At 50.9% G+C, this 129320-nt stretch overlaps 4 protein-coding genes across 4 annotated transcripts; 1 reads left to right on the top strand and 3 right to left on the bottom strand.

Moving 5' to 3' along the window:
- Positions 1–24862: 24862 nt before the first annotated feature.
- On the bottom strand, positions 24863–25846 carry TOB2 (transducer of ERBB2, 2; the record flags this gene model as incomplete). The annotated part of the gene is made up of 1 exon (XM_080705769.1): positions 24863–25846. The coding sequence occupies one exon, from the start codon at positions 25844–25846 to the stop codon at positions 24863–24865; it is 984 nt and encodes a 327-aa protein (XP_080561895.1).
- A 22704-nt stretch (positions 25847–48550) lies between these two features.
- PHF5A (PHD finger protein 5A) lies at positions 48551–56936 on the bottom strand (the record flags this gene model as incomplete). The annotated part of the gene is made up of 4 exons (XM_080705225.1): positions 48551–48640; positions 54563–54729; positions 56270–56293; positions 56885–56936. 4 exons carry the CDS (start codon positions 56934–56936, stop codon positions 48551–48553), a joined length of 333 nt encoding a protein of 110 aa, XP_080561351.1.
- Positions 56937–57454: 518 nt separating this feature from the next.
- On the top strand, positions 57455–106159 carry ACO2 (aconitase 2; the record flags this gene model as incomplete). The annotated part of the gene is made up of 18 exons (XM_080705057.1): positions 57455–57505; positions 84844–84980; positions 88496–88754; positions 91142–91234; positions 96198–96356; positions 96554–96704; positions 97000–97104; positions 98367–98458; positions 99323–99428; positions 100244–100401; positions 100571–100644; positions 101069–101180; positions 103131–103253; positions 103496–103651; positions 104391–104582; positions 104899–105031; positions 105647–105768; positions 106025–106159. Exons 1-18 carry the CDS (start codon positions 57470–57472, stop codon positions 106157–106159), a joined length of 2343 nt encoding a protein of 780 aa, XP_080561183.1. The 5' UTR covers positions 57455–57469.
- Positions 106160–107737: 1578 nt separating this feature from the next.
- POLR3H (RNA polymerase III subunit H) lies at positions 107738–114247 on the bottom strand (the record flags this gene model as incomplete). The annotated part of the gene is made up of 6 exons (XM_080705056.1): positions 107738–107791; positions 108464–108665; positions 109541–109604; positions 109865–109951; positions 113622–113718; positions 114137–114247. The coding sequence occupies 6 exons, from the start codon at positions 114245–114247 to the stop codon at positions 107738–107740; spliced, it is 615 nt and encodes a 204-aa protein (XP_080561182.1).
- Positions 114248–129320: the final 15073 nt, after the last annotated feature.

Here is a 129320-nt window from a genome sequence, read left to right as displayed (position 1 = left end):
TGGTATCGGCGGGGAGGGGCGCCTTGCCAGCAGGCTCTGGCCTCGAGTCCCTGGGGCTCAGTACCAGGAATCGGGCCACACGCACGAGCCGGCCACGGTGTGGAGCAATCGCGCATCCGAGGCTCCCTCTGTCCAGCTGCGCTTTCCCGTCTGGCTGAACTCATCCTTTGCTCTGCCCAGAAGATGAACTGGGGAAGCTTGCGGAACCCTCTGCTCGCTGGAGTCAGCGGTCAGCAGGGGCGCTCTCCAGAGGGGTGTGTTTACTTGCTCAGGGCGAGCAGCCTGTGTGAAACGGAGACAGGTGACAGGTGCGCTTTGTCATACTTAACACTGGCTTTATTTCAAATGGTGGCTCGCAGTCCTGAGCCCACTGACTGCTAAAGACTTTTCCTAACAGGTGTTAAGACCAGGGGAAGCCGTCTACTGGCCACGGACCGCACCCCAGCGGACACCATGGCCCTCTGGGCCTGCACACCCACCTCTCGGGCCTTGACCAGGGTCCCGAGGCCTGGGCAGGGCCTCCCACCCACCAGGCCTGGTCCTTTCTTTGTGGTTCTATAAAACCATGTGCACACTTTTCACTCTTGTGACCACAGGGCAGTTGCATCCAGCATGTCCGTGTCCTGCCCGCCCGACGTCCTCCCTTGGGGCTGGCTGCTCACCACAGGCCAGCTCTCATTTTATTGCTGGTGGACGAGCCTGGAGCTGAAAAGCTCTTTATTTTCTTTGGCTAGAAATTGTAAGGTTTGTGGTTTCGGGTTTTTTTTGTTTTTGTTTTTGTTTTTTTTTTTAAGGATGGACACTGCATCTCTGGATGGTATTGCGTTCAGTCCCAGCAGGTGGGATGGGGCTCTGTCTCTCCCTCCGTCCCACCTTCTGCCTGTGACGTGTCCTCCCCTCTGATCCCACAGGCAAAGGGTATCTGGTTTCTTCCCAAGTGCTTGGAAAGAGTGCGGCTGCCAGGCTCTTTGAGGAGCCCCCTTGCGTCCAGAGCCCAGGAGGACGGGAGGGAGCATGTTCCAGAGGTTGACATTTTGGAGGAGGTGATGAGGTTAGCTTGTTTTCCTCCCCTGGCCGAGGAACCTTCTCCATGTGATCTTGAGGACCAGTCTCCTTGGGCCCCCTCCCTCTAGGGCCAGTAGCCAAACACTGGGCGCCCTGTGCTCAGACCTGACATCTCCTAAGAGCACCAGTGGCTGGAAAAACCGGCTCGGCCTCAGGCTTCCCCTGGGCCCTTCTGGGGCTGGGAAGTGCCATCTACTTCCTGAGCACCTTCTGCTTCGTACCGACAAGTCATGAGTGAGCTAGAACAATGCAGGGGCGTACCTAGGATACGTGTGTCCAGGTATGAAAGCAGCGCGGGGAGGGCCTGGTGATCCTACCTTTGGCCAAGGGAAGAGCTTTGCCCATCTGGGCCCACGCCCCCTGCTGGGCGGGAGCCTGCCGGGGGAAGCCCCTCGTGTGCTGGGCAGCTCTCCACGTGTCCTGTGACACACGGGGCCAAGGAGCTCCTGATTTTCATGGCACAGCTCCATCCCAGCTCCTTTCACATCTGTTAATTAAGTGCAATAAATTTTTCTAGGAAATGGCAAAGATGACTTCCAGGTGGAGATTGCTATCCTTTGGTGTTGGGGATGCCAGAACACCACTTGGTCTTATTTTTCTAAGTGCATGTGATGTGATAGAGTGTGTGGGGCTCTGCGTCCTCCCCTGGGAGCTGGCATTCCAGCGGGCCCCTCTCTCCTGTCCCTGTGTTGGGGGAAGGAGGCTAGGAGAAGATCCCTTCTTCCCGCTGGAGCGGGCAGGAGCAGACCGCAGCCCATTGGCCTTATGTGCGTGTGTGCGTGCGAGTGTGTCACGTTGGTGGGCCAGGGTGACGTGGTAGGGAGGGAAGCCGGGAATGTATCCTTTTCAAGACAGAATTAAATATTTTGAGATGAGAACTTTGTGGTTATTGTTGTCATTCCCCCATGTCCTGCATCTCTCGTGTGTTGGCCTAGAAGCCTGAGAGTCAAGCCGAAAACATTTCTCATTAGAATCCCATCCTCCCAGGGGCCCGGCGTGGTGGTGCACACTTGAAATCCCAGCATTCGGGAGGCTTAGGCGGGAGGGTCGTGTTTCGAGGGCAGCCTCAGCTACTTAGCAAGGCCCTTTGCAACTCAGCGAGACCCTGTTTCAAAAAATAATTTTAAAATAGGCACAAAAAGAAGAGAGAAACAGACCAGAGTTGTTGAAGGTCCAGGTAGTGGGGTTATAGATATTTTTCTCCTTTGTGCAGATGTTCTGGCTGGGCGTGGTAGCGCACACCTATAATCCCAGTACTTGGGAGGCTGAGACAGGAGGATTGCAGGTTTGAGACCAACCTCAACAAGTAGTGAGACATTTTCAAAGTGAAAAGCTAACCCTGGGGGTATGGCTTAGAGGAAGAACGTCCCTGGGTTCCGTCCCCAGTACCAAGAGAAAAATTTCTGGTCCTAAAATCCCAGTATTTGGAAGCCTGAGAAGGGATTGCAGGCTCTAGACCTGTCTCAGCCACCTAGCATGACCCTGCTTCAAAAGTAAAGGCTTTGGGAGGCTGAGACAGGATCGCAGGTTTGTGACCAGCCTCGGCTACTTGGGCTCTCCGCAATTTAGTGAGACCCTATTTCAAAATAAAAAATAGGGCTGGGCATGGTGGCGCACGCTTGTAATCTCGGGCTTGGGAGGCGGAGACAGGAGGATCACGCAGGTTCAGAGCCAGCTGCGCTGGCTTAAGAGACCCTGTTTCCAAATTTAAAAAAAAAGAAAAAGTATAAAATAGTTCTGGGTGTGTAGAAGGGTTTCCAGGAAGCCCAGTACCACAAAAAAAAAAAAAAAAAAAGGATCCGGGTGTGGCGGTGCACGCTTGTAATCCCAGCATTTCGGAGCCTGAGACAGGAGGATCGCCGTTCGTGGACAGCATCAGCTACTTAGGCCCTTTGCAATTCAGTGAGAACCTGTTTTAAACTAAAAAATAAAATATAGGGGTTGTGGGTGTAGCTCGGATGGTAGAATGCCCCTGGGTTCCATCCCCAGACCACGCACACACACAAAGTTTAGGTGAAGGAGTATACACCTTTAGTTCCAGCTACTCACAAAGCTGAGGTAGGAGGATCTCAAAGTTGAGAACAGCCTGTGCAGTTTGGAGAGACCCTGACTCTAAGGTGGTACACACCTGTAATCCCCGTACTTGGGAGGCTGACCCAGAAGATCACGGGTTGGAGGCCAGCCTGGGCAATTTAGGCCCTGTCTCAAAATACACAAGAGGCTGGGCGTGATGGCACAAGTCTGTAATCCTAGTACTTGGAAAGCTGAGACAGGTGGATGCAGGTTCAAAGCCAGCCTTAGCAATTTAGAGAGGCCCTTTGCGACTTAATGAGACCGTCTCCAAATAAATAATACTGATTTGAGGTATAACTTGGAGGTAGAATGCCTATGGATTCAATCCCAAATATCAAATAAGGGCTGGGGTGCAGCACGTGGTAGCACACGACTGTAATCCCAGTACTTGGGAGGCTGAGACGGGAGGATTGAAAGTTCCTGACCAGGCTCAGCTACTTAGTGAGGCCCTTCGCAGCTTAGTGAGACTCTGTTTTGAATTTAAGAATAAAACAGAAGCTGGGCGTGGTGGCATACGCTTGTAATCCCAGCATTCAGGAGGCTGAGACTGGAGGATCGCAGTTCGCAGACAGCCTCAGCTACTAAGTGAGGCCCTTTGCAACTGAGTGAGACTGTTTCAAAATTAGAAAGAATAAAAAAATAGGGCTGGGGGCTTCACTCTGAGGTAGAATGCCCCTGGGTTCATCCCTGGTGCCACATAAAAAAGAAAAATTAAGAATAAACCTACCATGGTGGTGCATGCTTGTAATCCCAGCATTCAGGAGGATGAGACCAAAGGATCTTGGTTCACAGACAGCCTCAGCTACTTAAGAAATTATGAAGCCGGGCGTGGTGGCGCACGCTTGTAATCCCCGCACTTGGGAGGCAGAGACAGGAGGATTGCGCAGGTTCAAAGCCAGCCGCGCTGGCTTAAGAGACCCTGTTTCCAAATAAAAAGTATAAAATAGGTCTGGGAGTGTAGCCCGGAGGTAGAAGGGCTTCCAGGAACCCCAGTACCACCAAAAAAAAAAAAAAAAAAAAACTAAACTAAAAAGCCAGGCATGTGGCACATGCTTGTAATCCTTGCATTTGGGAATCTGAGACCGGAGGATTGTAGGTTCGTGGCCAGCCTCAGCTACTTAGTGAGGCCCTCTATAACTGAGTGACACCCTGTTTCAAAAAAAAAAAAAAATTAGGGCTGGGCGTGTAGCTTGGAGGTAGAATGCCCCTGGGTTCCATCCCCAGTACCGCAAAGAAGAAAAAAAAAAGAAATTATGAAGCTGGGCATGGTGGTGCACACTTGTAATTCCAGTGTTTGGGGAAGCTGAGACAGGAGGATATAGCACAGGTTCAAAGCCAGCCTCAGCTACTTAGGCTCTCAGCAACTTAGTGAGACCCTGTTTCCAAATAAAATATAAAATAGGTCTGGGAGTATAGCCCCGAGGTAGAAAGCCTCTGGGTTTCACCCTCAGTACCACCCCAAAAAAAATTAAGAAAAAAATAGGACTGGGAGCCGGGCGTGGTGGTGCACTCTTGTAATCCCAGTATTTGGGAGGCTGAGACCGGAGGCCCTCTGGCCTTCCACTTTCTCAGGCATGTGCAGAGTGGAACACCAGCCTTGCGGGGCTGTCAGGAGGGGTGAGGGTTACCTGGTGTGGGGTGGGTGCCAGCCTTCAGCAGCTGCCCTTCTGGGAATGGTCTAGGAGGTCCTGACTACACCGAGGTGGTCACCCCAGGCCCAGCAGCTACTGCCAACGGGGAGGGGTGACCACTGCGGGCATGTGACGCAGCCAGCTGCAGACCAGCTGTGTAGCTTTGGGCAAGTTACTCTGCTCCCGGGAGTGCTTCCTGTTTCACAGTGAGGATGCACGACTCAGCCTGCAGCGCCTGACAAGTCAGGCCCTAGCTCCCTCCTTCCAGCAAGTCCCCGGTTCCCTGGAGGGCAAATTTCCAAAGCTGGGCATAGACCCTTTTCCTTGCCAGCCCTCCTGACACCAGCGCTCCTCCTGTCTCAGCCTCCCAAGTACCTGGCGTCAGCAGCTAATCCAGGGAAGCTACCAGCAGAGATAGGGGTGCCCAGCTGAGCAGAGTGGGGCGGGCTCTCCACGTGGGTGCCCCAGCCCCCCCTTCCTCAACAGCTCCTCACACCAGCAAAGCCCCACCCACGCGGGCTGACACAGCACGCTTTAGGATTAAGGCCGGGCTGCCAGGCGCAGGGGTGCACACCTCAATTCTCAGTACTTGGGAGAGACGGGAGGATTCCAGGCTCATGGCCAGCAGTGGCAATTTAGTAAGACCCTCAGCTACTTAGTGAGGACGCTGTTCCAAAATAAAAAATAATAGCCAGGCGTGGTGGCACACGCTTGTAATCCCAGCATTTGGGAGGCTGAGGCAGGAGGATTATGGTTTGAGGACAGTCTCAGCCACTACTTAGTGAGGCCCTGTGCAGCTCAGTAAGACCCTGTTTCAAAATAAAGAATAAAAAATAGGGTGCCAGGCATGGTGGCGCACACTTGTAATCCCAACATTTGGGAGGCTGAAACTAGAGGATCCTAGTTCGCAGACAGCCTCAGCTGCTTAGTGAGTCCCTCCGCAATTTAGTGAGACCCTGTTTCAAAATAAAGAATAAAAAATAGGGTAAGGGGTGTAGCTTGGAGGTCAAAGGCTCCTGGATTCCATCCCCAGGCCCGGAAAAAAAAAAAAATAGGGCTGGGGGTACAGCTCGGAGATAGAATGTCCTTGGGTTCCATTCCCAGTACCTCAAAAAATAAAGATAATAAAAAATAAGCCGGGCATGTGGCACACACCTGCAATGCCAGTACTTGAGGGGCTGAGACAGGAGGATCAAAGGTTTGAGGCCAGTCTCAGCAACTTAGTGAGATCTCTCAGCAATTTACCAAGACCCTATTTTCAAAATTAAAAATAAAATAGGAGCCAGGCATGTTGGCATACGCTTGTAATCCCAGCATTCAGGAGACTGAGACAGGAAGATCGAGGTTCAAGGACAGCCTCAGCTACTCCTTAGTGAGGCCTTTTGCAACTCAGTGAGACCCTGTTTCAAAATAAAGAATAAAGCTGGGCGTGGTGGCACCCGCTTGAATCCCAGCATTCCCACTTGTAATCCCAGCATTCCCAAGGCTGAGACCGGAGATTCGAGGACTGCCTCAGCTACTTAAGCCCTCAGCAACTTAGTGAGACCCGGTTTCAAAATAAAGAATAAAAAATAGGGCAGAGGGTGTAGCTCGGAGGTCAAATGCCTCTGGGTTCCACCCCCAGACCCGGAAAAAAGAAAGAAAGAAAGAATAAAAAATAGAATGCCCCTGGGTTCCATCCCTAGTACCAGAATAAATAAATAAATAAATAAATAAATAAATAAAGCTGAGGATGCAACTCAGAGGTGAAATGCCTTTGTGTTCAATCTCCAGCACTATAAATAAATAAATGTAAATAAATAAATAAATAAATAAATAGAAAATGGCAACCACCCCTGCAGCACCCCAGTTACTGCAACCGGACTGGATTTGACTGTGACCAGAGCGCCCCAGCTCCAAGCCTCCGCACCTGCAGCCGCGGGCCGGCGCTCTCCTGGTCCCCTGGTTCCCCTGGGCCTCCCTCCCTGCCACCGCGTAGCTGAACTTGCGACTCAGAAATGACAGCACCAGCTGGGCGTGGTGGCGCACGCTCCCCGGGCTTCGGAGGCTGAGACAGGAGGATCGCACGGGTTCGAAGCCAGCCTCAGCTACTTAGTGAGGCTCTCAGCAACTTAGTGAGACCCTGTTTCCAAATAAAATATAAAAAAGGTCTGGGAGTATAGCCCGGAGGTAGAAAGCCTCTGGGTTCCACCCCTAGTACCACCAAAAAAAAAAAGAAAAAAGAAAATAGAAATGACAGCACCAGGCCGCGCTGTGGCAGGAGCGCTTATGGCCACCAGGTGGCGCTGCAGACACGTCGTGCACAGTGACCTCGGGCCGCCTAACCTTGTCCTCTCAGCAAAGCCTGCTGGGGTTTGGGGCTGGATCCTGTAGTGCCGCAGGCAGCCCCTGGCCGTCCTGCCCTGCAGTGGCTCCTGGCAGCGCTGGTCTGGGAGCACCCAGAGCTGGGCAGACGGGAGGCCTAGTTGTCCCCCATGGAGTGACTTCTAGGCTCTTTCAGTGGGGGTGGAGAGCTGGAGTCAGCAGGGCCAGGGTCTGAGGCCTGGGATTTGGAGTCTCTTGTTTATTTTTGTTTGTTTGTTTGTTTCTCTATTCTGGATTCTCTCCTCCCAGTCCTCTGCATGCTTTGACACTTTGACTGCCTGGCCCTGAGCCTCCGTTTCCCCATCTGTCAAAAGGGGACAATAATTATGAGCAAGGTCTGTGGGGGGCGGGGTGCTGCTGTTGATAAGGGGCGGAGCCTCCTGAGTGGTGGGTGGTGTGTGCAAGCAAGTGCGTGTGCGTGTGTGTGTGTGTGTGTGTGCGCACGTATGTGCACGCGCACGGGGGCCAGGTGGACAGGAAGCCAGGGGCCGGGGACCTCGGCCTCCTGCTGTCTATGGGGCAAGGTCTCTGGACCTCCCCTGCTGGGGAAGTCCCTGTGGCTGAAGTGCCGGCCTGTGTGTGGGTGTGTGTGAGATCCTGTGTCTGCTTGTGTTGCTGGTTGTGTCTGCTAGGGTCTGAGAGTGTGTGTGTGTAAATACATCTGATTGAGCCGGGCGTGGTGGCGCACACTTGTGATCCCAGCACTTGGGAGGCTGAGACAGGAGGATCGCACAGGTTCAAAGCCAGCCTCAGCTACTTAGTGAGGCTCTCAGCTCCTGGGTTCCCCCCTCTCAATACCACCAAAAAAAAAAAAAAAAAAAACCATCGATCACCTTGGCAGGGGAGGACAGGGGATCCCAGGGCACCCGGAACTTTCTCGCCATGCCAGAAGCATGCCCAGAGCTCAGACAGCAACAAGGACAGAGCCTCGCCCCACCCCAGCCCCTGTGGCAGAATCTTCCTCTCCCTCCCTCACCAGAGCCCGCTTATTTGCATGATATTTGCATACATTTGCATATACACTTGCATACCAGGGTCTTTTTTTTTCCCCCTAAGGGGCCAGGTATCCTGATTCTCACTCCAGCTCCCTAGTCAAGGAGGCTGTGGACGGCCATAGGATGAGGGCAGCCAGGTTCAGTCTGACTCCCTTCTCCAGAGATGCAATTGTTAAGCACAGACTGTGGGCCAGGTGACTCATACACAGGTTCATTTCATCTTCAAGCCGCCCTCTAAGGTGGTTTTCAGTGCTGGGGATGGGATCCAGTACCACACATCCTAGGCACACACTGCCACTGAGCTGCATGCCCAGCCCTGTAAGTCATCTCACACATACAACTTTTTTTTTTTGTACTGGATTAAAAAAAAAAAAAAAAAACAGGGCCCGGGGGTGTAACTCAGAGGTAGAATGCCCCCAGTACTGGAAAAAAAAAAGATACTGGGCCTTGAACTCAGGGTTCACCCTACCTCTGAGCTACACACCCAGCCCTTTTTATGTTTGCTTTTTTTTTCGGTACTAAGGTTGAACCCAGGGGCATACTACCACCGAGCTACATCCCTAGTCCTGTATTCTATTTCAAAAACAGGGTCTCAGCCGGGCGCGGTGGGCACGCTTGTAATCCCCGCCCTTGGGAAGCGGAGACAGGAGGATCGCGCAAATTTGAAGCCAGCCGTGCTGGCTTAAGAGACCCTATTTTCCAAATTAAGGAAAGTATAAAAATAGGTCTGGGAGTGTAGCCCAGAGGTAGAAGGGCTTCCAGGAACCTCAGTACCACCAAAAAAAATAAATAAATAAAAACAGGGTCTCACTAAGTAGCTGAGGCTCTTGTGAACCTGTGATCCTTCTGTCTGCTTCCTAAATACTGGGATCACAAACATGTACCACCATGCCCAGCTATGATTTTGTTTTAAAACAAGATCTCGATAGGTTGCTGGGCATCTCACTAAGCTGCTGAGGCTGTCCTGGAACCTGCGCTTCTCCTAAGCACTGAGATTATAGGCACGTGCCACCACACCTGATTTACCCCTTTTACAGAGAAGAAAATTGAGGTTTCAAGAGATTGACTTGGCTAAAGCCATAGAGGAAGTGGGACTTACACCCGGCTTGGGTGGGCTTCCTGCTGACTCACCAGGAGTGTGGGATAGGGAGGGGAGCCTTCTTTCTTAGCCCCTACCTTCCTGGAAACAAGCCCAGGAGCCCACCTGAGCCCACCTGAGCCCACCTGCCGGCTCCTGTTCCTCTGGCTCAAGGCACTTGATGTCCCTGGGGATGAGGGCTGCTGAGATGTCAGGGAGCCCGGCCCGCTGGTCCTCTGCTCCCAGAGCAGTGCCCTATCCTCCCAGGCCAGCCTCAGCTTCCCAGAGGCGCTGGGGTGCCCTGTCTGAGCAGCCTCTCCCTGAACCCCGGGGCATTCTACCTTTGAGCTACACTCCCAGCTTGCTTTTTATATTTTATTTTGAAACAGGGGCTCACTAAATCACTGAGGCTGGCTTTGAATAGGTGATTTTCCTGTCTCAGCTTTCCAAGTATTGGGATTACAAGCATGGGCCACCTCGCCTGGTTTGCACCTCTGACTTCTGAGCCACTGGGGGCCAGGGGCAAAAAGTCCAACGCCCAGAACACACAACGGGCCAGAAAAGTGCTATAAAGATAAAATCTGAGCCAGGCGTGGTGGCACATGCTGTAATCCCAGCATTCAGGAGGCTGAGACAAGAGGATCACAGGTTCATGGCCAGCCTCAGCTACTTAATGAGGCCCTCTGGAACTTAGTGAGACCCTGTTTCAAGATAAAGATTAAAAAAATAGTATGGCGGAGCCAGGCGTGGTGGCACACGTTTGTAATCCCAGCATTCAGGAGGCTGAGACAGGAGGATCATGGTCACAAACAGCCTCAACTACTTAGTGAGGCCCTTTGCAACTCAGTGAGACCGTGTTTCAAAATAAAAAATAAGCTTGTACTCCCAGCGCTTGGGAGGCTGAGATAGGAGGATCGCACAGGTTCGGAGCCAGCCTGAACTACTTAGTGAGGCTCTCAGCAACTTAGTGAGACCCTGTTTCCAAATAAAGTATAAAATAGGTCTGGAAGGATAGCCTGGAGGTAGAAAAGCCCCTGGGTTCCACCCCCAGTACCACCAAAAACAAACAAAAAAAAAAAAAGAAAGAAAGAAAGAAAGAAAGAAAGAAAGAAAGAAAGAAAGAAAGAAGGAAAGAAAGAAAGAATAAGAAATAGGGCTGGGGGTGTAGCTCAGAGGTAGAATGTCCCTGGGTTTCATCCCCAACACTGCAAAACAAAAACAAAAACAAAACAAAACAACAAATTCAAGTTAAGCTTTGGTGCTTGCTGTAAGGCCGGGCCAGGGGTTCCAGATGTCCACAGGGCCCAGATACTAGTCCTGGCTGTGGGTCCCTGGCAAGGCCCTTGTGCTCCCTGGGCTTCAGGATCCTCTTGGAGGTGCCAGGAGGCTGGGGCGCCTCTCCAGGGGCCTGCCTCCGCAGCAGGGGGGCTGGCCTGGCTCCTCCACTGTCTCCTGGCCTTCCCTGCGGGGTTTCCGGTCAAGCAGTGGAGAGTGGGACAGGCCTTCACCTTCCTTCGGGGCTAGGCTGGGGGCCACATCTGGAGTTGAAATGTGACAAACAGGGCTGGTGGGTGAGGGGATGGCTGGCTCAAGACGGAGTTTAAAAATACCCTCTGTCATCTACAGCCTGGGCTCCCAGGGCTGGGTGACATCACGGGGCACAGGATGTCCCTGGCAGGGGCTGGAGTGCAAGGGGACATGACTGGGGCGGGGTCGGATCTGCCCTTACAGGGAGGCTGCGTCTGGAGAGCGAGCGCAGGTCAGGGCGGACCTCAGGTGAAGGGCTGCCGCTGTCCTCCCCCACACGGGGAACATTCCATTCTGATCTGAGAAACTGAGGCCCAGGGAGGCTGAGCCAGGCCCCACTTTGACAGATTTGCCAGCCCTAGGCTCTCAGTGGATGGTTCTGGAAGCCTGGCGGGCATATGGGGAAGATTGTGGAGGCAAGGCCCCCTGGGTGGGGAGAGAACTGAGCAGATGCTTAGTCCTGTTTTGCTTTGTTTTTTTTTTCAGTTCTGGGGGTGGAACCCAGGCCATTCTACCTCTGAGCTACATCCCCAGCCTTATTTTTTATTTTAAACAGGGTCGTAAGCCGGGCGTGGTGGCGCACGCTTGTAATCCCCGCGCTTGGGAGGCTGAGACAGGAGGATCGCACAGGTTCCAAGCCAGCCTCAGCTACTTAGGCTCGCAGCAATTTAGTGAGACCCTGTTTCCAAATAAAGTATAAAATAGGTCTGGGAGTATAGCCCGGAAGTAGAAAAGCCCCTGGGTTCCACCCCCAATACCACACGCACACACACAAAAAAATTAAACAGAGTCTCACTGCGTTGCAAAGGGCCTCACTAAGTAGTTTAGCTGAGGCTGCAGTGAACCACAATCCCCCGGTCTCAGCCTCCCAAATGCTGGGATTACGAGCGCACCACCACTTCCGGTTGTTTGTTTTTTTGGTACTGGGCGCTCTACCTTCAAGCTATACGCTAGCCCTTTTATTTTATTTTATTTTGAAACAAGGTCTCCCTAATTGTGACTATACCACAATAAACCAGCTCCTCCAGCCCACCCTACAAGCCCTGCTCCTCACTGACCCCGCGGAGGTGTGCACCCATTTGTCTTGGGGAGACCTGTGTGCCATGCAAACTGTACCACTGAGCTACCCCAGCCAGCGCTTTTATTTTGCAGACTCAGAGGGAGACTAAGAGCTGGGATGGTCCCTCCCAGCCATCCCCAGCCCAGGTCTGCAGCTCAGGGGAGTCAGGGAGAGGGAAGGGAGCCTTGTCCCCCAGCTTCCCTGACTCCTCTGCTCCCCATCCTGTGCGGCCCAAACCAGCCCCCCTGCCTGGCCAGACCCTTCCTGCCTCCCAGTCCCTGCTCCCCTGGACCCCATGATGCAAGCCTGGCTTCACCCAAGTGCTCTCGGGCCCCACAGTAACTGCTATTTCAGGCCTCTGAGCAGCTGAATAAGCTGTTCCGCTGCCTGGAATGACCCCTCTAGCCTCTGCCAAGGAATCTCCTCTTCATCCTGCGACCTCGGCTCCCAGCAGGCACTGGGCCAAGATGGCAACGACTGACTGCTTTGCTTTCTGTACCAACAACTTTTGGGGGAACAGGAACTGTTTTACTCACCTATGTCCATGTCTAGCCTGGTTCAAGGAATTAAACTGTGTGTGTGTGTGTGTGTGTGTGTGTGTGTGTGTGTGTGTGTGTGTGTGTGGTACTGGGGATGGAACCCAGGGACGTTCTACCTCAGGCTACCCTCCCAGCCCTACTTTGCAGGGATGCCACAGGATGAGGTCTTGATATCCTTTGGCAGACAGTGGAAAGTTTGGCCAGTGGAGAGTTGTCCTGAGGCCAAATTGGGACACTCTCTGGCCAAGTCCCCCAGGCAGCCCTCCCCTCCATGGAGGCCCCCACGGCCTCTGACCTTGCCCCTGCCCTCTGCCCTGACTTCCATCGCTATGAAATCAAAGCAGGTGATGTCCCAGCCTCCCTCCCTGGAGATCCCAGGGAGGAAAAAAAAAAAAAAAAAGAAATCCCAGGGACCTTTTTTTGAGGAGAGGGGGCCTGGGGATGGAACCCAGGGGCATTTGACCTCCAAGCTACACCCACTGCCCTAATTTTTTATTCTTTATTTTGAAACAGGGTCTCACTAAATTGCAGAGGGCCTTACTGAATAGCTGAGGCTGTCCGGGATGGCGATCTTCCAGTCTCAGCTCCGCTACCGCGCCCGGCTCCAGGGAGCATTATTTATTTATTTATTTATTTATTTATTTATTTATTGCGGGTCTGGGAGTGGAACCCAGGGGCATTCGACATCCGAGCTACACCTCCTGCCCTATTTTTTTATTCTTTATTTTGAAACCGGGTCTCACTAAGTTGCAGAGGGCCTCACTAAGTAGCTGAGGCTGTCCGCGAACCACGATCCTCCGGTCTCAGCCTCCCTCCCGAATGCTGGGATGAGAAGTGTGTGCCACCGCGCCCGGCTCCAGGGAGCAAGTTTCAAAGGCAGAGGCGCAGGCCTTGTCTGCAGGAGGCCCACGCAGAGGGACCTGGCTGGAGCCCTGGAATCAGCAGTATTAAGTCTACAGGGGCGGCGCCCCTGCCTTGGGGGGCTTCCCCGGGGAGCGCGTGGACGCCCCACCTGGGGAAGGAGCGTGTGCAGCAACGGTGGGTGTGAGCGGGGTGGCAGCTGCCCGGGCAGAGGGCCGCCAGGGAGCCTGCAGCGCCGCCGGGTCGGAGCGGTCTGCGGGAGGCAGCGCGCCGGAGGGCGACCCGCCTCGCACGCGCGGCCCCGGGTCCCCCCACGCCGCCCGCGGGCGCGGACGGGGCTGCCCTGGGTCACGGAAAGGCACTGCCCGAGGACTCACAAGAGGGCGCCGCGCCAAGTGCCCCGCCCACCGAGACGCCCCGCCCACCAAGACGCCCCGCCCACCAAGGGCTCCGCCCGGAGACGCCCCGCCCACAGCAGGTGCTCCGCCGTTTATGTAACCCCTTCCCCTTCCCTGCTGAGGTGCCCGCGCCCCCCTCCTCTGGCGCGGCCTCTCCGTCCCGGCCCTCCGCCCTTCCTCTTAGTGCCCCAAGGGGAACTGACGCCCCTGTCCAGCGGGCCCCCCGCGGGGCTGGGGGTGACTGCCAAGCTAAGATGCTTGGGTGCTCAGGGGAGCCTGCGCTGCGGTGGGAGCTCCAGCCGGGACCTGGGCCACAGGCCGTGGTTTCCCCCTCTGGGCTGGATTTTGGGGACTCCAGAGCTCCCTCGCCCAGGAGGCCTTCCACAGCCACCCCTCCCAGCCCATTGTGCCTGGGCCACCCTGTCTTAAATTCGAACGTGGGGCAGAGAAGCCCTCATGATAGCTGGTTCTTTGCTTACTGCTGTGTGACCTTGGGGTGACCTTGGCTCAGGAGCTTCAGCGTCTCCACCTATAAAAGGGCCCCATGGACCTGGGCCTGGATGTGCACAGGCCTATAACCCCAGCCTTTGGGAGGCTGGGACAGGAGGATCATAGGTTGGAGGACGGTGCATGGTAGCTTAGTAAGACCTTGTTTCAAAGTAAAACATAAAGGGTTGGGAGTATAGGTCAGAGGTAGAAACACTCTGGGTTCAAACACCCCCCCCCCCCAGTCACAGGGAAGAAGAGGGCCAAGTCAGCACTTGCAAGTCCTTAGCTAGGTAACTAGGGACTCTTCGACCCCTGACCTGCCCCGCCCAGGGCCCTGGCACAGGGCAGGACCTGGCCTGGTGGGTGGTGTCTTCTGGGCCAGTCAGCTAACCGTGGACCTTGGTCTTTGCCCAGCACGGCTGTCCAGCCTGCCTTGTGGCTCGGGCTACAGCTGCAGGTGGAGCTGTGCCCTGTGGGCTGGTGCAGTGGGAGGATTTCCCAGCCACCCTCGTGGTCCCTGCAGTCCCTCCCAGGTCTCACCACCTGCTGCCTGTTTTGAGCACCTAAGAATAGGCTCTGGAGCCAGGTGTGGTGGTGCACATCTGTAATCCCAGCATTTAGGAGGCTGATATAGGAGGATGGAAATTCAGTGACAGCCTCAGCTACTACTTAGGCTGTTTGCAACTCAGTGAGACCCTGTTTCAAAATAAAAAGTAAAAAATAGAGCTGGGGGTGTATCTCAGAAATAGAATGTCCCTGGGTTCTATCCCCAGTACCAAAAAAACCCCATGAAAAATAAATAAAAAATAAATAAATATCATGAGTGGGAAAGCTAGGAGTTATCCTACATGCCTTTAAGCCTTGCAAGCAACAGTGTCTGTGTTCAAAGTCTGGCTCCAGACCCACATGTGTTGGCAACAAAATCTACTACCCTCAGTACTGTTTGACCAGTTGAAGGAAGGCGTGTGCTCCTGCGCTGCAGCCAGCCCTTCCTGGGCGCTGCTTGGGTCGCCAGGATCTGTGTTTGGATTCTGCCACCTGTGTCCTGTGCGAGGCTGAGTGATTGGATTCAGCTGCTATGTCCCCAAAGAACCCTTTGGCCCCTCTTTGGACAAGCTCTAACCTTGGGGAGTATCCTAGGGTTTCCCCCATTCTGCCCCCTAACATGGGCTTGTCACTGTGACTTTTTTTTTGTGTGTGTGGTACTGGGGGTGGAACCCAGGGGCTTTTCTACCTCTGGGCTATACTCCCAGACCTATTTTCTATTTTATTTGAAAACAAGGTCTCACTAAGTTGCTGAGAGCCTCACTCAGTAGCCGAGGCTGGCTTTGAACCTGTGCGATCCTCCTGTCTCAGCCTCCCAAGCTCGGGGATTACAAGCGTGCGCCACCACGCCCGGCTGTCACTGTGACTCTTGAAGCTGTTTCCTCAGCTATAAAATGAGCAATAGCATCTGCCTGCTGGGTGGCTGCCAGAATTTGGAACAATGCAGGTGCAGCTCCTGTCTCACGGAAGCCCTTGGTAAGTAAATGTTATTTTTGCTTACGTGGTGACAGCAAACTTACCCAAGTAGGCCCTTTCTTTGTGTGCTTTCCATTCTGCCATTCAGACCCAAAGAAGCAAGTACCATTTTTTTTTTTTTTGGTGTGTATGGTACTGGGGATAGAATCCAGGGGCATTGTACCTCTGGGCTACACTCAGCCGTATTTTATTTTTTATTTGGAAACAAGGTCTTGCTAAGTTGCAGAGGGCCTCACTAACTTGCTGAAGTTGACTTTAAACCTGTGTTTCTCAAAAGTACTAGGATTACAGATGAGTGCCACCATGCCTGGCCTCTCTCTCTCTCTCTCTCTCTCTCTCTCTCTCTCTCTCTCTCTCTCTATCTATCTATCTAATTTTGTGGTACTGGGGATGGAACCTAGGAGTATTCTATCTTCAAGGTACACCCCCAACCCTATTTCCTTCCTTCCTCCCTCCCCTCCCCTCCTCTCCTCTCCTCTCCTCTCCTCTCCTCTCCTCTCCTCTCCTCTCCTCTCCTCTCCTCTCCTCTTCTCTTCTCTCTCTCTCTCTCTCTCTCTCTCTCTCTCTCTTTCGTGGTACTGGGGGTAGAAACCAGAAGCTTTCTACTTCTGGACTATACTCCCAGCCCTATTTTTTTATATTTTATTTGGAAACAGGGTCTTACTAAATTGCTGAGAGCCTAAGTTGCTGGCTTCAAACCTGCACGATCCTCCTGTCTCAGCCTCCCAAGCACAGGGATTACAAGCGTGCGCCACCATGCCCGGCTTATTCTTTTTTTTGTGTGTGGGGGGGTCTGGGGATGGAACCTAGGGGCATTTAACCTCCGAGCTACAGCCCCTGCCCTATTTTTTATTCTTTATTTTGAAACCGGGTCTCACTGAGTTGCAGATGGTCTCACTAAGTAGCTGAGGCTGTCCACAAACCACAATCCTCCGGTCTCAGCCTCCTGAATGCTGGGATTACAAGTGTGTGCCACCACGCCCGGCTCCAGCTTATTCTTTTATTTTTGAAATGGAGCCTCACTAAGTTGAGGAGGGTCTCAATAAGTTGCTGAGGCTGGATGTGAACCTGAGCTCCTCCTGTCTCAGCCTCCCAAGTACTGGGATTACAAATATTTGCCACCATGCCTGGCATGCACATACACATACAAACACATACACATTTTTTTTTCTGGTATTGAAAACTGAACCCAGGGCATTCTACGTCTGAGCGGTACCCCAGCCCTATTTTATTTTTATTTTGAAACAAATGCTAGGTCTTACTAGTTTGATGAGAGTCTTATTACTTGCTGAGACTGGCCTCAAACCTGTGATCCTCCTGTCTCAGCCTCCCAAGTACTGGGATTACAAGCGTGTGCCACCATGTCCGGCGAGATGCCATTTTTCAAACGAACAACTGAGTTTCAGAAGGGTGGTGACCTCGCCAAGGTCACTCAGGCAGTTAGCCACCAGGCAGTGTTGTCAGGGTTCTGCCGTCTTCTAGAACTTAGCTGACATGACGGCCAGTGGTTGGTGGTAAGGGGGAAGTAAGGCACGAGGTAGAGAAGGGTTGTGGCGCCCCTGCAGGGTGCCAGGCCTTGGTGCCCGGGCGGCTGAACAGGTTGTAAGAATAGCCCTTTGCTCGGGCTGGCCACCCCTCCACCCAGTTGGCAGGCTGCCCTGCCCTCTGCCAGTCTCTGTTCCCTGTTGGCTGGCCAAGTCATGGAGCAGTCCAGGACATTGTGTCCAGAGAGAGGGCTCAGCAGGCGCCCCCACACACCATGGTGTTGACCTTCCCGCCCCTCCGGGCCTCGGGCCAAGCTGGCCTGTCCCCAGCCCTGGCATGAACAGGAGGCCGGAGCTGCCCCGCAGGACGGTGCCTCAGCCACATGGGCTGCCTTCATCCGGCCTTGCTTACGGGGTGGCCCTGCTGCAAGGCACGTGTTCTGTCTGCAAGACAGCCCGGGTCCCCCGGGACAGGCCCCGGTGCTGCTCAGGACAAGCCAGCGGCTCCTAGCTGCCTTTTTTTCTGCCCTTGGCATTTTTATTCTGCCTGTCCCAAAACACCAGCTGATCCATGCTGCGATCTCTCCCCTTGGACAGAGAGCCAGTTGTGTGGACAGAGAGCCTGCGTGCTGTGCACTGGGCATGGCGTGTCTCTCCGCTTTACAAAGTTGAGCTACAGAGAGAGGGCTGGATTCACACAGATCCATGTAGCCAGCGGGGCATGGTGGCATGCATCTGTCCTCCCAGTGCTCGGGAGGCTGAGACAGGAGGACCACAGGTTTCAAGAACAGCCTCAGCAAGTAGTGAGACTCAGCAACTTGGCAAGACCCTTTTTCAAAACACAAAGTAAAATTGGGCTGAATGAGCCGGGCATGGTGGCGCACGCTTGTCATCCCAGCACTTGGGAGGCTGAGACAGGAGGATCGAGGTTTACGGACAGCCTCAGCTACTACTTAGTGAGGCCCTGTGCAACTCGGTGAGACCCTGTTTCAAAATAAAGAATAAAAAAAAAAATAGGGCTGAGACTGGAGGATCGCAGTTCATGGACAGCCTCAGCTACTACTTAGGCAATTTGCATCTCAGTGAGACCCTGTTTCAAAATAAAGAATATAAAATAGGGCTGGGGTGTAACTTAGGGGTAGAATGCCCCCGGTACTGCAAGAAAAGGAGGAGGAGGAGGAGGAGGAGGAGGAGGAGGAGGAGGAGGAGGAGGAGGAGGAGGAAGAGCAGCAGCAGCAGCAGCAGCAGCAGCAGCGGGGTCTTGCTAAGTTGCTGAGACTGGCTGAAAGCTGCCAGTCTCCCGTTTGAGTGTCCTAAGTACTGGGACCACAGGCGTGTGCCACCCTGCCAGCCATATTACGCTGTTGCATCTCCCTGAGGACGTACCTCCACGAGGATTTCCTCCTTTCCTTATCATATCTGCTGTTTCTCTTGCCCGCTGGAATTCATGAGCCGGGCGGGGTAGGCAGGAGGGCCCCTGCCTCGGGTCTGCACATCTCACACTGAGAACAGGGCTCCACGCACGGCAGGGGCAGTGCGGATTTGTTGAAGGCTGTTTGGCCCTTCCAATCCTTCTGAACCTTTCAGCTTTTTCTTTTCTTTTCTGTTTTTTTTTTTTTTTTTTTTGGAGGGGGCAGGGGTAGGGAGAGGTGGAGGTGTTGTTTTTTGTTTTTTTATTTTTTGGTGATGCTGGGATGGAACCCAGGGGCCATCTACCTCCGAGCTACACCCCCAGCCCTATTTTATTTTTTTTATTTTGAAACAGGATCTCACTAAATTGCAGAGGTCCTAGCTGAATTGCTGACTCCGGCTGTCTACGCCTCTCAAGTACTGGGATTACAGGCATGTACCACCACACCTGGTTTATATTTTGTTTTGAAACAGGGTCTTAGCCAGGTGTGGTGGTGTATACCTGTAATCTTAGTATCTCATGCCCAGCTTGAAGGATCACAGGTTTGAAGTCAGCCTCAGCAACTCAGTAAGACCTTGTTTCAAACTGAAAACAATAAGATAGGCTGGGCATGGTGGCGCACATTTGCAATCCTAGTATTTGGAAGATTAGAACAAGCGGGATTTAGGTTCAAAGATAGCCTCTGCAAGTAGTGAGACTCTCATCAACCTCATGAGACCTCGTTTCCAAATAAAAATAAAATAGGGCTGGGGTGTATCTTAGAGGTAGAATGCCTCTGGGTTCAATCTCCTGTGCCACAAAATAATTAAAATACCCAGGCGTGGTGGCGCACGCTTGTAATCCCAGCATTCAGGAGGCTGAGACCGGAGGATCACGGTTCGTGGACAGCCTCAGCTACTCAGCGAGGCCCTCTGCAACTTAGTGAGACCCTGTTGCAAAATAAAGAATAAAAAATAGGCCGGGCGTGGTGGCGCGCGCTTGTAATCCCCGCACTTGGGAGGCAGAGACAGGGGGATCGCGCAGGTTCGAAGCCAGCCACGCGCGCTGGTTTAGGAGACCCTGTTTCCAAATAAAAATGTAAAAATAGGTCTGGGAGTGTAGCCCGGAGGTAGAAGGGCTTCCAGGAACCCCAGTACCACCAAAAAAAAAAAAAAATAGGGCAGGGGGTGTGGCTCAGAGGTTGAATGCCTCTCAGCCTCAGCAAGTAGTGAGACTCCCATTAACCTAGCAAGACCCCACACGAGGCTCCACTGTGAGTTTGCAGCCTCAACAACCTAGAACCCACTTCCCTTGCTGGCTGTGAAACTCCACACTGAAAACGAGAGCGTCTGCAGGCTCGCATCCCAGCCGTGTGGGGACTTGTCCCCGGCCCGCGTCGCTGGTCAGGCCCCGGGAAGGAGGCGTGTGCCACTCCACCAGGACTCGAGAGATGGCTGCGGCAGAGCAGACAGTGGCACCCCTTGGCCTGGGGGTGCTGACGCGGGCAGGCAATGACAGCAGAGTTGGCTGCGTGACTCACCCTCCCCGCCCTCTGTCTCTCCAGGGAGAAACTCCCAGGGGCTGTAGGGGCATCACTGAGGGCTGGGCCCATCCGGAGCAGGCCTGTGCCTGGAACCCAGGGTGTGGGAGATGCTGGACTTCACAGGATGCCCTTTTGCTGGGCCAGCAGCTCCCGCCAGGCCAGAGCAGGGTGGGCGGCCTTTTCTGCAGTTTTCTTTTCTGCCCGCCTGGTCCTGCTGCTGGCGAGCTTGGTTCTGGCCAGTTTGCTGCTGCAGGGAAGTCCACTGGACTGGGCTGGTTGGTGCCATTTGGGGGTGGACAGTAATGGCCATGATGAGGAAAGTGACACTTGGTGATACTTGCTGTTCACGGCCTTGCTTACCCCAGGCACCAGTGGCTCAGCAATTCCACACAGCCATTATTCTGCTTAAATCTCACAAGGAAGTACAATTATCATCTCCATTTTATTTTGTGGAACTGGGGATGGAACCCAGGGCATTCAACCTTGGAGCTACGCCCCTTGCCCTTTTTATTTTTTGTTTTGAAATAGGGTCTCATCCGGTGGCTGAAAGTCTCACCAAGTTGCTGAGACTGACCTTGAAGCTGAGATCCTCCTATTTTAGCCTCCCAAGTACTGGGATTGAAATAAACCAGGACGGGCATGGTGGCGCACGCTTGTAATCCCTGCGCTAGGAAGGTGGAGACAGGAGGATCGCGCGGGTTCATAGCCAGGCTCCCTGGTTTAGGAGGCCCTGTTTCCCGAAAAAATATAAATAAGTCTGGGAGTGTAGCCTGGAGGTAGAAGGGTTTCCAGGAACCCCAGTACCACCAAAAAACAAACAAACAAAAAACAGGTCTGGCTTATTTTATTTTTGTATTACTGAGGATCAAACCAAGAGGTTCTCTATCACTGAGCTACACCCAAGCCCCTCTTTTTTGTAGTATTGGGGAGTGAACCCAGGTGCATTCTACCTCTGAGTTATACCCCCAGCCCTATTTTACTTTTTATTTTATTTTTTATTTTCTTGTTTTTGGTGGTACTGGGGTTCCTGGAAACCCTTCTACCTCCGGGCTACACTCCCAGACCTATTTTTATTTGGAAACAGGGTCTCTTAAACCAGAGAGGTTGGCTTTGAACCTGTGCCATCCTCCTGTCTCCGCCTCCCAGGTGCGGGGATTACAAGCGTGCGCCACCACGCCCGGCTTATTTTTTAATTTTATTTATTAATTTGCTTATGTGGTATTGAGAAATGAAAGTGGAGGTATTCTACCTTCGAGCTACACTCCCTCCCCTCTTTTTTTATTTTTATTCTGAAACAAGGTCTCACTAGGTTGATGAGAATCCTGCTACTTGCTGAGGCTGTCCTCGAACCTGAGATCCTCCTGTCTCAGCCTCTCAAGTATCGGGATTCAAGTATGCACCACCATGCCCAGCCTAATTATTTATTTTGTGGTACTGGGAATTGAACACAGGGGCATTCTACCTCTGAGCTATATACCCTGCTCAAATTATTTTGTGTGTGTGTGTGTGTGGGGGGGGTGTCTGGGGATGGAACCCAGAGGAATTTGACCTCTGAGTTACACCCCATGCCTTATTTTTTTTATTATTTTGAAACAGGGTCTCACTAGGTTACAGAGGGCCTAAGTAACTGAGGCTATCAATGAACCAGGATCCTCCGGTCTCAGCCTCCTGAATGCTGGGATTACAAACGTGTGCCACCATGCCCAGGTAGCCCAATTTTTAAATTTTTATTTATTTGGTGGTACTGGGGTTCCTGGAAACCCTTCTACCTCTGGGCTACACTCCCAGACCTATTTTTATATTTTTACTTGGAAGCAGGGTCTCTTAAACCAGCCAAGGCTGGCTTCGAACATGCTGATCCTCCTGTCTCTGCCTCCCAAGTGCAGGGATTACAAGCATTTGCCACCACACCTGGTTTTTATTCTTTATTTTGAAACAGTGTCTCACTAAGTTGTGGAAGGCCTCAGTAAGTAGCTGAGGCTGGCCACAAACTGCATCCACCTGCCTCCGCCTCCCAAGTACTGGGATTACAAGTGTGTGCGGTGGCTCGGGGTGTTGGGGGTGCTAGGTCTAGAGCAGCTGAAGGCTAAGCCTCCCTCTTCCTCCAAGGGACACTTCCTAACAGCCACAGGTACCCACCCATCAGGGCTCTGCTTCCAGACCTGGCCCACCACCGCCAACTAAGGGAAGGGAGAGCCTCCAAGGCGGAAGGCCCGTGGTGCTGGGCACTAGAGGCCACCAGACCCGTGTCCACCCAGGGGCCAGTCCCTGCGAGGATGCCCAGCTACCTCCCACACCTACAGGGCCACCCCTGTTGTCTCCATCCCAAAAGGGACCCCAGAAAAAAAAGCCGGGAGCAAGGAGAGGGCTATTATATGTCATGCTTTTAATACAAACTTAAAAAAATCTGGAACAATATAAACTGTACAGATTTGATCAATCTTGTTTTGCTTTTAAACTAAATCTCTAAACACACCAAAGTCCCATTCCAAAATATTGCACAACATTCGGAATACAAAACTCTTGATTGTATTCTTCCTTCACTAAAGAGAAAAAGGTCGTTGCCCTGCTCCCGCGCCCCGCTCGCTGCCTCCGTCCGTCCCAGGAGGCCGGAGAACCCACAGCTCCGGACACAAGCCAGCTCTGGCCGACCGCTCAGTCTTCACAAGGTAACCCACCTTCCACCGTTCCTGGGAGGGAGGGGTAGTAGAGAGAGGATGGGAAAGGGGAGAAAAAGGTTTTATTCTCCTCTTTTTTTATTTTAAAGTTTGTTTTTCCTGAAAAAATATCGGTTTCTCTCCTCTTTTTAAGAAAAAATCTTGAAAAGAAAAAAATTACGTTTCTTACGTTAGAAATATACATATATTATATATACCTCTTACATTTTACAAATGTAGCAAATTATTCAATACAAACGGACACCAAAAATGTAAAAAATAAAAAAAAGTTTTCCTACGAAACCAGGTAAATTAGTGCAGATTTTTGTTTTCTTAAAAAAAATAAAATTGAAGCAAAATGCCTAGATTTGAGACAAGACAGACTGAAATGGGCCCAAGAGCCCAGTGCTGGAGTCATGCTCCTGAGCATGTTTTCTTCGCATTTCAAGAGAAGGAAAGGACTGGTCTCCCTCCCCGGTGCTAGGTGCTAGAGGGCAAGCCGCCGTGGTACCAGTGTGCGTGAGTGGAGGGGCTGGAAGGGGTAAGGCGGCATCCAGCCTCCCCAGAGAGAAGCTACCTGCCTGGGCCTGTCACCTGTGTGGGAGCTGAGGCAGAGGGAGATCCGGCCCTGAGGTCTAGGGGGACAGAGTTCTGGGCTGCGAAGCCAGGGCCTTGCCCTGCTGGGGGAGGTAGAGCTAGTGCCCAGTGCAGGGACAGGAGGCTGGCAGCGTCTGTCTGGCTTGGACTAACTGTCACAGCGGTGCCCACTCAGGGTCCCTGGAGAGGATGGAGCGAGGTGGGCGCCAGGGCTTTGGTGCTTTCTGGTGATGAGCCCTGAGGCCGAGTGCCCCACTTGCCAAAGCAATATGGCTCAGCAGCTCCCCATGAGTTAGGAAAACCCTCTTCTCTGGAGGCTGGGAAGCGAGTGCCCTTGGAGAGCCAAAAATGTGATGGCTGGGGGGCCTCGCCCACCCGAGGCCACCTCCTAGCACTGAGGTCCAGGGAGGTCGGGTGCGGGCAGCAAGGGGCGGGCTAGAGACAGGCCCCAGGGAGCTCTCAGGCAAGGCATAAATGTACCCAGAACACCCACAGCCCAAAGCCCAAAGCGCCTCAATCCTAGGCTCAGGCACTGACCCCACCCCCACCCTGGGGAAGGTCACACAAGATCACAGAAGGCTAGAGACTTCTCTTAGGCCTTCCAGAGGCTTGGGCATGCCCTCTGACCTTCAGTTAACCTACTTTTTTTTTTTTTGGTCACAAACAAAAGTGCAGATCCCTCTGCAGCCTGGAACCAGTTCCTTCGGCAGCGCGTCCCCGGGAGGGAGCGTCTTGGGCTCAGCCACAGTGTCGCCCGCGTGCGCCGCCCCACCAAGGACTGCTGACCCCCGGCCCACTCCCCGAGCTCATATATAAACAAGCACTTGCTGCAAACCAGAATCACATCCAGAGAATTTCATGTGGCTTGGAATCCTATAGAACAGGACAGCAAACTATGCACATGCACGAGTACGGACAGACAGACGCACACACACTCATCCCCGCCCACAACCTCGCCCAGGGAAGAAAGGCTGCGTTAGAGGCTCACAGACCACAGCTAGGCCAGCAGAGGACGGTGGGATGGGGCCATAGGCAGGGGGTAAAGGTCCCAGCTGGCCGAGCCTAAGCCCCTGGAGTCAGACATTAGCTAGGGGGTTGGTGGCCAGCGCAGCACCCTGCGGCCGGCCTGAGAGAGCGCAGCCGGGGGCCCGAAGCCTGCTGAGGACAGCTGGGTGACAGAGGCAGTGACAAGGGCCAGCCTCTGCCTACTCAGGGCAGGGTGTCAGCTCAGCCATCCCTGTGAGCCTAGACACACCACTCTTAGAGGAGTGTGCGGGGAGGGAGGGAGCAGGGAGCAGCAAGTCACATCTGGACCATTCTGAGCACAGGAAGCCACTAATTAAAGATGTTATATAGAAAACTACATGTAAAAAAAAAGGAAAAAATACAAAGCCCAAACCAACCAAATAAACCAGAGGCAGGAAAAGGGTCGGGGGTTGCCTCGGGAGTCCCTCCCACTCCGCGCCTGGGGGATCTTTCTCTAGAATGGAGAGTGAGCGCTTGGGACTCTAGTTTCCTTGTCCTCTCTTTGGCCTTTCCTCTCCTTTCCCTCCCCTGCTGTGGTCTCGGTGCTCCTGGCCTGCGGGGCGGTCAGTTGGCCAGCACAACGGGCTGGAAGGGCTGGCTGGGGTACTGAATGGTGCTCAGGTTGTAGCTGAGGCCTTCCACGAAGGGCGTCTTCTCCAGGAAGAGGCTGTTGGCGCCACCTCCAAACACCTGGGCCATATCGAAGCCGCTGCTGTTGCAGGCGCCCGCTCCGCTGCCCTGCCCTTCCGCCCCATCCAAGAGGCTGGACGAGCCGCTGCCGCTGTACACGAACTCCTTGGCATTGGGCGACAGCTGGGACTGCGGGGCCGCGCTGGCCGCGCTGAAGTTCAGCGAATGCACGGACAGAGAGAGGCCCTTGTGCCTCGGCAGGTCGGTGGGCGAGCGGGCCAGGCGAGGCTGCGGCTGCGGCACGCCCGCCCCGCTCCCGGCGCTCGAGGCCCCGCCGCCCTTCTTCATCTTGGTGGAGCCAAACTTAGTGGCGGCGAAAGAGGCGGTGGTGAAGGTGATGGGCTGGGCGGAGCGAGGGATGAAGGTGGGGCTGGGCGACTGGCCGAAGGACGGCGACGGGGAGCTGGACAGGGAGCTGTCCTGGCTGCCAATGGGCACGAACACCTGCGCGTCAGGGTTGAAGCTGCTCTTGATCTCCTTGTCGAGCTCTGGGGCGCCGCCAGCCTCACTGTCATCCAGGTACAGCACTTTCACAGCCCCCTTCTCCCCAATCTGGTAGGACACCTCGAAAGGGTCGATCCAGACACTCAGCTCCTCAGGCACGTTGGCCCGCACGTCCTCCACGGCCAGGCCGCTTCGCTTGGCAGCCAGCTCTACCACCGGGTCCACTGTCTCCCCGATGTGGACGCAGCGGAAGCCAGAGCCCCTCAGCGGCCGGTCGGGGTACCAGTGGCCCTCATATTTCTTTTTCAAAAGCCGCTCTAGCTCCTCTCCAAACAGGTCTGCCCGGCGCCGAGGCAGCTTGTTGTACAGGTAGGAGAGGATGAAGTTCAGGGCCACTTTGATCTCCAGCTGCATGGTCCTTCCTCCCCTCGGCAGAGTCAAGGGCACAGGCCAAGGTGCTGGGAGGAGATACAGGGTGCTCAGCCTCGGGCTCCAGAAGGTTCTAGGAAATGAGGAAGAACAGCACCATGAGCAGATATGCAGAAAAGCAATGGTGACCAATAGCAGAAGACAGAAAACACCAGCTTTGGGCCACATGGACGGGGGCCGCTTTTGTGGCTGGCTTGGCTGGGCGCCATGGCACGTGCCTGTAATCCCAGCATTTGGGAGTCGGAGACAGGACTGCGTTTGAGATCAGCCCTGGAAACTAGCTTGACTGTGCAGCCGAGGGCAAGCTCTCTTCTCCTGAACCGAGGGCAAGCTCTCTCTCTTCTCCTGGGCCCTGCTTTCTTCATCAGTGAGACAGACTATCAAGAGACCAAGGGCACAGGCTGCCTATTATGCTGCACTTGGCAATCAGTAGATTCTTTTTTTTTTTTTTTTGTGGTACTGGGGACAGAGCCCAGGGACACTCTACCTGCAAGACACCTCTAGTTCTATTTTTTATCCTTTATTTTGAAGCAAGGTCTCACTGAATTGCAAAGGGCCTAAGTAGGTGAGGCTGTCCGTGAACCACGATTCCCTGTCTCAACCTCCTCAATGTTGGGATTACAGGTGTGCGCCACCACGCCCAGCTTAGGGCATTCTACCTCCAGGTTACCTATTAATTTAATGTACTTCTAAAGAAACAGGAAGCTGGGTGTGGTACTGCACACCTGAAATCCTACTTACTAGAGAGGCTGAGATAGGAGGACAGAAGATTAGAGGCTAGCCTCAGCAACTCAGTGAGACCTGGTTTCAGAATAAAAAATAACAAGAGAGAGCAGGGCTTGGTGGTGCATGCTTATAATCCCAGGATTTAGGAGGCTCAAACAGGAGAACAGCAGGTTTGAGGCCAGCCTCAGCTACTGAGTGAGACATTGTTTCAAAATAAAGAATAAAAAATAGACCTGGGGGTGTAGTGAATGCCCAGAGTTCGATGCCCAGTACATAAAAAAAGAAAAAAGAAATAAAAATCAGTCTGGGGGTGTAGCTCAGATGTAGAATACCTCTGGGTTCAATTCCCAGTAACACACACACACACACACACACAAGTGTGGCGGTACATGTCTGTATGTATAATCCTTGTAATCCTAGTACTTGGGAGGCTGAGACGAGAGGATCAAGGTTCAAGGACAGCCTCAGCAAGTAGCAACACTCTTAGTAACCTAGTGAGAACCTGTTTCAAAAACAAAAAACAAGCCGGGCGTGGTGGCGCACGCTTGTAATCCCCGCGCTTGGGAGGCAGAGACAGGAGGATCGCGCAGGTTCGAAGCCAGCCGCGCGCGCTGGCTTAGGAGACCCTGTTTCCAAATAAAAATGCAAAAATAGGTATGTGAGTGTAGCCTGGAGGTAGAAGGGCTTCCAGGAACCCCAGTACCACCAAAACAAAAACAACAAAAAAAACAAAAAAACAAACCAAACCAAAACAAAACAAAAAATAGCTGGGCTGGGTGGCACATGCTTGTAATCCCAGTACTTGCTTGGGAGGCTGAAACAGGAGGATCGCAGGTTCATGGCCAGCCTCAGCTACTTAGTGAGGCCCCTGCAACTTAGACCCTGTTTCATAATAAAGAATAAAAAAAACCAGGGCTGGGATGGAGCTCTGAAGTAGAATGCCCCTGGGTTCAATTCCCAGTACTGCAAAAAAAAAAAAAAAAAAAAAAAAAAAAAAGAGAAATTAGGGCTGGGGTTGTAGCTTGGAAGTAGAATGCCTCTGGAATTCCATCCCCAGTACCACCACAAACCCCCAAACAACAAGAAACAACAAAGGCCCAGGAAGGGGTGCAGCTCGGCAGGCAGAGCTCCTGGACTGATCCCTGCTACATAACCAGGGTGCTGTCTTTTCACCATTGTGAGAATTCAGGTCCCTGTATAAACGGCACCAAAAAACCAAAACAACACCCAGAATTCCAGGCCCCTAACGCACCAAAAAACCAAAACAACACCCAGAATTCCAGGCCCCTAATTCGGCTGGAGAAGGGAAGGCCCTGAATGGCTGTCATGCCCTCAAACTGGCACAGGCCAAGATGTCCACTGAAAAGCCATCCTCCTTACGTGGCAAGGGATGCAGGCCACTGAACAGGAGAGGCACTGCCAGCTTCTGGGGCTCGGCCTCCAGATACATCCATCTGTCATCCTGGGCCCCCGGGGTGTGTGTGCTTTTAGACTCAGTTTGGGTTTGCAGGGCTAATTTTTTTTTTTTTTTTTTTCGGTACAGGGGATGGAACCTAGGGGCATTCTACCTCTGAGCTACATCCCCAACCCTATTTTTTATTATTTATTTTGAAACAGGGTCTCACTAAGTTGCAAAGGGTATAAGTAGCTGAGGTTGGCTGAGAACCTGCGGCCCTACTGTCTCAGCCTCCCAAGTACTACTGAAGAACTGATTTAAGAACTGACAGCGGGACAGAAGCTTCCACGAAAGCAAGAAGGAAGCAAGACCTGTCCTAACCAGAGACGGAGGCCAGCCGGGGCTGCTGAGCAGGGGCAGCCCCAGGCAAGCCGCGCAGACCAGAGGGCCAAGCGGGGCAAGGCCGGCCGGGCTCGGCAGTGGCACTGTTGTGGCTGAGCGGTCTCTGAGCTCCTGGCCAGGGTGTAAGTGATGAGCATGGCAGAGGGAAGAAATTTTCCATCACCTCCAGCCTCCAGCTGGGGACCCATCATCACGCCGTCTCCCAGGGACTGTCTGACCACCTGTCCTCGGCACCGTCCGGGGTTTAGAGACGGCGGGAGAGGAGGCAGCCCAAGATAAACACTCAGATTGTTATTTTGGGATTCTCTCACAGCCAGATCCCACTGAGGTCAAAAAGGTCTATCCCCAAGGTCTGCGCCAGCCTCGTGTTTCAGGAAGACGATCTGTGAGGTCCCGAGTGCCAGCAATCCTAATCTCACCTTCTCCAAAAGGGTGGCTCCCACGCTCTTACCCAGGGAGAAAATAACCGAGAAGGGCAATCCCGAGGGAGGCAGGGCCAGGACGCAGGCTTGGCCAGACCTCCAAGCAAGGCTCTGCTGCCGAGCTCAGAGCGGAGACCATCCCGAGCCGGGACCATCAAGGGCCACGTCTGTCCTGTCAAAGACTCAGGGCTGGATTGTTCTTTTGTTGTGTTTTTGGTATTGCCCGCAGAGCCCATAGGCATTCTACCTCCCAAGCTACACCCCTAGTCCTTGTTATTTTTATATCTATATGAAGGGAATTGAACCATGGGGCCTTCTACCTCTGAGCCAACCCCAGCTCTATTTTACTTTTTATGTGGAAACAGGATCTTGTTAAGTTGCTGAAAGCTTTGCTAAATTGCTGAGGCTGTCCTCAAACCTGTGATCCTCCCGTCTCAGCTTCCCAAATACTGGGATTATAGGCGTACTGCTCAGGGTTGGATAATTAAGTCTCCTCTGGTTTCAGCATCTTGAGAGAGAGAGAGAGAGAGAGAGAGAGAGAGAGAGTGTGTGTGTGTGTGTGTGTGTGTGTGTGTGTACACACTTCTGTACTAACTCTCAGGCCAGGACCCATGGCTCCTAGAAGCATTTTTAGGACTAAATCCTCAGGGAAAAAAAAGTCTGGGTGACTATATGTGACAGAAGATGCCTTAGGTCATTCTGGAGCGGCACAGGACGGTGGCTCCAGGTCTGAGGGGAGTCGAGTGAGAGTCAGCGGGGGGACTGACTGCGCCCTTCTCCCAAGCCAGCCACAGAAGACTTAGCACTCAGGGAATCCCCGTTTCCTCCTCAACCCAGCCTCCAACACAGACTTGGCCTGCAAATTTCCATGAATGTCTATTTGTAGTTAAAATAGATTAATTCCAGTCAGGTGTGGTGGCACACACCTGATTACCCCTGTAATCCAGACTGGGACAGGGAAACTGGAGGGTCTGAAGCCAGCCTCGGCAACTTAGTGAGACCCTGTTTCAAAATAAAAAATAAAATAGGGATGGGATATTGCTTAGAGAAAGAATGCTTCTGGGTTATATCTCTAGTAATACCCTCCCCCAAATAGATTAATTCCAACTGGACGCGGTGGTCTACACCGCGGTACTTGGGAAGCAGAGACAGGAGGACTAGGGTGTGAGGTCAGCCTCAGCAATTTAGTGAGAATGTTTTAAAATAAAAAAATAAAAGAGCCTGGGGTATAGCTTAGAGGTAGACTGCTCCCGGGTTCAATGTCAAGTACCAAATAAGTAAATAAAAACATAGAATAAAGCTGGGCGTGGCAGCACACTTGTAAACCCAGTACTTGGGAGGCTGAGACAGGAGGATCGCGGGTTCAAAGCCAGCCTTGGCAACCTAGCGAGACACTGTTTCCAAATAAATAAAGTCAGGTTGGGGGTATAATTTGGAGACAGAATGCCTCTGGGTTTGAGCCAGGCGTGGTGGCGCACGCTTGTAATCCCAGCATTCGGGAGGCTGAGACCTGGAGGATTGCGGTTTGCGAACAGCCTCAGCTACTTAGCGAGGCCCTCTGCAACTCAGTGAGACCCGGTTTCAAAATAAAGAATAAAATTTAGGGCAGGGGGTGTAGCTCGGAGGTCAAATGCCCCTGGGTTCCATCCTCAGACCCGCAAAAAAAAAAAAAAAAAAAAAAAAAAAAAAAAAGAATGCCTCTGGGTTCAATTCCTAGTAAAACACACACACACACACACACACACACACACACACACTAAAAACAAAAACATAGATTAATTCCCGGGTTCTTTTAGATTGAAAGAGAATGAACTAGGCATGGTGGCACGTGCTTATTATACAAGTACTTGGGAGGCTGACACAGGAGGATAACAGGTTTGAGGACAACCTCAGCAAGTAGTGAGACTCATCAACCTAGTAAGATCCTATTTCAAAAACAAAAAAGAGCAGATCCCAGCACTTGGGAGGCGGAGACAGGAGGATTGCACGGGTTCGGAGCCAGCCTCAGCTACTTAGTGAGGCTTTCAGCAATTTAGCAAGGAGACCCTGTTTCCAAATAAAGTATAAAATAGGTCTGGGAGTATACGCCGGAGGTAGAAAAGCCCTTGGGTTCCACCCCCAGTACCACAGAAAAATAAATAAATAAATAAATAAATAAATAAATAAATAAAATATAAAAAGGAGAGCTGAGCGGTGTGGTTTATGTATGCTTGTAATCTAAGCATTTGGGAGGCTGAGACAGGAGAATTGTGGTTCGAGGACAGCCTTAGCTACTATTTAGTGAGGCCTTTGTAACTCAGTGAGACCCTGTTTCAAAATAAAGAATAAAAAATAGGGTTGACGGTATAGCTGGGAGGTAGAATGCCCCTGGGTTCCATTCACAGTACGGCAATCAATCAATCAATCAATCAATAAATGGGAGGCTGAGTTAGGAGGATCACGGTTTGTGGACAGCCTCAGCTTCTTAGTGAGGCCCTTTGCAACTCAGTGAGACTCTGTTTCAAAATAAAAAATAAAAGCCAGGCATGGTGGCGCACGCATGTAATCCCAATACTTGGGAGGCTGAGACAGGAGGGTTGAAGAGGTTCGAAGCCAGCCTCAGCTACTTAGTGAGACCCTGTTTCAAAATAAAATATAAAATAGGTCAGGGGTGTAAGCCCGGAGGTAGAAGCCCCTGGGTTCCATTCCCAGGAAAACACACACACACACACACACACAAATAAAAATTTGGGCTGGGGGTATAGCTCGGAGGTAGAATGTCCCTGGACTCAATCCCCAGTACTGCCACACAACCACAAAAGAACTCCTAGGCTCGAGCGATCCTTCTGTCTCAGCCTCTTGAGTTGCTGGGACCACAGGTGCATACCACCACACCCAGCTTAAGATGTGAAAGGATTACAGTGGTCCACTAGAGGTTTCCAACATGGGAGAGACTAAAAAGTTGAATAGGCCTAGAGTTGAAGACATTGTTCAAAGAGGAATGTGTGTGTGTGTGTGTGTTGGTGATGGTGGTATGGTACTGGGAATGGAACTCAGGGGCACTCTACCTCTGAGCCACATCCCCAGCCTTATTTTTTTCTTTTATTTTGAAATGGTCTCAGTAAGTTGCAGAGGGCCTAAGTAGCCAAGGCTGGCTGTAAACCTGGGATCCTCCTGTCTCTGCCTCCCAAGTACTCGTGGCCGATGACACCAGTCTGGGCTCAGAGAGTCTGAAAGTAAAACGGACTTGAAGTCAACACCTCACTGCTTCCACGGCCTCATAACCCTCCACCCAGAACAAGGGCTTCTGCGCTGTCCTAGGCCTCCTCAAACTTGAACTGCCTTCCAGCTTAACAGCCCCCATACAGTTTAGCCTCAAAAGGGGAGCGTTTTTAAATGCAGGCCAAAGTCATTGGGAAATAAGCCTCCCACCCCAAAATACAATAGAACCACTGTCATCAGCCCTGACTAGTGAACCATTTTCTGCAGCATAAGCAACTATGGCCGCACACCGATTTATACCTCAGCGATGCCGCTGTGCAAATAAGGAAGCATCCAATGCCACCCTCGCCTCTTTAACTGGAGAACAGGCTGGGGCAGATGGCTGTGGGGTGGAGTCTTAAAAATGCCTGATGACCAGAATGAGATTTTCTGCTCTATCAGCTCACGCTCTAATTTTGACTTCAAGAAGCTTACGGAGCACAGGATTAAAGCACTGGCGCTGTCCTGTCTTCAGCTAAAGATAGGAGTGACCATTCGGATGAGTTTGTTCATTTTTTTAGAAAGCTATGGACAAATTCTAGAGCATATATATAAAATATTTATGGAAGTGTGGTAAGATTAGAAAGCTTGGAAATAACTACCCTTCAATAAAAGGAGCATGTAGGTTTGTTAAGCAGCAACAGAGTACTCTTGAGGTCTGAAGGCCACAAAGGCAGGAAAGGGGGCAGAGGACGGAAGTGTTTAACACCAGCAAAATCTCCCTTTTAGCCACTGTATTAAAAAGTTGCAAATGAACTGGGTGTGGTGGCACACGCTTGTAACCTCAGCACTTGGGAGGCTGAGACAGGAGGATCGCACAGGTTCGAAGCCAGCCTCAGCTACTTAGTGAGGCTCTCAGCAACTTAGTGAGACCCTGCTTCCAAATAAAAAGTTGCAAATGTAAATTCTGTTCAATTTCACTAGGAACCTTATCCCTTGAGAGGCTGAGACAGGAGGATGACAGGTTCAAGAGCCTCAGGAAGCCAGGCGTGGTGGCGCACGCTTGTAATCCCCGTGCTTCGGAGGCAGAGACAGGAGGATCGCGCAGGTTCGAAGCCAGCCGCGCAGGCTGGCTTAGGAGACCCTGTTTTCAAATAAAAATGTAAAAATAGGTCTGGGAGTGTAGCCCGGAGGTAGAAGGGCTTCCAGGAACCCCAGTACCACCAAAAAAAAAAAAAAAAAAAAAAAAGCCTCAGGAACCTGGTAAGATCCTGATTCAAAGTAAAAATAAGGTCCAGGCATGTTGGCGCACACTTGTAATCCCAGCATTCGGGAAGTTGAGACCAGAGGATGGCGTCACAGACAGCCTCAGCTACTTAGTGAGGCCTTCTGGAACTTAGCCCTGTTTTCAAATAAAGAATAAAAAACAGGGCAGGGGGTGTAGCTCGGAGGTAGATGCCCCTGGGTGCCATCCCCAGACCCCCCCCAACAAAGAATCTTCTCCTCCTCTACTGTTTGCTTCCAGCCACAAAGCCTGGACTCAGAACCCTTGTGTTGACTTGTGTTGTGTGTATGTGTTACTGTGTGTTACTGGGGACTGACCGAACCCAGGTGGGTTTTACCTCCAAGCTACATCTTAATTTTTTTTTTGTTTTTGAAACAAGGTCTCACTGGCTGTGTGGAGGTTGGCTTTGAACCTGTGATCCTCCTCAGCCCTCCAAGTACTAGGATTAGGTGTGTGTGCCACCCTGCTCCCCCCACTTGTGTATTTATTTGTTTATTTACTTATTGCTGTACTGGGGGTTGAACCCAGGGCCATTCTACCTCCAAGCTATCCCCCAGCCCCAATTTTTATTCCTTATTTTGAAACAGGGTCTCACTAAGTAGCTAAGGCTGGCTGTGAACCTGCGATCCTCCTGTCTCAGTCTCCCAAGTACTGAGATACAAGCGTGCTCCCCAGGCCCGGCTCCAACTGGTTTTAAATAGTGCAGAGGTCAATGTAGATTCCAAACAGAACTGATGAAAGCAAGTAAGGTACCTTCCCCACTGAGATTGCGCCCAGGACCCCCGCGTGCTAAGCGAGCACTCTACCACTGAGCTACATCCCCAGTCCTTTTTATTTTGAGACAGAGTCCCACTTGGGTGCCCAGGCTGGCCTCTAACTCCTGCTTCAGCCTTGCTCGTAGCTAGAATTACAGGTAAGTGCCACCATGCCTGAGAAGTGTGGTTTTTTAAGAAAAAAAGGAGGTTGTGCTTTAAGAGACAGAAGGACCAAGTGTGGTGGAGCCCTCTGCAATCCTAGCACTTAGAATGAGACAGGATGACAGGTTTGAGGCCACTTAGTAAGACCCTCGGCAACTCACAGAGACTTTGTTTCAAAGTAAAAAGGGCGGCTCAGGGTGGGGGGTGTAGCCTGGAAGTCAAAGCCCCTGGGTTCAATCTCCAGTACCGAGAGAGAAGAGAATGGTGGTGAAGGAATCACTGGGCCCCAAACCTATGAAAACATTCAGCTCCCAGAGACCCTTAATATCCAAATGGTCCTGCAGTCGAGCACTACACGATTCAAAGAGAGAAGTGGGGGCCCGAGGCTCGATTTTCACAGGTCAGCGCGTGTGACAGCCTGGAAGGACAGGGCGCGGGGCCAGGCGGGGCCCTGCAGCACCGAGGCCCTGCCCCGCCCGTCCCGCAGGAGCCGCCGTCGGGCGGTGCGGGTTGACGGGCTTCCAGGACCTGGGCGGACCTGGGCGGAGCGCACCCCGCCCCGCGCTCCGGGGGCGCCCTGGGCAGGCCGGGGGCGCGTGACCTACTTCGGGCACACTCCCCCTCCCGCCCCACCGCGCATGTCCAGCGGGGGGACCCGGCCGAGGGTCGGGCTCGGGGGAAAAGTTTCCGACGCACATGCGCGGGCCGGCGCCCCTCCCATCGCCGAGACGTCGGTGTAATCTACCCAGGCCTGCTCGCCGCCCGGCCGGCGGCCCTGCCTCTCGCCGCAGCCTCCCGGCTCTGCTCGGGCAGCAGTGTGGGCAGCGAGGCCTGGGGCCTCGGGTCCCCACCTCCGCGTCCACTCCCGACTCCGAATCTGAATCCCACCGGCCGGGCAGTCGCTGTCTGGGGTTGCTGTAGGGACGCACGGAGAACTGCGAGGAGAAAGGAGCCTTCTCCACTTCATGTCCAGTAGGCTCGGCTCCAGCCACCCCACAGCCGGTCAAGGAAAGGCAGGAATTGGACCCAGTTGGACAATTAGAAGGCTCGGGCCACCGGGGCCCCAGCCTCACCCCACTTCTCATCCAAGTCTGACCCGGGAGACGGAAATGGGAAAAGGTTCCCGGGCAGGGCAGAAAAAGCTAGCCATCTGAAACCCGAACAGCTTCAGATACTTAAAATTCTGTGTGAGTCTCCTCCCACTGCAAGGCCTACCCTTCGACCAGCTTACCAGATCCTCGGCGAAGCTCCCCACAGGGTGTTAAACCTCCCTAATCCTGCCTCCCACACAAGCTGCCTTTTCCCAGTGCTTAAGAGAGGGATGGGGGCAGGGGCCCAGGAAAGCAATAGGGATGTTTTCTGCTGGGAAATCGGAGATGAGGGACCCACTTCCGGAGAGAATGTGTAGGAAAAAGGAAAAAGGTAGGTTAATTACTGAGCAGGCACTCGAACCTACTGAGCAGGTCCTCAAGTTGAAGCCCAGCCTGTGGGGTTCTGGTTGCTCCAGGGGACAGGGCCGGCCCGCAGGCAGTCCCTCCGCAGACAGAAGTCTGGTCAAGGGCACATCCATCCTCTGGACAGGAGTGGAAGGAGCTTAGGCGTGGGGCCCTTCCTCCCAGGCACCCTACTGAAACCGGGCAGAACCCACTCTTCCATGACTCTACCAGTACTTTTTTCTGACCAGTTTTCCCTTAAATCACACAAGAGGATAAAGAGCTCAAGATGATGAACTGTGGCTGGGTGGCCCAAGGGCAGACTCCACTCACCAGTTCCATCTCCGAAAAGGGGTTGGACAACCTCCGTCCCTCGGGCTCTACAGCGCCGGGGATGAGGCTTATTAATAATTGCCATCCCCCTTCTCCGCACACGGGAAAAGCAGAAAAACAAAGCCTGGATCCCCTTCCTTCCTCTGATTTAATGGTGGCGAGAGTTATGTTTCTTTGAGGAACAGGAAAATCGAGCGAGGATCTGGAACGGGGCGAGAGCCGGGGGAGGAGGGGAGGGAGGAGATGCACCCACCCAGGGGAGCCCGGCCCCGGCGAGCGGCGCTCTCGGGTGGCCGAGCGGGGCCGGGGCGCGAGAGGGCGGCGGCGCGGGCGGGGGCCGGCCTGCAGAGGTGGGGTCCCCGCCACGGCCCGCACTCACTCGGTGTCGGCGCCGGGCGGCTGGCTCGCGGGGGTCCTGGGCGCGGGCGGAGGCCGCTCCCCGGCGCCGGGCGTCCTTCCCGCCGTCGAGGGAGGGTGGGCTGCGCCCCTCGGGGTGGTCCTCTCGGCTCTCCGGAGGCCGGCGCGGCGGCGGGGGCCGAGGGCGCTCGCGTCGCGGGGCGGCCGGTCCTGCCTCGGCCCCGCGTCCCCAGCCACTCCTGCTGCCGCGGACGACCCGCTCCCTCCCGCGCCCCGGCCCGAAGTGAGCAAAGTCAATGAAAAGTTTCACCCTTAGCAACCCTGCGCAGGGATCCGCTCCCCACCCCTGCGCGCTGCGGCCTCCGCCGCGCCGGCCGGCCGGGACTACTTCCAGGCGCCGCCGCTTAACCCGTGGGTGCCCGGCGGCCCGCGCCCGCCCCGCCCTCCCGGCCGCCCCGCCCCTCCCCGCCGCCCCGCCCCTCCCCGGCCGCGCCGCGCTCCGTCTCCTTTCTTTAGGCCCCCGCCCACTGTGAACTCGTGCTCCCGAGCAGGGTGCGAGCCCGGGGGCGCGGGCCCGTGGGGTGAGGCGGGGGTCGGGGGCCCAGCCGGCGGCCCCCGGCCCGGGACAGGTGGTGCGGGGGAGGGCGGCGTCGCCGGCCGCAGCCCCGCCGGGAACGCCCCGCCACCCCGGCCCTCGGCCCGCCGTGGGCGCGAGCCTGCGGACGTCTCGGGCTGCGCCCGGCCCGGCTCCTCCGAGCGGCAACGTCCGGAGCAGGGCGGGCGTCGGGGCCGGGCACGCGGCCATCCCGCGCGGCCCCGAGCCGACCGCCGAGGGCCCCGTGGGCGCGGGGCCGCCCGCCCGGCGGTGTTGGGGCGCGAGCCCGCGGACCCGGCCCGCAGCCCGGCCGCGGGGCGCTCGCCTTAGGTCGCCCGCCCCCAGGTCTCGGCCCCGCTCCTTGTTCTCCTTCCCGACGGCTCTGGCCCCGCAGCAGCCTCAATGCACGCGGGGTGGTGAGGCCGGAAAGTTTCCTGGTACAGACAGTTTGCATTTTGTTTTCCTGGTCACTTTCGGGCTAGGCAGGGGCAGCGGCTAGGATCTAGATGCGCTCCTGGGCTGCGGCGGAGACGCGCCCGGCCGCCGGAGGGCGGGAGGCGGGGAGCCGGCGGGCGGCCCCTCCCCCGGCTCGCGAGCCCGGCACCTCCGGGGACTACTTGCCGCGTGCGTCAGCAAGGGCTCGCGCGTCACACACGCCCCCCGCCTTTCTCCTCCCTCCCCGCCTCCCCACCCGGCCGTTCCACCCAGGCGCTGACACTCTGCCCAACTCACGTCCCCGAGCACCAAAAGCTAAAAATACGACAGTCAAGTTAGCAACAGCCTTCCCATTGGTCGGCGAGCAGGAGCGGGGACGTCTGATTGGGTTTTGGGTCTGCCGCTAGGACCGGGCAACGTAGAGGGTGCTGCGGGGCAGTGGGACAAGGCAAGGAATGCTGGTATTTGTAGTCATTAATTAGAGGCAGCCATGGAAATAGGTGGGTTTACATCCCAGGCCTGCCATCTACTGTGTGACTTTGATTCAATGCAACACGTCTCCTTACATTGCCATACCTGTTTTTAATTCAATAAAAATGATTGTGCCGGACATGGTGGCACGTGCCTGTAATCCTAGTACTAGGATTATAAACTGGAGGGTCACAGGTTCAAGACCAGCCTCATTCATTTAGCGAGACTCTCAGCAACCCAGGGAGACTCTTTTACCAAATCAAACGATAAATAAAAAGAGCCTGGTTTGGTGGCTCACCACTATAATCCCATTATTTGGGAGGCTAAAATAGGAGGATGGCAGGTTGAAAGCTAGCATTGGCATTTTAGCGAGATCCTGTTTAATAATATAGAATAAAAAGAGCTGGTAGTGAGCCAGGTGTGGTGTGGCACAGGCTTGTAATCCCAGCATTCGGGAGGCTGAGACTGGAGGATGGTGGTTCGTGGCCAGCCTCAGCTACTTAGTGAGGCCCTCTGCAACTCAGTGAGACCCTGTTTCAAAATAAAGAATAAAAATAGTGCAGGGGGTGTAGCTCGGAGGTTGAATGCCCCTGGGTTCCATCCCCAGACCAGCAAAAAAAAAAAAAAAAAAAGGGCTGGTGGTATAACTCACAGATAAACGCCCCCCCAACCCCTACCACCAAAATAAGTAAATTAATAAAATAGGTCGGGGTATACCTCAGAGGTAGAGGCAGAATACTTCTGGGTTCAACCTTCAGTACAAAATATTTATAAATAAGGCAGGCATGGTGGCACAAGCCTGTAACCCCAGTACTTGGATCACAGGTTTAAGGACAGTGAGACTCTAGGGTGAGACTCTAATCCACCTAGTGAGACCCTGTTTCCAAAATATATATATAATAATGGATGAGAATGTAGCTTGGATGTAGACTATCCCTTAGTAAAACAGGCCTGGTGCCGCATGCTTGTAAACCCAGTACTTGGGAGACTGAGACAAGGAGGATCATAGGTTCAAAGTCAGACAAAACAATTCAGCAAGGCTCTCAGCAGCACCTAGTGAGACCCTGTTTCCAAATTAAAAAAAAAAAAAAATAGAGCCAGATGTGGAGACACACACTTGTAATCCTGGTACTTGGGAGGCTGAGACAGGAGGATCGCACAGGTTCAAAGCCAGCCTCAGCAGCTTAGTGAGGCTCTCAGCAACTTAGTGAGATCCTGTTTCCAAATAAAATATAAGTCTGAGAGTGTATCCTGGAGGTAAAAAGCGTCTGGGTTCCATCCTCAGTACCACAAAAAAGAAAAAAGAAAAAGAAAAATAGGGCTGGGGTAACTCAGAGGTAGAAAGGTGTCTCTGGGTTTCATCCCAAGAACTACAAAGAATGCCTCTAGGTTCAGTCCCCAGGACCTTCCACAACAATGACAAGAGCTGGGTGTGGTGGTGCAGACTTGTAATCCTAGTACTTGGAAGGGTGAGACAGGAGGATCACAGGTTCATGGCCAGCCTCAGCAATTTAGCAATTTGCTGGGGGTGTATCTCAGAGGTAGAATGCCTCTGGGTTCAATCCCAGTACAAAGATCAAGAGAACAAGCAAGCAGGCTGGGATGTATTTCAGTGGTAGAGTATTCCTTGGTTCATTCCTAGTGCTGCCAAAAATAATCACTTGGGAATTAAATATGATACTGTATCTAAAGCCTAGCTCAAATAGTGTCTTCTGGTAACTTCAAAATAACCTTTTCAACCCTAGCATGTAATCTCCAGTACTTGGGAGGCTGAGACAAGAAGACCAGCCTCACCAATTTAACTAGATTCTCATCAACCTAGCAAGACTCTGTTTCAAAATAAAAAATAAAGCCCGGTGTGGGGGTGCAAGCTTGTAATCCCAGTACTTGGGAGGCTGAGTCAGGAGAATCCAGGTTCGCTGCTAGCCTCAGCGACTTAGGCCCTCCACAACTTAATGAGACCCTGTTTCAAAGTAAAAAATAAAAAATTTGGGCTAGAGGTATAGCTTGTGGGTAGAATGCCCCTGGGTTTAATTCCCCAGTATCACAAAAAGTAAAAAAAAAAAACTAAAAAATAAAAAGGGCTGGGAATGTAGTTTAGAGGTAGAATGCCCCTGGGTTCAATCCCTAGTTAAAAAAATAACATAAGCCGGGCATGGTGGTGCACGCCTGTAATCCCAGTATTTGGGAGGCTGAGACCGGAGAATCACGATTCACAGACAGCCTCAGCTACTTAGTGAGGCCCTCTGCAACTTAATGAGACAGTTTCAAAAATAAAGAATAAAAAATAGGCAGAGGTTATAAGGTCGGGGGTTGAATGCCCTTGGGTTCCATCCCCAGGCCTCCCCCCCCAAAAAAAAAGCTTCTATTTGGATCCCTCCTGCAATAATGAAAACACACCAGCTCTAAGCAGCATCACTAAAACCAAACCAAAGCGGCATGGCAGCGCACGCTTGTAATCCCAGCATTTGGGAGGCTGAGACAGGAGGATCGTGGTTCTCCGACAGCCTCAGCTACTACTTAGTGAGGCTCTTTTGCAACTCAGTGAGACTGTTATGAAATAAAGAATTAAAAAAAAAATTAGGGCTGGGGGTGTAGCTCAGAGGTAGAATGCCCTGGGTTCTATACCCAGTACTGCAAAACAAAAAACAAGAAATCCAGTTTCGTTGGCAAATGGGATGGTCTGGGTACAGGGTTAGGAAATAAATAAAGGTAAAATAGGCAGAAAAGATCATCACCTAGCCAGGTGTGGTGGCGCACCCTTGTAATCCCAGCATTTGGGAGGCTAAGACAGGAGGAGCATGGTTCGTGGACAGCCTCAGCTACTTAGTAAGGTCCTTTGCAACCTAGTGAGACCCTGTTTCAAAATAAAGAATAAAAAATAGGGCAGGGGGTGTAGCTCAGAGGTGGAATGCCCCTGGGCTCCAGTTCCATCCCCAGTACAGCAAAAAAAAAAAAAAAAAAAAAAAAAAGAAAAGAAAAAAGGTCACCACCGAAAGATAGATGCTGGCATCTACCTCTATCAAGTAGTGAGGAGGACGGCTTTTTTTCCTCCTTCCAACCTGTGATTTTTTTTCTTTTTTCAGTACTTGGGATGGAACCCAGGGGCATTCTACCTCCAAGTTGCAGAGGGCCTCACTAAATAGCTGCGGCTGTCCGCGAACCACGATCCTCCTGTCTCAGCCTCCCAAATGCTGAGATTACAAACCTGCGAAATCACGCCCGGCTCTCTAACTTGTGATTTTATATAAATCAGGCTTAATTGTGAGCTGAATTCTTACTCCAACATACCTGTTTCCCCTCCTGTTTTGAATAATCATATGTTGAAAGGTACACATCGTACTTTCAAAATAGTGCGCTTTAGAAGCGAGCTTGCTGCTGAGGGGAGGGAAAGGGCAGTGCCCCTGTCTGAGAGTAAAGCAAGTTGTGCCAGGTGTTTTCGTGCCAGTGACAGGTCAGGCTGGTCATAATTTGCCCCATTTAAAACTCAGATGATTTGCTCTCCCATACACAACAGGGTGAAAATTAGGTATTATGTCTTTGAAGTTATCCAAGAACAGCATTTCTCAATTTGATTCTTTGGACTCGCTCTGGCAGCTTGGCAGGAGCAAAGATCTGTAACAGAAACTGGCTTCAAGGCTGGACATGGTGGCACATGCTTGTAACCCCAGTACTTGGGAGGCTGAGACAGGAGGATGGATGGATCGCAAGTTCCCCTCCAGCCCCAGCTACTTAGTGAGGCCCACTGCAACTTAGTGAGACCTTGTTTCAAAATAAAGAATAAAAATGTGTAGCTGGGAGGTAGAATACAGGCTTGTAATCAGTATACAGGAGGATAGGAGAGGAAGATTGTGATTCGCAGACAGCCTCAACTACTTAGTGAGTGAGGCCCTCTGCAACTCAGTGAGACCCCATTTCAAAAAATAAAGAATAAAAATAGGGCAGGGGCTGTGGCTTGGAAGTTGAATGCCCCTGGGTTCCATCCCCAGACCCCCCCCCCAAAAAATATATATATATATAGGGCTGGAGTTCTAGCTGCTTAGAGGTAGAATGTCCCTGGGTTCCAGCCCTAATACCGAAAAAAAAAAAATAGAGCTGAGGGTATAACTTAGGGGTACAATGACCCTGGTTTCCTTCCCCAGTGCTGAGAAAAGAAAAAAGTAAGATGTCAGTATTTTTAATTTGGGATATTGCACAAAGTATCTTAGTTTGCCAGCTCAGCATAATTGGTGGGTCATGCTTGTAATCCCAGTACTTGAGAAGCTGAGACAGGAAGATCACAGGTTCGTGGCCAGCTTTAGCTACTTAGTGAGGCCCTCTGCAACTTAGTGAGACTCTGTTCAAAATAAAGAATAAAAAATAGGCCAGGCATGGTGGCACATACTTGTAGTCCCAGCATTTGGGAGGCTGGGACAGGAGGATCTGGGTTCACGACAAGCCTCAGGTACTTAGTGAGGTCCTCCTTAGTGACACCCTGTTTCAAAATAAAGAATAAAAAATAGGACTGGGAGTGTAGCTTGGAGGTAGAATGCCCCTGGGCTCAATCCCCAGTATTACAAAATAAATAAAATTTAAAAATTACAAAACAAGGCTGGGTTACAGTTCAGAGGTATAATGTCCTTGAGTTCAGACCACAGTACCACAAAAAGAAAAAAAAAATTAAGAATGACTAGAGGTGATCACACATGGAGGCACAGGCCTGTAAATTGAGAACTTGGGAGGCTGAGACAAAAGGATCACAGGTTGGAGCACAGCCTCAGCAAGTAGTGAGACTCTTATCAACCTAGCAAGACTCAGTTTGAAAATAAAAAATAAGAGCCGGGTGCAGTGGTGCACACTTGTAATCCTAGCATTCGGGAGGCTGAGACTGGAGGACTACGATTGGCAGACAGCCTCAGCTACTTAGTGAGGCTCTTTGGAACTCAGTGAGACCTTGTTTCAAAATATAGAATAAAAAATATGGCTGGAGGTATAGCTCTTATGTAGAAGGCCCCTAGGTTTCATCCTCAGTACCTCAAAAAACAAATAAACAAAACAAAACTGTGGCTGGGGGTATAGCTCAAAGGTAGAACCCCTCTAGGTTCAATTGCCACCAATACACACACACACACACACACACATACACACACAACTTTATTTTGTGGCACTGGGGATGAAACCCAGGGGCATTCTAGAGCTACACCCCCAGCCCTATTTCTTATTCTTTATTTTGAAACAGGTCTCACTGGGTTGCAAAGGGCCTAAGTAGCTGAGGCTGTCCGCAAACTACGATCCTCCCCTGATTCTCTCAGCCTCCCAAATGCTGGGATTACAAGCGTGTGCCACCAAGGCTGGCTCACACACTTTATTTTTGAGACAAGGATCTTATTAAATTGCCCAGGCTGGTATCCAACTTCTGGGCTCAAGTGATTTTCCTATTTCAGCCTCCTGTGTAGCTGGGACTACAGGCATGTGCAACCATTCCTGACAAGGTGTTTTTGTAGGGTCTTTTAGTTTTTTTATTTTTTTACTTTTTTTTGCAGTACTGGGAGTGGAACTCAGAGGGGGTTCTACCTCCCAGCTCCACCCTCCAGCCCTATTTTATTCTTTATTTTGAAATAGGGCCTGAGTGCGAAGGGCCTCACTTTTGTGGTATTGGGGATGGAACCCAGGAGCCTTCTACCTCCAGGATAATATACTCCCAGACCTATTATGTGTGTGTTTGTGTGTGTATGTAATTTCATTTTTTATTTTTGTAGTACTGTGAATGGAACCCAGGGGCATTCTACCTCTGAGCTACACCACAGCCCTATTTTTTATTTTTTTATTTTTTTTTGGGGGGGGTCTGGGGATGGAACCCAGGGACATTTGACATCCGAGCTACACCCCCTGCCCTATTTTTTATTCTTTATCTTAAAACCGGGTCTCACTTAATTGCAGAAGGCCTCACTAAATAGCTGAGGCTGTCCACGAACCACAATCCTCCAGGTCTCAGCCTCCCGAATGCTGGGATTACAAGTGTGCGCCACCACGCCCGGCTTCTATTTTTTATTCTTTATTTTGAAACAGGATCTCACTGAGTTGCAAAGGGCCTCACTAAGTAGCTGAGGCTGTCCATGAACCCAGATCCTTCAGCTGCCTGATGGAGGTACTCAGAGCAGTGAGCCAAAGAAAATCTTATCTGTAGGAGACGAAAGCCAGGTGTAGTGGCACATGTTTGTAATCCCAGCATTTGGGAGGCTGAGACAGGAGAATCACAGGTTCAAGGCCAGCTTCAGCTAGTTAGTGAGGCTCTTTGCATCTCAGTGAGACCCTGTGTCAAAAATAAAGAACAAAGATAGGGCTGGGGATATAGCTCCGAGGTAGAATGCTCCTGCAGCCCCAGTACTTGGGAGGCTGAGACAGTAGGACCGTGGGTTTAAGGCCAGCTTCAGTAACTTAGTGAGGCTATTTCAAAATAAAAAATCAAAAGGCAGCCAGGCATGGTGGCGCACGCTTGTAATCCCCGTGCTTGGGAGGCGGAGACAGGAGGATCGCGCAGGTTCGAAGCCAGCAGCACTGGCTTAAGAGACCCTGGTTAAAAAAAAAAAAAAAATCAAAGGGGCTGGGCTATAGCTTGGAGCTAGAACGTCCCTGGGTTCAATCCCCAGGACAAAAAACACAACACAAAACAAAAACTAAAGTTAACATAGAACCAATGATAAATTCTTGTCATCTGAAAATGTCCTACTCTCTGCCCCCTTTTACTTATCATATTAATACTTTACAACTGCTTGGAGTTTCTTGACCACAGCCTTGCTCTGCCTTTGCTGAAATTGTTGGCCCTTCCACACACCGCTGCCCACCCGGCCACCCGCCCAGCCTTTTCGTTCCCACATACCCTTCGAAGCTCAGTTCATCTGGTTTTCTTGACTTCCATTATTCACTCAGCACTGAGCACCTGTAGTGGGCTGGCAGAGCACAGCCCGGGAGGTGACAGTCAATAATCATTAGATGCTTCAAGGAAACACACACGGTGCTCTGGGGGAGTATGCAGGGAAGTCACACTGGGGACCGGGAGAGATCTCTGAGGAAATCTTTGGCTCAGGTCTAATGGATGAGTAGGAGTTAGCTGAGCAAGAAGGGTGTGTGTGTGGGAGAATCACAGAGGCATCAACAAGTTCAAAAATAAAACACTGAGGCAGAGAGAGCAGCAGGGGAGAACTGAAAAGCAGTCAGTGGCTGGGGATCAGTGCCTAGAAAACCTGCCTGATCACTGTGTTTGGATTTTTTCAGTGCTGGGATGGGCCCGAGGGCCTCACACCCGCTCATCCTCTACCACTGAGCTCAGATCTTCCCCTCCCTACCCGAGGTGGGCCTCGAGCTCGGCCCAAATCCTTCCTTTGTGCATCCTGTTGTGCTACATGTTGTCAGGTCCTAAGTCAATTCTTGAAGGCAGAAGCCACCTTAATTCGATTTTAGGCATGCAATACATCATAAGCAATTGGTTTTATTGAGTCAAACCAAAACCCTGGATTGGAAGTCTTTTTCTTTAGCTTTGCTAGTAAATTGAAGGGTGAAGTTGGGCCTGGATTCCTCAGGAATTTATCAAATCCTTGGTGTCAGCACGGTGTTCTTGGCATATTCCCTTAATCCCAGTACTTGGGTGGCAGAGACAGGAGGATGAGGATCACAGACAGGAGGATGAGGATCACAGTTTCAAGACCAGCTTCAGCAACTGAAGGAGGGGACTTTTAGCAACCTAGGGAAACCCTGTTTCAAAAAATAAAAAGGGAGCAGTTGTGGCGCACGCTTGTAATCTCCGTGCTTGGGAAGCAGAGAAAGGAGGATCGTGCAGGTTCGAAGCCAGCTGTGCTGGCTTAAGAGACCCTGTTTATAAATAAAAATATAAAATAGGTCTGGGAGTGTAGCCCAGAGGTAGAAGGGCATTCAGGAATCCCAGTACCACCAAAATAAATAAATAAAATAATAATAAAAAGTAAAAAATAAAAATAAAAAGGGGGCTGGGTGTGGTGGGGCATGCTTTTAATCTCCCTCTGCTTGGGAAGTGGAGACAGGAGGATAGCGCAAGTTTGAAGCCAGCCGCACTGGCTTAAGAGACCCTGTTTCCAAGCCGGGCATGGTGGTGCACACTTGTAATCCCAGCATTTGGGAGGCTGAGACCAGAGGATGGTGGTTCGTGGACAGCCTCAGCTACTTAGTGAAGCCCTTTGCAACTCAGTGAGACCCTGTTTCAAAATAAAGAATAAAAAATTGGGCAGGGGGTATAGCTTGGAGGTCAAATGCCTCTGGGTTCCAGCCCCAGACCCACACACACAAAAAAAGACCCTGTTTCCAAAAAATAGGTCTGGTAGCGTAGTACGGAGGTACAAGGTCCAGGAACTCCAGTACCACAAAAAAAAAAAAAAAAAAAAAAAGGGGGGGGGGAGTCGGGCATGGTGGCACACACTTGTAATCCCAGTATTTGGGAGGCTGAGAACAGAGGATCACGGTTCGCAGACATCCTCAGCTACTTAGTGAGACCCTCTGCAACTCAGTATGACCTGGTTTCAAAATAAAGAATAAAAAATAGGTCAGGGAGTGTAGCTTGGAGGTCAAATGCTCCTGGGTTCTATCCCCAGACCCGCATAAAAAAAAAAAAAAAAAAAAAAAAAAAAAAAGGCCGGGCATGGTGGCACATGCTTATAATCCCAGCAATTCGGGAGGCTGAGGATGGAGGATCACAGTTGGTAGACAGCCTCAGCCTCTTAGTGAGGCCTTCTACAACTTGACACCCTGTTTCAAAATAAAGAACAAAAAATAGGGCAAGGGGTGCAACTCAGAGGTTGAATGCCCCTGGGTTCCATCCCCAGACCTGACAAAAAATAAAAGGCCTGGGGTGTAGCTCACAGGTAGAACAGAATGGGCTCCTTCTCCAATACCACAAATGTATCCTATGAAAGATGTACTTGATTGCACTCAGACTGTGGGTATGCCTCCTCAGGACAAAATACTTCACCTCAGCAGGCCAAGGTGATAGCTGAGTTAGGGTCAGTCTTAGTTTGTCCTTAATTTGTTAATTTCCTTAAATATTTCAAAGAGAAACGTCATTAAAGTGAGTATACCCGCACTTTATATACTTTGTATTTGGTACTGGATTTTGAACCCAGGACCTCTGTGCTACTCTCCCATCCCTATTTTATTACTTTTTTTGTGATATACTGGGGATTGAACCTTTGAGATACAACACCAGCTTGATTTTTTTTTTGGCAGTACTGGGGAACCCAGGGGCATTTTACCTAAGTAACAGCTGATGCTGTGCTGTCCTTGAACTGTGATCTTCCAGTTTGTCTCCCAAATGCTGGGATTACAAGTGCACACCACCACGCCCGGCTTAAAATACTTTCTTGTCTGTGTGATACTGGGAATTGAATTCAGGGGCATTCTGCCTCTAAGCTAAAACAAACTCTTTAAAAAAATTTTTTTTTTTTGTGGTACTGGGGTTCCTGGAAGCCCTTCTCCTCTGGGCTACACTCCCAGACCTATTTTATACTTTTTAAAATTTGGAAACAGGGTCTCTTAAGCCAGAGAGGCTGGCTTCTAACCTGTACGATCCTCCTGTCTCTGCCTCCCAAGCTTGGGGATTACATGCCTGCACTACCACGCCCGGCTTTTTTCTAAATTTTTTTTTTTGTGTGTGGTACTAAGGATGGAACCCAGGGATTTTTCTACCTCTGAGCTACATTCCTAGACCTATTTTATACTTTATTTGGAAACAGGGTCTAAGTTGCTGAGAGCCTCACTAAGTAGCTGGGGCTGGCTTTGAACCTGTGTGATTCTCCTGTCTCAGCCTCCCAAGAGCTGGGATTACAAATGTGTGCCTGACTTCCTTTCTAAATATTAAATAGGGCTGCCGGGCATGGTGGCGCACGCTTGTAATCCCAGCATTCGGGAGGCTGAGACCTGGAGGATCATGGTTCGCAGACAGCCTCAGCTACTTAGTGAGGCCCTCTGCAACTTTGAGACCCGGTTTCAAAATAAAGAATAAAAATAGGGTAGGGGGTGTAGCTCGGAGGTCAGATGCCCCTGGCTTCCATCCCAAAACCTGCAAAAAAAAAAAAAAAAAAAAAAAAAAAGGGTTTTACTAAATTGCTGAGGCTGGCCTCAAATCTGTGATCCTCCTGTTTAAGCCTCTGAAGTATTGGGATTCCATGGATGGGCCACCATGCCTACCTAACATCCTGGAGCTGAGTTAAAGGGGGAAGGTGACCGAGTACCAGAAAACAAACGCCAACTTTATTCACACAATAGGATCAGAAAGGGTTTCCAAATTCTCAGAAGAAAACTAACAAACGCAGGACATCACATCTACTGTTCAGATGGCTTTCTGCGGCATGCTGAGGGCCATCCAGGACGAGTGCTGTCAGAGCTGCTGTTAAGAATTCTTTTCACTTAGGGGAGTTTCGCTCAGTTCCTCAGACAGACGACTGAAAGGATATTCCTCTAAGAAGCTCTTGATGTACTGAGAAAAATCTATGGGAAAAAGAGACTGGCCTCTCAAATTTAAGAGAAACCATTAACAACCTATCTGTTTTTCTCAGATGTTCTGCCAGAGCACTGTATGAAGAATCCTTTTCCATCCCCACCCCGTGCTGGTGCCAGTACTCGAGCAGGCGGTTCTGGCGCTGTTCTGGCTCCGCTCCTGATCTGCTGGTGGTAGTAGGCGTGTTTTCTGGCAGCTGCAGCAGCTTGATGGGGGAGGCAGGGGCCGCCTACAAATCACCTCTTCTTGAAGCCGTATTTTTTGCGTTCATAGAAGAGGTCTGTTTTGGAGCTCCCCAAATTGACAATTTTGGGACAACCGTCTCTCTGGAAAACAGAATAGAGAACTGGTAAATCTTAGCCTGACTCAAAAAGGAATTTTGTGTGAGACTGGAGATTGGACCCAGTGGTTCTAACTCCAAGCAACATCTTCAGCCCTTTGTGTGTGTGTGTGTGTTTTTTTTTTTTTTTGGGGGGGTGGTACTGGGAATGTAACCCACGGGCATACTACCTCGGAGCTATACCCCCAGCCCTATTTTTTATTCTTTTTATTTTCATTTATTTATTTTTTGGTGGTACTGGGGTTCCTGGATGCCTTTCTACTTCTGGGCTACACTTCTAGACACCTATTTTTTGTATTTTTATTTGGAAACAGGGTCTCTTAAGCCAGCAAGGCTGGCTTTGAACCAGTGCAGATCCTCCTGTCTCCGCCTCCCAAGCCTGGGGATTACAAGTGTGCGTCACCACACCCGGCTCTTTTTATTTTTTTTTATTTTTTAGGTGGTACTGGGGATGGAACCCTTCTACCTCTGGGCTACACTCCCAGACCTATTTTATATTTTTATTTGGAAACAGGGTCTCTTAAGCCAGCGAGGCTGACTTTGAACCTGGGCGATCCTCCTGTCTCTGCCTCCCAAGCGCGGGGATTACAAGCGTGCGCCACCACGACCGGCTCTTTTTATTTTTTTGAAACAGGGTCTCACTGAGTTGTGAAGGGCCTAAGTAGTTGAGGCTGTCCATGAACCACAATCTTCTGGGTCTCTACCTGTTTCAAAAATAATAAAGCCAAGCCGGGTGTGGTGGCGCACGCTTGTAATCCCTGCGCTTGGGAGGCTGAGACAGGAGGATCACACAGGTTCAAAGCCAGCCTCAGCTACTTAGTGAGGCTCTCAGCAACTTAGTGAGACCCTGTTTCCAAATAAAGTATAATAGAGGTCTGGGAGTATAGCCCGGAGGTAGAAAGCCTCTGGGTTTCACCTCCAGTACCACCAAAAAAAGGAAAAGAGCTGGGCGTGGTGACGCACACTTCTATTCTCAGCATTTGGGAGGTTGAAACAGGAGGATCATGGTTCATGGACAGCCTTAGCTACTTATTGAGGCCCTTTGCAAATCAGTGAGAGCCTGTTTCAAAATAAAGAATAAAAAATAGGGCTGGGGTGTAGTTCAGAGGTTGAATGCCCTGGGTTCAATTCTAGTACTGAAAAAAAAAAAAAAAAAAAGAGAGAGAGAAAGGTGTGGGGATATATAGTTCAGTAGTAGAACTCTTGTCTGACCCCTGTGTGGACCTAAGTTCTATATGCAGCACCAAACCAAAACTGCAATAACAACAATGAAATAACAGCAAGAACTAAGAAAGAGTCAAAGGCATTAATATGAATGCTGCGCCATAAAAGTACAAATTAAGTTGGGCATGGTGGTGCATTCCTGTAATCCTGGTACTTGCGAGGCTGAGATAGGATTGGAGGTTCCAGGACATCCTCAGCAAGTAGTGAGACTCTTATCAACCTAAGGAGACCCTGTTTAAAAAAAATTAGCCAGGCGTGCTAGCACATGTTTGTAATTCCAGTACTTGGGAGGCTGAGATGGGAGGATCTGGGCTTGTGGCCAGCCTCAGCTACTTAGTGAGGACCTCAACAACTTAGTGAGACCCTGTTTCAAAATAAAAATTAAGGCTGGGTGTGGTGAGGCACCCATGTAATCCCCACGCTTGGGAGGCTGAGACAGGAGGATCACACAGGTTTGAAGCCAGCCTCAGCTACTTAGTGAGGCTCTCAGCAACTTAGTGAAACCTTGTTTCCAAATAAAATATAAAATAGAATTGGGAGTATAGCCCGAAGGTAGAAAGCCACTCGGTTCCACCCCCAGTACCACCAAAAACAAATAAATAAACAAATAAACAAACAAACAAATAAATAAAACATAATAAAATATAAGCTGGATATGGTGGCACACGCTTGTAATCCCAGTACTGGGAGGCTGAGACAGGAGGATTGCAGGTTTGTAGCCAGCCTCAGCTACTTAGTGAGACCCTGTTTCAAAATAAAGAACAACTAAAATGGAACTGGAGATGTAGCTCAGAGGTAGAATGCCCCCAGGTTTAAGCAGCAGCAGCAGCACCCCTCCCCACAACACTGGGGGTAAATAAAGCTCAGAGGTAAAATACCAATGTCCACAGATATCCATGACTCCTGGCTATTCTTGGGCTTTGAGGACTAGAAATGAGGACAGTCATCTTAGCTTACTGGCCTAATTACCGTATAAATTATGAAAGCTGCAGGAAGAAGAGCATAATGGGGTAACTTGTTGTAGGCAGATTTCTGCATAGGAAAAAGCCATGGAACTTAATCCACATGATCTGTAAGAAGGCGATGCTGGGTCACGTCACTGGACTGCCTTGTGTTCCCTGGAAACTAGTGCTGAGTAAACGTGAGTGAGGTGCCATCTCAAGTATCCTCAAAGCATTCCCGGATCATGTGAAAGACGGGAAGGGACGTCTAGAGTAATTCCCAGGACAGGTGAGGCGCAGGGACCCAAAGGCATCAGGTCGCGCACCCCAGACAGCAATTAACATTTATTAAACATTCTCTGGTTGCATGCTTATGCCAGATCCAGACTCTAGCTATAACCATGTAAAAGTTCACGGAAGCGCTGTCCTTAAAATGAATATAGAGCCAGCGTAAGTATCTTCTTGTCACTACTTAGACTCGAATTACCAACACAGACTATGTATCAGACACTCTTTAAGAGGAACTTTCTTTTTCCCTTGGTACCGGGGACTGAATTCAGGGCCATCTACCTCTGAGCTACACTCCCAATCCCCTTCTTAAATTTTTTTTCTTTTTGAAATGGTCTTACTAAGTTTTCAAGTCTCACTAAGTTGCTGAGGCTGGACTTGAACTTGTGTTCTTCCTGTCTTATCCTCCCAAGTACTGGGATTACAGGTGTGCACCATCATGCCTGGCTGGGCGATCACCTATGATAAGATGCCAGGGCATCACCAAGACTAGTGCACCACGTTTGCACAACCAGTCAGGTCAAGCAAGACCTGAGAAAAGAGGCACCAGCAGAACCAAGGTTCCACCCCACGATGGGCAGTCTAGCTCTGCGTGACCAGATCCAAGCCACAGAGAATAGGAGCCAGAAGTGAGAAAGGAGAAGGTTCAAGCCATCAACTGAAATTATGTTCTTGTTACTTAATCTATGATCTTTCTCACTTCCCCAAATAACGAAAAAAATTTTTTGGTGGTATTGGGGATTAAATCTAGGGGTGTTCTACATCTAAGCCACACCTCCAGCCATATTTTATTTTTTGTAGTACTGAGGATTGAACCCAGGGGGCATGCTATCTTTGATCTACACCCTGAGGCCTAGTTTATTTTTAATTTTTTTTTTTTTTTTTTGCAGTACTGGGGGTGGAACCCAGGGAGCTACACCCCAACCCTATTTTTTATTTTTATTTTTTGGCGGTACTAGGGATGGAACCCAGGGGTATCCTGCTTCCAAGCTACACCCTAGCCCTATATTTTATTCTTTATTTTGAAATAGGGTCTCGCTGAGTTGCAAAGGGCCTTAGTAAGTAGCTGAGGCTGACGGTGAACTGTAATCCTCGTCTCAGCCTCCCAAATGCTGGGATTACAAGCGTGTGTCACCACGCCCAGCTTTTTTATTTTATATTTTATTTTTTTGTGGGACTGTGGATGGATCCCAGGGGGAGTCTACCTTTGAGCTACACCCCTGGTCCTATTTTTTAGTCTTTTTATTTTGTGAAACAGGGTCTCATTTAGTTGGAAAGGCCCTCGCTAAGTAGCTGAGGCTGTCCGTGAACCGTGATCCTCTGGTCTCTGCATCTAGAATGCTGGGGTTACAAGTGTGTGCCACCACACCTGGCTTGCCAGGCTTTTTAAAATGTTTGAAACAGGCTGGGCATGGTGGCACATGCTTATAATCCCTGCACTTGGGAGGCTGAGATAGGAGGATCACACAGGTTCGAAGCTAGCCTCAGCTACTTAGTGAGGCTCTCAGGAATTTAGTGAGACCTTGTTTCCAAATAAAGTATAAAATAGGTCTGGGAGAATAGCCTGGAGGTAGAAATGCCCCCGGGTTCCACCCCTAGTACCAGAAAAATAAATAAATAAATAAAAATTTTTAAATAGGGTTTCACAGCCGGGCACGGTGGCGCAAACTTGTAATCCCAGTACTTGGGAGACAGGAAGATTGCAGGTTAAAAACCAGCCTTGGCATCTTAGCAAGGCCCTCTGAACTTAGTAAGACCCTGTTTCCAAATAAGAAATGAAATCAGAGCTGGATGTGGTAGCGCACGCTTGTAATCCCAGTACTTGGGAGGCTGAGATGGAGGATTTCAAGTTCATGGCCAGCCCCAGCTTCTTAGTGAGACTGTCCACAACTTATTGAGAACCTGCTTCCAAATAAAGTCTAAAGAATAAGCTGGGTGTGGTGGTGGACACTTGTAAACTCAGTTCTTGCGAGGCTTAAAAAGGAGAATCACGAGTTCAAGGCCAGTCTCAACTACTTAGTGAGGTCCTCTGCAACTTGGTAAGACCTTGTTTCCAAATAAAGAATAAGAAATAGGGTTGTGGGTATAGTCTGGAGGTAGAATGCCCTTGAGTTCCATACTTCCATCCCCAGCACCACAAGAAAAAAAAAAAAAAAAGGCTGAGTAGTCCTGAGGCAGAATGCCCCTGATTCAATCTCCAGTACCACATACCACACAAACCCTACTTAATCCTGTGTGGTGGTACAAGGCTCTAATTCCAACACTTGGGAGGCTGAGATAGGAGGATTGTAGATTCAAGACTAATCTCAGTAACTTAGCAAGATCCTCCCTCAAAATAAAAAAAAAAAATAAGGTAATAAAGCTGCGAGTATAGCTCAGAGATAGAAAGCTCCTGGGTTCAATCCAGCATATGTGAACACATACAAACTCCCAATCTAACAAAGTTATTGTGAGGATTAGGGAGGTATCATGTACAAACTCTCTACTCTTTGTACATGGGAATATGAAGAGTTAAATATACTCCGCCTTATCCTAGATTAGGTAATCATGTACTCTGTTGGCCTCATGGGACTATATTATACTTCTCTTCACCCAGAAACCTCCTGCCAGTACTAACCTGAAGAACAAGGGTAAAACTTGACTTTGGCACAGATATACAAGCCCTCTTTTTTGGCTTTTGGCTCTGAGAATTGAACAAAAATAACTATGCTCTGCCTCTACACAATGTCAAAGGACACAAATATGAGGAAGTCCCACAATCAATTCTGCAATATTAAATAAAGGCTCTCCTGGTGCAGAGCTATAAGCCTGTAACTGCAGCTACCAGGAGCCTGAGTCAAGAGGAACACAAACTCAAGGCTAGTCTGTGTAACTTAGATGATGCTGGAAAATAAAAAATGAAAAAAAAAAAAAAAAAAAAAAAACAACAGGTGTGGTTTTGTAACTTAGTGATAGAACACCTCTGAGCTCAATCCTCATATGGGGGTGGTTGAAGGGAAAGCATTCTTTCACCACTTAATGCTCAAATCAATTTGCATGATCTCAGATTCAATTCTGTCACCACACCCACTGAAACAGTACTTAATGATAGTAGTCTGAAGAGAAGGCTACTGAGTGGCTATTACACACCATGCACTGTGTTAGAACCTACAAATGCAGGATGTTGTTTCTGAGTATGAATAATCACACTGAGACATCAAAGAAAGAGAGAGGGCTCTCCAAATTGCTGGTGTGGACAGAGATTTGCTAGTCTTGCATTTCTGCCCTTGATGCAAAATAACTACTGCTTTATACTGGACTCCACCCAGGTTGGCTCAAAGTAGTTGGAGAAATTATAACTTAGGTGACTAGCTGAACATAGTAATCTCCAAAGACCAGAGGAAATTGCTGTGGATGGCAAAGTGTTACAAAACAAAGAGAGCAAAGGTCAGGTGGAAAGTTCTGTATATACTCACATCCTTCTCCTGTATGGTACACTCTTTACAATAATAGGCATCAGAGACTCCAGGGCCTCCACAGATCACACAGCGCCCCTGGTAAGAGCCGTAGTTACACTCATCACATATGCGCACCAGGGTGCAGGGACGCACGTAGGAATCACAGATCACACACTTGCCATCACCTATAAGGAAAAGAGAATAGGGTCATGTTCACTAGCAAGCACTTTCTCAAGTTCTTTGCCATTCTCTTGTGGGGAAATAGCCTTTTTTTTCTAGAGGGGAAGAAGTACTGGAGATCAGACCCAGAGCCTCAGGCACGCTAGGAAAACCCTCCACCACAGAGTGATTATCTCCAGCCCTTTTAAATTTTACTTGAGAAAGGATATTGCTGAGTTTCCCATGTTGGCATCAAACTTGTGATCTTCCTGCCCCAACCTTCCAAGTGCCTGGGATTATAGGTATATCCCCAGCCTTTTTTTTTTTTGGTACTGGGGATTGAACCCCCAGCCATTCTACCTCCAAGCCACACTTCTTCCCTTTAATTATTTGGAATAAGGTCCTAAAAATTGCTGCTTTTGGCTTCAAACTTGTGATCCTTCTGTCTCAGCCTCTCAAGTACTGGAATAACAAGTATGTGCCACCCTAGTATTTTTTTTTTGTGTGTGTGTTTTATACTGGAGATTGAACCCAGGGGCATTCTACCTCCAAGCTATACTCCCCAGCCCAATTTCATTTTTTATTTTGACACGGATTCTTGGTAGGTTGTTGAGAGTCTACTTGGCGAGGATGTCTCTGAATCTGTAATCCTCCTTATCTTAGCCTCCCAAGTACTGGGATTACAGGCATGAGTTACAAACACCTGGCATCTTCAACTCTTTTGGGGACAGGATCTTGCCTCAAATTTTAAATCCTCTTGCTCTAGCCTCCTGAGTAGCTAGGATTGATTACTATATACAGTATATTCCAAGTTCCAGTTCCCCTTCCCCTTTTTGTGGTACTGAAGATTGATCTTAGGGACATTCTACCCCTGAGCTACACCCTCAGCCCTATTTCTGTTTTATTTGAAACAGGTTCTAAGTTGCAGAGGGCCTCACAAGTAGCTAAGATGGCTGTGAACCTGCAATCTTCCTGTCTCAGCCTCCCACGAACTGAGATTACAAGCGTGTACCACCACACCCAACTCCAACTGTATTTTTAAATTTTATTTTGAAACAGGGTCTAAGTTCCTGAGGCTGGCCTTGAATCTTAGATCCTCTGGCCTCAGACTCCCAAGTACTGGGAATACAGGCCTGAGCCACAAAGCTTGGTTTCTAGTCTTCATCTGACAGTTACTTTGGGGCCCTCCTTGACTAGGGCATCACACAATTTGCTTATCCAGTGTCCATCTCATTCCCTTCAACATGCAGAAAAAAGGTATCATTTAACATATGTTAAGTGCTTAGAACAGCACCTGAGAGATTATTTCTATAAATTGCTAATAAAAAACTGTGTGTACTGGGAGCGTTCATGCGAGTCTGTCAATTCTTGTCTAAATATTTTCTTAAACCCAAATATAATGTTTGTTTAAAATATTGGAGTGGGGAGATGGAGAGCCTTTGATTGCAGGATGGCATTCAGTTTCACAGTCATGCACATCTGGTGGCTCCTCAGAAATGCCTGCTGATGTCTCCACAAAAGCTGAGTGGGAAAGAATAGGGTGTTGGAAGGGTGTGTTCCACTCACATTTTTCACACAGTCTTCCGATGGCTGTAAGACCAAAGACAGGAAAGAATACGATTATTATTAAGGTTCTGACGAAATGGGGATGTACATCCGGGAGGCGAGTGTAGGGACAGGCGCAAAGGCTGCAGCGGGGATGGTCATATTATTACCTTAATTTTTTTTTTGGGGGGGGTACTGGGGTCTGAACCCAGGGGCATTCTACCTCTGAGCTACACCCCTAACCCTATTTTTTTTAAATTCTCTCTTTTGAAACAGGGTCTCACTAAATTGCGGAGAGCCTCACTAAGTAGCTGAGGCTGGCCAAGTACTGGGATTACAAGCGTGGACTTCCATGCTCAGCTTCCCATAAATTTCACTGTGAACGAAACCCACAGCCTGGCGCACCCTCGTAGGTCCCGGGTAATCTGAGACCGATCTTTCCAGACGTGGCCCAGACGCACTTCCTCGCCCTATGTTTTTCAGAGGCCGCGAACCCGAGCGCTCCTTCAATACCCTGAGACGTGGAGGCGGGAAACGTGGCGCCTTCAAGGAAAGGCCGTAAAGATGGGAACCCCTCGGCTCTCAGGCCCGAATACTATTCCCACCCAGACAGCCGGGGGAAGGACGCCGCCTCACCAACGCCAGCCTGTTTGCGACAAAAGATCAAATCCGGATGATGTTTAGCCATAACTCCCGCTCAAGTCCGCTACCGGAAGACTGGGGAACTTCCGTCCGACCTTTACCCCTCACGGCCCTGCCTTCGCGTCACTCTGATTGGTCCTCGAGGCTCCTGTCAGCGCTTACGCAATCGCGTCAAATCCCGCTAGCTCTCGCGCGAGTTTCCAGAGCCAGGTCTCTGCAGCTCATGAAAGTCTTAAAAATAAAAATCACTTTTCCAGACAGGTGGCACAGATAATGGAAATGTACTTTGGGATAGAATACGTTTATGTCAGTGTTTACTCCTGTCGGCGGGTTTTCTCTGGTGCCGAGGATGAACCTAGGGCCTCGCGCACTCTTCCAGGGTTTTTATGCAGCTCTTTCCTGTCGGGCGTCCGTTTTGACACCGGAGCTCCGCCCACTGCCCTGCGCGCTCAGCTCGCGCGCCTCTCGGGAGGCCACGCCCTTTCCGTGACGTAAGCCTCTGGCCACGCCCCACGCGGGCTTTAAAGGCGCCTTGTGGCACGTCACTTTCACGCGACCTCATCTTTGTCAGTGCACAAAATGGCGCCTTACAGCCTCCTGGTGACCCGGCTGCAGGTGAGCAGGCTCAGGGCAACCTGGGTTCGCGGGGGCGGGGTGCCTCCTACTGTGCCTGCGGCGGTGGGCGAGGCGAGGCGAGGCGGGACCGAGCTCGGGCCGATTTTTCCCGTCCGGGTCGGCGTGGCGGGCCCAGGGCCGGTGCCCGCTCCTGCGCTGCCCTAGGTCAAGGCGTCCCCGGCACCGACGGCTCCCCTGGCCCAGTTCCCGCCCCGGAAAAGTGTGGGTCTACACCGGGGCGGCCCGGAGACGAGCGCAGGCATCTCTTCGTCCTTTCTGAGGACCTCGCCTCCCGTTCCCCTAGGGTGTTTTTTTGTCCCTCAAGGTGAGGACAAGGTGACTGGGGGTCGCGGTGGCTGTGGAGCCCGCTAGGCCCAGGGCCCGACGCCTTCGCTCCCCTCTCAGCAGCACAGGCTGGTCAGCCGGGTGCATCTCCAGCTGGCAGGCCTGTCGCCTGGAGAAGCTAGTACCGTATATCACCTAATGAGGACTCTGCGGAGCAAGGCCGGGGATGGGAGGATGTTCTTCCAGGCCCCCCGTCGTAGCAAATAGCCATGATGAGTTTCTCACCTTTGCATCCGATTTTAAAACTTTTATTGGCGTCTAATATCACTTGATTCACAGAATCGTCTAGTGAGAGAGATGTGAGGTTATTTTCCTCGTTTGCTAGGTAGCAGAAATGCAAGACGTAGATGAAAGTTCCAGCTCTCAGAGTGTCACCGAAGCACTGGGGCTGAGCCACGACCCTCCTACCCGCGGTTTCCGTCAGCCTGCGCTCGCAGGACTTTCCGAGCCGGGGTGTGGTCATTTGAATTCATATTTGTGAGTGCGCAGAAAGCAGTTAATGTGAGTCCAAGACTAGTTGTTTTTCAAATACTAGGTGGCTTAGCCGGGCGTGGTGGCGCACGCTTGTAATCCCAGTGCTTGGGAGGCTGAGACAGGAGGATCGCACGGGTTCGAAGCCAGCCTCAGCTACTTAGTGAGGCTCTCAGCAACTTAGTGAGACCCTGTTTCTAAATAAAATATAAAATGGGTCTGGGAGTATAGCCTGGAGATAGAGAGTCTCTGGGTCCACCCCCAGTACCACCAAAACCAAACCAAACCAAATACTAGGTGGCCTATTCCCCACCTCCTGTAAGGAGGCCCTACGGTTTGACCTTGACTCTCCTGTTAGGAGCTGTCTAGAAAATTGACTGTCAGATGGTTTTTCACTAACTTGAAAACTCGACCAAGGTGTTATATTCAGAAGCTCAATGTTAAGTATGTATTTTTGTTAATAAAAATAAAGCAAGAATCTCTAGACATTTTCTGTCAACCTTTTAGCATTAACTTTTTCAGTCTTATTTCTCAAGTGGCAATACTTTGATGATAAAATTAATAAAAGTTATATGCTGTACTCTCAGAAAGCATTGTTATGTGAAGTTATTTTTCATTGCATTGCTTAAGTTTTAACAAAGAAGTAAATCATTTATCTGAGAATACTTGTCTCCATTTTGGGCAAAAGCAAGGGACTTGCACTTAATTATCTCTAAAGGCCTTTTGATTCTCCAGGTAAATAATGTGGAAATTGTTGATTATTTCTGACTAATGTTCTATGACTAAGGTCAAGAAATATTACTAGTTAGAAAAAAAGTGACTTATTGAGCTGGGAAGAAAGGAATAAGTGTCACACTTTTTTTTTTTTTTTTTTTTTTTTGGCGGGTCTGGGGATGGAACCCAGGGGCATTCGACCTCCGAGCCACACCCCCTGCCCTATTTTTTATTCTTTATTTTGAAACCGGGTCTCACTGAGTTGCAGAGGGCCTCACTAAGTAGCTGAGGCTGTCCGCGAACTGCGATCCTCCGGGTCTCAGCCTCCCGAATGCCGGGATTACAAGCGTGCGCCACCACGCCCGGCTTAGTGTCACACATTTTTAAACGGAAAAGGATCCAGGAAAGTATGGGTGTTTGCATGGTGTAGAAAGAAATCTGGGCTGTAGTTCATGCTGTACTGTGATCTTGTGACCTTGAGCATGTAACTTCAATCCTTATCTGTTATTTGGAGCTCTCTAAGCAAATGTTTATCTGCTACTTGGATTGCTATAAAGTAATAAGCAAGTACAAGGTATTTCAACCTTGTAGTTCAACCTCCTCTTCTATAGGTGGAGAATGTAAGACTTTGAGAGCCTAAGTGACTCCAGCAGCAGAGTCCAGGACTAAAGATTGCCTTGCGTATTCATTCAGCTAAGATGAAGGAACAGTACTGGGTGCTTTGCATTATACCACATTGCTTCCCAATAGCCAGATTCTCACGTAATGACCAGCTAACACGGTCTTCTCAGAACCTCTTACATTTACCTATTTTTTTTGGGGGGGTACTTGGGATGGAACCCAGGGGCATTCTACCGTCGAGCTGTACCCCCAGCCCTATTGTTTATTCTTTCTTTTGAAAAATGTTCTAAGTTGTAGAGGGCCTCACTGAGTAGCTGAGGCTGGCGGCAAACCGTGATCTTCCTGTCTTGGCCTCCCAAATGCTGGGATTACAAGCCTGCGCCACCACGCCCAGCTCATTTACCTCTCCTTAATGAGGTACTTTAAGTGATGATTACCACCTTAGTAGTGACTTCATAGAACCTTGTTGATGCAATCTCAGTCCATTTCTGTTTCACGTATTTCTAGAACACCCATTACTTCAGAAAATTGATAAGTAAGGAAGACAGTGCCTGTCCTCATGGAGTGTCCACTGTGTTCTAATACGTCCTATCTCACAGGGCCTTGGAAATCTTTCTGAGCAAAAATAATTTTTTTTCTGCACTGGTCTAAAGAGAGAAGATGAGAGAATGATGGCAATTACTATTGCCAATAAAAGTATCTAACATTTACTTTACAGTGTGCCGATAATAGCACATGGCTGGGATATGGCAGGTGTGTTAGCCTCATTTTATAGCTGAAGAAAGGGCTAGAGGGGAAACATAGTATAATGGTAGCATGGACTTGGGGCTCAGAATGCCCAAGTTTGAATCCTGGTGCTAATAATGAGTAACTGTGACTTAAAGCCCATTATTCAGCCTCTCTGGGCCTGTCTCATCTGTAAGGTACTATAAAAATAATATATAAGATTTTTCTCCCTCCCCTCTTTTTTGGTGGGGTGTATATGTGTGTGAGTGTGGTACTAAGGCCATTCTACCTCTGAGTTACACCTAAAGCCCCCCCCACTTTGTTTTTTTGTTTTGTTTTGTGGCGCTGGCTGGGGGTTGAACCCAGGGGGATTCTACCTCCGAGCTCCACCCCCAGCCCAAATTTTTTATTCTTTTTTTTTTTTTTTTTTTTTTTTTTGGTGGTACTGGGGATGGAGCCCTTCTACCTCTGGGCTACACTCCCAGACCTATTTTATATTTTTATTTGGAAACAGGTATTCTTTATTTTTTAAACAGAATCTCTCACTAAGTTGCAGAGGACCTCACTAAGTAGCTGAGGCTGGCTGCGAACCTGGATCCTCCTGTCTCAGCCTCCCAAGTACTGGGATTACAAGTGTACCCAGCTCCTATTTATTTATTTATTCTTTCATTATTCTTTCATTTATTTATTTTTTGCAGTACTGGGATGGAACCCAGGGGCATTCTACCTCCCAGCTACACCCCAGCCCTAGTTTTTATTCTTTATTTTGAAACAGGGTCTCACTGAGTTGCAAAGGGCCTCACTAAGTAGCTGAGGCTGGCCTCAAACTGGGATCCTGTCTCAGTCTCCCAAATGCTGGGATTACAAGCGTGTGACACAACACCCGGCTTCTGGCTTGTTTTTCATTTTGAAACAGGGTCTCATTAAGTTGCTGAGAGCCTTGCTAAATTGCTAAGGCTGGTCTTGAACCTGTGATCCTTCTGTCTCAGCCTGCCAAGTACTGGGATTATAGGCATGGTAGCACACACCTGTAATCTCAGTACTTGGGAAGCTGATACAGGAGAATTGCAGGTTTGAGGCCAGCCTCAGCAACTTAGAGAGACCTGTTAACAAAAAAAAAATGAATAAATAAAAAGGTTTGGAGCCGGGCGTGGTGGCGCAGGCTTGTAATCCCCGCGCTTGGGAGGCGGAGACAGGAGGATCGCGCAGGTTCGAAGCCAGCCGCACTGGCGTAAGAGACTCTGTTTCCAAAAAATATAAAAAAATAGGTCTGGGAGTGTAGCCCAGAGGTAGAAGGGCTTCCAGGAACCCCAGTACCACACACACACAAAAAAAGGTTTGGGGGTGTAGCTCAGAGGTAGAATGCTCTGGGTTTGATCCCCAGTGTGTATATATCCTCTCTCTCTCTCTCTCTCTCTCTCTCTCTCTCTCTCTCTCTCTCTCTCTCTCTCACACACACACACACACTATTTTTATTGGTGTATTGTAATAATACAACATAATGAGATTCGAGTGATGCAGTCATACCTGCACAAAAAAATTTTCGGTGTATTCCCCTTTTACCCCCTACCCAGTATATCTTTTTTATACATGTAATAGTTGCAAAGTGTTTATTTATTTTGCAGTACTGGGGATGGAATCCAGGAGCATTGTGTTTAGAACCTTGCTGGTACCTCCTAGTAAATGCTAGTTAAGATAAATTTGCAGAGGGCCTTATCACTAGTTGTTGGCACATGTGATTTTTTTTTTTTTTTTTGCAGTACTTGTATTGGAACCCAGGGGCATTGTGCCTCCAAGCTATACCCCCCCAGCCTCATTTTTTATTCTTTATTTTGTTATTTTTTATTTTTATTTTTTGGTGGTACTGGAGTTCTTGGAAGCCCTTCTACCTCCGGGCTACACTCCCAGATTCATTTTTTATACTTTTTAAAATTTGGAAACAGGGTCTCTTAAGCCAGCTTCGAACCTTCACGATCCTCCTGTCTCCGCCTCCCAAGCGTGGGGATTACAAGTGTGCACCACCACGCCCGGCCACCTTTATTCTTTATTTTAAAACAGAGTCTCAATAAGTTGTGGAGGGCCTCACTAAATAGCTAAGGCTCTCCTCGAACCTGCGATTCTCTTGTCTCAGCCTCCCAAGTACTAGGATTACAAGGGTGCGCCACCACCCCTGGCTTGGCAGATGTGATTTAGATCTGCACATTTCAGATCCCCAAGCCTGAGGGCTAGCAACTGGCACTCTACTGTGACCTTTTGGCTTCAAGACTCAGTCTTGGACGAGGTACCACTTATACTGTGTAACTGGAGAACAGTGCTAGATCAAACACGTACTGATGTTTGACAGTACCTGCCACCAGATAGAACAATTAGAAACAGTGAAGAAACTAGGAGGATTTTTTTTTTTTTCATTACTGGAGTGGAACCTAGGGGCATTCTACTTCCAAGCTACACTCCCAGTCCAATTTTTTATCCCTTATTTTGAAACAGGGTCTCATTGAGTTGTGGAGAGCCTCACCAAGTAGCTGAGGTTGGCTGCAGATCTGCAGTCCTTCTGTCTTAGCCTTCCAAGTACGGTATTACAAGGGTACGCCACCATGCCTGGCTGGAAATTATTTTTTAAAGCTCTGTTTACACTCTGGTTTCCAGCCATTAGAAGCATATGACTAGGGATACGAGGGGTGGGAATGTGGCGTGGCTTTAACTGAGATGGTTAGCGAAGAGCTCCCAAATGATGTAACACTTGAACTGAGACTTGAGGCTAGGGCAGCTGTTCAGCATTTTAGAGAAGAGACTACAAGTAGAAAGAGCAGTAGGTACAAAGCGCTGGTGATAGGTATGAACTGAGTGTGTTGAGGAGCCTTAGGAGGGAAGGGTCCAAACAGGAGGTGGAGGTCATGTAGGCTTCAGTAAGGAAGTTAGGTTTTACTTGCAAGTATAGTGAAAATCCACTGGAAGGTTTTAAGGCAGGGAGTGACATGATCTGATTTGTGCTTGAAAGTTCAGGCTGCTGTGTGATGATGAATCCTAGAGGGGCAAAAGAAGAGGCAGAGAGACTGTGGGGGCTGTTGGAGCTGTCCAGGGAGGGGTGAAAATGTCTAGGACCAGGGTTCAAATGGTGTAGATAATTTGTTCAGAATATGAAGGTGTGTGTATGTAGTACTAGAGATTGGACTCATATACTGGGGATTTAACTCATAGACAGTCTCTGGGCTACAGTCCTAGCCCTTTTTGTTTTTTGTTTGGAAACAGGGTTTGCTGAGAGTCTTGTTATGTTTCTGAGGCTGTCCTTGAATCTGGGATCCTCCTGTCTCAGCCTCCCAAATACTGGGATTACAGGTGTGCACCACCATGCTCGCTTCATTTATTTTTTTTTTTTTTGTGGTACTAGGGATTGAACCCAGGGGTATTCTACCATCCAGCTACATCCCCAGCCCCATTTTTTTGTTTGTTCTTTTTCTTTTTTTCTTTTTTCTTAAGCCAGCGAGGCTGGCTTCAAACCTGCGTCTCCTCCTCCCAAGCGCGGGGATTACAAGTATGTGCCACCATGCCCGGCTCTGTTCTTTATTTTGAGACAGGGTCTCACTAAATTGCAGAGGGCCTCACTAAGTAGCGGAGGCTGGCCATGAACCGAAACAGAGTCCTTCTAAATTGCTGAGCCTGGCTTCAAATCTGCAGTCCTCCTGTCTCAGCCCAGCCGTCCAAGTACTGGTATTACAGGCATGCGCCACCATGCCTGCCTCCTTTTTAATTATTTGTGGCACTGGGGATGGAACCCAGGGGCATTCTATTTCCAGGCTACACCCCTAGGCCTATTTTTATTCTTTATTTTGAAACAGGGTCTCACTGAGTTGAATAGGGCCTCACTAACTAGCTGAGGCTGTCCACAAACCGCGATCCTCCGGTCTCAGGCTCCCAAATGCTGGGATTGCAAGCGTGCGCCACCATGCCTGGCTCCATTTAAAATTTTGATCACTAAATTGCTGATCTTGGCTTCTAACCTGAGATCCTCCTGTATCAGCCTTCCAAGTACTGGGGTTACAAATGTGTGCTTCCACACCTGGCCAGAATCTGGATGTATTTTGGAGGCAGATCCTCGGATACAGAATAGAAAGGATGGAGAGTAAGGATGACTCCTAGATTTGGGGCCTTTGTTGTCTGGGATGACTCCTAGATTTGGGGCCTTTGTTGTCTGGGATGACTCCTAGATTTGGGGCCTTTGTTGTCTGGGGTGTGGGTGAACTTGAAGTCTGTAGTCCTGCGTTTGCATAGTACTTACAAAATAGCTGAGGGCAGAAGCTCATTTACACATTCTTCATCTTTTTTTCCCAGTACTGGGGATGAAACAGGGCATTCTATCTACATCCGAGCTATACCCCCAGCCCTATTTTTTATTCTCTGTTTGGAACAGGGTCTCACTGAGTCGCAAACTTCCTCACTGAGTAGTAGCTGAGGCTGGCCACGGATCCTCCTGCTTAGCCTCCTAAATGCTGGGAGTACAAGCATACGCCACCATGCCCAGTTGACATTCATGATCTTTTGGCCAGCTCCCAACAGATGAAAGAGCTGGATGAGGTCAAGAGTCTTTCACAGAAGCTCCTCATTTGAGTCTGAGCATCAAGTCTCAAGTGAGCGTGTGTGTGTGTGTGTGTGTGTGTGTGTAACCAGGGACATTCTACCTCTAAGCTACACCCCAGCCCTATTTTATTCTATTAATAATATTATAATTATTATATTATAATTATATATAATATATAATATTATAATATAATAATAATAATTATTATTATTATTTGTGGTACCGGGGATTGAACCCAAGGGCATTTGAATTCTGAGCTACACTCCTAGTTCTATTTATTTCCTTCCTTCCTTCCTTCCTTCCTTCCTTCCTTCCTTCCTTTATACTGAGGGTGGAACCCAGGGGCGTTTCTAGCTCTGGGCTATACCCCCAGACCCATTTTATACATTATTTGGAAACAGGGTCTCATTAAGTTGCTGAGAGCCTCACTAAGTAGCTGAGGCTGGTTTTGAACCTGTGTGATCCTCCTGTCTCTGCCTCCCAAATGCTGGGATTACAAGCGTGAGCCACCATGTCCGGTTCTAGCCCTATTTTTTATTCTTTTCGTTTTTTTCTTTTTTTGCGATACTGGGGATGGAACCCAGGGGCATTCTACCTCCAAGCTACACTCCCCCGCCCTATTTTTTAGTGTTTATTTTGAAACAGGGTCTCACTAAGTAACTGAGGCTTGCTGGGAACCTGGATCCTCCTGTCTCAGTTTCCCAAATGTTGGGATTACAAGCGTGCATTACCATGCCTGGCTTCAATATTTTTTATTCTTTATGTTGAAACAGGGTCTCACTAAATTGCGGAGGGCCTCACTAAGTAGTTTAGGCTGGCTGTGAACCTGTGATTCTGTCTCAGCCTCCCAAGTACTAGAATTATATAAATGTGTACCATCATACTTGGCTGTGAGATCTTGTTTCAAAATAAAAAGTAAAATAGTGCTGAGGTTATACCTTGGATGTGGAATGCCCCTGGGTTAGAGAAATACTTTTCTTGGGTTCACTTTGCAAAGATTAGGCAAAAAGAAAGAACACTGGCTTTGGAGCCAGGTCTAGAATTTGACCCTTGTGTAATCTTGGCAAAATAGTTAGCATTCCAGAGTCTCTGTTTCCTCATCTGTAAATTGGTCATCCTACCTCCCGCCTCACAGGATGCTTGTAGGACTGTCTGTGTAAAGTACTTGAGGCAGCTGGTTTTTGGGTGCATATCTGTAATACCAGAAAATAGGGAGCCTGAGGCTGAGGATTGCTAGTTCCAGGCCAGCCTGGGCAATTTAGCAAGACCTTGTCATAGAATAAAAAAATACACTGCCAAGTGTGGTGGCGCATACTTGTAATCCCAGTACTTGGAAGGCTGAGACGGGAGGATTACAGGTTCTAGGACAGCCTCAGCAAATAGGTACTCTCGTTGATCTAGCGAGACCTTGTTTCTAAATAAAAATAAAATAGGATTGTGGGTGTAGTTTGGAGGTAGAATGCCTCTGGGTTTAATCTCCAATACCTCCAAGAAAAAAAAGGAAAAAAATACAAATGGCTGGTGTTGTATATAGTTCATTGGTAAAGCACTTGCCTGGCATGTTGGAGGCCATGGGCTCATTCTCCGGTACTGCCAAATAAATAAATAAACCAAAAAAGTACTGGGACAGACAGAGGTGGTTGCGCACGCTTGTAATCCCAGTACTTAGGAGGCTGAGACAAGAGGATCGCACAGGTTTGAAGCCAGCCTCAGCTACTTCGTGAGGCTCTCAGCAACTTAGTGAGACCCTGTTTCAAAATAAAATATAAAAAATAGGTCAGGAATATAGCCTGGAGGTAGAGGCTCCTGGGTTCCATCCCAGGACCACACACACACACACAAAAAGGTACTGGGACAAATCTGGTGCCGGATAGAGACACTCGTTGAATGTGTATTTCTGTTTCCAGACCCTGCAGAGGGCCCATACCTGCCATAGCCCCAGCATTTATTCTTGGTTCCTGGGTTTTATTTTTTATTTTTTATTTTATTTATTTATTTATTTTTATTAATTTATTTTTAAATTGGTGCATTGTAGTCATATATCAATCACATTGGAGTACAAGACTTGAGAGGATATACAAGCACACATCATCCAATTAGCCCTCCTCCAGCCCCCATCCCATTCCCTCCCCCTCCCTCCATCCCAAGCTTCTTTGGTGATTTACTTTGATACATTTGTTTATGTACCTCCTGCGTTTTAAAGAGGCTCCGTCCTCCAGTATTACATACCCTCTGATTGGTCACATTAGTTGCTTCACTATAGGGCCCTTTCTATAGCTCAACCTCTTCCTGTTGCCCTTTTCCTCCTAGTTATTGCTGATTAAGAGAAGCGTCTGATTTATATTTTCTGCAATATTTCTCTGTGCATGCTGCATTGCAAGTACTGATCCCACTCTTGATGGTCCCAGTAGTGGCCTGGCTACTCACTGGACTGATCCAGACCTCGCTGGCTCAAGCAGCGGCCTTGCCTCATGGGAGGTCCCAGTTCTGGTCTCGCTGGCCCCTGCACCGGTCTAACCCCTAAGCTGGCTTTGGTCCCGGCCTTGGAGGCCGCAGGGGTGAACTTGCCTCACGCCAGGCTCCGATGCTGGCCATTGGCCCCTGCAACGGCCTAACCCCTTGGCAGGATTCCAATCCTGGCCTTGGAGGCCCCAGCACAGGCCTAGCCTCACGGCAGGCTCCAATGCCGGCCTCGTTGGCCCCAGCACCGGCCTAATCCCTCGGCAGGTTCCGTTCCCAGCCTAGGAGGCCCCAGCACTGGCCATGTCTCACGGCAGGCTCCGATGCTGGCCTCGCCTCACGGCAGGCTCCGATGCCAGCCTCGCTGGCCCCAGCACTGGTCTAGCCCTTCGGCAGGTTGTTATATTGGCCTCGGAGGCCGGTTCCTGGGTTTTAAAAATGACAGATTCTAGGGAAATTCCTTATTCCTTCCATAATCTCCCTAGATACCAGATATGTAGTTGTTCAGGGAAAGCTTCTTGGTAGTGCTATAAGACATGTGGGGGATAAGGTAGAAATGAATCTGCTGGTTCTCTGTTTATTCATGGTACTGGGGATTGAACCCAGGGACATTCTACCTCTGATCTACATCCCTAGCCCTATTTCATTTTTATTTTGAAACAGGATCTTGCTAGGTTGATGAAAATCTCACTATTTGTTGAAGCTATCTTCGAACCTGCGATCCTCCTATCTCAGGTTCTCAACTACTGGGATTACAAACATGTGCCACCATGCCTGGCTGTATTTTTATTTTTTATTTTAGTCTATTTTTTTGGTGGTGCTGGGGATTGAACCTAGGGTCATTCTACCTCCAAGGTACACTTCCAGCTCTATTTAATTTTTATTTTGAAACAGGGTCTCAATAAATTACTGAAGGCCTCACTAAGTTGCTGAAGCTTTCTTTGAACCTGTAGTCCTCCTGTCTCAACTTCCCAAGTACTGGGATTACAAATATGCACCACTGTGCCCAGTTTATTTTTTATTTTTTGTACTGGGGATTGAATCCAGTAACATTCTACCTCTGAGCTAAACTCCCTGCCCTATTTTGTATTTTTATTTTGAAACAAGTTCTTGCTAGATTGAGGATAGTGTCACTGATTTGTGAGGCTGGCCTCAAACCTGCCATCCTACTTGGCCTCTGGCTTGTTTTTATTCCCCAAGTTAGTGAAATCATAATTGCAGTACTTTTTTCATTAAATATTAAAATTTGGGCCGTAATGAGTTTAGGCTCAGTGAGAATACTTCTGTTTTCACTGTGGCAGTTCTAACTAGGAGCTTTAATTGTGTGGGCATTTCTTGGAAGTACTGAGTTGTCATCAGAAGTTCCTTTAAATTCCGCTTTCCCACCACCACGTGTCTTTAGTTCACTGGAAGGAGCACCTATGCCGGTGAGGGAGAAGCCACCCAAATGACTAGAACTGGGCTGAGCACGGAGGCGGTGGGTGTGTGTGCTGGGGGCTCCCAAATGCAGGCTCTCGCCTGGCACGCGGCAGTGGATGTTTAGTCTGCAGCTGCTGTGCTGGACGGTGGAGATGCTGGTCCAGGCCTGGGGAAACAGGAATCACATTAGCTGCCACATGCAGAGCTCAGGCCCTTTCCCCAGTCACTGACTCCTTTTACAGATGTTGCCTCCTTTGTCCTTCACAACAGCCCTACGCAGACAGGCTAACTTTCATGATGATGAAACCCAGCCCCAGAGAGGTTAAATAGCACATCTGAGGTCACGGCTAGCATGCAGCAGAGCCTGATGTTGAACGTAGACGCATTGGACTGCAGAATCCAGGCTTCGTGCCACTCAGCTAAGCTTTCCCCCAGAGCATTCCCCTCTGGGTAGGGAGGAGAAGCCAGATCTCTGTAGAGTACCTCAACATAGGGGACAGAGTTCAGCTGGCCCCTGGCCCATTTGAGGGTATGACTCTTTGGGGCTGTGGTTGCCTCTTGCCCAGATACCAGCAAGACGAAGGTAAGGGTCTCCCAGAGACCTTTATTCCTTGACTGAGCTCCCAGGCTGCTCGTGGAGCTTCTCAAGTGTGTTAGTACAGAGCTGTTGCCCTTGTGCTGGGTTCTGGATTTGTGTGCAGTTCTCTGATGTCAGCAGCAAAAGAGACTTAGTAAGATACGGTGGTGCACACCTATAATCCTTGTACTTGGGAAGCTGAGACAGGAGGATCTTTGTTTTAAGGATAGCCTTAGAAACTTTTCAAGATCCTTAGTGAGTCCCTGTTTCAGAATAAAAAATAAAATAAGTCCAGGTATGTAGCTTGGAGGTAGAATGCTTTTGGGTTCAACCTCCAGTAAACCTCCCCCCAAAAAAAAGGCCAGGCCCACATGGTGGCACATGCTTGTTATCCAAGTATTTGGGAGACTGAGACAGGAGGATGACTAGTGAGAAGTCAGCCTCAGCAACTTAGTGAGGCTCTGTTGCTGGCACAGGCTTCTAATCCCAGTACTTGGGAGGTTGAGATGGGAGGATCGCAGGTTCAAGGCCAGCCTCAGCTACTCAGTGAAGCACTCCACAACTTAGTAAGACCCAGTTTCAAAATAAAGAATAAGCCAGGCGTGGTGGCGCACACTTGTAATCCCCGCACTTGGGAGGCTTAGACAGGAGGATCGCGTAGGTTCGAAGCCAGCCTCAGCTACTTAGGCTCTCAGCAATTTAGTGAGACCCTGTTTCAAAATAAAATATAAAAAAGGGTTGGGAGTATAGCCCAGAGGTAGAAAAGCCCCTGGGTTCCACTCCCAGTACCATAAAAAAAAATAAAGAATAAAAGAATAAAAGGCCGGGCGTGGTAGTGCACGCTTGTAATCCCCGCTCCTGGGAGGCAGCTTTTGGGAAGCAGAGACAGGAGGATCGCTCAGGTTCGAAGCCAGCCGCGCTGGCTTGAGACCCTGTTTCCAAATAAAAAGTATAAAAATAGGTCTGGGAGTGGAGCCCAGAGGTAGAAGGGTTTTTAGGAACCCCAGTATCATATAAATAAATAAATAAATGAATAAATAAAAATTGGGCTAGGGTTGTAGCTTGGAGATAGAATGCCCTGGATTCAATCCCCAGCACCATAAAAAATAATAAATAAAAATGGTGGCGCCCCCATTAGAATGCCCCTTCCTCGTGTTCAATCCCCAATACCAAAAATTAAAAATAAAAGAGGGGGAGAGAGAGAGTTAGGCACTTGAGTGAGTGTGTCTGTTTTCTTAAAGAACCCCTCACCTTTGCTCCCATTTGAGGGCATGACTTGGGGAAGACTTGGCTCTTTGCCCCTTATCAAAAGGGCTGCATGAGCTGAGCATGATTGTACACGCTTATAATCCCGTTACTTGGGAGGCTGAGACAGGAAGATCTCAATCTCAGTTCGTGGACAGCCTCGGCTACTTAGTAAGGCCCTTTGCAACTCAGTGAGACCCTGTTTCAAAATAAAGAATAAAAGCCAGACATGGTGTCACAGGATTGTAATCCCAGTGCTTGGGAGGCTGAGACAGGAGGATCGCACAGGTTTGAAGCCAGCCTCAGCTACTTAGTGAGGCTCTCAGCAACTTGGTGAGACCCTGTTTCCAAATAATGTATAAAATAGGTCAAGCCAGGCGTGGTGGTGCACAGTTGTAATCCCCACGCTTGGGAGGCTGAGACAGGAGGATTGCGCAGGTTCAAAGCCAGCCTCACCTGGCTTAAGAGCCCCTGTTTCCAAATAAAATATAAAATAGGTCTGGGAGTGTAGCCCGGAGGTAGAAGAAGGCCCCTGTCCTGTGTTCCATTCCCAGTATAACCAAAAAAAAAAAAAAAAAAAAAAAAAAAAAGTCTGGGAGTGTAGCTCCCTGGGGTAGAAAGCCCCTGGGTTTCATTCCAGTACCACACACACAAAAAAAGTCCTTCACCATTTGTGTTCCTGCCAGTCGCATAGCAACCAAGCTAGCTGACTGCCTGCTGGCTGGAGGGGACTGTTTAGCTTTGGATTTGTAGGAGAGGTGCCAGGCATTGCCTGCTGGGATGGGAGAAAGTTGTTAGAAGCCAGCAGCCGAGGTGTGGGAAGAAGCTGTCCTCAGGAGGGTGTAGACTCACACATTCCTGTGTTGCCTACCTAGAAGAGCCCACCTGAGGCTTCCCTGCCAGGGAGGGCTTGGTAGTTTAGCTTAGCTGCTAAGTAAAATGCAACATGAAGGCTGCTGAAGGTCCTGGTCAGAACCAGGGCTCTGACGCCATCCAAGTCCCTGACGTCATCTTTTTTTTTTTTTTTTTTTCGGTACTGGGGATAGAAACCAGGGGCATTCCACCTCCGAGCTCCACCCCCAGCCTCCCAAGTACTGGGATTTCAGGCATGTACCACCATGCCCAGTGCCATATATCCATTCTTTTCTTTTTTTTTGCAGTACTGGGGATGGATGGAACCCAGGGGCATTCTACCTTTGAGCTACACCCCAGCTCTCTCTCTCTCTCTTTTTTTTTTTTTTTTGAAGATTTAAAGAAGTTTATTAAAAAGCCCCATGCCAAAATGGCATGGGGGGGAGGGTGGTCCGGGCCAACTCACCCCCCCCCCAATATTTTTTTTTAATATTCTTTAGTTTGAAATAGGGTCTCACTGAGTTGCAAAGGACCTCACTAAGTAGCCGAGGCTGTCCACAAACTGCAATCCTTCTGGCTCAGCCTCCCAAATACTGGGATTACAAAGTGTGTAACCACGCCCAGCTGATTTTTATTTTCCTTTTTTTTTTTTTATTTTGGTGGTACTGGAGTTCCTGGAAGCCCTTTTACCTCCGGGCTACACTCCCAGACCTATTTTTACATTTTTATTTGAAAACAGGGTCTTCTAAGCCAGCCTGCGCGGCTGGCTTCGAACCTGCGCGATCCTCCTGTCTCTGCCTCCCAAGCACGGGGATTACAAGCGTGCGCCACCACTCCCGGCCGGCTGTTTTTTCTAATCTTCACAAAGTCTTTTGTTTAGCTTCTATGTTATAAAAGAAAATTGAGATTCAGAATTGAGGCCAAGAATCTGTAATTAAAGAGGCTGAGATTCACACCGGGCGTGGTGGTGCATGCTTGTAATCTCCGCACTTGGGAGGCGGAGACAGGAGGATCGCGCTCAGGTTCAAAGCCAGCCTCGCTGGTTTAAGAGACCCTGTTTCCAAATAAAAATATAAAAATAGGTCTGGGAGTGTAGCCCGGAGGTAGAAGGATTTCCAGGAACCCCAGTACCACCAAAAAAAAGAGGCTGAGATTCATTAATTTATTTGTTTTATTTGGGCAGTAGTGGAAATTGAACCCAGAGATGTCTACCATTAAGCTATATCTGGAATGGGACAACCTCCCCCACACACACATTTTTTTAAAAATTTTGAAGCCAGGCATGGTGGCACATGCTTGTAATCCCAGCATTCGGGAGGCTGAAACTAGAGGATTATGGTTCATGGACAGCCTCAGCTACTTAGTGAGGCCCTCTGCAACTCAGTGAGATCCTGTTTCAAAATAAAGAATAAAAAATAGTGCAGGGGGTGTAGCTCGGAGGTCAAATGCCTCTGGGTTCCATCCCCAGACCCGCAAAAAAAAAAAAAAGGATCACAGGTTCAGGGTCAGCCTCAGAAACTGAGTGAGACTTTGTTTTTGCAATACTGGGGATGGAACCCAGGGGCATTTGACCTCCAAGCTACACCCCCAGCCTGCGTTGCCACGCCTCTAAATCAAATTTTTCTAAATTCTCCCAGCTGAATTTACTGCAGCTTAAATAACCCACCTTTCCCATTTTGTACAGTTGGCAAGTGAGAAAGGCTAGCTTTCTTGTGCCGGGAATGTAATGACTGAGCGGGAGGCCAGGCTGCTGAGCCTCTGGCCCAGAGCGCCCCTTCCTGCCACTGCCAAGTCACATAGGACGTGACCCCGGGCAGCGTACCCTGCCTCATTGGCTCTCTGAGCATAGTTCTTTCACCTTGATGTTAGGTTGCAAAATTGGGATTCAAGGACAGAAACAGTGACAGTAGAGGACTGTTGCTCTCTCTGCACCTGCTGAAAGTCCCTTGTCTGTCAGATTTTTTTTTTTTTTTTTTTTTTTTTGGTACTGGGGATTGAATCCAGGAACATTCGACATTTGAGCTACACCCCCAGCCCTATTCTTTATTCTTTCTTTTTTTTCCTTTTCTTTATTTTGGTTGTACTGGGGATGGAACTCAGGGGTATTCTAGCTCCGAGCGACACAGCCCAGCCCTATTTTTTATTCTTTATTCTGAAACTGGGTCTCACTGAGTTGAAGAGGGCCTCACTAAGTAGCTGAGGCTGTCTGCGAACCGCAGTCTTCCTGTCTCAACCTCCCGAATGCTGGGATTACAAGCATGAACCACCAAGCCTGGCTTATTCTTTATTTTGAAACAGGATCTCACTAAATTGCTGAGGGCCTCATTTAGTAGCTGAGGCTGGCCGTGAACCTCCTGCTTCAGTCTCCAAGTACTAGGATTGAAGACATGTTCCACCATGCCCAGCTTGTCAGACTTTTTAATTACATAACATAAGCTTAATATAAAAGTGTAGAATTATAAGCAAAAACATTTTTTTGGGGGGGTGGTACTGGGGTTCCTGGAAGCCCTTCTACCTCCGGGCTACACTCCCAGACCTATTTTATATCTTTTATTTGGAAACAGGGTCTCTTAAGTCAGCGCGCGGCTGGCTTTGAACCTGCGCGATTCTCCTGTCTCCGCCTCCCAAGCACGGGGATTACAAGCGTGCGCCACCACGCCCGGCAAGCAAAAACATTTGTACATCCGTGTGTGTGTGTGTGTGTGTGTGTGTGTGGTATGTGTGTGTGTGTGTGTGTGTGTGGTGTGTGTGTGTGTGTTGCTTTGGATGGAACCCAGGGGCATTCTATCATGCTATGTTCCCAGCTCTGTTTTTATTATTTATTTTGCAACAGTGTCTCACTAAGTTGCCGAGGGCTTCACTAAGTATTTGAGGCTGGCCAAGAACCTGATTCTGTCTCAGCTTTCCAAGTACTGGGATTATAAGCATGTGTGACCTCCCCCAGCTATTTTTTATTTTTTTTATTTTTATTTTTTGGTGGTACTGGGGTTCCTGGAAGCCCTTCTATCTCCGGGCTACACTCCCAGACCTATTTTTGCATTTTTATTTGGAAACAGGGTCTCCTAAGCCAGCGCGCAGGGCTGGCTCCGAACCTGCGCGATCCTCCTGTTTCTGCCTCCCAAGCGCGGGGATTACAAGCGTGCGCCACCACGCCCGGCTATTTTTTATTTTTGAAAAACGATCTCTCTAGGTTGATTTGAGTCTGTTTGCTGAGGCTCTACACGGACCTGCAGTCCTCCTTGTTCAGCCTCCCAAGTACTGGGATTACGAGTATGCGCCACCACACCCAGTTTAGGTCATAATTTTAGAGGTACCAGTTCAAGATCAGGTGGCCTCAGGTGAGGGTGCAGGATGGTAAGCGAATGGTCATATCTTGAGCCAGGAAGCAGGAGGGGAATTGATGGGCCCTGCAGTCTTTTAAGGGGACGCCACCGGTGACCTGAGGAGCTCTTACTAGGTCCCATATCCTAAAGAGTCGTCGTCTCCTGTGCCTCGATCTAGGAGTCAACCTTTTACACGGGGTCTTTGGAGAGCACTCACCCAAACCATACAGGGCCTGTAAGTACTAATATGATGAACTGCTCAACACATAATACCACTGCTTTTTTTTATTTTCTTGGTACTGGGATTTGAACTTAATGGCATTTTACTTCTGACCTATATTTGCAGCCCTTTATATTTTTATTTCTATTCTTGAAATCTTGGGTTTTGCTGCAAAGAAAAAAAATATATTCATATATACATATGAATGTGTAAGTTTTTAGAAATGAAGTATCATAATACCTCCTATTTCTTTTGAACTGATCTCACTAAGTTGCTGAGGTTGGCCTCAGACCTGTGATTTTCTTGCCTGCCCAGCACTGGAATTACAGGCATGTGCTAGGCCTTGCAATTTAATTTGTGTGTGTGTATGTGTGTGTGTGTGTTACTGGGAATTGAACCCAGGAGCATTGAGCTTCCGAGCTACACTCACAGCCATTTATTTATTTATTTATTTATTTATTTATTTATTTATTTGGTGCTGGGGATGGAACCCAGGGGCATTCTACATCCAAGCTACACCCCTAACCCTATTTTTTATTCTTGATTTTGAAATAGGGTCTTAGCGAGTTGCAAAGGGCCTCACTAAGTAGCTAAGGCTGTCCATGAACCCATGATCCTCCAGTCTCTGCCTCCCAAGCTCGGGGATTACAAGCATGCGCCACCATGCCCGGCATCAGGTCTTGGATTTTATTCCCAGTGGAGCAAGAGAAAAAAACAAACAGCTGTAGACAATTCCATGGTGTATGAGCCAAAATGTGTTTAATCAGTGCCCCATTGGTTGTTCTCTTTAAAACAATGGTGCAGAGAATATCCTTGCCTGACCCTGTGCTCATTTGCTTTTTCTTTTTTCTTTCTTTTTTTTTTTTTTTTTTTTTTTTTTTTTTTGTAGTACTGGGGATGGAACCCAAGGGCATTCTATCTAGCCCTATTTTTTTATTCTTTTTTTTAGGTCTGGGGATGGAACCCAGAGGCATTCTACCTCCAAGCTACACCCCTCTGCCCTATTTTTATTCTTTTTTTTTTTTTTTTTTTTTTGCGGAACTGGGGATGGAACCCAGGACATTCTACCTCCAAGCTATACCCCAAGGCCTATTTTTATTCTTTTTTTTTTTTTTTTTTTTTTTTTTTGGTGGTACTGGGGTTCCTGGAAGCCCTTCTACCTCCGGGCTACACTCCCAGACCTATTTTTTACATTTTTATTTGGAAACAGGGTCTCCTAAGCCAACGCGCTTGGCTGGCTTCGAACCTGCGCGATTCTCCTGTCTCTGCCTCCCAAGCGCGGGGATTACAAGCGTGCGCCACCACGCCCCAGCCTTTATTCTTTATTTTGAAACAGGGTCTCACTGAGTTGTATAGGGCCTCACTAACTAGCTGAGGCTATTCACAAACTGTGATCCTCTGGTCTCAGCCTCCCAAATGCTGGGATTACAAGCGTGCGCCACCACGCCCGGCTTATTTTTTATTCTCTTTAATATGAAACAGGGTCTCACTAAATTCTGGAGGGCCTCACTAAGTTGCTGAAGCTGTCTGTGAACCGTGATCCTCCAGTCTCAGTGTCCCGAATGCTGGGATTACAAGCGTGCACCACCACACCCGGCTTTTTTTTTTTGAAACAGAGTCTCACTGAGTTGCAAGGGGTCTCACTAAGTAGCTGAGGCTGTCCGCGAACCACGATCCTCCAGTCTCAGCCTCCCAAATGCTGGGATTACAAGCATGCACCACCATGCCCAGCCTGATCATATTAATAAGATAACTTCTAGCCCAGAAAGTTGGCACACGCCTGGAATACCAGTACTGGGGAGGCCGAGGTAGAGGATCACAAGTCCAAGTCCAGACTGGGCAATTTAGTGAGACCCTGTCTTATGGCCACACCATCCTGAACCTGACTAATCTCATCTGAGATCCTGTCTCAAAATAAAAAAAAGCCTGGTTTGGTGGCACATGCCTGTAATCGCAGCACTTGGGAGATTGAGATGGGAGGATGGCAGGTTCGAGGACAGCTTCAGCAATTTAATGAGACCTTCAGCAACTTAGCAAGACCTTGTTTCAAAATAAAAAATATAAACTTGCTGTGGCTGTAGCTCAAAGGTAAAATGCCCCTTGGTTTATTCTCCATTACCTAAAGGTAAAATAAAGTACCTAAAATAAATTTTAAGTTACCTAAAAAAATAAAAACACCTGGGGATATGGTTCAATGTTGTAAAAGTGTCCCTGGGTTCAATCCCAGTGCCACACACACAAAAGGAAAATGTTGGTGTCTTTTGACCTGCTTTCTTCCAAGAGATCCTTTTGTTTTTTAGTAGTACTGCGGATTAAACCTAAGACCTCATATAAGATAGGTAAACACTCAACCACTGAACAACTGAGTGAGACCCTGTTTCAAAATAAAGAATAAAAAATAGCCGGGCGTGGTGGCGCACGCTAGTAATCCCCGCGCTTGGGAGGCGGAGACAGGAGGATCGCGCAGGTTCGAAGCCAGCCGCGCGCGCTGGCTTAGAAGACCCTGTTTCCAAAAATGAAAAATGTAAAAATAGGTCTGGGAGTGTAGCCCGGAGGTAGAAGGGCTTCCAGGAACCCCAGTACCACCAAAAAAAAAAAAAAAAGAATAAAAAATAGAAGCTGGGCCGGGCGTGGTGGCGCACGCTTGTAATCCCTGCGCTTGGGAGGCAGAGACAGGAGGATTGCGCAGGTTCGAAGCCAGCCGTGCGTGCTGGCTTAGGAGACCCTGTTTCCAAATATTAAAAAACTGTGAAAATAGGTCTGGGAGTGTAGCCCGGAGGTAGAAGGGCTTCCAGGAACCCCAGTACCACAAAAAAAAAAAAAAAAAATAGAAGCTGGGTGTGGTGGCGTACGCTTGTAATCCCAGCATTTGGGAGGCTGAGAATTGAGGATCGCGATTCACGGACAACCTCAGCTACTTAGCGAGGCCTTCCGTAACTCAGTGAGACCCTATTTCAAAATAAAGAAGAATAAGTAGGGCAGGGGATGTAGCTCGGAGGTCAAATGCCCCTGGGTTCCATCCCCAGACCTGCAAAAATAAAAAAATAGGACTGAGGGTGTAGCTTGGAGGTAGAAAACCTCTGGGTTTCATCCCCAGTTCACACACACACACACACACACGTTCATATATGTGTGAACTAGTAAGCAGTCCAGCAGCAGGCCTTGGACTTGTGATCCTTCCGTTTCAGGCTCCCAAGTAGCTGAGATAACAGCCATGTGCCACCGGACCCAAACATTTTACATTTTAGTAGGTATTGCCTAATTGTCTTTAAAAAAATGTGGAACCTCTTTACACTCTAGCCAAGAAATGTAACCTTGGTAAATTATTAATTTGGCTTTTAAAGTGTTTGCTTCATAAGGTTAGCTGATCCTGGTCTTTGTTTAACTCTGCTCAATAAGAGTGAATTGGTTGGTAAAGTAAAAGCAGCATTCCTTGGTTTAACTACCTGGTATTTATTTATGTGGCTCCTCCTGTTATCACAGGAATTTTAGTTAATTTAGTCATTAATAAGCAGACTTGACTCCTAGGAGAGGGCCTTGCAGACCAGTGGACATCATTTCACAGATGAATGTCAGAAAGAGTTGAGTGGGCATACTGAACAGGAGGCTGTCCCTGAAAATGTGAAATTTATTTCAAGTCTAAAGGGTCGGTGGAAATTACCTGGACAAAGGGCAGTTTGGGAATGGGTGTGGGCAGAGAACTTTTTTTCTGTACTGGGGATTAAACCTAGAGGCAGTCTTACTCTGAGCTACACCCTTACCCTGGGTGTGTGTGTGTATACACATACATATACATATAACTTTAAAATAGGGTCTAAGTTGTGGAGGGTCTCACTAAGTTGCTGAGGCTGTTCTCAACCCCTGGATCCTCCTGTCTCAGACTTCCAGGCATTGAGATATTGAGATTACAGGGCTACACCACCATGTCTGCTGGCGTTTTAAGCAGAAGAAATATCATGTGTAAAGGCCCAGTGCCGGGTCCATTTAGAATTTGTGTTGGTCAAGGATGTGGATCAAGTTTGGCACCCTTGAGAGAGGCAGATTCTGAATTAGAGACCAAATAAATGAGATCTCAAACAGAGAACCCTTAAGTAGAAGGGTTGTAAAAGGGATGGAGGCGTTCCAAGGCAAATGCTAACAAGTTGCAAATAATCTTAAGGAAAGAAGGGAAAAAGGCACCTAGTGAAGTCAGTTTTATTTATTTGTTTATTTATTGCGGTACTGGGGATGGAACCCAGGGGCATTCGACCTCCAAGCTACACCCCCAGCCCTATTTTTTTATTCTTTATTTTGAATGGGTCTCACTGAGTTGCAGAGGGCCTCACTAAAGTAGCTGAGGCTGTCTGCAAACTGAGACCCTCCTGTCTCAGCCTCCCAAATGCTGAGATTACACCCTGCCTGGCTCAGTTTAGATTTTTTTTTTTTTTCCAGTACTGGGGATGGAACCCAGGGGCATTCTACCTCTGAGCTACACCCCAGCCCTATTTTTTATTCTTTATTTTGAAACAGGGTCTCACTGAGTTGCCAGGGGCCTAAGTAGCTGAGGCTGTCTGCAAACTGCGATCCTCCTGTCTTAGCCTCCCAAATGCTGGGATGACAAGTGTGCACCACCTGGTGCCTGGCTTTCAGTTTAGATTTTTAGGCTGACTTATCCTTATCCAAAGTTGGAAGGAGGGCAGGTAACTAGGGAGGAATACTGTGGAGCAGCCGGAATAGATCAGAAGTGCTCAGGGATGCCCAGGCCCCAATGTGCTAAGCCTGTAAAACCAAAAGAGCCTTTGAAGCTCTGTTTGCAGTAAGAAAAGTGAAAAGATAATGCTTCTAGCAGTATGGGGTGGGGGACACAACCTCACCATCTCTACAAAGATGTTACGTCATATCGTGCAGTTAGGCTATGTGTTAGAGTGTAACACAATATGTGTAATGTTGTAACACATATTGTGCATTTCAACAGTGAACAGGTTCTATGCCAAGCACATTAGGTAGTTTATTTTATTCCATGTTAACACTTTGAAGTTTCTCCTCATTTTTACTGTGGTGAAACTAAGTCTCAGGGAGGTTGAATAACTGGCCCGAGGTTACAGAGGTGAGTGGCGGAGCTGGCTGGGTGTATTAGGACTCCTAAACCAGCACACTGAGAAAGCACACACAGCACACACAGCATACTGAGAAAGGCGGGACGAGGGGAGAGGGCAGGGTGGGCTGGTGCCACACACGCGCACACACACAGAAGAAGGGGCCCCTCTCAGAAAGACAGACCTGAGCTGGCCTACTGGAGTCACTGCATGCTTGTTCTGTGACTTCTGACTTAATCTCACTGATCTTTAGTTCCCATCTGGAAGACGACGGGACAGAAATAACAATTACCTTGCGCTGTTGGAATGGGTATTCAAAATAAGCATAGAGCCTGTTTAGCACAATGCAGGGGCTTAATAAGTTTGGTGGGGTTTTTTTTTTTTTTTTTTTTTTTTTTTTTTTTTTTTTTTTGTTTTGCGGGTTTGGGGGTGGAACCCAGGGCATTTGACCTCCAAGCTATTTTTTATTCTTTATTTTGAAACGGACTCACTGAGTTACGGAGGGCCTCACTAAGTAGCGGAGGCTGTCTGCGAACCGTGATCCTCTGGTCTCAGTCTCCCAAATGCTGGGATTACAAGCGTGTGCCATCACGCCTGGCTTGTTTATTTTTTTAATTTTTTTAATTTTTTTATTTTAAGAGTGAAGGTATAGCACCCATAGCTATCCTTTTTTTTTTTTTTTTTTTAACATATGACAACTTTGTGATCCGTGAATGAATGATATGTGGTAGCCCTGTGTTTGAAGTCAGTCTCAGGATAAACATTAATATGGCTGAGCTCTTCCCAATTTACACATGATATTTTATGCACTTTAATTTTTTAGTCCTGTGGATTGAACTCAGGGGCATTCTAATCTGAGCTACTCCTTTAGCCCTTTTTATTTTGAAACAGGACCTTGCTAAGTTACTGAGGATCTCACTAAATTGCTGAGGCTGTCCTCAAACCTGCAATTCTTGTTTCAGCCTCCCAAGTACTGGGATTCCAGGTGTGTGCCACCATGCCCAGCACCCGGTTTATTTCATTCACTCTAAACCTCTCACTGTACTGCTCTGAAGCAAGGAACAGGGCTGAGATTCCACACTGTACAGGTGTGAAAAACAGGCTGGGAGGAGTTAGTTGCCTAAAGTTTTCTTTGTTTTTTTGTTTTTTTGTTTTGCTGGTCTAGAGATGAAACTCAGAGGCATTTGACCTCCGAGCTACACCCCTGCCCAATATTTTATTCTTTATTTTGAAACAGGGTCTCACTAAGTTACGGAGGGCCTCACTAAGTAGCTGAGGCTGTCTGTGAACCGCGATCCTCCATTCTCAGCCTCCCAAATGCTGGGATTACAAGCGTGCGCCACCACGCCTGGCTTGCCTAAAGTTTTATAGCTAAAATAACATCTTTTACTTTTGTGTGTCTCTGTATGGTACTGGAAATTGAATCCAGGGGCATCCTACTTCTGAGCTACATCCTCAGCCCTGTTTTATTTTTATTTTTATTTTATTTTTATTGCCTTGCTAGGTTGATGAGATTCTCACTGCTTACTAAGGCTATCCTTGAACTTGCAATTCTCTTGTCTCAGCCTTCTAAGTCCTGGGATTACAAGCGTGTACCACCACGCCTGGCTAACATTTTTATTGTTTTCTGTTGAGATTAGTAGGTTGATTAGTAGCGTATTAGTATTGATTTCTGCAGGACTTTTTTTTCTCTTTTGGTGGTGCAGGGATTGAACCTAGGGGCATTCTGTCTCTGAGTTATACCCCCAGCCCTTTTTTTTGAAACAGGGTCTCACTATGTTGCCGAGGGTGCCACTAAGTTGTTGAGGCTGTTCTCAAACCTATAATCCTCCTGTCTCAGCCTCCCAAGTACTGGGATTCAAGGCATGCACCACCACACCTGACTCTGCAGGACATTTGACACAGTCAGGCTGTCTCTAAGAACAAAACAGCAAGTCCGAGTGAGGTTCAGTTGGGCGGCTATTGCAGGTTGAACTCCTGGACCCAAGGAGTGGATGATGATGGAGCGTGGCCCAGGACAGGTCACATTTGTGTTGACCTTGGCTGAACAACCCAGGAATCTTGCTCACTATCTCACACACACCAGGAGCTTTGGCTTGCCAGGACTGGGACTCCTGTAGACCAAGGGGCCGGAGATCAACGATGAATCGTGTGGAACTGATGAGGGGTTTTTTTTTTTTTTTTTTTTTTTTTTGTGGTGGTGGTACTGGGAGTGGAACCCAGAGGCTTTCTACCTCCGGGCTATACCCCCAGACCTATTTTATACTTTATTTGGAAACAGGGTCTCACTAAGTTGCTGAGAGCCTCACTAAGTAGCTGAGGCTGACTTTGAACCTGAGCGATCCACCTGTCTCAGCATCCCAGGCACGGGGATTACAGGTGCACGCCACCAAGTCCAGATCTGATGAGGATTTTAAATCAAGATTAAGGTCAGGTTCTGCATCCAGGTTCAGAAAACCGAGTCAAGAGCTTCCTAAACCTGCGATCCTTCTGTTTCAGCCTCCCAAGTACTGGGTTTGCTGAGATTCAGAAAACTGAGGGCTCACGAGCTGTTGATGAGAAACAGTGAGGCAAGCCACGGCATAGCACAGGGCGCTTAGCACAGTGCTTGTTCATGCCTGGAAGGCATCAGGCAGCATCGTTACCCAGAAGGTGCATTCTGTGTCAGCGTGTGTGTGTGTGTTGCTGGGGATCAGATCCAGAGCCTTATGCTTGCTAGGCAAGTGCTCTACCAAGCTCTATCGCCAGCACCAACATATTCTGTCCCCATCCTTCATTTATTTATTTATTTATTTATTTATCTATTTATTTATTTTGTGGTACTGGGGGTGGAACCCAGGGGCATTCTGCGTCCGAGCGACACCCCCAGCCCTACCTATTTTTTGGTCTTTATTTTGAAACAGGGTCTCACTAAGTTGCAAAGGGCATCTCTAAGGAGCAGATGCTAGCCTCGAACCTGCAGTCCTCCTGTTTCAGCCTTCCAAATGCTGGATTACAAGCATGTGCCACCACCCTTCTTTTCCTTCTTTCTTTTTTATTTATATGGTTCTTAAGTGTATTTTTTTGGTATTGACATATAGACTATTGTTTACTTAACTAGTCCCTTACTTTTGGGAGTGGAACTTTACCTTTTCCTAGTTCTGTAATTAGGGTTACAATTGGTTTTCCTACCAGGAGAGACAGGCTAGGTATTGTTATACTCATTTTTATTTCTAAGCAAACTGATGTTAAGAGCAATTGATTTGCAAAAACAAAATAGGCATATACAGACATGGAAAGATATGTAAGCCATATTAGAAAGAAGCAAATTTCAGACTGTTTGCATAGTTTCTTTTTTGTGCAGAACACAGGGGGGCTGTGTGTTTATCAGTGCAGAGTGGTACTAAGTAGAAATGGCACTCAGAGCTTTATGTAATGTCAGATGGGTGGTTGAGGATTGCAGTTTGAAGCCAGCCTGGACAACATTGTCTTAAAAAATAAAAAGGAGCTGGGCATGGTGGCGCACGCTTGTAATCCCAGTATTTGGGAGGCTGAGACAGGAGGATCATGGTTCTCGGACAGCCTCAGCTACTTAGTGAGGCCCTCCGCAACTTAGTGAGACCCTATTTCAAAAAAGAAAAAATAGAGCTGTGTAGTTCAGAGGTAGAATGCCCCTGGGTTCCATCCCCAGTACTGAATGAATGAATGAATGAATGAATGAAGAGAGAGGGCTAACGATGTGTCTCATTGGTACATCTCAGCGTGTTGCTGGGTTCAAGCTCTAGTACCACAAAAAAACAAAAGCAAACAAACAAAAAGACCCAGAATAGCATTGCTTGCCACATTCTGTTCTGAGTGTGGTGGCGCTTGCCTGGAATTCCAGGACTTGGGAGGCTGAGACGGGAGGCACACAGGTAAGGCTAGGGATGGATCTTGGAAGTGGAATTCTCCTGAGTTCAGTTCTGCGTACATACAAAAGAAATCCCTCAGGAAGTCCACTCACTGCCCGCTCAGGGCGAGCACAGGCGCCCCCTCCTGTTTGTACTGGAAATTGAACCCAGGGCCATTCTATCTCCCAGCCACACCTTCAGCCCTGCCTTATATTTTTCTTTTGAAACAGGATCTCCCTAGGTTGAGGAGATTCTCACTTGCAGTTCTCCTCTCAGCCTCCTGAGAACAAAGATTACAGAGTGCGCCACCCCTGGCGAGGCCCCCCCATTTTGGTGTTGGGACAAGGAAATGTGCAGTGCTCGTGCTTATTTACCCTTCCATCAGGTCAACAGATATAGGCCGTGTTGCTAACATGTTCTTGGAAAGAGATGAGCAAGATGGGCGAGGCTTGGGCCCCCCCTCAAGGAACGTGTGGGTGGGTGGCAGCTGCGCTTCGGGCGATGCTTCACAGGTGAATGTGCTTTCACACACGGCCCTCCCCGACCTCCCCCGGGGCACTAGAGCTGCTATATCCCATTTTCTGACGCCAACAGAGACGGTTCTCTTGAGTCGATACTCGGCTTGCGTGGTAGAACCTGACGCGGGCCCTGTGGTTCTGACGCGAACCCCTCGCGCTGTCTCCTTTCCCAGCTGGCTTCCTCGTGGCTGCTTTGTCGCTTTCCCTCAGGAGAGGAAACCGGGCAGCTCTCGTTCCTTGGCTGTTCAGTTTTCTCACCGTGCTCAGCAGCACCTCGGGATGGACTCCGAACTCCGTTGACGGTTGCTGCCATCTTTGTTTTTGCAGAAAGCCCTGGGTGTGCGGCAGTACCATGTGGCCTCAGTCCTGTGCCAGCGGGCCAAGGTGGCCATGAGCCACTTTGAGCCCAATGAGTTCATCCGCTATGACCTGCTGGAGAAGAACATTAACATTGTTCGCAAAAGGTAAGGCTGCGGCTAGGAGCTCAGGGCGGGGTTGAGCGGCGCCTTCTGTAGCCTAGGAGGTGCAGGGCGAGGGAAGGTGGCAGAATCATGTATTCAGGCCGTGAAGGTCCCTGCAGAGGAAAGGCATGTAGGTCTTCTCCATCTCTGCCAGGGAAGAGCCTTGTTGTCCAGAAGGCTGAGATCTGGGCATAGGGGAGGGCTCACGTCTGCTTTGGTGCTGCGGCCCAAACCTCTCAACCTGTTCAGGGCTGGTGACTGGAGAATCATCTTTATTTCCTCTTCAGTGCAGAGGCCCAGAGAATTCAGGCCCGGGAGCCAGAAGAAAGCAGAGTGAGCATCTTAGATGTGTCTGTTGTGGGCTTGCAGTTCCTCGCTTGGTGACAGGCTTTGCCTGCTGTCCTGGGCGTCAGGTCCTGGGCTAGTTGCTGCCACAAGAAGGGAGAATAAGGTGCTACAGGAGGAGGAGGGGCCCGCACTGCCCTGGAGAGGGACCAGCGGCAGATGGGGCTCTGCCCTTGCCTGCCTGGTGACCTCCGCGACTGACCAGGCTGGGAGGGGATGGGCCTGAGTGCTCTCTGCACAGCTGGGGGAACTTGCTCGAGGCCGTCCTGGGGAGTGGTGGGACCTCATGCCCATGCGACCAACGCAGGGATCACCAGGGTCCCGTGCTCCCGACACCCCACTCGCTCTTTTTTCTTTTTCTTCTATCGGGGATTGAGCCTAGGGACATTTTACCACTGAACGACACCCGCCATGCCCTATTTTATTTTTTATTTTGAAACAGGGTCTTGCTAAATTACTGCACTCTGGCCTCAAACCTACAATCCTGTCTCAGCCTCCCAAGTACCCGGATCTCCGGCCTGTACCACCACACTTGGCTTTGTTTTATTTACTTTTTGTGATTGAACTCAGGGCCTCGTACATGCAAAGCAAGCACTCTACCACTGAGATATATCCCAGCCCTTTTTATTTACTTTGAGACAGCGTCTGGCTAGGTTATCCAGGTTGGCATCAAAATTGTGATCTCCCACTGGGCGTGGTGGCGCACGCTTGCAATCTCAGTGCTTGGGAGGCTGAGACAGGAGGATCGCGCAGGTTCGAAGCCAGCCTCAGCTACTTACTGAGGCTCTCAGCAACTTAGTGAGACCCTGTTTCCAAATAAAATTTAAAATAGGTCTGGGAGCATAGCCTAGAGGTAGAAAAGCCCCTGGGTTCTACCCCCAGTACCACCAAAAAAATAAAATTGTGATCTTCCTGTCTAAGCCTCCTAAATTGCTGGGATTACAAGCATCTATCACTGTGCAAAGTCTTTTTTTTTTTTTTTTTTTCCAGTACTAGGAATTGAACCCAGGGCATTCTCCCTCCGAGCTTTTTTTTTTTTTTTTGAAACAGGGTCTCACTAAGTTATGGGGGGCCTCACTAAGTAGCTAAGGCTGGCTGCACACCTGCGATCCTCCTGTCTCAGCCTCCCAAATACTTGGATTACAAGCATGTGCCACTGTGCCCTGCTCACAAAGTCAGTGTTCAGGGTAAGAACTATCTTTTTATTTATTTTTAAAATTTTTTTAGTAGTCCTAGAAATAGAATCCAAAGCCAGGTGTGGTGGTGCACACTTGTAATCCCAGTATTTGGGAGGCTGAGACAAGAGGATCACAGTTTGCAGGCAGCCTCAGCTACTTTAGTGAGGCCCTCTGAAACTCAATGAGACCCCATTTCAAAATAAAGAATAAAAACTAGGGCTGGGGGTGTAGCTCGGAGGTAGAATGCCCCTGGGTTCCATCCCCAGTATTGCAAAATGAATGAATGAATGAATAAATACATAAATAAAAATAAAGCCAAACCAGGCATGGTGGCACACCCCTGTAATCCCAGTACATGGGAGGCTAACACAGGATGATCATAGGTTTGAGCACAGCCTCAGCAAGTAGTTAGACTCATCACCCTAGTGAGACCTTGTTTCAAAATAAAAACTAGGGCTGGGGGTGTAGCTTGGAAGTAGAAGGCCCCTGGGTTCCATCCCCAGTACCACAGACAAAAAAGTAAGATAAATATGAATCAGAGCCTGGTGTGGTGGCACAGACCTGTCTGTAGTCCCAGTTCCGGGGAGGCTAAGACAGAAGGATCACAGGTTTGAGAAATAAAATAGGAACCAGATATGGTGGTGAGACAGGAGAATTGCAGGTTTGAAGCCAGTCTCAACAACTTAACGAGACCATTTCAAAATAAAAAGTAAAAGTGCTACAACACAAAAGTAAGACAAAAGTGATAAAAGTGCTAGCTGTTACTTCTTGCAGTCAAGCCTGCACTTTAGAGGCCGGCTGGCCCGGCTCCTTGAGGAGGGCAGTCATTTATGTGGTTCCGCAGGTCAGGTCTGAACCCAGCCTCTGATTCTCAGCTGGATGCTCTTTCCCTCGGTGTCAAAAAGGCCTGTCCTGCTGGCTGTAATTGTAATTTTCCTGCTTCCTAGGAGCTCTGAGTTGGGTCTCTGCTTCCAGACGGTGGGAGGCAGAGCCAGAGTGTGCGGGCTGCTCTGTGTGGGCAGCAGCAGGTGTCTGGAGGGAGCTAGTGGTGGGAGGCTGGTCCCTGACCCGACAGAGCTGGGTCTAGGGCGTGGGAGTCCTGGTGGAGGCTGTGCCCCTGTAGGGCTGGGCTTGCGCTGCCACTGTAGCCCTGATGAGGAAAGGGACTGGGGCCTAAGGAGGGAGGAGCCGGGAGAGAGGGGGCTGTGTCTGTGCTGAGCGCTGGCTGCCGGCCTCTCCGCGGGGCAGAGCGAGAACGGGAGCAGCTATGGGAAGGCCTCCTGAGAGGGAGCCGGCGCTGGATGGCGGTGGCAGCAGGGCGTGCGAAGGGGCTGCTGACATGACCAGAGGCTGTGGGGAGAGGGCGCGGGGGAGAAGACAGAGAAACAGAGGGCTCCAAGGTGACTGGGGCTCAGGCAGCAAACTTGAGCTGTTAGCGTTTCTGTGTTAAGCCTGTGTGTCCCCTTGGTTCATTAAATGACAAGAATATGCTAGACATTAAGTGATGAGATGTGTACTCGATAAGTACTTACTAGATAACAGTGCTTAATAGGGAGGGAACGTCAACCCTGTCGTCTCTTAGGATGTTGTCATTCACTTAATTAAAGTGATTTTGGGAGCGGGGCGTGGTGGCGCACGCTTGTAATCCCAGCATTCGGGAGGCTGAGACTGGAGGATCGCGGTTCGTGGACAGCCTCAGCTACTTAGTGAGGCCTCTGCAACTCAGTGAGACCCTGTTTCAAAATAAAGAATAAAAAATAGGGCAGGGAGTGTAGCCCGGAGGTCAAATGTCCCTGGGTTCCATCCCCAGACCCGCAAAAATAAAAAATAAAATAAAAAAAAATAAAGTGATTTTGGAGCACTTCATGAATGCCAGGTGCCGTGCCCTGTGCAGGAGGTGCCACAGGGAGCAGGACTGATTTGTGCCCAGTTGACTAGACCTCGAGTCCTTGGCAGGCTCCGCTCCCCCATGCCGCCTGTTCCCTTCACCTCCAGGTTGAACCGGCCCCTGACCCTCTCAGAGAAGATCGTGTATGGACACCTGGACGACCCGGTCAACCAGGAGATCGAGCGGGGCAAGACGTACCTGCGGCTCCGGCCCGACCGCGTCGCTATGCAGGACGCCACAGCCCAGATGGCCATGCTGCAGTTCATCAGCAGCGGGCTGCCCAAGGTGGCCGTGCCATCCACCATCCACTGTGACCATCTGATAGAGGCCCAGCTGGGAGGCGAGAAAGACCTGCGCCGGGCCAAGGTGAGCCCAGAGGCGCGTGGGGGCGGGTGGCGGGGGTGAGGTTGGGTGAAAGGCAGAGCCTTCCGCCGGGGACATCAGGGCAGCGCCGCCAAGTTCTCCCCAATGGGATGGAACCCAGGTCCTTGCGCCTGCTAGGCGAGCAGTCTTCCACACCCCAGCAGGGCCCTTTAGTTGTTGTTGTTGTTTTGTGGTACTGGGGATTAAAGTCAGGGATATTCTGCCTCCAAACTATACTCCCATTATGTTTGTTGTTTGTTTGTTTGTTTGCAGTAATGGGAGTGGAATTCAGGGGCATTCTACCTCCGAGCTACACCCCCAGACCTATTTAAAAAAATTTTTTTTGAAACAGGGTCTCACTGAGTTGCAAAGGGCCTCACTAAGTATCTGAGGCTGTCTGCGAATCCAGATGTTCCTGTTTCAGCCTCCCGAATGCTGGGATTACAAGTGTGTGCCACCCTTGTCTGGCTTCCATTATGTTTATCTTGAAACATATTACTAAATTGTCAAGGCTGACCTCGAACCCCTTTTTCAAAATAAAAGGCTGGGATAGCTGGGCGTGGTGGTGCACACTTGTAATCCCACCACGTGGGAGGCTGAGACAGGAGGATCGCACAGGTTCAAAGCCAGCCTCAGCTACTTAGTGAGCCTCTCAGAAATTTAGTGAGACCCTGTTTCCAAATAAAATATAAAATAGGTCTGGGAGTATAGCCTGGAGGTAGAAAAGCACCTGGGTTCCACTCCCAGTACCACCAAAAAATAAATAAAATAAAAGGCTGGGATATATTGTTCAATCCCTAGTACCATAAAAAGAAAGAAAAGTGCTGCTGACCCCACGTGATGGACTGTCCTGCCAGGTGCTTGGGGTAGGGCGGCCAAAGTCCCTTTCTGCCCAAGCAGCGAGGCGCTCTTCTTGCTGGCATCACACGTGCCTGGGAGCTGGGCTGGTGGTCACTCCGGGCACCATGCAGTTGAGGCCCATGACCATGGGCGGGCATGCCTAGGGCGCAGCCTGGTCCCAGCTCCCGCTCTACTGCTGTCTCATGCTGACTAACCTCCTTTAGGGTCCTTTCTTGTTCTGAGTTTGGCCTGACTAGACGCAAATGGCCGTGTGCTATGCCAGAGAAATCTGTCTGTGAGCTTCCCACCTTCCTATAAAAGCAAATCCCTGCTCCTCCTCCCAGGCACAGCTCTCGGCCTCCCTCCTCCAGCCCTCCCAGAGAGGCCTTTGCACTCTCTGCCCCCTGGGGAGTGGACGCCAAGGGGGTCCATTGGCAGGAGCTGAATGCTGGCAGGGCTTTGCCCACTGGCACAGGGCAGGCCATGTGATTGGAAGTGCCGTGGCTCCAGGGTCAGCGCTCACAGAGCCACTCGGACCATGGGAACCACTCGGGGCAGTCTTCCCACCCCAGCCTGCTTTCCCCAGGCCCCACTCTGGTCGCATGGTGCTCTGACAGGGAGTCCTGCGCCTGCCTGCTGTGGTGTTCTTGTCAGCAGCAGAGTGGGGGTCAGGGGCTGCTCACACGGCCAGAGGCCTGGGTCTTCAGCCCTGGGACAAGTGTCTACAGCAGGGCCACGGTCCTGTGGGGCTGCCCCTCCCCTTGCTCTATGGGTTCTGAGATGAGATTCTCAGAATGACAGGACTTCAGAGCCCATTCCCTGGTTTCTGCAAGTGTTTATTGAGCAGTTGTTACACGTGGAGTGCTGTTAGGTGCTGGGGTTCAGTAAGAAGACGACAGAGGGGCAAGGCGCACCTCAGGGACAACCAGTAGGGAGGTGGGTGCTGAACAGTCGCAGACATCGGTAACTAAAATTTTCAGTAGATGTTAGGAAGAGAAAGTCCACCACTTTGCGAGTATAAAAAAAGAGGTCTGATTTAGACTTTAGGGGTGTGTGGCTTCTTTGAGGATAACAATATAAGGTAAAACCTGAACAAATAAGTTCACTGGAGGAAGAACATTCTAGATAGAATAGCATATGCAAAGGCCCCAAGACAGGAAGAAACTTGGTACATTTGTGGAATAAAGAAGGTACCTGTAGGTCTTGAGCTGTGTAAGAGAGGTAGGTCTGAGGGGCCAGGGGTAGGCAGGGCCTTGACGGCTGGGGATGGGGTGTTTCCACCGTCCTAGCAAATAAGGAAACTGAGACACAGGACACGGCGGGGACTTGGTCTAGACCCATCTCCCGGCCAGGTGTCATAGTCCTGGAGCTGTCTCTGCTTCCATCTCCCTGGGCCTGCCAGCTGAGACTGGGCCAACTCCCAACCCTTGTGGAAACATTTTTCAAGGCCTTTAAAAGAAGGCCTGGTGTGGGGAGTGTGGAGAGAGGAGAGCCTGCAGTCACCCCGGATGCAGCTGTGTTACTAATCTCTTTACTGCTTGTCTCCATAGGACATAAACCAGGAAGTGTATAATTTCCTTGCATCTGCGGGTGCCAAGTATGGTGTGGGCTTCTGGAGGCCTGGATCTGGAATTATTCACCAGGTAAAGAGTGCTCGGCTCGCTTTTTTTTTTCCAGTGCTGTGGATCAAACATAAGAGTCTGCTACTGAGCTCCTCCCAGTTCCCTAACAGCATATTATCTTCTGTGTTGTTTTTCTCATGAGTGCTAAGTATATTGCGTAGGTAGCTGACATTTCACAGGCACATGCTCTGTGTCAGATCTAGGCTTAGTTCTTTTTTGTGTGCGTGGTTCTGGGGATTGAACCCTGGGCCATTCTACCTCTGAGCTACACTCCTAGCCCCATTTTATTTTTTTTTTATTTTGAAACAGTCTCACTAAGTTGTGGAGGGCCTAAGTTGCTGAGGCTGGCCAAGAACCTGTGATCCTCCTGTCTCAGCCTCCCAAATAGTGGAATTATGGGTTTGTGCCACCACACCCAGATTTAGACTTAGCTCTTTGAATATACTAACTCACCCAGTACTTGCCATGGCTCTATAAAGTAGGAGGTGCTACTGTTCACATGTTACAGATGAGGAGGCTTCAGCAGAGAGCCTGATGTCCTTGCCAAGGGTGGGATTCTGTAGGCTGGAGGGTCCAGAGTCTTGGGCCTGGCCAACCAGGGCCTCTCCTGTAGTTTCCCTAAAGGTAGAATTTTGTTTGGTACACAGTCAGGGTTTTTTGTTTTTGTTTATTTTATGTGTGTGGTACTGGAGATTGAACTCAAGGGCTTTTTTTCTTGGATCTGGGGATGGAACCCAGAGGCATTTGACCTCTGAGCTAACCCCCTGCCCTATTTTTTATTCTTTTTTTTTTTTTTTTTAGGTACTAGCGATGGAACCCAGGGTCTTTCTACCTCCAGGCTATACTCCCAGACCTATTTTATATTTTATTTGTTTTTCAGGGTTTTTGTTTGTTTGTTTGTTTTGTTTTGTTGGTGGTACTGGGGGTGCAACCCAGAGGCTTTCTACCTCCGGGCTATACTTCCAGACCTTTTTTATATTTTATTTGGAAACAGGGTCTCACTAAGTTGCTGAAAGCCTCACTAAGTAGCTGAGGCTGGCTTCGAACCTGTGCGATCCTCCTGTCTCAGCCTCCCAAGCGCTGGGATTACAAGCGTGCACCACCACACCCAGCTATATTTTATTTGGAATGCTGGAATTTCAAGCGAATGCTGGGATTATAAGTGTGTGCCACCACACCCAGTTCTCAAGGGCATTTTCCTCCAAACTACACCCCCCAAGCCCTATTTATTTATTTATTTACTTACTTATTTGATACTGGGGATGGAATACAGGGGCTTTCTACCTCTGAGGTATACTCCCAGCCCTATTTTTTATTCTTTATTTTGAAACAGGGTCTCACTGAGTTGCAAAGGGCCTCACTACGTAGCTGAGGCTGTCCATGAACCACAATCCTCCTGTCTCAGCCTCCCAAATGCTGGGATTACAAGCATGTACCACCACTCAGCTCCCACCACTCAGCTCCCCAGCCCTATTTTATTATTTATTTATTTATATTGATCTATTTATTATTATTTCATATATATATGTTTTTTTGGGGGGTGGTACTGGGGGTGAAAGCCAGAGGCTTTCTACCTCCGGGCTACACTCCCAGACCTATTTTATATTTTATTTGGAAACAGGGTCTTGCTAAGTTGCTGAGAGCCTCACTTAGTAGCTGAGGCTGGCTTCGAACCTGTGCGATCCTCCTGTCTCAGCCTCCCAAGCACAGGGATTATAAGCATGTGCCACCACACCCAGCCCCTAGCCCTATTTTTTATTTTGAGACAGGGTCTCAAGCCAGGAGTGGTGGTGCATGCTTGTAATCCCAGCATTTGGGAGGCTGAGACAGGAGGGTTGCGATTCACAGACAGCCTCAGCTACTGTGACAGTCCAAGGTGATAATCTCATTTGGCATTCTAAGTGCCCCTCGTTACTTTCTGAAGTTGTCCTCAAACCTGCCTGCCATCTTCCTGTCTCAGCCTCCAAGTACTAGGATTACAAGTATGCACCACCATGCCCAGCTCATATTTTAGTTTTAATTTATTTTTAATATTTTGGGGGGCAGTCTGGGGATGGAACCTAGTGCATTCACCCTCTGAGCTATAACCCTTGCCTTGTTTTTTTTTATTTTTTATTTTTTTGAAACAGAGTCTCGGTAAGTTAGGGAGGGCCTCACTAAGTAGCTGAGGCTGGCCGCGAACTGTGATCCTCCTATCTCAGCCTTCTAAAGGCTGGGGTGACAAGCGTGCGCCACCATGCCTGGCTTATTTTTCATTTTGAAACAGGGCCTTACCAAGTTTCAGAGGTTGTTGTCAAACCTGCGACCCTCCCGTTCTAGCCTCCCAGGTACTGGGATTATAGGCGTGTGCCACCACACATGGCCAATTTTATAAGTATGGTGTGCGTGTGGTTTCCTGGGAGGCAGGGGCTTTACTTCAAAATTTTACTTTTGAGGACACTGATCTCTGTGTGTCCGTTTGCCATTCTTCCTGTGTGAGCCCGCTCTGCCTCTTTCCAAGGTGACCCTCCTCCCCACCTTCGCCCAGGCCTTGCAGCCTGCCTCCTTCCAGAGCTGAGTCAGGCTGTCATCTGACCCTGCCAGCTTTGCCCCGCACTGAAACTAGAGCTAACCACAGACTGCCACTCTGCTTTCACACATGGGCCACTGTGGCGGCATGTTATTCCAGCCTGAGGGGGCCAGAGAACCAGGGAGGGACGAGGGTGGGCCCCACGGCCCTTTGTCAGGAGGGGCACCCCATCCCACTTCCACAAAGGCACAGACCTTTTTGGCAACTGCTAGGCCAAAGTTTGGGGCTGTGAGTGACAGTTACTCCCACCTGCCCTTGGTGACCTGCTGAGTACTCATTTGTTTCTTGATAAGGAACTCCCAAGTGTCATCTGAACTAAGCCCAACCTTCCCTCCAGTTGGCCCTGCACACTGCTCCTCCACTCCTCTGCTTTCCAGCTTCCTGTCTCACCCCCGGCCCTCAGCACCCTGTTGGGCCTCTGTGTGCCCCTCAGGCCATTCCAGTGTGTTCCAGCAGTGCACCTAGGCCTTCTCCACTGCGCTGTGCTCTCTGTGGAGAGGGGCTGTGGCTTCATTCCTTGTAGCTTTGGGCCTGGGGCCTGCTGGGTATAGAACTGGGCCTTAGTGTAAGTGTCTTGGTAGATCCAGTTGAATTTCGACTTTATGTTCTACATATGAGTCCAGCCAAAAATAGGATTTTCCATGCTCTTGCCATACCTGCCCCATCTCTGTCACAGCCTGCTTGTCGTGTGCTTTCTGCAGTCCTCAGATCTATTAAGCTCTTTCTTTTGGATCTGAACCATGTTTATGTCTATACCATGGAGATCATCTTTCTTTTCTTTTTTTTTTTTTTTTTTTTGTGAGTGTGGGGGTGGAACCCAGGGACATTCAACCTCCAAGCTACACCCCCTGCCCTATTTTTTTATTTTGAAACCGGGTCTCACTGAGTTGCAGAGGGCCTCACTAGGTCCGCGAACCGCGATCCTCTGGCCTCAGCCTTCCAAATGCTGGGATTACAAGCGTGTGCCACCACACCCGGCTCATGGAGATCATCTTGAATTCCACCTTTGTACATGGCCAAAGCCAGAGAGGGCCAGAGAAGGGAAACAGTTAAGCAGGGTCAGCTGTTCTTCCCAGATGCCCGCACACTCCAGGGAAGAGGCCAGGCCTCCTAGCCTTTTGCATCCCCAAGGGTGAGCCCCTTACACCTTGCCGAGTCTCTCACAGCAGAGACCTTCTGTTCTCTGGAGCTCCAGGGAGCCTGCCCTCATCCAGGCAGCCTTCGTGGGTCACTGAGCCTCTCCCACCTCTTGTGAAGGATCTTGCTACAAAATAAAGAAGAAACTGTTGCCTCCCCAGATATGATTGTCTGCTTAATAGACATCTCATACAGCCTCACAGTGATCCAGTGAGGTGGTATAATTGTCAGCTGTTTGTTACAGAAAAGGAAACTGGAAGCTAGGCATGCGGACACAAACCTATAATCCCTCCTTGGGAGGCCGAGACAGGAGGATCATGGTTTGTGGACAGCCTCAGCCACTTAGTGAGGCCCTTTGCAACTTAGTGAGACCCTGTTTCAAAGTAAAGAATAAAAAATAGGGCAGAGGGTGTAGCTTGGAGGTCGAATGCCCCTGGGTTCCATCTGCAGACCCACAAAAAATAAAAAATTTAAAAATTAAAGGGTTGGGGGTGTAGCTCAGTAGTAAAGTGCCCCCAAATTCAATCCCCAGAATCACACACACACAAAAAAGGGAAACTAAGGCTTACAGAGGGGAAGTGGCTCGGCCAAGATTCCACAGCTGCTCACTAGACCCAAGGAGCAAGACGCCTGGCCCCAGTGAGCTGTCTCAAGTGTCCAGCACCGGTCAGCAGGCAGGGCCACGTGTAGGTGCTGGCCCTGGACTCAGTTGCCTCCTCAGTGGATGCTTGAGGGGAGCGCTCGGCCCGGCCTTGAGCAGCTCCCTCAACTCCGAGGACGCATGCAGTGAGGAAGCGCCTGCTGTGTGCGGGTCCCCGCCCCGTGCAGGATGCAGCTGGTGCAGGAGAGTCGTCGCCCTGATGAGAGCGGGCACACTGCACACCTGGACAACCCACCACACCAGCCCGGAGTGTTGTCAGGAGCCTCTCTGCTGTCATGCTTGGCCCGGGCCCGGCCCAGGCCACCATTGGCCAGCTTATCTGGCTCTTCCTATTCTGGGGCTAGGATGATGGGATATTTTCACAATTGTACTACACATGAAAAAACGGAAGCACAGGGAGGGCTTTATATACAGCTGGAAGTGTCAGAGCTAGCCATGAGCCCAGGCTGCCTCCGTCCCAGGACTGGCTCCTCCTGGCCACACTGGAGGTGGCCTGTGTGAAGTGGGGCCAGCCCCGCTAGTTCAATCCTGGAGGAGCAGCTGGGCATGCCCGGTGGGCTGGTGGCAGCCAGCACAGTTTATAGACCCTTAGCTTCAGAGCTTGGATTCTTTTTCAGATCATTCTGGAAAACTATGCATACCCTGGGGTTCTTCTGATTGGCACTGACTCCCACACCCCCAACGGTGGTGGCCTGGGGGGCATCTGCATTGGAGTTGGGGGTGCCGATGCAGTGGACGTCATGGCCGGGATCCCCTGGGAGCTGAAGTGCCCTAAGGTGAGGGCCTGCGAGGGACTTGCTCGGGGCTGGCTGTGGTGGGGGCAGGAATGGAGACCGCAGCCCAGAGGGGCCAAGGGAACAGGTGGGGCTTGAGTCTCTGGGAGGGAGGCAGGGCTGACCGTGCGGCAGCAGGGATGCCAGCAGCTGCAGTCCACTCAGGCTTGCAGTTACTGTCTCTCCTCCATCCTCTTCAGGTGATTGGCGTGAAGCTGACAGGCTCCCTCTCTGGTTGGACCTCACCCAAAGATGTGATCCTGAAGGTAGCAGGCGTCCTCACAGTGAAAGGTGGCACAGGCGCAATTGTGGAGTACCACGGGCCTGGTGTAGACTCCATCTCCTGCACTGGTGAGGACCACCCGGCCCTGACCCTGCCTGGGGCATGATGGGGCCTGCAGCTGATCTGCAGAAGCAGCCGTTGGCCTCCTCGAGTCTGTCCAGGCGTGGGGTGGGGTGGGTGTGTAGAGAGGACACATCGACCTTCCCGAGGCCTCCCTCCCTCCCTCCCCGGCCCTGGCTCTAACCCTGGGCCTCTGTCCCCTGCTGCTAGGTGGCTCCTTGGTGTGAAGGGTGTGTGCACAGCTGGCAGGCTGAGGGGCCGGCCCAGCATGTTGCCAGCCCTATAGGCTCTGTTTCTTCACAGGCATGGCAACAATCTGCAACATGGGCGCTGAAATTGGGGCCACCACATCAGTGTTCCCTTACAGCCACAGGATGAAGACGTATTTGAACAAGACTGGCCGCACAGGTGAGCCGGCAGGGTCGGGCAGTGCGGGCCTGCCCTGGGGCGGGGTCCTGAGCCTGGTGTCTACAGACCGGCTACTGAGGCCCAGGAAGCCCCTGCAGGTGCATGACAAATTAGGCATTTCTGAGTTGGGTGTCTGCTGCCATCTTTAGCTTTTTGGAAGCTTCTGGCATCCAAGTTGGAGAGATCCGGGCCTCAGGATTGGAATTCATTTCACCTGCAAAGGTGGCAGAACGCTGCTCCTTTCTGGCCTGATCCCTGGTGCCCCCTGCAGGAAGCTCCAGAAATGGCATGGATCTCTTCTGTGGGATTGCTGCCTTAGAAGGGGAAAGAGAAATAACATTTGGAGTGGGCTCAGCATGTTAGTGCCCACTTGTAATCCCAGGACTTGGGAGGCTGAGAAAGGAGGATCACAGGTTCGAAGACAGCCTCAACAAGTAATGAGAATTTCATCAACCTAGGAAGACCCTGTTTAAAAAATTTAACATAAGCCGGGCGTGGTGGCGCACGCTTGTAATCCCCGCGCTTGGGAGGCAGAGACAGGAGGATCGCGCAGGTTCGAAGTCAGCCGCGCGCGCTGGCTTAGGAGACCCTGTTTCCAAATAAAAAAATGTAAAAATAGGTCTGGGAGTGTGGCCCGGAGGTAGAAGGGCTTCCAGGAACCCCAGTACCACCAAAAAAAAAAAGAAAAAAATTTAACATAAGCCGGGCGTGGTGGCGCATGCTTGTAATCCCAGCATTTGGGAGGCTAAGACCGGAGGATCGGATCGCGGTTCGCTTACAGCCTCAGCTACTAGTGAGGCCCTCTGCAACTCAGTGAGACCCGGTTTCAAAATAAAGAATAAAAAATAGGGGTGGGGGTGTGGCTCGGAGGTCGAATCCCCTTGGGTTCCACCCCTAGACCCGCAAAAAATAAGTAAAATAAAAAATAAAAAATTTAACATAAAAGAAGTCTGGGGGTAGAGAGAGAATGCCTGTGTTCAACTCTAGTATGATTAAAAATAAAAGAGAAAAACTCCACACTCTTCACTTCGGAAACCTCAGCACAGCCTCCGTTTCTCCAGCCCCCGGGTGTCTCTCCTGTGTTTCCGTCGTTTTCCGCTCAGGGACGGCTTCTTCGCTGGACTGAGCCCCGCGGCGTCCTGTGCCGTTTGCTCCGTCCTTTGCTGGCCGGCCAGTGCTGGGCGAGGCGTCCGTGGGCCGCTCCCGGCCAGGGCTAGATGCGCTCGGGGCGCGCTCTTCACTTGCCTCCCTGTTGATTTCAGAAATCGCCAGTCTTGCTGAAGAATTCAAGGATCACCTGGTACCGGACCCTGGTTGCCAGTATGACCAAGTGATTGAAATTAACCTCAACGAGGTGAGGGAGGGGCCTGGGCTCAGGGGCCTTGGCCCTGGGGCTGGGGAGCCCTGCCTGCACACTGGCGGGGCTGTGGCCTCTGGCTCTCCAGCGCCCCCACAGGCTGCTGCCTCAGCCTGGCACGAGTGGGGCTGGGAGGGAAAGGGAGATGGGTGACTGGCTGGCTAGTCACTCACTCAGAAACTGGTCAGTTTGTCCTTCCTCCCAGCGTTAGTGGAGGCCAGCATTTCACCTTGGAGCATTCACTTTGTAATCAGAGTTCAGCGGGCAAGGCCCCAGCAGGGTCTGGTACTCTAAGAGTATTGCAGCGGCAGCCAGCCGCCTGAGCCGGTGTGGGCCCTGCCCCTGGGGCCCTGGGCCGGGGCGAGCTGCCTGGCCCCAGGCTCACTCCGCGTATGAAAGCTCAGCTGTGAGTTCAGTAGGCTCGCTCAGTACTAACGGCTACTCGTATGTAGTGCTTACTGTGTGCCAGGCAGTTTTCTGTGCACTATACATTTTATTACAAAGTGTTAGGACACATGTAAAGCAACTTAAGTTCCTGTTTGTTGCAAGAGCCAGAGCAGTGTAGTTTGGGAGGCGACTGGCTTGTTAGGCTGACAGCCTTCAACTACCTGCCACATCTCCTGGCTACGTGACCTTGAGTGGGCACTTGCTTCTGAGCTTCAGCTCCTACCTGTACAGACAGGGCGTCCCAGGAGCTGGTGTGTGCTCACCGCCTGCTGCCAATCCAGCCTCCACCAGGGTCGAGCCCTGAGAATCGGAGTCGGCTCCCTCTGGGGACCTAGGAGAATGTGGGCAGCAGTTGTCTCACTCCCAAACCTGTTCCCATCTGTCTTCCTGATCCTTGTGTCCTTGTCTTTTCAGCTGAAGCCACACATCAATGGGCCCTTCACTCCCGACCTGGCTCACCCTGTGGCCGACGTTGGTTCTGTGGCGGAGAAGGAAGGATGGCCTCTGGACATTCGTGTGGGTGAGCACCCTCTGCACTGGGTCGCAGCTCCGCCCAGCCTGCGGCGAGGCGCCCGCGCTCCTGCGCTGCTTTTGGAAGCAGGCACCTTCTGCAGTAGAATGTTCCTCAAAAGTTACCCTCGCTTGGTATGAAAGGCACATATTCTTACTATAGAGAATATTGACAGGAATTTTAAAATAGCTGTAAGCTCAGCCACCAACCAGAAACAAGCCCTTTGTCACACTGTGTTTCTCCGTCTGCACACATGAACACATTTGTGTATTTCTGTTTTGAGGCAAATCACACCAGCCATGTTGTTTCAAAATAAAAAGAATAAAAAATAGGGCTGGGGGTGTAGCAACTTAGTGAAATCCTGTTTCCAAATAAAAAGTAGAGATGGGGGTGTAGCTCAGATAGCTCAGAGGTGGAACACTTCTGGGTTCAATCCCCAGTATCACAAAAAATACTTTTTTAAATAATAAAAAGACCTCTCGTTACCCTTTATTATAAAGCAGAAAGTAAGACAGACATGGTGGCGCACTCTTGTAATCCCAGCTACTCGAGAGGCTGAGGCAGGAGGATTGACTTAGTGAGACCCTGTATCAAAGTAAAAGGGCTGGTCGAGTCGCTCAGTGGTAGAGCGCTTGCCTTGACTGGGCCGTGAAGAGCCTACCCTTTGCTGTAGGGTAATTAGGCCGCTTGCTCTTTACCTCTGTTAGGAACAGTTTCTGGCCCAGTGTGTCAGTGAACTCCTTTGACCAGGGCTGGCTAGAGGTCAGGTAGGGACCTCTGGTCACTGCTTTTCACTGACCCTAAACCCGTTACTAATGCCCCAGGTCTTATCGGCAGCTGCACCAATTCCAGCTATGAGGACATGGGACGCTCGGCAGCTGTGGCCAAGCAGGCGCTGGCCCATGGACTCAAGTGCAAGTCCCTGTTCACCATCACGCCGGGCTCTGAGCAGATCCGTGCCACCATTGAGCGGGACGGCTATGTGAGTGCCACCTGCCCTGGCGCCTCACCCATGCTGCCAGCCAATGGGGCTGTCTTAGTCCTGATGTCCCTGGGTTTCAGGACAGCCCTTTGCCTGCAGCTGCTCATCTGCCGTTTCCCATCAGACACTGCCAGCCCCTGATGGTTCCACCTTCCTCTCCCTGCTGCAGGCACAGATCCTGAGGGACGTGGGCGGCGTCGTGCTGGCCAACGCATGTGGCCCCTGTATTGGCCAGTGGGACAGGTGAGGGCACATCTTTGATAGGATAGCCCCTGGGGTTCTGGGTTTGGAGCCCCCAAGGTTACTCTGGTAGAGAGAAGAGTCAAGCGAGGCCTTGGCTCCAGAGGCGGCTGCCCTGTGAAGACTCAGCCTAAGGGCAGGGGCATTGGTCTGGACAGAGAGGAAGAGCTGTGGAGGGAAGAAGCCAAGAGGAACCTCGTGAGCGGAGGCAGCTGCCCGCTCAGACTAGGCCTGGATCTGCCTCTGTCCTCTGTCCTCTGTGGTGTCTCAGGCAAGGCCAGTGGCCCGAGGTTCCTCCCCTGCCATGTACACAGTCCCAGGGTGGGGCAGTGGCCTTCCCACGTCCCTCTGTCATGTGTGCTCTTCTGGCCTCAGTACGGGCCAGGTGACACTGATATCCCTAATCTCGTCCCCTCTGACCTGGCAGGAAGGACATCAAGAAGGGGGAGAAGAACACAATCGTCACCTCCTACAACCGCAACTTCACAGGCCGCAACGACGCCAACCCCGAGACACATGCTTTCGTCACGTCCCCAGAGGTGAGACTGCCTGGCCAGACGCCTCGGGTCCCTGCTCCTGGCAGGCCAGGGGACGGGGTGGGAGGAGGAGATGGGCTGCACCAAAAGCCAGACTGCACAGGGCTGCTGAGGAGGGCTGGCAGCGAGGGCAAGGGGTTACCCATGGCCTTCCTGGCCCACACGTTGGACTTCTTGGCGCCTCTGGCGGGGTTCTCCCCAGACCATGGGGCTGTGAGATGTCTGTCACCAGCATCTCTAACGGTGACTGGTCATGAGCACGGAATGTGGAATCTCACCCCTGGGACAAATCCCAGCCTTCCTCTGCTCTTAACTAGACTCAGGAGCTTGGTCAAGTCACTCATCTTCCCTGAGCCTGCAAATCCTATCAGGGTTACATGAGAAAGTTTGTAGAAGTGGGGTAAGTGGCATATGCCTGTAATTCCATTTCTTGGGAGTCTGAGATAGAGGATCGCAGGTTCAAGGTCAGCCTGAGCAATTTAGCAAGACTTTTTTTTTTTTTTTTTTTGGTACTGGTGATTGAACCTACCATGCCCATCTATTTTTTATTCTAAAATTAGCTGAGCATAGCCAGGTGTGGTGGCGCACACTTGTAATCCCTGTGCTTGGGAGGCTGAGACAGGAGGATCGCACGGGTTCGAAGCCAGCCTCAGCTACTTAGTGAGGCTCTCAGTAACTTAGTGAGACCCTGTTTCCAAATAAAATATAAAAAATAGGTCTGGGAGTATAGCCTGGAGGTAGAAAGCCTCTGAGTTCCACCCCCAGTACCACCAAAAAAAAAAAAATTAGCCGAGCACAGAGGCGTATGCCTGTGATCCCAGTACTTGGGAGATTGAGACAGCAGGATTGCAGGTTCGAAGACACTCTTAGGAGCTAGCCAGACCCTGTTTCAAAATAAATAAAAAGGGCTGGGTGTGTAGCTTAGAGGTAGAACATCCTTGGTTTCAATCTCCAGTACCATTAAATAAAACTACATAAAAAGGTCTGTGTAAGCTGAGCACAGTGACGCACACTTATAATCTCAGCATTTGGGAGGCTGAGACATGAGGATCATAGTTCACAGACAGCCTCAGCTACTTAGAGAGGCCCTTTACAACTCATTGAGACCCTGTTTTAAAATAAAGAATAAGCCGAGTGTGTGGTGGCACACGCTTGTAATCCCTGCGCTTGGGAGGCTGAGACAGGAGGATCGTGCAAGTTTGAAGCCAGCCTCAGCTACTAAGTGAGGCTTTCAGCAACTTAGCAAGACCCTGTTTCCAAATAAAATATAAGATAGGTCTGGGAGTGTAGCCTGGAGGTAGAAAGCCTCTGGGTTCCATCCCCAGTACCACCACCAAAAAAAGTAATAAAAATAAGGTCTGTGTGTAGTTTAGATAGGATGCTCCTGGGTTTAATCTCTAGTTCTAAAAAATAAATGTTAAAAAAAGAAAGTATGTGGAGAGCTTGTGGCATTTGGCAGGGGGGTGGTTTTGAGGTAGGGTCTCTGTTGCCTAGGCTGGCCTTGAGTTCTGGGGCTCCAGTGATCCTCCTGCCTCAGCCTCAAGCCTGACACCATGCCCACCGTAGTTTGTGAGTTGGGTAAACATTAGGCTTGCTGTTCAGAGGTGCCTGTGTGGCTGTGTGAAGGAGGGCATGCCCTTCTCATTCTAGGCACTACGCACCTAGGGCTGTAGTCACCACCACAACATTGCTGTGCTGGGCCTCTCCCATCTTGTCAGCACCCTGAGGGCAGGAGAGTGCCACAGTATGCTGGGCGGGCCTGGGCAGTGGGAAAGGCCAGTGGGCCTTGCCTTCCTGAGTCTTTCGCAGGTCTGAGCCTGTAAGCCCAGAGTCCTGATTTTCTGGTCTCTCGAAGAGGGCCTGGGTCCCTTCTCTGTGTGGTCCAGGCTCTGGGTTGGGGAGGGTAAGTGTGGCATTTGGTGCTCAACAACAAACTGGCCTCCTCCATTTCAGATCGTCACAGCCCTGGCCATTGCGGGGACCCTCAAGTTCAACCCAGAAACTGACTTCCTGACAGGCAAGGATGGCAAGAAGTTCAAGCTGGAGGCTCCGGATGCAGATGAGCTTCCCCGCACGGTGAGCAGGCGCTGCCGCTCCGTGCTGTCACCACCAAGGGCCTGGTGCCTGGGACCCGCTTGTGGCTGCCATGTGGCCAAGATGCTTCCTTCTCCTAAAGGCAGGGACGCCGTTATTGAAAAGCAGCTCCACGTCCTGTGGGAGGGAGTGGCGTGGGGCCCAGGAAGGCTTGCTGGCTGTGTGAGCTATCAGTGTGGGGATTGAGGATTCAGCACCCAACGTGTCCCTGTCCCTTCCTGCAGGACTTCGACCCAGGGCAGGACACCTACCAGCACCCCCCCAAGGACAGCAGTGGGCAGCGGGTGGAAGTGAGCCCCACCAGCCAGCGCCTGCAGCTCCTGGAACCTTTCGACAAGTGGGACGGCAAAGACCTGGAGGACCTGCAGATCCTCATCAAGGTGGGCAGTGCAGCGTGGCGCGGCACCCAGTCCTGACCACCAGGAGGGCTCAGGCCCAGCAGAACGGGCGGCGGCCAGAAGCAAGGTGGGGCAGGAAGGGAGGCGACTGCAGAGGGAGAAGGAATGGCCCGCCCGCCTTCTCTGGGGCCCAGGCTGGCAGAGCTGGATCTGGCCGGCTGCTGTCTGGCTCTCAGCCACCAAGGAGCAGGCCAGTGAGTGTCACAGAGGCAGTCCAGAGGGACATGGCGACTGCACAGCAGGTGTCCTCACCTCCGGCTTCCACCACCGAGTGTCCTTAGTCATGGCCTGTATTTAGGGGGAGCTGAGCAGTCACAAGCCTTTACAGGGCCAGACACTAATTCGTGTATTTACCAAGGAGTCTTGAGGTGCTCCCATGACCAGCCAGTAATAAGCCCATGTGACGTGAGACTGACCGCCCCAGCCAGGGTCCAGTGTCTGGGCACCTCTCAGCTGAGGTCCTGGGTCGCCTGGGGCTGAGCAGGCATACGCCTCTGCCCTTGTCCAGCCGCCCCCCTTGAGCGCTCTCATGACGGAGTGCCCTCTCCTGGAGACCAAGCAGCCTTCCACAGTGGAGTGATGGCCTTGCCGGAGCCCACTGGGCCCGAGTGTGGCAGCACCAGGACTGCAGGACCGCGGGCACTTGGCTGCCGCCTACCTCTGGGGGCTCCTCACCACTCACCGGCCACGTCCCAACCCGTTTTCCCTGCTCATCCACCAGGTCAAAGGGAAGTGCACCACTGACCACATCTCAGCTGCTGGTCCCTGGCTCAAGTTCCGCGGGCACCTGGACAACATCTCCAACAACCTGCTCATTGGTGCCATCAACATTGAAAATGGCAAGGCCAACTCTGTGCGCAATGCCGTCACTCAGGAGTTTGGGCCTGTCCCTGACACTGCCCGCTACTACAAGGTGGGCAGAGCCAGAGCTCAGGAGACTGGGGACTTAGACAAGGTTAGGGAGCAGCCAGCCCAGGGCAAGAGCCAAGGGTCCAGGCGAGTCGATTCAACAGAACCAGGCTGATCCCAAGCCCTGAGCCATCAGGGTAAGGACCGCCCGGCACCTTGGTGGCTGGGCGGGATGGTGCAGGCACCCCACCCTGCAGACACACAGGCAGGGCCCATGTCCAAGCTGCCTCCGCCCCTCAGGTCGTCTGGGCCCTGTCCGATTCACCTGGCCTCAGCATGCCGGGCTCCTGTGCCTCATGACCTCACTTGTTGCCCGACAGAAACATGGCATCAGGTGGGTGGTGATCGGAGACGAGAACTACGGGGAGGGCTCGAGCCGAGAGCATGCGGCGCTGGAGCCACGCCACCTTGGGGGCCGGGCCATCATCACCAAGAGCTTTGCCAGGATCCACGGTGAGCTGCGGCCTGTGCAGCCAACCTGCTGCCCTCGCTCATAGCCCCGGGCCACCACCTGCCCGCAGCCTGCTTGGGCTTGGAGCCACATGCCTGGCTTCCAGGTCGCATCCATGGCTCTGCTGCCCAAGCCCGATGACCAGCTTCCCACCAGCTCTGGCCTGGCCTCCAAACTTAAAGACCTGAGCGGCTGAAGCCCAGGTCATGTGGGCAGAGGTTTTGCTCTTACTAACAGACACCCGCAGCAGCACTCGCCTGTGCAAGTCTTTAGGGAAGGGGAGCTTGTCCCTGGGACCCCAGCAGGCTTGTGCCCTGTAGTCACTGTTTGTCCCCTGTAGTCACTGTTTGTCCCCAGCAGGGCCAAGGCTGTCTTCCTGCTAGACTTAAAAAAGAAGCTCCCAGCCAGGTGTGGTGCTGCACACCTGTAGCCCCAGTACTTGGGAGGCTGAGATAGGAGCATCACAGGTTCCAGACCAGCCGCCGCAACTCAGTGAGACCCTATTTCAAAATTAAAAAGGCTGTGTACCCTGGAGGTAGAATGCCTGGGCTGATGAGGCCCCTGTGTGGATGGGGGAAGAGACACCACCCTGTGGACACTGTGCCTCTGCCTTCCAGAAACCAACCTGAAGAAGCAGGGCCTGCTGCCCCTCACCTTTGCGGACCCCGCTGACTACAACAAGATCCACCCTGTGGACAAGCTGACCATTCAGGGCCTGAAGGACTTCGCTCCCGGCAAGGTCAGCAGCTATGAGGGAGAACAGAGGGGTGGGAGGTGCTGCTTTCCCTCCTGCGGTACCTGGCCCCACCTGTAACTTCTGGGAGCTGGAGGGCCCTCGGGTCCTTTAGGCAGCAAGAAGTTTCCTCCCCAGAGCTGAGGGCGGGGCCAGCCCAGGTCCCCAGCTGGTGCCTCCCCAGGGGTCCTCAGCAGGCGGGCGCCGGCCCAGACCCTCCTAGACACGCCTGCCACTCTGCCCACACCTCTTCTCCTCACAGCCCCTGAAATGCATCATCAAGCACCCCAACGGGACCGAGGAGAGCATCCTTCTGAACCACACCTTCAACGAGACCCAGATCGAGTGGTTCCGCGCGGGCAGCGCTCTGAACAGGATGAAGGAGCTGCAGCAGTAAGGACAGCCGCCCCACGCCACTCAGCGCGGTCTGCCATCGCCAGAGCGCATCTGCTCATCCAGCCATGCTCCCTGCGCCAAGACGTGACCAGACACGTCCCCCCGCATCAGCCCACTGGGTGACCTGGGGGGGGCTTCCTAAGATAACCTTCCAGCTCCCGCTCCCCTGGTTTTAGTTTGGTTCAGATCTTGAGCAGCAACGCACAACTGTATTTATTTTTGATGACAACACTCCCCTCTAACAAAGTTTTTATTCCGCCTGATACCTGACTGGTGGCTGAAGGATTTTACAGAACCTTTTGTTCTTGCAAGAAAATAAGAATCCAAATCCATTGACTGTAACCGTGCAGTAGTTGGCGTCTGTCCTGTCGTGGGCTCAGGGCTTTGAGTCAAGGTTGGTGGAGGGCACCGGTCACAGCTGTACCCGTACTGCAGTAGAGATGTGAGCCGTGGCAGAAGGCGGCTCCGGTCACTGCCCGCACTTGTGCCTGCCCTGGCAAGTAGTCCTGTCCTGTCCCCATGGCCTCCCTCTTGGGAGGAGCCTGCCCTCCCCCGTGGTGCTCAGTGGCGGCAGTCTTGTTTAGCCCTGGGGTGGGCACAGCCCGCCTTACAGTGAGGCCACCTGGAAAGCGAACCTGGCGAGGTCGCAGCTCGAGTATGCTGGGCGCTGCCTGCTACCTCCCTGCTGCACGGGGATGGAGGTAGGCTCCTCTTCCCGGCATCGACTCCACACGCTGGTGACTTGTGCGCGCCAAGAAGGCCCACCAAGCTTTGAGGAGGCGCGTCCAGGGCAACTTACGGCTGGTCCCGGCAGGAGCGAGGGGGCGGGGACCTGGCAGAGCCGTTGTGTCGAAGTGGCATGCCTGGATCTGGGAGCCAGCCCTGCCCGTGTTTGCTCATGGTCTGAGTGACAGTGTACCATGAGGGGCGACACAAGTCTGGTCACCACCCCCTCCACCGTGGGCAGTGCCCACAGCCTCTGCTTTCCAGATGGGGAGCCGACTTCAGAGGCTAAGCCCCTCCTTCCCAACGCCAGGGGACAGTGGGACGTGACAGCTTGAGGGTCCAAAGCGGCTGCTCCAGGCCTCTGGAAGGGGGCCCACCCCAGTGGGGCAGCCTGGACCTCACAGCACCCACGTCGCAGGGGCTGGGGATGGTCGTCTCCTAGTCACGTGCACAGGTGGGGTAGGACATGCTGTCCCAGCCTTAGATCGCGACACTCGCCCTTGAGAGAGGGGGACTCTTGCCACCGTTGTTTATTAAACATCTCTGTCCTCACGGAGAACCAGAGTCCACAGGATGCGGCTGCACAGCCCTAGGGTGCAGCTCAGCGACAGAACACTTGCCTAGCACGCCTCAGGCCCTGGGTTCCGTCCCCAGCAGGACAAACGGAAAAGTCCACGGGGAAGGCAGGACCTCGGGCATAGCTCTGGAGCGGGCCAAGACGGTGAGGAGCCAAGTTGGCAGCACTCCTGGCTCACACCCTACCCAGATCCCCGCTGCAGACTCTTCTACCTGCTCAGCTGCTGTCTTCCCCGGCGGTGTACCACCTTCCTGGGGTCACTGTTGGACCCCAGGGCTAGCTGTTGGTCCACCAGGAGAGAAGGCCCAGGCCCGGCTCACTGATGGAGCCCTGCAAGGATAGAGGAGAGAGAGGGGGGAGGTAAGGGGCCCCAACCTCCCAGGTCCAGCTCAGCTTGGGGTGGGGACGCAGCGGCCACAGGCTTTGAGGGATTCACGCCACACGTGTTCATGGCGGACACATGGGTGAGGACCCCTCTGCTGAGGCCCACAGAATTGCTGGTTCACCTGTGCCCTTCCTAGCCCCCAGGCCACCCTTACCACTGGGGGTCTAGTCCTGCCAGAAAAGCCGAATCCACAAAGCTGGGCCTCCAAACACATGCAGGGGTTGGGGCAGCCTTTACTTTCCAGCTATGATCCTAACCAAGCCAGTGCCTTGGCTTGTTTTTCGGTTGTTTGGGGTTTTTTTTGTTGTTGTTGTTTTGGTACTGGGAATCCAACCCAGGGCGTTGCACAGTAAGGCAAGCATGTGTTTCTTCGTAAACCCCCCCTCCCCGCCGTGGCCTTGGACTCAGCCGAACTCTGTCCCTCTTGCAGGCAGGGCCTGCCACCCGTCCACCTTCCCCAATATCCATGGTGACGGTCACCCTGCAGCCTCGGCCTATAGAAACAGGCGCTCTGGGAGAAGCGACCACAGGACCAGAGGAGGGATTGGCCTGACCTGCTAGAGGGGCCCCAGCAGAACCTCAGGACACAGCCCCCTCGCCGCACACCGGCCACTCACCACAAGTGTGTACGGAGCCTCCTTCTTAGGCAGCTCCTCACTGGAAGTGGTGGCTTCTGCAGAGCTGGGCCCTGTGGGGGACGTGTCCACAAAGCTCTCGTCCACCACCCGGAAGCGGATCTCCTCGCCGGTGTCCATGTACAGGTCGTGGGCTCCTTCCTCTGTCTCGTACTCCCACACCCACACCTGCTCTGCTTCGTCACTGGGCTCAGGGTCAAGGCCACAACCAGGCCCCAGGGACAGGAGGGTACAGGGTCCTCTTGAGCACCCACCCCAAGAACACAACCTCAAGCTGAGATCACTTAGCTGGGAAATCACAGGTAAAGAGCTGGCCCCAGTAAGGGGCAGGAGTCCCTGGTGTCAGGACAACGGCACGGTGGCCTGTCCTACCCGTGACAATGACCAGGCGCCCCACACCCTCACCCGAGCCTCGTGACGATCTGAAGGTGCTGCCCGAGGACTTGGCGAGTTCTCAAAAGGATGAGATGGCTTAGGTCATCCTCCCGAGGCTCCACCACTGGTGAGAGACCCAGCCAGGCTGAGCCAGACTGACAAATCCCGGAGTAGAGCTGGGTGTGGTGAGCACGCTTGGGGGCTGAGACAGGAGGATCGCAAAGCCAGCCTCATCTACTTAGTGAGGCTCTCAGCACCTTAGTGAGACCCTGTTTCCAAATGAAATATAAAATAGGTCTGGGAGTATAGCCCATAGGTCTGGGAGTGTAGCCCAGAGGTAGAAAAAAACCCCTGGGTTCTACTTTCAGTACCACCAAAAAAAAAAAAATCCCGGAGTAGGACCCAGACCCCAGTCTCTGCAGGGAACAAGCGGTGGGGCCAGCCAGCAAAGCAGCCCCTCAGTCCTACAAAGAAGCCTGCCCCCCACCTCACCCCCACCCAAGCCCACACTAAGGGTCACACTGCCCCCTAGTGGACACTCCCCACTCTGTACCAGGCCTCCGCTGGGCACCATGGGCGAGAAGCCCCCGCAGGCCAGCAGTGTCAGGCCAGCCCCGCCCCACAGGAGAGGGGACCTTCCAGTGAGGAGCTGCGCTCTGCGCCACTGTGACCTCAGGAGGATACAACTTGGCGGGCTGCTGCAGCGACTCCGGGGGGATAAGAATGTCATCGAAGAACCCGAGAGACACTGGAAGAAACGAAGGCGGTGACAGCCTGAGACAGGCTCCAAGCTGACAGCAAACAAGGGGTCAGGATGCTCAAGGGGCAGGGCTTGCCCTTACCTGCTGGGCCACGGGAAAGGCGCCAAGGAAATCTGCCCCCTCAGGGTCCCACCAACCCAGCCAGCCCGAGCAGCTGTGGCCCACCAGGCTGCAAGCCTCACGGGAAAACAGGAGGGTGCGGAGCGGGGGCAGGGGTGCTCCCCGACTGTGCTCAGGGTCACCTTACCGTGCACTCCCTCCGGGCTGCAGCCCTTGATCTTTCCAATCAAGATCTCATCCAGGAACGGGTGGAATACCACGTAGCGGAAATGGACTGAGAAGGAGAGCAGCGTGGGTGGTGGCAGGCGGCGGAGACACCCGCTCGCCTCCCTGACCCATGGGGCTCTGCTGCAGGCCCACCCGGGGGACCCTCCCCCATCCTCCAAGGTCACAGCTGGGCCTCTGCAGGTGGCAGTAGCAGCTGCCCAGGAACTGGCTGGCCCCCAAATCCCTCCAACAGCCACACCTGAGCCCCCAGCCGGGGCCCTGGGTGACTCCAGAGTCGCCGCCGACCTTCCTCCAGGCTCTGCTTTGAATTCCAAAACGGGCAGAGGCGACTGGCAAAGGTCTGGAAACAGTGCCTGCCTCCTGCTGGCTGGTGCAGCTCGCCGCAGGCACAGCTCTGACCTGGAACAGGATGCTAAAAATGCCCAGATGGTGCCCGGTGGGGCGGGGCGGAGGCCTGCACTCATGCTCCCTCGCTTCTGACCTCCAGAAAATCCCAGCTAAGGCCGACGCGTCAGACTCTGACCCCTGACCCTCCGAGAAGTCCCGGATATCAGCAGATCACGGCCACCTTGCCATTCGCCACTGCCTGTCATGACCCACCTGTGCCCATCAGACCCACCGAGGAAGCGGCTTGGAGGGCCTGGGCGACCTGCTCCCAGCCAGCTGTTCTGCCCCACTCGGTCAGGGGCCAACCCCAATCCCTTCAACCAGGGCCACTGGGTCGATCCTCAGACACAGGTTTCCTTCCCGGGGGTCCTCAGCTACCTAGTTCTCCAGCATTTCCCAGGACAGCGGGCGCCCGGCCCTGCCAACCTGCCTCCTGCGCCTCCATCAGGGCGTGAGGACAGGAGAGGCAGCTGCTGGTCCTCCCCAGCCAAGGAACAAACACCTACACTGTCCCGAAGAGGCCTATGCCCCGCACTGACTCCCGGAGAGCAGCCAAGGCCCGCTTACCCCGGGCAAGAAAAACCCAGCATCCAGCCAGCCACTGGTAAATTCCCAGACTGTTCCCCGCTTTGTGCCAGGCCCGGTTGGGTGCAAGGTTCAGGGGGCCAGGATGGCACTTAACCCGGTGCCAGCAGCTCGGTGGGACACCACATCCCAAAGACTGGTGAGCAGCGCCGCGTCCACCAACAGCCCGCTACGCAAAGGAAGTGTGAGCACAATGGCTGTTAGCCAGCCCTGAGCGGGCCAGCGATATCCTCAGTGGCAGAGCACCGGACTCACATGTGTGAGCCCCAAGTTCAATCCCCAGTTCCGCCCACCCCCTAACAAGGGGAATTTGTTTCTAGTTGTTTTGTTTTTGCAATACTAGGGATGGAACCCAGGAGAATTCTACCTCTGAGCTACACCACTGGCTCTTTTTTTTTTTCTTTTTTTGTGGTGCTGGGGATGGAACCCAGAGGCTTTCTACCTTTGGACTATACTCCCAGACCTATTTTCTATTTTATTTGGACAAACAGGGTCTCACTAAGTTGCTGAGAGCCTCACTAAGCAGCTGAGGCTGGCTTCAAACCTGTACGATCCTCCTGTCTCAGCCTCCAAAGTGCTGCGATTACAAGCATGCGCCACCACGCCCGGCTTCTTTATTTTTTGAAACAGGGTCTGAGTTGCAAAGGGCCTAAGTTAGCTGAGGCTGTCTGTGAACTGTGATCCTCCTGTCTCAGCCTCCCAAATGCCGGGACTGCAAGCGTGTACTACCACACCCAGCTTGAATTTGTTTCTAGTTGTAATACTTGAGCAAAATCTGTCCCAGGATAAGTATGGTTGCTTTTACCCTGTGATTCTACTCATATGAGACAGTAGCAAGGTCAAGTTCACAGAGCCAGAGAGCAGAAGAGGGCCTGCCGGGGGCTGGAGCCAGATGCGGGTGAGGGCAACCCAATGGAATGTACTTAGTGCCACTCAACTACACACCTTTTTGTGGTACTGGGGTTGGAACCCAGGGGCATTCTACCTCCAAGCTACATCTCCAGCCAGCACTTTCTACCTTTTTGTTCTGAAACAGAGTATTGCCAGGTTGCTGAAAGTCTCCCTAAATTGAAGAGGCTGGCCTTGAACCTGCAATCCTATCTCAGCCTCCCAAGTACTAGGATTACAGACATGCGCCATGATGCCTGGTTTAAGTTACATTGTGTGTGTGTGTGTGTGTGTGTGTGTGTGTGTGTTACCAGGGATGGAACTCAGGGGTATTCTACCTCAAGCTACACCCCCAGTCCTGTTTTTTTTTATTCTTTATTTTGAAACAGGGTCTGAGTTACAGAGGGCTCACTAAGTAGCTGACGCTGTCTGTGAACAGCGATCCTCCTGTCTCAGCCTCCCAAATGCTGGGATTACAAGCGTGCACTACCAGGCTTGGCTTACTTTTTTTTTTCACCCCCCCCTCCCCGTGGCATTTGCTCCCCCTCAGCCCTGGGGGAGGAGGCTGGAGGCTGAGGGACCTAAGTGAGATGGGGAGGCTGCCTGGGCCTCGAGCCAGCCTCAAAGCAGCACAGTGACCATCCCCGCAACAAAACAGCAGTTGACTCAGCATGAGATTTCTGTTACCACCATGTTAACCGCGCGAGGGGCGGAGCTGCCTGCCTGAGTGGTCCAGGAGGGCCGGGCCAGCCTGAAACCCATGCCCACGTGATGTGCTTAACCCGCCACTCAGTGCCTCCGCCCTGTGCCCGACTCAACAGGGGACCCAGGTGGGCAATAACAGAAACTAACAGAGGCGATCTTACACCTAGTGTTAGAACAGCTCGCCGAGGGGCAGCTCAGAGCCGAGTACCCCTGGGTTTTACCTGAAGTGTCACAAAAGTAAGTAAGTAAATAAATAAATAATAAAGATGGTAGAAGCTTAAAAAAAGAAAAGAAAAGAAAAGAAACAACTAACTGAACGGGAAGTTTGCTCCAACTAGCCTTTTTTTTTTTTTTTTTGGCAGTACTGGGGATTGAATCCAGTAACATTCTATCTCCAAGTTACACCCCAAGCCCTATTTTTTTATTCCTTATTTTAAAACAGGGTCTAAAGTCAGGCGTGGTGGTGCACGCTTGTAATTCCAGCATTTGGGAGGCTGAGACAGGAGGATCGTGGTTCGAGGACAGCCTCAGCTACTTAGTGAGGCCCTCTGCAACTCAGTGAGACCCTGTTTCAAAATAAAGAATAAAAAATAGGGCTGGGGGTGTAGCTCGGAGGTCGAATGCCCCTGGGTTCCATCCCCAGACCCACAAAAAATAATAATATAAAATAAAATAAAACAGGGTCTTAGTTGCAGGAGGCCTCACTAAGTAGCTGAGGCTGGCCGTGAACCTGTGATCCTCCCAACTACTGGGACTGGAAGCGCACGGCACCACACGTGGTGTGGCCACACTAGTAACTGCTTTGTCCCGCTGCCCCACGAGGCCGCTGGCCCTGGCCGGCCTCCCAGCCCTCGGGCTGCTCAAATCCAGCGATGAGCGCGCCGTCTTCACCTGTCTGGCCTGCCTTCTCTGGTGGGCGGTGAGCAGGGCTGGGTGGTAGGCAAGACCCAAAGCGGCGTGGATGTGAAGCCATAATCTCGGAGCTGGAGGGGCCCTGGAAATCTAACCCCCCCCATATCTGCCCACTGTCACCTGCCGGGCGAGGATGGGCCCAGGTCTCCTGAGCCAGCCAGCACTCCCACGATCCTTGGCCTCGCTGCACAAAACTGAGGCCCACGAAACACAGCAGCCGAGGAAGAGAAGGCACCCACCTTTGGTATGCGACGCGCCATCCCCTGGGAACACGTAGGCGTCCTCCAGCTTGGTGATGTCGAAGAGGCAGATGCAGAGGCCCACGCTGAACACCACCTGTGTGCAGACACGCAGCGGCCTCCCAAGCGCTGGGATTACAAGCGTGCACCACCACGCCCGCTCTCTCTCTCTCTTTTTTAAACCCAGGGCCTTTCTACCTCCGGGCTATACTCCCAGACCTATTTTATATTTTATTTGGAAACAGGGTCTCACTAAATTCCCGAGAGCCTAAGTAGCTGAGGCTGGCTTCGAACCCGCCCGATCCTCCAGTCTCAGCCTCCCAAGTACTGGGATCACAAGCGTGCGCCACCACGCCCGGCTGCCCATTTTCTCTTTTCATCCCCTCCAACATCCTTGTGAGGTGCGGATCCTCCTCACCCCGCTTTTGGGGTGAGGCCCTGACATTAAGCTACTTGTCCACGGCCAGCGCGGGCTCTCGCGTGTCAAACCTGCCCGCCAGCCCATGGCCGGGTACCTTGTTGGCCAACTTCTTGTTGAGCTCCTCGGCAATGGAGTCGTTAAGCTTCCTCTCAAACTGCCACGGGGGGATCCGCACGGTGTCCACCATCTCCACCAGGACGAACATCCCGGGCCGCGCTGGGGGCTCTAGGAAGCGGAGAGCCGGTCACGCACCAGGCCTGAGGGGGGAGCCCCAGCGCCGAGCCCCCTCCCGCGCCGAGCCGGGACGGCGGCTGGGCTGCGCGGCAGGCTCTCGGGCACGCCATGCAGGCCAGGCCCGGATACCGAAGCAGGAGGAAACTGAGGCCGCGCTGGACAGCTCTGCACCAAGCGCTCGGAGCGGAGCCCACTCGCCCGCCAGCGCCCGCACCACGCACCGGAGCCCCAGCGGTCCGCAGGTGGCGAGACACTGCGCGCGACTCCAAACCCGTCACTTCCGGGGAGATGGCCAATAAGCAGTCTCTGCCCGCCCCCTGGCGCGGCGCAGGGCTGCTGACAGGCTCTTGGGTGGAAGAAGGCGGGGCATGGGAGCGGACGGGGCGGGGCTTCCTTTTAGGCTGGCGTCCGGGGTCAAGCCTTAGAAAGCGCCGCGCGTTCTGGTTGCTAGGCGACCCGTGTCGGTCTCTGACCCGGTAGTCTCTCCCTTGGGCTGCGCCAAACCCTCCTCGCTGGTCGCGAGCCTTTCATTGCATCAAAACCAGAGTTGTATCTTTGTGATCCCAGTACTTGGGAGGTCGAGGCAGGAGGGTCGCAAGTTCACGGCCAGCCTCAGCAATTTATCGAGGCCCTGCACAACTCGGTGAGACCCTGTATCAAAATAAAAGTTAAAGCCGGACGTGGTGGCGCACGCTTGTAATCCCAGCGCTTGGGAGGCTGAGATAGGAGTATCGCACAGGTTCGAAGCCAGTCTCAGCAATTTAGTGAGGCTCTCAGCTACTTAGTGAGACCCTGTTTCCAAATAAAGTATATATAAAATAGGTCTGGGAATATAGGCCGGAGGTAGAAAGTCCCTGGGTTCCACCCCCAGTACCACAAAATAAGATAAAGAAGAAAAAATAGGGCTGGGGTGTAGCTCGGAGGTAGAATTCTCCTGGGCTCTATTCCCAGTACCGCAAACATAAATAATTAAATAAAAGATAAGAAGCCGGGCGTGGTGTCACACACTTGTAATCCCAGCATTCGGGAGACTGAAACTGGAGGATTGCGATTCACAGACAGCCTCAGCTACTTAGGCCCTCTGCAACTCAGTGAGACCCAGTTTCAAAATAAAGAATAAAAAATAGGGCAGGGGGTATAGATTGGAGGTCTAATGCCCCTGGGTTCCACCCCCAGACCCGCAACAATAAAATAAAATATAAAATAGGGCTGGAGATGTAACTCAGAGGTATAATGCTGTTGGGTTCAATTCCCAGTAACACACACACACACACACACACACACACACACACACACACACTAATATGCTTAAAAAGCGTCGTTCCGAATCAGGAGTCTAGAGAGTTGGCAAGAAGGGGGCACAAGGGACCTTCCCGGGATGATAGAAATGTTCTGTATCTCTTTTTATTTATTAATTATTTATTTATTTTCATGGTACTGAGGTTCCTTGGAAGCCCTTCTACCTCTGGCCTACACTCCCAGACCTATTTTATACTTTTTTTTTTTTTTGGAAACAGGGTCTCTTAAGCCAGCCAAACCTGCACGATCCTCCTGTCTCCGCCTCCCAAGCACGGGGATTACAAGCGTGCGCCACCACGCCCACCCTGTATCTCCTTTTAAGTGGTGGTTCTACTGATGTATAAAATTGTCCCAACTCACAGACCTCAGCACTTACGATCTTTGCAAGCAGGGTTTGGTGGCTCGTGCTTGTGACCCCATACTTCAGAGGCACTGAAGTATCCCAGGTTGGAGACAGCCTCAGCAATTTAGTGAGGCCCTCTGTAACTTATTGAGACCTGTGTAGCTCAGAAATAGAATGCCCTGGGTTCCATCCCCAGCACCACTACCTACACGTCTTTGGAGTAGATGACAGAGGTACTTGGGAATGCAATTCCAATCAGTGGTTGCTGATTTCCCAAGCAGAGAGACCTCTTAATGAGACTGGCTGCAGTACTTCTAAATTTGGCCTTCCCTACATCTATATTTTTATTTGAAGGTTAGTCTGCTTCTACTAGGATTTGATCTCTTTAAAAACAGGAGCAAATGATAATTGAGCTCTTTATTTCTTCAACCTCCTAATGTTGTTCCTAGGAGACATTTAGTAAAAGTCCTTATGAGATTTATATTATTATTATTTTTATTATTATTGTTGTTAGTACTGTGATTTGAATCCAGGAGCGTTCTACCTGTGAGCTATGTCCCCTCCCCATCCCATCCCTCTCTTTTGGTATTGAGAGTTGAACCCAGGGACATTCTACCTCCAAGCTATACCACCAGCCATTTTTTTTTAAAGTAATTAATTGCACGCTTGTAATCCCAGCCTTTGGGAGGCTGAGACCAGAGGATTGCGGTTTGAGGACCTCAGCTACTTAGTGAGGCCCTCCACAACTTAGTGAGACCCTTCACAACTCAGTGAGACTGTTTCAAAATATAGAATAAAAAATTGGGTAGGGGGTATAGCCCGGAGGTGAAATACCTCTGGGTTCCATCCCCAGACTCGCAAAATAAATAAATTAATTAATTAAATAAATAAAAAATAGGAAGGAGAGAGGGAGAGGGAGAGGGAGAGAGGGAGGGAGAGAGAGAGAGAGAGAGAGAGAGAGAGAGAGAGAGAGAGAGAGGCAGTCACCATTACTCATTCGCCTCATTCTCACTACTCCACTCTGTCTAAGGCACAGAGGTTAAGGAGGTCATTCAAGGTCACACAGCTACTAAGCTGGGATTGAGGCTCCAGAGCCCCAGAGCACAGGAGTGACGCTAACCACCAGGCTGTGCTGCCACACCAGCCTGCGGTAAGCAGAGGAAAGGCTAAAACGGAGGTCACACAGTGACCCGGCCGCTGGGACGACAGAAGATGGGGAGGGACTGGGCCAAAGCCCGCGGAGGAGGGATGGCGGCCTCAGCGGCTCGGCCCACCAGGGCCCGGAGCCCTGGAGAGCGAAGCCCGAGGTCTTGGGCGGCCTGGGGGGCGGAAGGAAGCGGGAGGAGGCGCTGCGGGTGAGCTGGCAGGGCGGCCAGCACTGTAAATACAGGGCTCAAAGGACCCGGCCTCCTTATGCATTCTCCCCGAGGCTCGGGGAAGATCCCAGGCGGCTGACAAAACCACAGCCCACCGGACCAGTGCGAGCTCCTGACAGCAGAGGACGCCTCCCTCCGCCCTCAGCATCCTCTGCGCCCAGCCTGGTGCCTGGCGCACGGCCAGGCCTGGGAAATACGTGCTGTTTGAAGGGATAAAAGAATCACGAAATCATCGCGGAGGGTAAAGGAGGGACCGGAAAGCGTGTTTGGAAGTAATCAAGGCAGCGTGAGAGTGGAGGGGAGAAGGGCACTGCGCTCCCACGCCCGCTGGCCAGCTCCTCACAGCAGCCAAGGCCTCCCTGTGGACGGGTGAGGACGGCCGGCAGCGCAGAGAGCGGCTGCAAAAGCCTGCGGTGTATTAGACAACAGGAAAGCAGGCCGGGCGTGGCGGTGCACACCTGCAATCCCACCTCATCCCCTCCCTCCTGAACAATCTCTTTCTCTAGACTTCTTTTGGTGAGTCCAAAATATATTCTATAACAAAGTAGCCAGGCGTGGTGGCACACACTTGTAATCCCAGCATTTGTGAGGCTGAGACCAGAGGATGTGGTTTGCTGACAGCTTCAGCTACTCAGTGAGGCCTTTGTAACATACTTAGTGAGACCCCGTTTCAAAATAAAGAATAAAGGCAGGCGTGGTGGCACACCCTTATAATCCCAGCATTAGGGAGGCTGAGACCTGAGGATCGCAGTTCGAGGACAGCCTCAGCTACTTAGTGAGGCCCTCTGCAACTCAGTGAGACCCGGTTTCAAAATAAAGAATAAAAAATAGGGCAGGGGGTATAGCTCAGAGGTCAAATGCCTCTGGGTTCCATCTCCAGGCCCGGAAAAAGAAAAGAAAAAAGATAACAAAGTATATATGCAATGATTAACTGGACTTAAAGTACTTTAAGGCTTATTGGAGCTTTTAAGAATTCAGACCTGGTAGCACACACCTTTAATACCAATACTTGGGAGGCTGAGACAGGAGGATCACAGGTTGTAGACCAGCCTTAGTAACACGGACTCTCAGCAACCTGGTGAGGCCCTGTTTAAAAAAAAAATGGGGGGAGCCGGGCATGGTGGTACACGCTTGAAATCCCAGCATCCAGGTGGCTGAGACAGGATGGTGGTTTGTGGACAGCCTCAGCTACTTTTTTTTTTTTTTTTTTTTGGTGGTACTGGGGTTCCTGGAAGCCGTTCTACCTCCAGGCTACACTCCCAGACCTATTTTATACTTTTTATTTGGAAACAGGGTCTCTTAAGCCAGCGCGGCTGACTTTGAACCAGCGTGATCCTTCTGTCTCCGCCTTCCAAGCACGGGGATTACAAGCGTGCCCACCACGCCCAGCCTTAGCCTCAGCTACTTAATGAGGCCCTCTGCAACTCAGTGAGACCCTGTTTCAAAAATAAAGAATAGCCAGGCATGGTGGTGCAGGCTTGTAATCCCCGCGTTTGAGAGACAGAGACAGGAGGATTGCGCAGGTTCGAAGACAGCCATGCTGGTTTAAGAGACCCTGTTTCCAAATAAAAAAGTATAAAAATAGGTACTGGGAGTGTAGTCAGCCCGGAGGTGGAAGGGTTTCCAGGAACCCCAGTACCACCAAAAAAAGAATAAAAAAGAATAAAAAATAGGGCAGCAGGTGTAGTTTGGGGGTCGAATGTCCCTGGGTTCCATCCCCAGACCCGCAAAAAAAAAAAAAAAAGATAGGTCTGGGGGTGTAGCTCAGAGGTAGAATGCCTCTAGGTTCCATCCCCAGTAGCGCAAAAATAAAGTAGGGTAGCTAGGCATGGTGGCACATGCTTGTAATCCCAGTACTTGGGAGTCTGAGAAAGGAGGATCACAGGTTTGCAAACAGCCTCAGCTACTTAGTGAGGCCCTCTGCAATTTAGTAAAACCCTTTTCAAAATAAAGAATAAAAAATAGAACTGGGGTATGTATAGGTAGAACATCCCTGGGTTCAATCCCCAATACCACAAATAAATAAGATTTGCTATTTCTCTCCATCCCTGGAGACGGGACCCAGGAGCACTTTACCTCAGAGCTCCACCCCCAGCCCTGGTTTTTTTTTTTTTAGTTTTTATTATATATATAATTTTTTTTTTTTTTTTGGTGGTACTGGGGTTCCTGGAAGCCCTTCTACCTCCGGGCTACACTCCCAGATCTCTCTATCTATCTCTCTATCTATCTATATATCTATATCTATATATATATATATATATATATATATATATATATATATATATATATAATTAGATCTGGGATCCTCCTGTCTCCGCCTCCCAAGCGCAGGGATTACAAGCGTGCGCCACCACGCCCGGCTTTTAGTCTTTATTTTGAAACAGGGTCTCACTAAGTTGCTGAGCACTTATGAGATCCTCCTGTCTCAGCTTCCCAAGTACTGGGATTACAAGCGTGTGCCACCATGTCTGGTCTTAGCTTTTTTATTTTTATTTTTGGTGGTACTGGGGGTGGAATCCAGAGGCTTTCTACCTCCGGGCTCTACTCCCAGATCTATTTTATACTTTTTTTAGAAACAGGGTCTCACTAAGTTGCTGAGAGCCTCACTAAGTAGCTGAGGCTGGCTTTGAACCTGTGCGATCCTCCTGTCTCAGCCTCCCAAGAGCTGGGATTACAAGCGTGGGCCACCACGCCCCGCTTATTCTTTATTTTGAAACAGTGTCTCGCTGAGTTGCAGAGGGCCTCACTAAGTAGCTGAGGCTGGCCAGGAACGTGATCCTCCGGTCTCAGCCTCCTGAAGGCTGAGATTACAAGCGCGCCCACCGCGCCCGGCCTGGGCAGGCTTCTTAACACCTCTGTGCCTGAGCTCCCTCGTGTTCAGTCACAGAACGCCGAGGGTCCGGCGGCTCAGGGCGTATGTGCCTTAGAGCTTGCGTGGACGCACGGCTACCTGGTCCAGGCAGTGGAGGCGCATCCCTCCCTCCAGCAGAGTGAGCAGGACGGAGCCCTGCGTCTCCCCAGCAATTCAGCTTCTCTGGGGCCCGGGAGAGAGGCTTTTGAGATGAGTTTTTGAATTCTCAGCTTTTCACAAAAATAGCCTCCACGCAGAGCCCCTGGTTGGGGCAGACTGCTTTGTTGCTCAGCTGTGGGTGGGGGCGGCTGGGGGTGGCGCCTGGCTGCTCATTTCCTGAATGAACAGCTGTCTTGGGGGATGGTCACGGCGCTCCAGGCTCCTTCATTCACACAGCCAGTCGGCAGCAGGTGGGGTGGGGGGTGTGCCCTGGCCTCCAGGTCTCCAGCCTCACATCCCCCATCCTCCCTCCCTGTCCTGTCCAGCCGGCCTCCTCCCTATCTCCCTGTCTCCTGGAGCTCACAGAAGTCCCCTGGCCACCGTCCCCCCTGGCCCAGGCTGCGCATCCGTGTCAGCAGCTGCAGGGCCCCAGGAGAGCCCGGCCTGATACTGGTTCTTTTCTTTACTATTTTATTTTATTTTTGTGGTACTGGGGGTGGAACCCGTGGCTTTTTACCTCCAGGCTACACTCCCAGACCTATTTTATATTGTATTTGGAAACAGGGTCTCACTAAGTTACTGAGAGCCTCACTAAGTAGCTTAAGTAGCTGAGACTGGCTTTGAACCCTTGCAATCCTCCTGTCTCAGCCTCCCAAGCACTGGGATTACAAGCGTGCGCCACCACGCCCAGTTTTTTTTTTTTTTTTTTTTTTTAGGTACTGGGAAAGGAACCCAGGGGTACTCTACCTCCAAGCTACACCCCCAGCCTTTTAAGAATTTTTTGTTGGCCGGGCGTGGTGGCGCACGCTTGTAATCCCCGCGCTTGGGAGGCTGAGACAGGAGGATCGCGCTGGTTCGGAGCCAGCCTCGCTGGCTTAAGAGACCCTGTTTCCAAATAAAAAAATATAAAATAGGTCTGGGAGTGCAGCCCGGAGATAGAAGGGCTTCCAGGAACCCCAGTACTGCAAAATAAATAAATAAATAAATTTTTGTTTTTGAAACAGGGTCTCACTGAATTGGAAAGGGCCTCACTAAGTAGCTGAGGCTGTCCGCAAACCTTGATCGTCCAGTCTCAGTTTCCTGAATGCTGAGATTACAAGCGTGCGCCACCATGCCCGGCCTCGTACTGGTTCTGATGGGCCAGGCTGGGTGATTCCCCAGGCTACAGAGAGGAGCAATTCCCAGCAGATAAAACAGAGAGTGAGCGGTAGGAAGATCCCATGGGTCCCAGAGGGGAGGTGGTATGTTTGAAACCCATGGGTGCAGAGATCAGGACTCAGGCCTGTCCGGTTGGCTGGCCACTCCAACCTGCTTCCTCATCCAGGTAAGCCTCACAGAGTTGCTATAAACCGTAACCCCAGTACTTGGGAGGCTGAGACAGGAGATTGCAGGTTTGAGGACAGCCTCAACAATTTAGCAAGACTGTGTTTCAAAATAAAAAGGAAGCCAGGCATGGTGGCACACACCTGTAACCTCAGTACTTGGGAGGCTGAGACTGGAGGATCACAGGTTCGAGGACAGCCCCAGCAAGTAGTGAGACTCCCATCAACCTAGTGAGACCCTGTTTCAAAATAAAGATTAATTTGGGCTTGGTGGAGCATGCCTATAATCCCAGTACTTGGGAGGCTAAGACAAGAGGATCACAGATTTGAGGACACCCTCAGCAAGTAGTGAGATTCTCATCAGCCTAGAGAGACCCTGGTTCAATGAAAATAAAAATGGTCCGGGGGTGTAGCTTGGAGGTAAAATGCACCTAGGTGCAATCCCCAGTACCAAAAAAGATTAAAAAATAAGAGTTGGGGTGTAGCTCAGAGATAGAATGCCCTGTGTTCAATTCCCAGTAGCACACACACACACACACACACGCACACACACACACACACGCACACACACACACACACACACACACAAAATTATCTGGGTATGGTGGTGCATGCCTGTAATCCTAGTTCTTGGGAGGCAGAGACATGAGGATTACATGTTCAAGGACAACCTCAGCAAATGGTGATACTCTCACCAACCTAATGATACTCTCTTTCTTGCTTGCTTGCTTTCTTTTTTATTTTCTTTCTTTCTTTTCTTTTCTTTTTTTGTGTGTGTGGCACTGGGGATGTAACCCAGGGGCCTTCTATCTCCGGGCTACACTTCCAGGCATATTTTATAGTTTTTTGAAAATAGGGTCTCACTAAGTAGCTGAGGCTGGCTTCAAACCTGTGTGATTCTCCTGTCTCAGCTTCACACTCTCTCTCTCTCTCTCTCTCTCTCTCTCTCTCTCTCTCTCTCTCTCTCTCTCTCCTCTCTCTGCAGTACTGGAGTACTGGAGATGGAACCCAGGGACATTCTACTTCCCAGCCCAATTTTTTTATTCTGTGTGTGTGTGTGTGTGTGTGTGTGTGTGTGTGTGTGGTACTGGAGTTCCTGGAAACCCTTCTACCTTCAGGCTACACTCCCAGACCTATTTTTATATTTTTATTTGGAAACAGGGTCTCTTAAGCCAGCGAAGCTGGCTTCGAACCTGCGCAATCCTCCTGTCTCCGCCTCCCAAGCGTGGGGATTACAAGCGTGCGCCACCACGCCCGGCTTATTCTTTATTTTGAAACAGGATCTCACTAAGTTGTAGAGGGCCTCACTAAGTAGCTGAGACTGGCAGCGAACCTTGGGGTCCTCCTGGTTCAGCCTCCCAAGTACTGGGATTACAGTGTGTTCCTACCACGCCCGGTTTATATTTTATTTTGAAACAGAGCCACACTAAGTTGCTGAAGCTCATGGCCAACCTGTGACCCTCCTGTCTCAGCCTCCCAAGGACCGGAATAGCAAGTGTAAGCCGCCACGCCTGGCTGCTATGCTATTCGTTTTAACAAGGCTTCTTTTGAAGATGCCCGCCTGCCCCAGCAGCACTAGGGCGGCACCAGGGGAACCTCCTTTCCAAGCTGAGGCTGGGGAGGAGGCAGAGGGGCCTCAGGAGGAGGCCCTCCACTAGCTCCGAGGCGCTGTTGTGTTTGGGCCCCCACTTTCAGATTCAGAGCTCTCAGGATTTGCTGAAGGTCACACAGCGGGAGGCCGAGATGAACTCCCACCCAAGTGGAGGGCAGGCAGGCGCTGGTCTGCAGAGCACTGTGCCCTCCTTTGGTCTGTCCTCCTCCCATTGGGAGAGGGGGGGAGGGGGAGGGAGGGGGAGGGAGGGAGGCGAGCTCCTTACTCCCTAGGAATCCTCTTCAGTTGGGCCTGCTGCGTGCCAAGGAGATGCTCTCCTGTGACCCGCCCACTCCGTTCACTCTGGGGGTCTCAGAGCCAAGAGAGGGGACAAGCTGACACCATGTGGGTGCTGAGGGTGGACAGGGCCACACCGAGCATCCAGGGGAGAGAGGAATGTCTGGGAGGCCCTGGGGACTCCGCTGGACCCCAGAGCGTCTCCTCTCTGCTCTGCCTCCTTCTCCAGACTCACCCTCCTTCCCGATGGGGCACGGACACACAAAGACACACATGCATCAGACACGCAGAGATACACTCACACACACGGGCACGCACAGACAGGCACAGGGATACACAGACAGTACACAGACGCACACATCACTCCACCCGCTTGTGGTCTAATTGGCAGGAATGTGGCGTGGTCCCGGCCCTTCAACCCCTGCATTCCTCCACGGCCACCCTGACAGGGGAGGGCAAATTATACCATGGCCGGCAATAAAAGCCTCTTTCCAAACAAGAAGCTTTAGGGCCCTGAGAGACGCAGCTAAGTCACCCACCCGCAGGGCCTGGCGGGGAGGAGGTGTGGGGCAGAGGCCACCGAGCCTGGGGTCCCTTTAAGCAGGGAGTACAAATTCCCAGCTCGGTCCCTCCCTCCTGCTCCTCCTGACGTCAGCAGGAGGGCGTGTGAGTGAGCGCGGGGCGAGGTGCTGCCAGCTCTCCATCACACACACACACACACACACACACACACACACACACACACACACACACACACCCTGCCCACCAGCCCCGGCACTACAGAGGCAGAGCAGAGCGCGTGGCCGCGGGAGGGGGACAGTGCCTGAACTTCAGCGGCCTGGGAGAGGTGAGGGGCCGGGGGATGGACAGTGGGGTGGGGGTGGCTCTGGACCAGCCAGGCTCAGCCCCTCAGCCCCAGAGAGGATGCAGAGGAGCCTGTGTGTGTGTGTGTGTGTGTGTGTGTGTGTGTGTGTGTGTGTGAGAATGTCTGGGACTTGTGTCTGGCTTGGGAGAAGAGCGATTCCTGCCAAGCCGCAGCCTCCTGTCTGGGAACGGGGGAGGGAAGCTGTGGCTGGAGCAATCCCACTGTTCCCTCCAGAGATGGGAGGCCGGGGCGGGGGCCTCCCCACTCTGTCCCCGGAAGCCAGGCTGGGGCTGGCGGGGGGCTGCAGGGCAGACAGACAGTTGGAGCAGCTGGTGTATCTGGACTCTATTTTCCCCTGTGTATTTGGGGATAATGGTGTTAATTGGCGTGGAGGGGTGGCTCCGAGTTGTCCTCGCCTGCTGGGCTTGCTCTGACAGCCCCCACCCCTGCCAGGGCGCAGCCCCCAGGGGGCAGGGGTGATAAGCTGGGGCCTGCCAGGCCACTCCTGCTGTGGGGATGCATGGAGTCTGGGTGGCCCTTGAGTGGCCTGACCCTGGCGCTGGGAGACTGGGCAGAGATGGGGCAATGCTGGCCCACAAGGAGACAGCAGGTCCCTGCCAAGCTGCCAGCCTGCGGGCTCTTCCCAGGGAGAGGGAGGGGGACGGTGAGAACAATAATAAATACAGAGGGTGAACGGCTGCATCCCGGGGCTGGGGGAGGGGAGGAGGAAGCGTGCCCGGCGGGGAGTGGGCACCTCTCAGAGAGCCTGGCACCAGCCGCTGGCTGCCATCCAGGAGGGGCCTCTCTGTGGGAAGGAGCGTCTCCAAGCCCCTGGAGCGGGGCCCTGCGTCCCAACCTGACTCCATCCCAGAGGCCTCTGGGCCCCCAAATGTTGAGTGTTTCCTCCTGCAAGTCCTGCTCCCCATTTCCTTGAAGTCTTTTTCTCAAAACATCTATTTTCTTTTTCTGTTTATTTTTTGTTGTTGTTGTTGTTTGTTTGTTTTGTGGTACTGAGGATTGAATCCAGGGGCATTCTACGACTTCAAGCTATACCCCTAGCCTTTTCATTTTATATTTTGAATTAGGGTCTTGCTAAGTTGCTGAGGCTGACCTCGAACCTGTGACCCTTCTATCTCAGCCTCCCAAGTACTGGGATTACAGGCATGCGCCACCACACCTGGCAACATTTACTTTCAATGTCTGCCTATCCTGATCTGTCTCCTCTCACCTCCAAAAAAAAAAGACACGTGCAAAAAAGAACTGGCAGCGCGGGGGCCTGGGAGGTGACAGTCTGGGCCCAAGAGGTTCATCCCAGGCCTGGAGAGAGATGGCTGGACAATGTTCATGGATGCCCACTGGCCAGGGAGGCGGCTACCCAGGCCCTGGAGGACCTTTCCTGGCTGGTGGAAAGATGACATCTGCTAGCTCATCCAGAGGCGGGACCACCCCAGCCCCGCAGCAGCCAGCAGAGGGCGCTCTGGGCCTGTCTGTGCTGAGGACATCCAGGGTCACAGCCCCTGCAGCCCAGGCCCAGAGCCTACGGGGAATGGAGGCTGGGGCAGGTCTGACCTTTGTCCCTGCTGCACAGGGCTGCTAAAAAAAAGGGGGGGGGGCTCTTCCCCTGCCCCAAGGCAACATGAGATTCACAGTGTGTGTGTGGCACTGAAGATTGAATTCAGAAATGTTCTACTTCTGAGCTACACGCTCCCACCTCCTGTCCCATTTTTTAAATTAAAAAAAATTTTTTTTTTGCAGAACTGGGGATTGAACCCAGAGGCATTCTACCTCTGAGCTATACCACCATCCCTATTTTTATTTATTTTTAAATGGTCTCACAAAGTTTCGGAGGGCCTCACTGCATAGCTGAAGCTGGCTGTGAGTGTATCTGCAATCCTCCTGTCTCAGCCTCCCAAGTACTGGAATTACTAGCATATGCCTCCATACCTGGCTAGTATTTTAAATTTTTTTTGTGTGTGTGTGGTACTGGGGATGGAACTCAGGGGCATTCTACCTCTGAGCCCTATTTTTTAGTCTTTTTATTTATTTTTGAAACAGGTCTCACTGAGTTGCAAAGGGCCTCGCTAAGTAACCGAGGCTGGCCACGATCCTCTGGTCTCCGCCTCCGAAAGATGGGATTATTACAAGCATATGCCTGGCTAATATTTTAATTTTGAAAGAGGGTTTTGCTAAGTTGCTGAGGGCCTCGCTAAGTCATTGAGGCTGCCCGTAATGCCGCCATCCTCCTGCCTCCGCCTCCGAAAAAGGATCGGCAGCCTGCATCAGCACACCTGGCTCTCAAGGCTTCCCCAGCCACTGACGCCAAAGAGGCCCAAAGGCCTTCACGCAGGGCGGCCTGCAGGAGAGCGTGTCCACTCTTACATGGAGCCCGGGAGGCTGTGCACGTGTGCAGCCCCCTACACACACACACACACACACACACACACACACACACACACACACACACACGCGCAGGGGAAGGAACTGGGTTTAATTAGGTCACCTCCAGCTTCAAGAGGAGCTTTGGCACTGATGTATTTTAAGGAGCATGCGAGGGGGGGGAGGGAGCAGCCAGGCAGGTGCCGGCTTCTGTCTGGTGGTCCCCGGTCGCGCAGCTGTCCTACCAGGGCAAAGAGCCCAGGCCGGCACACCCTGCGTCCTCAGCCTTTCATCCTGGTCCTTCCTCTCTTTTCTTTTCTTTTTCTTTTTCTTTTTTCTTTTTTTTTTTTCCCCTGGAGGTTGAACTCAGGGACATTCTACTTGTGAGCTATACCACAGCCCTGTTTTTATTTATTTATTTTTGCAGTACTGGGGATGGAACCCAGGGGCATTCTACTTCCGGGCAACACCCCCAGCTCTCTATTTTTTATTCTTTATTTGGAAACAGGGTCTCACTGAGTTGCAAAGGGCCTCACTAAGTAGCTGAGGCTGGCCTCAAACCTCCTGCCTCAGTCTCCCAAATGCTGGGATTACAGGCATGCGCCACCATGCCCAGCTTATTTTTTATTTTGAAACAGTGTCTCCCTAGGTTGTTGAGGCTGTCCTCAAACCTGCAATCCTCCTGCCTCAGCCTCCCCAGTGCTGGAGTGACAAGCGTGCGCCACCAACCCCGGCTGGTGCTTTTTGTTCTAAAGCGGCTCTACCCGCTCCTCCCCATCTGCTCGCCCACAATAGGGGTTTGGGGCCAGGATGCTTTTTTTGGGGAGTTGTTTTCAAGCCCAGCAGAGTTGGCAAGTGACTCACCTAAGGTCATGAGCTGAGTCAGCACCACACCAGAAATAGAACTGAGTCCTGGTCCCCAGTACTCCCACATAGCTGTGCCTCCTTGGGGGGGGGGGCTCCTCTGGGAAAGTCTCACCCCCGCCCAAGGCCTGGAACACAGCTAGCTTCTCCACCCCGCTGAGCCTCAGTGGACTCCTCTGAAGCATGGGTGCACTGACCTTAGCGACCGTGTAGGGCTCCTAGAAGGACTAGATGACACGGAGCCAAGGCCTGGCAGCTGGCTGGTTAATAACAGATGACAAGTAACCGGGCGTGGCGGCGCACGCTTGCAATTCCAGCATTTGGGACGCTGAGACAGGAGGATCACGGTTCTGGACAGCCTCAGCTACTTCGTGAGGCCATCCGCAACTCAGTGAGACTCTGTTTCAAAATAAAGAATAAAAAATCAGGCTGGGGGTGTAGCTCGGAGGTAGAATGCCCCTGGGTTCCATCCCCAGTACTGCAAAAAAAAAAAAAAATAAATAAATAAATAAATAAATAAATAAATAAATAAATAAGAAAAGAAAAGAAAAAATAAAGAAAGAAAGATAATAGCCAGGTGTGGTGGTGCAATCCTATAATCCCAGTACTTGGGAGGCTAAGACAGGATAATCACAGGTTCAAGACCAGCCTCAGCAATTTAGTGAAAACCTATTTCAAAATAAAAAATTAATAAAATAGAGCTGGGAGTATATCTTGGAGATTGTATGCCCCTGGGTTTAATTCCTAATAGCCAAAATTAAAATTAAAATTAATAAAAATAAAAAAGAGGCTGAGGGAATAGCTCAGAGGTCCCTGGGTTCAATCTCTGGTCCTGCTGGACATTGTGGCGCACGCCTGTATTCCCTGTACTTGGGAGGCTGAGGCAGGAGGATTGCAGGTTCGAGGACAGCCTCAGCAAGTAGTGAGACCTTTTTTTTTTTTTTTTGCAGTACTAGAGATGGGACCAGGAGCATTGTACCTCTGAGGTACACCCTCAGCCCCATTTTTTAGTCTTTTTTTGTGTGTGTGGTACTGGGGGTAGAACTCAGAGACTTTCTACCTCCGGGATATACTTCCAGCCCTATTTTTATATTTTATTTGGAAACAGGCTCTCACTAAGTTGCTAAGAGCCTCACTAAGTAGCTGAGGCTGGCTTTGAACCTGCGCGATCCTCCTGTCTCAGCCTCCCAAGTGCAGGGATTACAAGTGTGCACCACCACGCCCGGCAGTAGTGAGACTTTTATCAATCTAGCAAGATACTGTTTCCAAATAAGAAATTAAATTGGGCTGGAGGTATAGCTCAAAGGTGAATGCCTCTGGGTTCAATCTCCAATACCATAAAAAATAAAAATAATAAATAAAATACCTATTACCAAAAAATCAAACTAAATTAAAAATTTTAAATAAAAATAAATAAGGCTGGGGGGTGTAGCTCAAAGGTAGAGTGCCCTGGATTTAATACCCAGTACCACTAATAATAATAATAATAATAATAATAATAATAATGCTAGCCGATATTCTTCTTGCACCAGAACTCCCTGCTGAGCAGAGCCCTGTGTCCATCTGTCCCTCTGTCCTCTCAGTACCTGGCAATCAGTTTTATTTTAGTTACGCATGTGTTTTGTGTATCTGTAAACTTTTTTATTGGCGTCATAGGACACGGCCTGGGAAATGTCACCTGGGGCATGTCCTGAATGTGTG

This window comes from Muscardinus avellanarius (assembly GCF_963383645.1).
Source record: "Muscardinus avellanarius genome assembly, chromosome: 11".
In the NCBI taxonomy this organism is placed as follows: Eukaryota; Metazoa; Chordata; class Mammalia; order Rodentia; family Gliridae; genus Muscardinus; species Muscardinus avellanarius.
This window is presented reverse-complemented; position numbering and strand designations above follow the sequence as displayed.